Source organism: Diadema antillarum, unplaced genomic scaffold, assembly GCF_040938485.1.
Source record: "Diadema antillarum isolate AM-2024a unplaced genomic scaffold, OU_Dant_1.0 seq00000059_RagTag, whole genome shotgun sequence".
Taxonomy (NCBI): Eukaryota; Metazoa; Echinodermata; class Echinoidea; order Diadematoida; family Diadematidae; genus Diadema; species Diadema antillarum.
Genome location: NW_027271164.1, coordinates 1,424,435 through 1,545,347, shown reverse-complemented (window position 1 = coordinate 1,545,347; position 120,913 = coordinate 1,424,435). Strand labels below are relative to the sequence as shown.

Below are 120,913 nucleotides of genomic sequence, written 5' to 3'. Positions count from 1 at the left end.
GTGATGATTTCAATAAATGTTTGTTTTGTAGTTTTGTAAATAGAGGAAAAGTATATAGCGCATAAATTATTATGATTATGTATAGATACAGGGATTTATACAAATTTTCATTGTGTATCGATGCTCAATGAAAACGTGAACAAATTTTATTCTGAGGCAGTGAAGATACTGGTAACCAATGATTGTTGGGGCCCGTACAGGGTGGCCCAGAAAGAACGGAACACATAAGATCTTTAATTTCAGCAATATTGTTGCAAATATGTCATTATTTTGCATACTATTGGAAACACCATTCTTTTTCCAATAGAATGACACCAAGCTCTTTAATTTCAGTTAATGTGTTACGATTTTAGGCCCATTTTTGTCAACCCTTGCAATTTTCAAAATGTGATCATTTTGCACTCTCAGAGACACCGAAGTCAGCGAGAATTCGGCTTGCCATAGAACCAGTAATGTTTACAATGTGTGGCATATGGCTGTCATTGTCCATTACCATTGTGAATGAGATGACCTGACGACAATAACACCGTCCGCCCCACATTCCGCACATCGCAAACGTTACTGGTTCAACAGTAAGCCGAATTCTCACTGGTTTCGGTATCTCTGAGAGTGCAAAATGATCACATTTTGAAAATTGCAAGGGTTGACAAAAATGGTCCTAAAACCATAATGCATTAAAGAAAATTAAAGAACTTGGTGTCATTCTTTTGGAAAAAGAATGGCCTTTCCAATAGTATACAAAATAATGACATATTAGGAATAATATTGCTAAAATTAAAAATCTTAGGTGTTCCGTTCTTTTTGGGTCACCCTGTATAGCAGGGCCCTACGCTAATTCTTTTGTCTGGTGTACCATTGGGGCCACTAAAATCTTTAAATCTGAAATTTTGGTGGCCCGAGAAAGACATGTAGTGGCCTGATATAAAAGCAAAAGTAACAGTCCATTTTGAATCCAAATTGCCTCAATGGGCCACCAAAAGGTAGATTTGATGGCTCCACATCAATTTTTAGTGGCCCTGGGCCAGTGGGCCACTACTAATGTTGAGTCCTGTATATAGTTACTTAGATAATCAGTGAGGGTGGATACCTTTATAAAAACAATTATTGCTCACTATGTTCAAATATGAAATTATATATTTTCTTCATTAAAAAAAAGAGAAAAATATATACATATGTATATCTTGAAAGCAAAGATATTTTAAATGAAGCCAGTGAAGGCTACACAAATAGACCTGCTCAACTTCATGAACCCAAGATTATCTGGCAGCGTAATAGGAAAGCCAAAAGCCTTGTCAGTAATTGTTTGACAAAGTGTACTAGACTTGAAGCACTCTTCATATTAAGTGTGTCAAGAGAAGAATGAATGTCTTTCCTAATCAGATGGAATCCCCTATAGACTGTTACCGTGGCATCATTAAAGGGATGGTATAGTATTGGTAGAGATGAGGATTGGGCTTTTAACTTTTTGTGAGATACCAAGAAACCACTTATGAAATAGTTCAGAGCATACCATTCTCAGAGGAATTCAAAGTTTATTATTTTGATGAAAAGCGATTTTGGAATGGCCGAGACATCAACAAAAAAAAAGTAGAACAAAGTGATTGTAATAAAAGGTGGGTCCCACCTTTTATTAGGAGCACTCTGTTTTGGATATCTCAGCCATTTCAAAACCAATTTTCACCAAAGAAATGTTGAATTCTTGGAATTACAGGCTCTTTCATATTTCATTAGAGGTTTATCGTTATCTAAAAAAAAAAGATGTTAGAAAGCTGAAGTTAGGTCTCAACCAAGACTATACGATCCCTTTAAATGGATGTGAGCTTTTAGTTGCTTTGGATTTGAGGCAGGCAATTCTAGAGTATCGAGTTCTAATCCTTAGTCCTTATATCTTTGAAAAAGTTGTTGCATGCCAAGAAAAGGTTTGGCTAGTATACCAGCAGTGCTTCAAATGTTCTCTTGGAGATAGAGCTCTTTTTGTGTTGCTGTGAAAGTTTTTTGAGATGATGTAGAAATATTTGTAAGTCCAGGCTGACAAGATGTGTACAGAGGATGATGTCAATATGCATACAACATTCATGAGCTGTCTTTATTATGAGTATTTTACCGGGCAAACGTGACAGGGTTTTTTTGTCAAGTGCCTTGATATTTGTCTTTCAGAGTTCTCTGAAGAACTAGATGGAAAGTCACAGGGTGAATGTGATGTTCAAAAAACACTTAATCAGAAGCAGTGGTGATACTAGAAAAAGAATTTTTCTATATTCACACAAGGTAGTTTGTATTCAGTTAGATTTGACTGTATTTCAAGATAGCAATTATAGTGCTTAGATCATTTGTATAACCTGTGTGTCGAGTTGAGTGCAATGTGTAGATGGCTTAATTCTCTTTCATCAAATGCAAAGTATTGTCTTTCAACAACCCCCCCAAAAGTATGTTCCGTAGGTCTGTAAATATAAAGTACAGTTGTACATGTAAATTGCTTTGCTGGACTTACATTGTATTTGCCAATTTGTAACATCCATTTCTAGTTTTGGAAAACATATAGAGGTAGACATTGCATAGACTCTGCCTTTCTCAGTAAAACAGCAGGTAAAGCTCAAATGTTGTATACATGGTAGATGCATAGGACCCATACTCCTTTAAAATCATCTTGATATCCCATCCCTTGCTTGTTTGTTTTGTTGTGTGTATATGTTTGTTTGTGTTTGTATGTGTGTGTTATTTGTATTTATTTCTATGATCCAAGCAGTGTACTAGAAACTACTTTGAAAGTATTGTGTCCTGCACTTGCAATAGAACAACTACCAAAGTATTGTAATTATTCTGTATATGACTTAGAAGAGGTTGTTTCAAAGTTTGCATGTACAATGTACATTCCGACATTTTTGTGTTATTTCAAAGAATATTTGACAATACTTAGTCCATAAATCTACGGTCACCAAGGTTTGTACAAATGATGCTGTCATACAAATTCAGGAGTTCATGAAATTTGTAAGAATTTGTAAGAAGATCTTGCAAAATGGTCTATAAGTCATTCTTATGGCATTTGTAGCAGATCATAAAGGCATTTGTGATCAAGCCTTAACTTAGTACATTGTATGTGTGAAATACTGCAACAAAGAAATATAAGTATGCGTTGTTGTTTGGATGTAAACAGCACGTGATCTTTTTTCTCATTACTTTATTGTGTTGAATATTGGCTGAATATTAGAAGAAATATTTATTTTTCTGTATCCACAGGGTTTGCTTGATGAAACAAAAAATGTTGAAGAGGTACAATTTCCCAGTATAATAGAAGGTACTTCTGGTTTGTATTCTCACAGTGTATGTCATCAGTGTCAAATCTATGATATCCACTTTTGTTATCTTTGTATAGCACAAAGGAAATCATTGTATAATATAATCTATCTTATGGTCAATAATTAACACCACAGTAATGCAAGGTGATAGATATATTGCTTAATATGAGAAAAATATTGTTATCTCAGGTAGTGACCCTTGTAAAAAGCCATTCAAGTTTTTGCTTAAACTTGTCCCCAAGTTGCCTTAGTTAAGAAAATAGTATTACTTGGCCTTGATTACTCTTGTAGTACCATATTGTGACAAATGTATGTAGATTTACTCTAGCAATGCCAGTAGTGCCTTTCATTGGCATTGTACCCATGTTAAACTATGCATAGTATTTTGAGGAAGTGTTAATGCTCATGCAGTTGAATTGTGGAAACTGTAATGTGTTCCTGAGGCTGATGATTCCTACAGGATTAGAATCTGAAGTTGAGGCTGTGTAAAAGATGATAAATGAAAAAGAAGCTGTATAAAAGGTGACAAACTTTACCCTTAAACCAGGGGAGCTGAATCATACTACTTCACTCTATCCCTTGATATTAATTGATATGTCACTTCTTCTGCGTATGGTTGGACCTACTACTCATCGACCGCCTAATTTTTATTTGCTTGATAAGAATATTTAACACTGAAATTCATGTAAAAACTTGACCTACGTGATTGAGAAAATCCAGCTCTATCAAATGCTGTTGTTCCCTTTTCAATTCGAAGTTTCAGTGCAAAAATATCGCCATCTGACTTGCGTGGCCTCTTTTCAGCTCCCCGCGGTGCCGCTCCTTTTTTTAGATCGCCCGCTGTTTTTGCATAGACAATGCACACAAACCGAGTTGTATTGAACACCGTGTTGTACGAAGCTTTTTAGAAAATGCATTGACATTACATTACGATTCGGTTAGAATATTCATTCGAAATTTTATCCTTGATTAAAACCATTAATGAACATTGAATTTTCACGTTTTTCCACACATCCTCATCAACGGTCAAAGCCAATACATTTTTATGTGCTCTGCGCGCAGTGCAGTGCGTACTAAGCGTTCTGTGCGCCAAAACTGCGCGGTCGGTTTCAAAAAGGGTGGTCAATGTGTAGTAGAGCTACCATACAATGGACATCTAATTGTCTAGGTCAGTGATTTGAACTCTAGGCCAGTGTAAGTAGTCTGGGAAGGCCAGTACTGCTGTATTTTGACCATTAGTGATGTGCTGTTATACCCCTGCCAAATGAAGTTTGAAGGTGGTATATAGGAATCAGCATGTGGCGGGGTGGACGGTCAAGTGGCCAGTTTGTAGAAAATGTTGTGGATAAAACTACTTCTCCAATTTATAGCAATTCAAGCAAAATTCAGCACACTTCAAGCTGAATGTAGGGTTGTGCAAGACTCATTTTTCTACAGAAGCAGACACTTTATATTCATTAATGGTCTCAAGTAGCTGCTCTGATGCAGTCATGTCATTCACATTTATGAATGAGACATTTTGTATTTTACGTTCACAGATATCTTTGGGGTGCCAAGTCTTTTTTTCCCCTCATGCAAGGCCTATTTTCATCAAGCTTGAATAATTGCATACAAAGTATAGGATATCATGTTTGTCTCTATGGGAATCATGTGTTCATTACAATGACAATGAGTGTATGCATCATGTTCATAACACTGAAATGTTTAGCAAAAGTTTGACATCAAAATATTTGGCTGAAATCTATGAAAAGTGATATATTCCTGTATTGCTCAAAACATGCTTCAAAAATGATAATTGGTACAATATTAGATATAGCATTCAGGACACTTGACACATGTACTTAACCTGAAAAGTGTAGAGCATGCCTTATTCACACATGGTGTAGATCTGGATCTGGATGTGTACAGTGCAGGACCGTTGTGGTATAGTGCACAGGATAGATAGAAAATTGTCTTTCATAAAAGCCATATCAATTTGTGTCTTTCACAGAGCCATAGCCAATAGTCTTTCATGAATTATATTATTTTCATATGGCTGATTAATGAACTTTTTGTAAAGAGCTGGGTATATCATAAATGTTAATACAGTTACAGGCTTTAAAACCATCACTTCTCCAATTAATGGTGAAAGTTATGGTCACATTCCATTTGAAAGAGAAAGCAAAATTATACCTGTACAGTTGAGTTAGTGTATGTGGAGGCCTACGACTATCTATGATTGAATGTGGTATGTAGATGCCAGGATATACTGGCAACAGATTGAGTAGATATATTTATTGAAATGTATCAATCATCTAGATTCTGCTATTTAAGATGTATATCAGAGTAGAAGCTCATGTGTATTAGTATCTCATATGAACTTGGTGTTATTAAACTTCTGATCTCAATACACATGATGAATGCTGTATTGTTGACAGCTGAAAATTCCGGAGGTAAAAAATGTGTACTGTAATGAGATCATAAGTTTAACACCAATTTCTTCAGATTTACAGTCAACCTTGCGTAAGTCTACCTCACATAGTCAAGTAATCACCAAGGTTGAAGGTCTTTTCAAGTCCTCTTTTCTTTATATTCTATCGATTTTAATCCCTCATAAGTCTACTTTTCTCTTAATGTTGAAGCTATTCCTTCAGTCCAGATAGATTTGACTTAGGCAAGGTTGACTGTATATCATTCTTAGAAAAAGATCAAAGTAGATTAGGTGCTGAAAGGCAGGAAGGATTCTGTATTACCTGGTAGTCTTCGGCCTAAACTTTCATGTCTTTATAACAGTACTACCTACGTGAAGCTTGAAATCTGTGAAACATTTTCCAACACATTCTTAATACTAAGCACAAGAACAAAGCCATACTCCAAAACTTATTGATACATAATTCAGTGGTCTCTTTCATGAAAGTCTTATGAAGGACTGTTCACTCATAAGACACATTTATGAGACTTTGTGAAATGGATTTTATTTCTCTTTGAAAGTCTCTCATAGCTACATATGAGGGACTGTGGCCATTCTGAGATTTATGTAAAGACTTTTATGTGATGATTTCATGAAACATACCCCAGGACTTGTTTCTTTCTCGCACTAGATGAATCTGCATCAAGTGAGATACATTATAATTCAGTGTGTGTCTGGATGTCCATTGGCTTGGACTTAGTGATGAAATAAAAAGTATATTGGCATAATTCTGAGAAATGTGTTAGCTGTAGAGTTGAAGCAATAATCTGCTCTCCTGCTCTATGTTTTATTTCTCCTATGTCTAAAGAAAAAAAAAACTGTACACTTGGGTTGTGTTTCCTTTCTCATGCAGTCATCTGTATTCAGTTGTATTATTTGTGTTTGGTTGGAAATCTACAATCAGTTGTGATACTTGTATATGCATTTCTTTTCGAAATGATTTTGCTTATAAAATAATGGAAAATTAAAGATTGCTTATCTCATAACGTATTCTGAGTCAATATTGTGGTGCTGTCTAACATCTGTACTTTACAAGCCATTGACTGATATGTGTTCTGTGAATTGCAACAATTTGTGAGTGATCAAGTGGGCAAACTGTTAAGTTTGTTGTTGTTGAGCTGTGGTAATGAAGCCCCTTGATTGTGTGGGTTTGCTGTTGAGGGGAAAAGCCTTCTGCCTGTGTGTTTTTTTTTTTTTTTTTTTTTTTTTTTTTGGGGGGGGGAGGAAGGAGGGGGCAGAAATATTAGTAGCATGGACTGAAGAAAATGGCACTCCTTTCACTTTATGACTGTAAACTCTTAGTTTCAGGTAGAAGGTGAGACATACTCCCCCTTCCCTATTAGGGACAAAGTTGTCAAAGTACACGTATTATGTTTGGGTTTTTCTTTGTTTAGTTTGGTTCTATATTTTTACTTCAAAAACAGCTTGTTGGCAAATGAGCCATTTACAGGAGGCTACAACACGAAATGTTCTCATGTAAAGCAAATGGATGAGCTATCTCTCTGTGTCTTATTTAACATATCAATGAGACCAAAAAAAAAGACAAAATGACGACATAATTTCCCTCCACTGTGCTTGCAAGTGTGCAGCTGAACACAAATTCTCGTTTATATTCACATTTCACCACTGTAAGTAATAGTCGTCACTGGTTGACTCTATGTCACGACAGACCAGTACAGGAAATGTGGGTGAAATGGGGCATCTTTTTTGGTCCAAGCTTCTCATGTTTCTTTATGTCAGTGTTGTCCTTTCATTTAGAGTGTTATCACCCAGCAGCGTGAGCCTCAACGAATTCATCATCACCTGTCCGGTAGAAGAACCCTCACATAGAATTTAAACCCCGATTATGAATTTTGGTCTGTGACAGAAACCGGCAGAGTTTTTGAAGACTCTTTCAAATGATGTAAACATGATATTCTGTGATTTTTCTAGGGCACAAGCCTCGAGGCCCTTCTGCAGGGTAAGTGACAATGTGCACATTCTTGCTGGAAGGAAATAAGTTTTTTATAAGCAGGGAATGAAAGGGAAATTGCTGGACGATTTACAAACTTAAGATTTAGCCAACTGCAACAACCAGAATTAGCAATGCTTTCAACAAACCGATTTCAATATGTAGATCATTACTTGTTTATTGAAGAGATTTGTTTATGTATGAAAAAACATTCATCTATACAGTCTAAATATCTACAAAACACATATCATTTCAAAGCTCAGTATTTCTGCATATACTTAATTACAATTTTAAAACAATGATATCATTCTTTACTAATGGGAATTCACATCCAGGTATCCATGCAATCTTCAACTGTGCTTTAATGGTAGAGAAAAAGATGAATTGTTTGGACAAAATGTACAAATAAATTCATTGAAAGGCACATGTTAAAAACACTGGATTGTGGCAGAAAATGTTCACATACAGTCATGTACATACTTGAAAATTCAGTGCATGTAACTAGGCTTACACACCAACATATATTCATCGTGTAATGCACAGGTATGTTGGGATGATCGGTCACTCGATCCAGCCTTCCTACGGAAGAGAATGAATGGTCTGCTTTACCTTGGCTTCACCAATGCACTATTTTTCTACTTAGGAAAACTTGATTTCAACCAATTAATTTTGTCAGTGGCATTAAACTTATAGCGACTCCTCCTAGATGATACTAATAAAGAGAATATATCTTGAGATATCTCTGGATCACCATTCATCATCATCATCGAAGAATGGTTTGATCACAATTTCAGAACAGATCGTAAGTAACAGAGATCGTACGTTTGCTAGTCTGCCTTGTATCTCTGCATTTCTTGACTGATATATTTGTTGATGACAAATTGCTATCGATATTAAGCATAACTCACCCAAACCACTGAACACTGCAGAGGGTACACACCCAGCCTCGCACTATGGTACTAACACTTAAATGTATGTTCTCTGCAAATTTCAGGATCAATCAAAAATGGTCTCGACTCACTGCACTAATGGCATTCATATGCTTTTCGCTCTTTCTTGAATAAATGCTTCTACATCATGAATGTGGCTTAAATTATGAAAAACCAAATGCAATTTCATTATTTAAAAAAAATATATATATATTTTTGTTTTAGACTAAATTCCATACACAGAAATGGAAAGGGGAAAAAAACCCCACATGTTGTTGAGTAAACATTCACAAGAACCAAGAAAATTTCGGTAAATCACAGCACGTGTGCACATCAAATCTTTGCATGTAAAATAAAACGTACAATGAACACAAAAGCTGCATAAGGCTGCAACTTACCGCTGAATCCACACTACTAGCTATTGGCTGGAACTAGTTACTAGTGGACATGGCCCAAATCTAATCACTGTCTCGGCCATATACAGTAGACCCCTAGCACATTAGAAAAAAAAAATAGTTTGAAATGATTGTTAAAAGAGATACCTAAGAAAACATGGAAAAGTATACAAAAGAGCATTACCTTCAATAGCTGATATTAAGAAATGGAATTATAAGCCATGATTCAAGTTTGCCAAAATATACAGTCTCATGAATACAACCATGATTTACTCAAATCAATATTTTCTCTCATATGATGACCATGAACTTTCAAGTCTGATAATAATTCAATCCCCACAGCAGCAAATTCATTGATTACCACTAGACAAAACACTGAGATAAAGCAAATAGACAATTTGTGGTACACATCAGATTCCATCTATCACATCAAACATTGCACTAGCCATGTGAGATGCCAAACTAGCCAGAAGTCTATCTTTCACAAGGTTTTTACCACAGATACACTTCAAACCTGACTTAGTGGTCACTTGTCTGTAGCAACCACACACTTCAATTTGAGCCCTATCTGTCCACAAACTACAGTAATTTGCTTTCCTCCCAGAATTTCTAAATCTTACTTCACAGCTTTCTACACAACAAAACAACATGCAAAGGATAACAGAAGATAAAATTGTAAAATATTCTCATTGACTTTGAGCACTGCCACCTTGTTGCCTGTTCTCATTTGAAATGACATTTTATGATCACTGCACACAAGGTAAGACATGATCACACTATCAAACCTCAGAATAATTACAGAGTTTTGTATTGCACAAACTCTGTGGTTTATACAGTGAATGAAGGAAGCAAAAAAAAAAAAAAGTAATAAACATATGACTTGCACCGGTGTTAAAACTGACCCAAAAGTTTTACTCAGATTAATGCTGCATTGTGACCATAATTAAAAATGCTCTGACATGCATACTGTATGACATATAATCAAAAGGGATGAGATCTAGTGGAGATGTGCTTTGAAAACGAAGGACTAGACTCTCTTTACAAATAAATGAGAATTAGGGTTATTATAGTCAGACTATCACACAGCCGTGACTAGTTCTTTTACTCTGCAGCCTTCCCTATCACCTCACATATTATCATATACCGGTAGACATAGACAAACCATCAAACAGATGGCATGGGACCACGAATCAAAGAAGAACAAGATGAAGAGGAAAACATGTTCTTCCTAGAGTCTAAACCTTACATGATACATGATCACTGCCTTGGGAAAAAAAATACACTGCAAAATGTACAATTCTAATTTTGTCTTATGCTGAATTTGCATATAAGGTATAAATTTTACTTGACTTTGACATACTTTGCAAACACATCACTGCAATGGCATCAGAGATAACCTCTAAATTTTGATCAAAATATAGTGCATTTCTCAGAGTTGGGAAATGGGCAAGAGATGAAACAACAAAATTGAAGATGTGAATCCTGGTAGAAAAAAGACGCTATGCAATTACCAACACATTAAAAACAATCCCTGCGATTTAATTAATAGCAGACAGTGCTAATGGAAAGAAAAAAAAGAAGAACTTGTGACTTGAACTGCAGTTACAAACAAATGAAGCATGCAACATGTGGTTGACAGCACTGTCCAGTGTTGGAGATTGGGAAAGAGACTTTATTATAGTTCAGCTAAAGGAGCACAGCCCCTTGCAATACACATGCCAAGAAACTTGAACTCAACAACGATCCAGTGATGAACTTTGCACGCTATCCGTCAGCACTGAGACCGAATTCCACTCTATCATGTTTCTTAATGTTGTTTAATTTCATATCATGCACTCTACTTCCAATGGAGTCCCTTATACATAGCAAGTGACTAACTTGGCAAAAGGGGGCATTTTTTTTTCCCCCACCCCCTAGCCTGACAGTGTAGCATTATGCAGAAATGCTCAGAGTGAAATTTTCTCCTTTGGATATGATTTTGATATCCTTGGCTGTGGTAACCATGGCGATGTGGTAATCAAGTCAGTGAGCTTCTGCCTGGAGAAGGCCTTGACAACAGAGTGGTGTGCTGCCCTCTACTGGTCTAGTAAGGCTTCTTTTATCACATCGGTTCAGATAAAAGTCAATGCACAAATTAATCTAATTCTCATTATCCATGTCTGCAAACATCTTCATGGCACAGAATAACAGATACAAATCAAAATTATATCAACATGTTTGAAGTTAAATGCATGCATTCACTACCTAAGAGAGCATAAATTAATTTAAAAAAAGAAAAAAGATTGAGGACATGAAGTACTGAAGAACTGAATTCATAAACAAAAAGGAAGCAAAAGGTGTGAGCGATAAGAAGTTTCCCTCTTAGATTTTATCAAGAAAAAGGCACAGCATTGTTTGAGAAGATTCTGGACTTTGTGCTCAGTGTGCTCTGGGTCAAAGGTCACACTGTTAATAGCAGAAGGTCTTACAACATGTATCTTGGCTATTACAAGTGAGGGAAATGGCAAACACTACTGGTAAGCATGCTACATGATCTACAGACAACTTTTCCCTACCTGGCACAATCTACTTATTAGCACAGGAAAGAAGTATTTCAACTGAAACCTTTGACCATTTGTGGCACATTCAGACTAATCTGGCACTAAGTATACCTCACAATATATGTGAGTCATCATAATGTTCAGAAAATGATTGACATATCACAAAACAAACAGACAACCCAACAATGATAAAAATTACACATATCTGAAAAGCCTCTATGGATATGAATTGTTCAAAATCGACCTTGTATATATGAAGACATTAGGACACCAAGTGAGGTATATTGAGTGCTGGAGAATGAAACCCAGTATATCAGTTTGCTTGTAAAACTACCACTTGAAAGAACAAATAATACAACTGCTCCACATTTTGTCATCTGTGGAAAACTCTTAGTTATCACAGAATTGTTCTTTCATTGATGCACCACAATATGAGTCAAACACTGGAAAAGCATTGCATGTGTTTTGAAAAAGAGATGAAAAACTACCACCTGGCATATGACTTAGTCTTGAAGTTAACAGATGTGCATCATATACACAGTGCTTTTTTTTTAACATTATTTGAATGCACATCAGTACATCAAACACTCTCATATGATTTTATCCTTACCACAACAGCATGGTAGTTTGCATATCATTTTCTCATCATCAATTAATCAGTGCAAACATTTTTTTTAAAATAGTCAATATATTACCAATTTCACTTTGGTGCTTCTTCATGCGCACGAATTTGTGTTCCATGAATGCAGTCATCAAGTTGCTAGCAAAGAGCAACAACTTTTGCTTGAGAATGTTCCCCATCCCACCATCGTCTCACATTTGAGATGAACGCCTTTCGACACACGTGGCAAGTCTTACACACCATCATGCAAGAATCAAGTGTCTCTATGCAAATCATGTCTGATTCTTCTCCAGCGATGGACGCTGGTCACATGCATCCAGGATCCAGAAAGTCTGATGTTGCCAGGAGGAAGTTTTTTCAGTGTAAGTATCACCGAGAATTCATCCTACGGAATGAGCTGAAAATGACAACTATCACCATCCCTCTCTGCTTAACAAATAAATTCATGGTGGCAGTACTCGGGGTGAGATTGGCACCTTGTTTTACTGAACCAATACCATATCAGAAGATTATCGTAGAAATAATATACGCTGGTTATATGTTATTGATCCAACAAGGGGGGGGGGGGGGAGGGGTTGATATGTGCATGCACTTTCCTTTCAGCCATTCCCACCAAGATAATAAAATCTACAAATACTTTGCACAATACTGACCCCATTCCTAGAGGTAATGGAAACAGATCAATCAGAAGAGAGTTTGGCCAGGCTTTGCCTTCATCTTTTAACTTTCATACCTCCTCAAGGCGAATAATAGGAAAATTCCTCACTTTGATCATGATGCACGTGTTTTAACTCCGTATCATTAGTCTTACTTTCAGTCTTCTAACTCAGAAAGATTTGACCTAATGCTTACTGTTAAATCTGTCGTCACATTTCTGCAATTACTCCTGATACTCACATTTTCTCTCAGAGATAGAAGTTGTATGACTGTGGGTCAACTTTGGAACGCAATTTCTGATACTGAGAATCATGAAAGGAAAGTTTTCTTGAAAAGTTCACGTCAGAGTTGGTGACTATTTGACAAAATTTGATCCCTACAAGTCACCAGCCTTGTCGCTATGCACTCAACTAAAATAGATCACGACGCATAGAGACAAGGATAGTGTCAGAAAGTGGATCTCATAAAAGATACAAATATTTTCATGTGTCTCACAATTTGAACCCTGCAACACACCTTCCCTCTTTGCTGACTCAAGAAGATGATACTTAGACGAATACATCAGGAGTTGTTGACAGACGTGGAAACAGTTGTATTCTTAATCAGCACCACACTATCATCCAATAATGGTATGATAAGGTGTGTCACAGGGACTGACTTTTTGCTGGTTCATTACTGGTTTAACACCCTAAGAAAGCAAGGGGCAGAAAAAGACCAGGGATGCAAGGGGAGGGGAAGGGAGGGGGGTAGGGAGGAAGGGTGTGGCTATGCCATGGGTATGGACTGGTGATCCCTGGGTGCTTGCCGTCTCCTGAGGGTGCCTGGGACCGACACCTTGCGAGCTTTGGGCAGGTTGGGGTTGCTGCTGGGGGTGTGAACACTGCAGATCTTGATGAAGAGTCCCATAAAGATGATGACTGCCAGAACAATGAGCACTGCTGCCCACCAGTTGGCCTGGAGGAGGAACAAGAACAACAATACGGTAACAACACATCACTCCAGTACAGGCCAGGGAGAGATTAGCCATCATGCGTCAAGGAAATCAAAATTAACTGCAGGTTTTATATAGGTCAGAGCTATTTTGTTTGATACTTTTTATCAGACATCCTATTCTTTAGAGGGAAGCAGGGGGTGGTTGCATACATAATATGACTAATAATGTGTCTAAAAGAAGTAATACTGTAAAAGTGGTTTCTTTCGCGTACAGAAACTTTCGCGGTTTCCATCGGTGCCGACTTGTTCGCGTGTGTTTAAATTCGCGGTCGATAATGATAGCGTTGTAACAAGCCACGAGTTCAAAACATTTTCGCGTGATGTTAAATTCGCGGTTCAACCTCAAAGCGCGAAAAGCGCGAAAATAAAACCACCGCGAAAGAAACCACTTTTACAGTAAAGAGTGAAACTGGACATATTTTGTTCATTTCTCACCTGTTAATGTGTTAAATTCTATGACAAAAATACCTTTAGACTTGGAAGGGTATAGATGTAATATCTCCCAAATCTATATACTAATGTTATTACCTCTAATAGCGGCAAAGCATATATCAAGCTTTTCAGTGTACCTGGATCCAGTTGGCAATATTGGCATAGAGTTCTGGGTTGAGGATGGCATTGGTCAGTCTGGACAGTGGACCGTTGGAATCCACGTTACGGCATTTGTAGAAGACATCACAGTAGCCCTGGTACTCATTGCAGGGAGCGCCCGGCATCTGGTAGAGAACCTTGACCGTCGTCTCATCGGGCAACTCCTCGTCTTGACCCCACTGGTCAACATGGGCCTGCATGGCTGGAATATGACGACTGGACTGACAAGCTACACACAGGATGAAAAGGACAGGCAGGGCAGGGTTGAGTTGGAGTAGAGAGATAAACATATTGTTACATCAACAAAACTGAATGATATATTATAAGATACATAGGTTGTATACTTTATACCAAATTCTTTTCTAACATTACCTTGAATTTTCAGTCTGGGTGAAAGTCACCTGGGCACACAATTCATCCATTCCTTCAAGCACAGTTTGTGGTCATTACTTTCATTGTAACAAAGCCAACAGCGTTGGCAGGAACCTACATCCACTAGAGCTAATGCAACAGACTTGATGATACTTTAATACATTGCAAACTTATCCAACACAGTTAAAGGTCCTGTGTACCTTTGGGAGCAGAGATTTAAAAAATGTTCAAGATATCACTTTTGATGCATATGTGCAGGTCAGTTGTATCACAAAACATCAGACCATAAAGAAATTTTGCAATAAAGCCTAAAATATAAGGAGATATCGCTATTCTTCTCAGTAAACCAAAACTATGTAGACAGTTTAGTCTGGAAACATTCTTATTATTAACTATTGTTCACACTTTGTATATTTAACAATACTTAACATCGATTATACTGGTTCAAATTTCACATTGGTTGTTTCTATCCCTAACTCACATTTTAGAAGTATTCTGAAGCACAAATGCTAGGTTTTTGTTTCATCTGCAAATGGTAAATTTTAACTTTAATGATACTTACTTCCATTAGAACTCATGCAGCAGATGTGACAAGCTTCCTCAAGATCTGTGCTCTCCAACTCGGCACAGAAACATTCCGTCAGACCAAACTTGACGCAGATTGATTCTTGACATTCCTGGCCAGACAAGCAGGATATCATTAAAAAAATGGATGAATACATCACTGAAAAGTTTCAAACATGTTTATTCTAAATAAATCTATTCATTCATACAACAAATCTATTCATTCATATAACACTCGTTCCTGTAACAAATATAATTACCAAAAAATGTCTACCCAATCAATGTTTAATTCTGTCAGACATAATGCTCCCCATATCTGGAATGAATTGAGTCCTGATTCTAGACTGAATAAAGTAATAATTGCAGATCACTACTTTGTCATCTCTCATAGCATGATCTTAAATATATCTAATTTCTTTATATACTACTTAACTCTTCAAAAGCTTTGTATAGCAATTACGTTTTTGCACCATGCAGTGTGTGCGTGTGTAATAAAGAGAGGGAGATATTATTATTATTATTATTATTACTACTACTACTACTACTACTACTACTACTACTACTACTACTACTACTACTACTATTACTACTACTACTATTACTACTATCATTTTCAATATTATAATTATCACCATCATCATCATTTTTATACAATTCAACATACATACATGAAATGAATAAGACGCAAGGGAGCGACACATCGGCCAGGGCTAACAAAAGTATAGAACTTGCCATGTAAATTCAACCTACCCCACTCTTGCAGACTTGTGTGTGTTGATTACACTCCGTTAAATCTGCCTTTGCAACAGATTGGGGACATGCAGCTTGTTGGTCAGTGGATGAATAGAAGTCAAGGACCAAAACATGACACCACTCAGATGGAATGAAATGTGTATGCCTTAGAGGACGTTGTAGAAATATGAACATACAGAACTGTCATATTAATATTGTATGTAGACACATAGTTTGTAGTTTGGCCACCTGACAGGGCCATTAGACTACGAAGTACGTAAGCATCCAGCCCTGTGATACATCACCTTACACATCAAGAATAATGAAAACTAAACACATCAAGAGATTCAAGTAACTCGTTATTGTGTAAAAACAAAAACAAGAATAAAAGTAAAACAAAATAAAAAAAAAATTATTCAGACATTTAACAAGTGGAGAAAGATAATAACAGTAATAATTAACGACACAAAATGGCATACAAATGTACACAATGACAATCAGTACACAGTACATAAAATAACAAAAATCAGTTTTGTAAATAATGTAAAAGATATTTCTGTTAATAAAAAAAGATAAACTGAATATGTAGAAAAAAACAAAACAACGCATCATTCAGCTTCTTGTAAAATTTTTTATAAAACACTGCTAAACCATGTTTTATCATGTTTTTAACATCATGAAATGAATATGACTACTAAGCATTTTTTTTTCTTTTATGGAGGGTGAGGGACAGTTAGCAGATGAGGAACTTTTTTGTTTCTTTTCACAGGAGTGTGGAATGGTAGAGAATGACTACAAGACAGCGGTACATGAGATTTTACAATATGAAGCACTGTAGACCAAAAGGATATACACAGAATGAAGCTTCACTGCATTCATCGGCTTGTCGACACTGTTTACCCGATGCCATGCCCTCAAAGTTACAGGAACTGTTACAGCACGGCCCCTGGGAAGGACTGGAGAGAGGGGGATGGGGGGGGGGGGAGCCACATCATTATGACATCAGCAAGTACTGAATCAATTTTTCTTGTGTATTTCTTGTGCAGCTGACATTTTCTGCTGCAATAGCTGGATTGTAATATCACAAACACCTCTCACACCATTCCAAATTGATCTTTATTGAGCAAGAACATCTTCACTAAATTTTCCTTCTTGAAATTTCCTTTAAAATATAACAGATAACATTATACTAAAAAATTGAATGGCATATAGACTTGTGTCCTTGACATGAAGTTATGGCTGCTTAAACTGGAACTTCTATGAAAATCCTAAAATCAGCAAATATTACTTTTAGTAAAAGCTGAGAACACACTATACATAAATATTGCACTTTTGCAGACGTATTCCCACATAGAAAATAACTAAAAGAGAATGTTAACTCTCATTGTCCACACCCATCTAAGTGCTTTCTTAGCAGAATCTCACCCTATGATTTGATGACGTCACAAGTGGATTACACATTTTCACAACGGCCTATGCGTACACGTATCAGCACTAATGTACTAATGTACTTTCTATACATGCAGATATCTCAAAATCACATGAAATACTTAATAGTGCATTTCAAAACACTCCTGTCAATTTGAACCAAATGAGTTATTGGGAACTGTTGATATGGACGATGAATTGCATATCATCGCTCAAAACAACTCACTGTCACTCTTCGCGAGCTTTGCGGCGTACGCTGCTTGCACACTCCTGAAATCAGAAAAAAAAAAAATCTGAATCAGAAATTCATATCTAAACGTATTACTTTTGTGAAGCAGACTAAAAATCCATTTTAAAATTAATCGTGTCCAATGATGATAGCAAGTCAAGCTCCTGCTAAAATTACAGTCTGGCATGTGTACATGTATGTGTACACAAGTACATTATTGTCCAGTAGGCCAGCCTTGTGGCAGTGGCTCTTCAAGCAGCCAGCACAGGGAGCGCATGAGCGAGTCGCAATGATGCATGTAATGTACATCATGTAGCATGCTATGCACTGTCTATATCTAGTACATGGCATGCGGTCAGTGTGATGGTTGTAACAAAAGCATAGGAAAATACAATGAAAGCAATGAACAACAACATTAATGCCATGCAAATCAATTCCTAGTGTTATTAGGGTCAAGTCGCGACAGGTCTTTATTTCTCCTTGCAAACTGTTCACCATTGTTATCATCACCAGCACCCAGCTGTTTTAGCCTTCCCCCGTTCATGAAACTATGCAGCCAGCACTCCAGCCACAGCAATGGCATTAGCAGCAATGTCTTGATTGTTTACCTTCTGCTTTGGGGTCAAAACCACCAAATAATCTGTCAGAACTGTTTGAATCATGACTCAGTATCGTCTCGGGGTGCGCTCGAGCGCTCTCCTAAAGCGAAGTGTACCATACTATACCAGCCCCACAGGAGCGTTTCGAACGCTCCTAAAGTGTACCATACCGTACCGTACCGAGCCATAAGTGGACCACTTCCTAAAGTGCTCCAAAAGGGTACCAAAAGCGTACCAAAGATTCACATGTGAAGATGCTCGTAACATGCACATATGTCATAATGCAAAGAGTTCATTCTCTTTGTTCGGTACAGATGCAAGTACTTCAAGTGCACCAGGTGAATGACCCTTTTACTACAAAATGAGTGACCTCTTCTAAACATAACCCACGAGGTACGCTTTCTCAACACAGCGCTCGAACGCTACAAATCTGGCACAGTATGCTTTAGGTCAGTTCATTTTTGTTCACTTACGAGCGCTCAAACGCACCCTTAGTCCTTCCTCCTCTTTGTTGGTGTTCACTTCAAAACCCAAATCAAGAACACTGTCTTCCATTTTCCTCCAAACCATATCTTGGGGATCAAGCTAGACAGCAGAATCTGTATAGGAAGCAAGGTAGGCACCTGCTGGCCTTTGGTGCGCACGGCTTGTTGGCAGAGAGCATAGACAACTTGTGACGTCATCAAAATCAGGACAATATTCCTGGGATAGTAGGTCATATAACAATTCCCTTTTTCACTGTATCTTATATCACTCTCTCTCTCTCTCTCTCAGGATCCTAATTAGTAGCCAAAATGGGGATATCTATATAAGGTATGAAATTCCCTGTGTAAACATATCAAATTTGACAAAGATGAAAATCATTGAGGTTCCAGTTTAAAGGAACAATTGTTAGCAACTTACCAAAAATGTATTTATGTATTTGTACAAAATACAATTTCATGGTTTGCACACTATGACGTTGTGACGAATCATTTTCCTATCGCTCAATTCTAATGAAACTTTTGCTGCTCTTATCATTTGACTTTAATTTTAATTTTGATCAAAATCAACTTACACATACAGTAGACTATTCCTCCTATTTCTGATTGATATTTTCATCTTTCTATGAGAACAGTGTGTTACATGCATGAACCTTTTTCATTCTGTAATTATTTCACTTGTAGTGCCAGTATGGAATACAACGTCATTAAAGAAATAGAAAAAGACATTGGTTGAATGAGAACCAGCAAAATGACAGGATCACAGTAGTCTGCACTTGTGTCTGGATTCAGACCTGCTTAGTTACCATTACAAAAACAAACAAACAAACAAACAAACAAACAAAAATCCTGTATACATCTATCAAAAGAAACTGTAACAAGCTTTAAGTGAGCTGTCTAGTGTATTTGGCACGACCCCTCATCATCAAAATCTTTTCAGTGGTGTTAAGAGTGGGATGAGGCATCAACTACACTACTACTGGACGAATGTGGACGAATGTGGACGAATGTGGATAACCATGAGCAGATGGTGGGCAAAACTGAAACTAGAAAAGCACTCTGAGAGCACAGACCTCCGCCAAGCATGCAAATCATTTTCGCCACTGATCTTGCTCTTCCGTAGAGATATCAGTGATTTCCACCCATACGTACTATAGCATTGTGTGCTGAAAGTTGCCAGATTTCCAAATATAGAAGCCTTTGTTACGTCATAAACACTCAGCTGCATGGCGTGCCTCACCCCAGCAGAAAGTAGAGCACGCACTTTAGTGCGCGCAGGCAAACCTCAAATGCACGCAGGCAAACCTCAAATACGCACAGCCTGAACTCCCAAGTTCATTGACCCTACGTGCCAAAATGTCAAAAATCCTTCATAAATTCCCCCAAAATTCTCGGATCACTGCCAAAAGTTAATCGTTTGGTATTTGTATCATTCTCAACCTTTCCTGCAAGTTTCATCCCAATCGGTTTACTACTTTTTGAGTTATTTTGCACACGGACAAACTAACTAACTAACTAACTAACAAACTAACGAACAAACCAACGGTAACGAAAACATGACCTCCTCCCTTGGCGGAGGTAATAACCTCACGATTGAGAGCACAACCACTCTGACAATCGGGCTTATATCTCCATGCTCCAGAAGTTAGAGATCCTTAAGAAAAGAAATGTACATACTATCGTTATCATCATTATCATCGCTGGAGCTGGTGGTTCCCAGCCAGACAACTTCCCAGAGTCTCTGCCTAAATGTAATCATCAACATGGCTCACTGGAGCCTCTGGCTCCAGGGTCTTGTTTCATAAAGCTGTTTGTAAAGTAATGCACAAATTTACAAATGACTTAAATATGGCAAGCCATGAGGGTTTCCTAATCAATGCTAATTTCAATAGGTAAAGTTGAAATTTTCAGATAATAATGATCATTCTTACATGCTAACACACATTGTAATTGAAAGTGTATTTTTGCTTCACTGTAGATGAAATATTGACATGCAGTCACACTTTGTTAAAACATTAGGGAAAAAAAATGGGCTCACACATTGGCACCTTATATTTCAGTCATTTGTAAAGTTGTGCATACCTCTGCAACAGCTTTCTGAACCAGGGTCCAGTTTTCCCTGACTGATGAGTGATTGGTTGGGGAGAGGCTTACCTGCACTGTACTCTGGCACCACCCCTGATGGTCAGCTGGCAGCTGGCTGCATTGCAGCACTGGTCCTGGCACTGATCCTCATACCCACAATCACACTCCTCCTCCCCATTATCAGTAGGGCCCTCCACGATCAGATTCCCACAAATGGGTACGTCACTCTCTGCCATGGCAAACCAAAGATGAAGGTGACAATTACTCCAAACATCACTCATTAGATTCCCACAGAGGGAGGGTCTCACTCATTTCCCCTTACCCCTCAACAACGGCAACAAAAATATTGTTTCTATATGATCAAATTGATTCAATTAGTTATGTCCTTGACTGTCAAGGGTAAGGTCGAAGAGTAAGAAAGATGACGTTTGAATTTTCTTCAGTTTGTCTCACTCTAAGATCACAACTGCCAATCTGTAATTTGTGAAAAAGATTACAAAACAGCTTTACGGAGAGCTTTTCAATGTGCAAAAGAAATGGGTTCCTGGACATTTTTGACTCTCATGGCAACAGAAATCAATACAGACACTAACTTTTTCGTATATACATAATTTTCACTGGAAAAAAAAAATCAAACTTAACTTCTGAATCGACACCAAAAAGAGAGCAAACCTTTGTTCTACCTTCTCACTGCATAATCTAGTCCACTCCATTCCTATCCAAACTGATTTATGGCACACTGCACTTTCTTAACACCTTGTTTTGAAACATATATCTAAAACAAAGCAATGTCACCGACTTTGCACATATTCATAACTTCTACCACTGCTATAAGTTCAGATTGTCTCAGAATCATGCCTGTGATGAGTGCATGCTAAGATCACAAGACTGGCAAATATTTCCCTAGCATGCAGTTTGAGCAGAAGTCACATGATACACCAATAACTTGGTAGATTGTTCACATGTTTGAACCTGCATGCAACCAATCAATTGGTAACAGACAATTACAGTCACAGAGCCTATTGAATTTAAAGTTTGAATGCTAGTGGAAATGCATTAACTCTGTGAGTGTGATTACTTTGCATGGACACAAGACCAACAAGCACACAGTATTTACTACACACACAGAGTAATACCTAAAATCTGTTCATCCAATGTCAGATACAGTTTTCTAGAGCTGTGGACACTAAGCTTGTCTTATAATCTAGTAGCAAACAGTTTGAAGTTTGTGGCATTGATTCTAAAACCATGCTACTCGATACATACAGGACATGGTTCCCCTAATCCTGACATATGTATATCTTCATATTAATTTCAGCACAGCCCCAGGTTCCCATACATCATCTCAAACCAAACTATCGCCATGGTTACCTTCAAAGCATCCTCCATTCTGCCTGATGACACCGGTCATATTGCCGATACTGCAGGAAGAGAACTCATCATTAAATTGCTTATCTCCTGATGTTGCGCTAGCGTACATGATGTAGTTACCACTGGCACGACCGTCTACGCTGTCTCCAGGACGACATCTCAAAGGGTAGTCATGCTGCGAGTAAATATAAAATGACCCAAAGTCAAGTTAATACAAGTTTATTTCACTGAATTGGTCTCTCTGCTTGTACCACAATGTCAAGCAGACTCTTTTTTTAAAAGAAACAGATCAGAAATCATTCTAAATTGAACAACTATGATAAAACCAGGCAGAAGTTTCACATAAAGAGAGTTTGATATACCTGGTATTTTTTTCCATTCAAAAAGAAAGAAAATGAGCTTGGGGAGGGGCATAGACAGCCAAAAAATTTCAGAGAAAACTCTCTCATCCTATCTAGTGATTTTCATAATACCCTTAAAAGAATACTTTCTCTCTCTTACTCCAACTGTCGCTGCATATTAACTTTGATCTGCAATAACTTTACCCCAAGCATAACCTTTTTCCCAGCTTTTATCCTTTGGTTTTACTACAGCCCGTTTAAATACCACAACCACATGGTATAACTGTACACCTGTGCTATGAAAATGTACAGTCCGCACTGGATTGTGAGATATCAGAACCATGTATGCAGGGTTAAAAAGTAGACTGCACTCACAGGAGAACCAAAGTTGTGTCCAAGCTCATGAGCAAAGGTGATGTGTGACACCTTGCTGGCCACTGTGGAGCCGTAGTTCTGGATGGTGACCACTCCTGTGTTCAGGCTCTGCATCACGCCACTGAAGCTGCTGAAATCCTCGCAGATACCACCAGAGGCACCTCAAAGGGGAGGAAAGAATCATTAAATGTCATCACCATCATCACCATCATCACCATCATCACCATCATCACCATCATCATCATCATCAGCATCATCACCATCATCACCATCATCACCATCATCACCATCAATGATGGCATCACTCATTCACAGTGTCATATTTACATAGATTACAGACTAGGAGTCTATTTCGCAACCGTTGTTACTTCACTTATTAACCATGATAGCATTTAATGTGATGCAACTAAAAACCAACCAATCAACAGTGGGCATTTTAGTTGTTGCTATGGCAACTACCCTGATTGTGAGTCGCAATACTTCCAAACTAGTAAATGAACTGGTTCCTACATACAGTATGGCTGACAGTATGTCTCAAAGTTGTCCCTGATAGTTACCTTCAGCAACCACTAACACATCTTTTCCTAGTCTCGGGTCACAATCAACAGAGCTTGCTTTCTGCATCTTTGTTTGTGGCACACAGCACTAATCGTTTTCATTCATTTTTTTTTCTTCTTTTTTTTTTTTCATTTTCTATTCAATGTCTATGCAATATTCAATATTCAATGTCAATGCAATGCCAAAAACATGCATCAGTCTCAGATGGTATGACACCAAGGACTGAATGAAATTACAAACTTTTTCAATTTTTTTTTTTCAGATTGCTTGTAAGTTCTTGCCATGACATTTTCCCCTGCACCACTTGCTCCCAAGAAATATCTGTATGCTAAGCCTAACATAGATTCTATCCACTCAAAGCCTAATCCTAATCCTCATATCAAACTAAACCTAAAACCCTATCACAACCCTAACCCTAAGACCAGAGCAATTGCCAACATGAGCAAATGTTGTGTCACCTGTGAAACCATCTCATTGAAAGTGATACTTTCACAAGTAGACACAATATATCAAAATCAAATACACCTATCTTGAGTCACTTTCACCCCTAACTTTCCACACCCCTCATAGTACTGATGCCTTCTGAAATAAGTGGACATGGTGTGTGCTTTGTTGTAAACATTTTCAAGGACTTACTACCAGTGGATCCCACCCAGGCCAGTCCTAGAACTCCATCATTGAAGTCCCTGTTGGCAAAGATGTAGGCCAGACAGTACTGACTGTGGTCCTGTAGAGAGTTGAGTTCCAGGAACTTCTCCACTCCAAGGTTGTCAAAGCGGAAAGGATTGGAACTGTCCTGCTGCTCTGCCGTGCCATTCACCTGGTGTTAGGAAGAGGACAGCAAAGGCTTCAGAAAGTGTGGATGAGAGAACTATACGTCGAGATTAAGCAGATTTCTGGTCCAGTACACCCATCGAAAGAAGCACTATGGACCATGTTTTTGCTGTACACCCTCAAGATACTTTCAGATGGAAACCCATCAATTTCTCTTTCTCTTTTTTTAGTAAACCAAAAGTGTATTCCACAAACAAAACAGATTCTAAAATTTGTACAGGATACATGACGATGCAACTGATGCAAATCTCCACATCATGATGTAATAATACAAGTGTCAACCTGCAATGACTGGTTAGAATGACATTTTCCTGCAAGAAAATTTCACTGACGTCACACTGCATTTTAATCTCTTTCTTTCTGTGTTATTTTTGGAGGAGGGTGAAGAGAGTATATTGGCAATATCTTTCTTAACTTCACCTTAATACATCTTACATTATGGTTTCTTGATTCTGGACATACAAGACACATACAAGACACATTCTGGACATACAAGACACACAAAAAAATATATGTTTCTGAAACGTATATATGTGACCCTGCACCTCAAAACAAACAAAAAGTCGCCAGACATGAATTTTTAGTTAAGACCATACCCTGAAAGAGCAGACTTTAAGCTTTAAAATGATGTATAACTCAAATCAAGTGGACTCTCCTAACCTATCTAAATACTGGAAAGAAAGCACAAACTCAGGAAAAGTGTGAACTGAGAAAAGAGGCTCTGAAGTACCGTGTCTATTCAAGCGCTTAATCTTTACCAAACCGTGCTGGCTGTACGATGAATGGGACAAAAAACAGGAAGTAAGCCACCAGAGTAACAACAATGAAGAGATTATCAAATTAAAGTGAAATTAAGCATGCCTGATTAACACATTCTGTCCATAATTGATGCCAACTTTCAAAGCAGTAGCACCATCCTTTCAAAAGTTATTAGAGTTGAAAGTGAAGAGTGTGGACAAGGTTTTTCAGAAATGAAAAGGGGATTCTAAAGACACACCTAATCACACTATTCTACCAAAAATGTTCGAGAAAACTGCTAAAAAAACACACTTTCCTGCCCGTTTTATGATACCAAATTTAAGCGTAATGTAAAAGAAGACCCGCTCTGTCAGAAAATATGAAAAAGTCAAGTTCGGCTAGGTTGATCCATTTCACTTATTTTAAGTCCTCACGCAAAATCAGTGTGTGCGACTTTATGTTCGTTTTGAGGTGCACGGTCACATATACAGGTCTAACAATGCAAACAGAATGTAATTCCTGTCCATGCAACAGGGAATGCATGATATAAAAGTAGATTGCTTTATGCAACATTTGCTAACAAGCAACTAGGATAAAGCTAGACAGGCATCCTTACCCTTATCCTGCGGATGAAGAAGTTGATACCACGTATGTCATCAAAAACGGTGTTGATGTAGATGTCATTGACTGCCGACACATGATTGTTGAGGTTGAGAATGACCTCCGACACATCACCATCATAATGACGCGTGTAGGTGTGGTCGGCCTGAAGGTACAGGCTGCAAGCTGTACGAGTAGACGAAAAGGGAGCACGCCGTGATCGGTGAGGAGCGGCATACTTGTTCTCACTTGCAGCGTGGGGTGTATTTTTCCAGGCTGTTTCAACATCCTAATGAAAAAGAAGAGGGCAAATGACAGATAATCCACGTTAAACAGTCTATGTAAATTGCCATAACACACTCATCTTTTTTTTTTAGCAACTTCGTAGACAAACATCATTTTGAGCTCTTCTAACAGGAATTAATGGTCCATGAAATAACATTATTGGTCTGCAGAGAATCCTTTCCGTTGGTTATTTTGATACATTCTCAAACCAAAATCACAAGTGATAAAGACAAAGATGCAATATTCTGACCATGATCCACATTAACCAATAAGAGCACATGTATACATCTTTTATTTCCAATATAAACGTACGATGCCTCTAAAGAGTGCCCCCCTCCAAACAGTGTATACTATTGACATCTTGACAAGCATTCTCTCTGAAGTGAATCTGAAAGTTTTATTTGTATTAGTATAGGCTTTAATACTCAAAATATGTATCTCCTATTTCATTCCGACACAGCCACATTTTTACATTAGCCTCCAGTTTTTTAAACATTGGACAATTCTTGGTATCATTGTGAGGGTAAAAACAGAAACAATTATGTCAATGTAGCCAGTGTTTCATATATTTGGCATCAAACAACATTACATTTCATGAAATTTATAGAACCTGAGCTTAATCTTGTTCTGCTATACATGAAATATTGGCAAACTAATAACTTTTGCCAAATTTAAGGCCTGAAAAAAAGACTGCAGGGTCAATATTATATCATTTGTTTTCATATTGGTGGTAAAAATTATGTGAAATACATCTATTATTCTTATAATAGCGACATGCAAATAATGTATGTTGCAAATATCAGTTCAAAAAATCAATAGATTATGAAAAAAAAACCAGGAATTATCATTTTGAATAGTTGCTAGAAGATTTAATCATTGGGCAGAGCGTCAAATTTCTCTGTAAATCTCTTATCCTTTGAGGATGATGGCAGTTTCAAGGCAAGCCATATCTCTGGGATATCAAATGTATGTAAATGTATGTAAAAGTAAAATGATCTAAAATCATGAGCTTTTGTTTTAGCACACCAATATAACGTGTTTACATTTCACATTGACATATGTTCTGTTAACGTTTCGTCTCTATGTTGTCATAAGGCACTGCTTTTCTATTGGTACCAAGGTACACTTTCATGTATTACATATTGTATGATGTACACACCAATACTCTGTGTGTAAATTTTGGGATCTGTATGTTTGTAACACTTTGTCTTTCTGTTTTGAAATGCATTTTTATGAAAAAGTTGGATAAAAGAAAAGAAATATTAAAGGAAAGAGACTCAAAGCAGATTTGTCACGTCCGAGTCGCTTCTATTACAACTGCAATCATTACACTTAGGGAAAATTGCTAAGAAGTTGTCTGGGGTTTGAAGCTGGTGGTGGTGGAGGAACTTTCCAGCAAGTAAATTATGTATGACAAGATGCTATTCCTCTGAAAACAACTTCCCCGGAGTCTGTCTTTCACCCATTCCACCCTTCGAAGATTAATTCTCACCCTCTTCTGTCGTGTCACATCATCAGCAGAGTTTTGAATCTTCGACATCCAGCTGGCCACCCTGTCTTTGAGCCCACAGCCAGCATCTTCCGGGTGTGTAACATCCGAAGCCTTGTAGATGACGGAGTGGGCAGAGGAGTCCGGGATGGGCGTGTCCCTGAAGTGGTGTTTGGCCTTCTCTACGTGGTACTCCTCACCCTCATCGTAGATGACACCTTGGAAGACTCCTCCCGTGATGCCTCCATGGACTTTACTGCTTGGCTTGTCTGTATAAGATAGAAATCAAGGTATGATGTGACTGCAGGGTTTTGTTTCAGGACGGAGAGAGAAACTATTGCCTATTTTTGAAATTTCTGCACATCAGTGGTCGGCAGCACACCTGCATTGCAATGTAACGGCTTGGGTTCGATTCCCGCTGAGTCTAGCTGAGCAAGATTGTATAACAATGCCTTTCCCTCTAATAAGACACAAAGACATTCAGTCCCTTGGATAGGACATTAAATGGAAGTCCTGTGTGTGACAGAGTCACAACTAACACGTACATAAAAGGTCCCACTTCATTTCCTCATGAAGAAAAGTAGGCTGCTAACCTGGTGAAGTGGTCCATCCACATACCCACACCAGAAAACGGGCAAATGATGCAATATTTGGTACCCTGGGGTACCAAATGAAAATTCGCCATTTTGTTGAATTAATTATTTTTTTTTCAGCGCTGTACCCTGGCTTACCAAAAAATGTGTCAAAATATTTTTTAGTATTATTATGCACAAAAATGTTTTCTTATTTGTGATTATGCATCAATTAATGCATGCAAGTGTACTTCGAAAAACACCTATGGTGCTAGTTCATTGCGACGACTTTGCCGTATCCGAATTCAGAATCGGCGTATCTGAATTCGGATACGCATTATAAATAATGGGCATGAGATGGCACTATACAACGCGGTACCCCGGGTTACAACGGTACCCCGGTGTACGGCGTGCCGAATCAAATGATGCTGACCCCTTGTGGTTCGCCTCAGGCGACTAACAACAGTCATCACACAGTATCAACCAGGCACAATTGCGCCATATAAAGAACAGGAGGAAGACAAATGGCACATAATATAACATATGTTATAACTGGGAAACAAAACAAAAACAAAAACAAAACAACAAAACAACTCACACAAAGAAAATGACTGCAAGTTTTTTAAATGAATAGCACACATCAGTGGTTTTTAACAATTCTTAAGTATATCTTGGTTTGGGAAAAAAAAAGGATAGCATGGACAATCGAATGAGGGCATGGTATACAGTCACTGACTTTTACTGTCATTCATTATTCATGCATTTGTTTGTTCATTCATAGTCGTTAATCTACTTTGGCTTTTTAGTTTTAAATGGGTTAGATGTTGAATGAAGACTGAAGTGAATCTAAACTGAAGTAGCAAGGCTTAGGCTGACATAACTGGTCTTACCTGCTGGGGATTACAAAATACTAAGCACTCACGGTGTTACTTGTAATACCTACTGCATAGCATCGTTCACTATTAGCAAGCACACAGTCTGCACATTTTACATGTTATGATGGGTTTTTTCCTGCATAATGGTGCGATTCTTATTGCTCCTGTGCAAGAGTCTGTGAAGGATAGGATAGAGTGTACCCGCCGCTTGTGTTTGTACAGTGTGACATTGGTCAAACCAAATCCTCCAAAAAGGGTAATATATGATGATACAGCTCAGTTGTAATCTATCGCATTCGAGAAAATGGGTGGTTTCAGGAAACAACACATTTGTTTATTATAAAAACATCATAAATAACGTGTCGATAATCATAAGAAAAAGAAAAGAAAAGAGAAAGACATCTCTCACGGCTGTAGACATTGAAAAGTCCTGACAAAATAGACAATTTGACTGCTACGTCATCATAAATAGCTTACAACCATCAGTGGGTAAAATAATTGTAGGAGCATCCCACACCTGTATCAAAGCTATTTCAAACAAAACTGTGTTATCTCTTTTAATAGCAAGTTTCAAAATTTTAATGTAATCCTGCTAGTCCACTTGAAAACAGAAATGTGACATTTGTGATTAAATTTTGCTAGATAATGTACTCAAATAGATGATCATTGTTCTAATGGTATGGGGGCTTAAAAGTATTTTCTTTTTCCATCCAGCATAATTCTTGAATCATATGAAAAGCACAGGCTTTATGTCATGAGTTTTAGGCTCCACAAGACACAGTAAAGTACATTGCACAGGAGGCACTCAGTGCAGAGAAAATGGTGGTATGCAGCACACAGTGAGACGGCTTAGCATTTGCCTAAAAGGCTTCCATAACAACCTCCAACCAACATCCTTGCCTTGCAAAGGGAGACACAATCTTACCCTAATAAATTGCTAAAATTCCCTGGATTTTAGCGGCAGGGATCTGACTTTTCCAAATTGTTTTCCCTCTCCTCCCCTCCTCTTCCTCCCTACTTCACATCTTTTTTTTTGTCTCTCCCATCTTTTTCCCTCCCTAGCTCTGTCAAAATGGATGAGTGACATTTGGAACAAAACGAGGAGCTACTTTGGCAAATCACAGCACTCACTCCCGCGGGAAATTGTCTTACTTCATCTGAAAACCGACTAATTTACTCCAATGTGGCGCTGGTTTGTTGTGTCGGTTTGTCATCTCATCAAAAATGTCATTCTATCGGAATGCAAGAGGCACGGGGAAAAACAGGGTTTTATTTCATTTCTTGTTTAATGCAGATGAAAGGTTTAGGATATGATTTGGAGTAGTTTGGGATGGGGAAAAACATGAAATTCTCTTCATGTCACTTTGTATGAAATATGTCCAAGATACATGGACTTGCATTCAACATAAGAATGGGTACACAATCCTCAACCAAAATTAATCATCATTCTGCCTTGTTCAATGTATTACAAGAACTACAGTTGTAGCTTATCAATCACTCTTCATACACACACCCATGCATTCACACTCATGTATACACATAGATGTACATAGACACACAAACTAGTACACTATGTGCAGCTGAAGTATCATTCTTACATAAGTGTTTTCACACTTTCACTTCTGATTTCAGCATAAACAAGAAACCTACCACAGCACTCATAAAATACACATCTCTAGCCTCCACTTAACTACTATGTAGAGGGAACATTAAACAGGCTTCATTCCCTTGATCATACACAGTCAAATAGGCCAATCATTTCTAGGTATTAAAAGGCAGAGAAATCATTGGCCTATAAAAGTACAGACCTCTGGCACAGGTGGTGGTGGTAGCAAATTTATTATATACTTAAAGGCATAATTTACCATTTGCAGATGAAACAAAAACCAAGCATTTAAATAGTGCTTTAAAATAACTCTAAAATGTGAGTTAGGGATAGAAACAACCACTGCAAACGCATCAGTAGAATCAATGTTAAGTATTGTTAAATATTCAAAATGTGAACAATAGTTATAATAAAATGTTTCCAGACTAAACTGTCTACAGTTACAATTTATTAAGAAAAATATTCATATCTCTTATATTTCAGGCTTTATTGCACAAATTTTATAAGATAGGATGTTTTGTCGAACAACAGACCTACTCATATGCATCAAACATGATATATTGAACATTTTTTAAATCACTGCTCCCAAAAGTAAACAGGACCTTTAAAATGGTGTCTCTTGCTCATTGCCTTCTACACAATACCATGTTAGCTTGTCTTTGAATTATTATTAAAATGGCCCTAAGGGGACCAATGCTTACATGAAAAAATATTAATAAATCAGGAAACACAATCATGCAAATCATTGATAGAAGCATTATATGAGCATAGATTATTTAACATTTCATATCTCTGAATCATATACTGAATTCACTTCCTGTTATTTTCTGTGGTTATTTTGTGGGTTTCATAGCATATCCTTGTCATCAATTCAGTGCACAAAATGATGCACTACAATATGTATTAAGCAGAGAGTGTTGTAATGCTGGCCATTTAACCCGTTGAGGATGAGTCCCCGAGTATACTCGGGCAAAGTGTCTATGGGAAATGCGTGCTTTACCAAAATCAGTCCATCCTCAATGGGTTAAAGGCGGTCAGTGATGGTCACTTTTCAAAAGAGGGAACAAAGCCTTTTGTGCAAAAGACATTGGTCTGGTAGTGAGTCTGGACATTGAGTAAAGGTTGTGCTAATACAGCCATGGAGCTGTATACAAAGAGTGTCGCAAAAGAAGCTGGAATTTGCCATTTGTCCTTCAGATGAACTACAATGCAAAGAAAGGCAATTTTAAGTTTAAAAAAATATATGTAATAATATCCACACTGACAAACTCAGATCACTTACAGTGACAACTAAACTTATACTTTCTTAAGATGTGAATGACCTATCAAAGCCCAGGAAAGCAGCTTTTTATGAAAGACTAAAGAAAAAACAAGTGATATCTCTGCCAAAATGGTGTTGAACGCAAACAACCGATATTGTGGGCTGTGTAGTCCTCAACATTGTACAGAATGTTTTTAGTTAAAGAGCCATTTATACATTGTAGGCCATTCAGAAGACATTTGTCTATAGAAGAAAGATAAAAAAGCTATTTTCTCTTCCCAGCATGATATATGATAAGTGAACACACACACTAATGTTTAGCTAAAATTGGTCCTTGGTATTGTGTGCCCTTTTTACACCATTTGCATGTGTGCAAATCCTCTCTACATACATTTTCTATTTTTTCCCCATTGATCGTTTCCATCAGTCAAGAGAAGCACAGCATGGACATGAATAAATCAGTCATGTGAAGCGTTCAATTTTTATGACCACGCTCATATTTGAAACATGAGAACACAATTGCCTCACCTTTGATAACTGGCAGCTACATGTATAGTCATAACTCTCTAGAAAGAATATCTCACATGCTACAGTGCCCGTTATGACACAATGTTTGGGTTTTCTATGAGCTTTTGTCCACGCATCATGTTACTCTCGTTGGGTATGTAATAGCAAGGTATAGTATAGGCATGAATGTACAGAAAATGAGGCTACACAGAGAAGACAGAACATTAAGACTAAACACTAGACTATATATAACACTAACGCAGAAAAAATGATATGATTATTCATTCAATACATATACTAGCTGAGTAAAACTGCATCATACCAAATCAACTGACAGGTTTAATAGCACAGGAACTGTCAGCTCAAACGTTTTCTGACATCCTTTCTGAGTAGCCCTGAGTTTTGGTACAGCACTTGTACACTGTAGTTTCAAAGAGGGACATTGCTAGAACAATTTTCTTGCACTAAAAACAGAAAACCATAAAAAATTGGGATGGTGATCTAGTTCTGCTCTACCTGACTGCAATCTATAGAAACTTTGGGGAAATGTGGAAAATCTGAAAAGATTCAATTCAAAATAACTGCAGAATTGCCATTTCATATCACACAGATGTCAAGGCATTGTCAACACATGACCATGCAGCTTTAATAGAAAAGTCGTTGTTTACAGGACATAGCACTGTCCTTTTCATTTTACCGTTTTCCAACTGATCATAATTACCTTTTTAGATGAGTTATTTTATGAAATTATTTCACAAGATATAACCTTCAATGTTGCTAAATTGTTTTTTATACAGATTCTTGTGGAATGATTTCTTCCGTGTCCGTGGCTGTCCATTCACAGATCTTGGAACCTACCTGTAATTTAATTTCCTGATTACATCAACATGTCCATCAATCTGTTAGCCCTGCCAGATATCCGATCAATTAGCATAATGTGCATGAGACAACAAGCAGGTGTCAACAAAAATCCACTCAAATCATTTCACTGCCTTACAGCCTCAAGTTCATAAACTGAACTGAGCAAAATGATACACAGTATGCCCTCTCCACCAAAGAGGAAAAAGAAAGGGTTGTGACCGATTTCAGAAGGGAATAAAAAAAAAAGCAACGTATCACAGAAAATATGAAACAAGCTGAAGGTTTTTGATGACTGTAAACCCAGAAAGTCATCTAAAGGGCCATTCTTATTGCAAAAAATCGCGATATGAAAAGTCACGATGTTTTACCTTTGTGTCCACATTGGCAGGTAAACATTGCGAAGTTAGCTCCGGTGCCAACAATCACGATCTTTCATGATGTACTGAGCATGCCCAGTTTACTCCAATCGCGCGCTCGGCCTTTGTTTGGGGTCAAGCGGATACTGAAGTCACATGAGTAATATCGCGATATTTCTGCTGCGTGCGTTCTCATTGCAAAACTCCTTGCGAAGTTTTGCTCGAAGTTAGAAAAATCGCACTCCATCTTGCGATTTTTCGGGCGATGGTTTAGTGAGAGTTGCTAGGCAACTTTCACCGTAACTTCGCAATTTGTCTAATATCGCGAGTTTTCACCTGCAATGAGAATGGCCCTTAACATCCTGTACTAGTTGTACAAACAAACAGTCTTGGGCATGTAATCATGATATTACTTGGCTTGCATTCTTCTTATTGTCTAAATGAGTTTAAACATTGACTTTGCGGAGTATTACGGTACCAGACTCCTAAACATGAGTCTATTATGTGAAGGTCAATATGAACTTTGGATCTCATAGAAGTGTGGTCTATGGACACGCACTGGCTGGCTTTTTCAATAGCAGTACATGTACTATCAAGGAGCTTGAAGCTCCTTGGTACTATACAGTACCTCCCCTCACATCCAAATACAACAGAACACTGTCATCGCAGTCATACTAGACTCCCTGTCAAGTCAATTTTACATGTCTTTATCATTTATTCTAAATGAAGACAGCATAATTAGAAAGGAGCAGACTGGTAATTAAGGCTACTTAGCTTTCCTTTCATGGCCTTCTGAATGTCTTTCCTGTAAGACTCTGAAATCTCCATACACATTGTATACCAACCAGGGGTCTGTTTCATGAAAGTCTTATCACAGACTTTTCACTCACAAGAAACACTAATGACAGACTTCATGAAATGGATTTTACTTCTCTTTGTACATGTAAGTCTCTAATAGCTACTGTTGCATGTTGAAATAATTGAAAATGACGGTCTTACACTACATATGAGGGACTTTGACCATTTTGAGATTTATGTAAAAATTTTTCTAAAATGACTTCACGAAACGGACCCTAGGTCTTGGCAGGCAAGTGCTAAACTATCGCTCTGTAGCCATACCAGGGTAGTTCACTAAATAGCAGAGCTCTGTAATCAATCTATATCATGACATGTACATGTAATGTGCAAAATTTACCTTTGTCAGAGAAGATGATATACTTGCAGTGTCATTTCCAAAGACTTGCATTTTAAGGTACAGTATGTAACAAAAAATATGCTAGCTAATCACTACTGAACATTGATGTACAACAGAGTATTACAAAGATAGCAGGAAAATCAGATGACAAGGTAATTATGTGTTATTTAGTTTGTCAAAAGATCTGTTGTGTTTGAAAACAAGTATTGATGGCTTAATATTATGACAGATTTCACATCCTTGTAGGAATATTACATCTAATGTATATCTCCCATAGCAGTCAATACTTTTGTTACAATTTCATTCACATGTTCTGTTTTCATTACACATATTCAACTTTTTCTCTGGCTGTTGGAAAGTGTTGATTTCTCACCATCATTCTTTCAGGAAGTGATATCCAGCAACAACACGGTGACAATGATGCTTCCATGAAAAGACAACCGTCACAGATTCCTGATACTCACACTGCGAGACAAGCTATCTGATTTCCTCTTAAATACCATTTAATGGTGTAAACAGCCGGATGGGACTGCACGGACTATAGCCTGAAAACTAAGCTCAGTCCTGCTTAGCCTGAAATCTAAGCTCAGTCCTGTTTGGCAGTTGATAAAGGGGTGAAAGTAACTGAATCTTTTGTGGAGGGTTCTCAGGAAATGCTGAATGTTAAAGCCACAAGAGTTGACGTCTCTGGCTCAGCGGTCACACTGACCTAAGAGGGAAACTAAATACTGAAGGCGGCAGATATTCTAGGGAGGCTTGAAGATCAGATCTGTATCAATACGGAATGCTATGTATTGCCTACTGCGGCAAATCATACGCAGTATTTTTGGACAATGCATAATAAGTAGAGAAAATAGTGCTAAATCATAAATCATATAAAATAGTGCTAAATCATATATATATATATATATATAATATATAGATTTAGCACTATAGTGCTAAATCATTCTCACAGGGAAGCGTCAAACTGCTCTCCAAAGCATCTTCCTACATGTACTTCCCTCCCCCAACAAAACAAAAACAAAACTAGCCCCCCAAAACCAAACAACAAACAAACCTCGAGATACAAATAAGAGGGCAAAAACCTCTGCTACAAAGGACATAATGGCTGCTACAAGGACATTATCACAACTAATGCCATAGAATTGTACAAGCATTCTTGGATCCTAGTCATGATTGGATCACACCCAAGAACTAGTCACCTGTTCCTTTTATAACAACAGACCTCGCTCGCCTAGGTGTTTCAGAAAATCTGTTCACAACTTTTTCCTAGTATTCTAGTAATACAAACAGTCAGAAATTGGCAAATATACATACAACATAATCTCCTTGGTGAGGGCAAAAGAAAAAACCCACACAAACAAAATCATGAATAATAACAGAAAGAAGAAACATGTAACACACAACCTGTTTGCATCAGCTGTTATCACAGCTACAAAATGTAATGTTTCCTGAACATGCAGACGATGATTTTGCAGAAATCATCTTTTGAAGAACATTTTGTTTGTTTGTTTTAATGAGCAGGGTCCTGACAAACAAAACTGTTCTGCACCATTTCCTCCCAAAGGCACACAGTTAGCTCACACAAATGAAGTCCTCTACCTCATCCAATGTGCTGCCTGATTTATTTCAGAACGGAAGTAAATGAAATGACACGATACGACATGAAGTGGGACTACGCCTGGGTCACTGTGGAATAATCTAAAGCTGGTTTTAAAACTGTAGTAATTATGTGTGACTTTCTGAGTGAGTACAAAGCCTGCACACAGAGCCAAGTTTCACAAATAACTTACTAGATTAGTTTGCAAGAAATACAAACTTGTGACAGTTTTAGACAGAAGTATTTGATACATTTTCAGGTGTTAAAAAGATACATCCCTGTAGAATTGAATTAGTCTAGTTTTATGCTTTTTGTGGCATTTTGTCCCCAACTGCCTTGTGTCAAGCCTGTGGCACGGTTTCTTCAATCAATCAAAATAAAAAGACAGAAATTGTACTGACAAACACAGCTGAGCTGATAATAGGGCAAACTAAGCCAAAAAAAAATTATCTAATGGCATTAGCACTTGGTTGTTTGCTGACACACAAATTATGATAAAAATGTAAAATTCTGCTTATCCATACTCTTTGTGTCCTAGGAAGTCTGAATTATTTGTTCATTTCTTTTTGCCTGAATGCCATATGGCAAATGGTGTGGTGGAGTGGAACGCATCACAAAATGGGTATTACCCTCAAATATAACGCCTGAAGTAAATGCAATTCCAACCCCCCCCCCCCTCCAACTGTGTAAACTGGCTTTATCACCTGTGTAGAACACATGGAAATAACCAGCAAAATAACCAAAATAACCGAAGTGTCCCTGTTTCAAATACACTGATATGATGGCCCCTGTCTCAATCAAAGCCATTAGGCATTAGATGCTCTCACTTTGAAGTGAAATACCGCAGTATTTTGTACCGTTACCACCAAGACACTATTAAGGGCTTTTTACACTTGTGTTTCTTAACCCCGGACTTTCTCTGACCCAGGACTATCGTTAGTCCCATACCAATTTTTTCAGCTTTTTACACTCGCCAATTATTCCCGTACTATCTCTTGTCCGGGGCTAAGGAGAAAACTGACCTTTTTACACTCGTATTTCTTAGCCCCGGACTTTCCAAACCACATGAATATTCATAATTACGCTGTGTATTGTACAAGTACACGCACGCACCGGCAGCACTTGATTACCTCGTTTCTGATTGGTCAGTGAGTGTCGCACTTCGTCTCTGTCGCTTAGCCCAGGATTATTTTTTCGTTCTGTTTACACTCACTTGCTTGGCACCGCAATTGCGGTGCTAACCCCTGCTATTTTGCAGGGCCAGATAGTACCGTACTATCGGTGGGGCTAGCCCACTTTGGCAAAAACGAGTGTAAACAGAAAGTGGGCTAAGGATAGTCCCGTACCAACGGTGGGGCTAAGGCCCCCCCCCCCCCCCTTAGCCCCACCGTTGGTCCGGGGCTAAGCAAAAATTTACAAGTGTAAAAAGCCCTTTAGTTACCCCCTGCTTGATCATGAAATATGGGCAAATATCTACGGTCTGATGTAATATGGCACCAGACCGTAGATATTTCCCGTATTTCATAAGAACAAGCAGGGGGTAACAATTTTATCTTTTTAAGTGTAGATCTACATTTTTGGGCATTGTGCTAACCTTCTTCTCGCTGATTTCCTCTCGTGAATGATGCTGAAATTGCCGGCTGTCAGCCATGCTGACTTACGTCTTGCGAGCTGATTATGCGCACATACTGTACATACACGCGCAGCTAGCTGTGTAATATGACGTCATATCACGGAATATGGAAAATATTCAGTGGCAGATTTAGCGCATGCGCACAATATGACCTTATTCACGGAATACGGGAAATATTCAGTGGTTAGTCGGAGTAACACATTTAATACTGGATTTTATCAATTACGTGATTGACCAATGAGATTACAGAATTAACGATCACTAAAAGATAAAACAAAATGCACTGTAAAACACATCAAATACCATGGTATTTTGGTTGGTATTAATTCAAACTCTGGGCAAAACAGGCATGCAAGATCTGAGCATGAATCTGTCACAGATCGTAGATTGAACAGCAGTGTATTCTTGGGCCCTGACATACAATGTACTTCATATCATTCCCGTCGGAGATACATACAGTATGCACGCACAATGCTTACCAGAAATACCACAGCATTTTGTCGGTGAATTAATGCAGTATTTCTTACAATGGTTCTTTGCCAATGAAAATGGTGCCAATAACTAACCTTGGTATGAAATACCTTGTTAATTCTAAAGTGAATGCACCCAATGATGGACAATGAGCAATTTTTTTTTATAATAAATGCCTATCACATCAGAGGATGATTCTACACATGTATGTTTGATGGGTGGATTCAAAACAGATTTCAGCACAACTAGTTCACATGTGACATCCATATTGCCTCCTGACAACATGTTTAACGACAGAACTTTGAGGACACATTTCTCTGTCCTTTACGTCTGAGAGCACTGCCAAACCCTCACGCTTTGGCAGATGATGTAGGAAAGCAGCCTTCCATGTTAATTGCTAATATTATGTGCCAGACGTAATTACTGACGGCGCATCTCACTCCAGGTGCAAGTTTCCTACAAACATCCAATCTCTAAAGCATGGTAAACATCCAATCTCTAAAGCATGGTAAACATTTCCTTGCATGCACATACCAAGGTACTCCAAGAACTAATGATAAGCTAATGCCAAAATGTTACAAAATGAGAGAAATGAGTACAAAGAACAGACTCAGAAACAGCAGTGTTCTGACTGCTCACTACATGTGTACCAATCACAATTTTTGTGGAGTTATCGCTGTCTTCCTGTTATGGAAGACTTTGAATGTTTGTTTGTGTGGTGTTTTTTTTTTTGTTTGTTTGTTTGTTTGTTTGTTTGTTTGTTTGTTTGTTTGTTTTTTTTTGGGGGGGTTAACCCATTACTGACAGAAATTTATGATTTGAAAACAGAAGTGTAATATTTCACATTGGTTCAATTACCTTTAGAAAGACTACCGGCACTTGTATACAGGGGGGGGGGGGGGATTGTACAGTAAATTTGGCATGGCTTCAGAGAGAATTTGACCAAAATCAGACAATTATTGTGGAAATTTGTCATTTAGATGTCAAAAAGTCAGCTAACTCGACAGTAAATGGGTGCTTCCAAATAATCATTGGAGTCAGAGATCTGATGCCGTTTGCTCCATTTTCCTCATTGCTTTGTGCGCAAAATGTCACTTGTCTTATGTTACCTCAGCAAAACACCTTAATATGCTCACAAAAAATCAATGCTACAGTCATATTACCCATCCTCAGAGAAAATGCTACAGTCATATTACCCATCCTCAAGCTGAGTCTTCCAAACAAATTGCTTTGTACATACACACATAAGAATCCTGTTAGGATATGCACTTCATGTAAAACTGTGCACTTATATAAAACATCCAGGATCCCCTTTATCAATTCCAGGAAACATTTCAAAGGTCTCCTGATACAAAACTTTGCCTCTCAGACATTCAAAGCACCTTGCTAATATTTGCAGATGGAAAAAAAAGCAGCTTTAGCATTCTAACTTAGTTCTAAAATGTGAGTTAGAGATAAAAATAACCAACATCAAAATGTTAATCAGTGTATCAGTCAATGTTAAGTATTGTTGAATATACAAAATGTGAACAATAGTTTCATCAAAAACCATTTTTAGAATAAACTGTGATGATTTAATGAGAAATTGAGTGATATCTCCTTATATTTGCAGCTTTAATGCAAAATCTTCATACAGTAAGGTGTTTGTAATACAGCTGAACTATGCATTCAAATGTGATAGTTAAAACTTTTTTTTTTTGCAGAGTCAAATGTGTATTATTTATTGAAACACTGGTCATCATCATATTCTCATAAATATTTCCTATTAGGGAAAAGGTATTTCACCACAGTACTTCATTGTCCATATGACTTTCCAGCTTTTCCATGAAAAGATAGCAATGTATACAATATTATCCCCAGTAAACCATGATACCAGCAGTAAACGAGATGTTAAAAAAATTAACAATGTCCAATGGTTGAAAGATAACATGTTTCGAATGTGGTTAAAGATTCAAAATATTGCATGTTTGTTCTGAGAATATCAAAACGAGATAATATGGAAATTATGATAGCATAATGATGCATGCTCACACACTTAATGTTTAATCACTGCTCTCAATGTTAAATAGTGGCTCAACAAAATTATCCAATTGCATCTAAAACTAAGCCGAGCAGCAGCTTCATTTTTACCACTTCCATTCAGAATGATATTTTCTAGAAAGAGATAAATGACCCCTTGATGTATTATTACCAACTACAGTTTCATACAATCGTTCCCAAATCATGTACTGTAAAAGTGGAAATTTTCTGGGTGTTGAAATTTTCGCGCATTTCGCGCAACCAGAAGCTACATGTAGCGCGAAAACAAAAGCACGCAAATATTTTTGCGTGCCATATGTTCCAGTAGTTGATGTCTTGATTCCGCGGAATTAAAAACACGCAAAACTGTTCCTGCCCGGCCAAGCGCGAAAAATTAGTAGCGCGAAAATATCCACTTTTACAGTACTCAGTCTTCGACCCTCTTCTTCCTCTGTTGCCAATTGGAAGGCATGCCTAGGCTGTTTTCTTTTTCAACCATTGGCACAGATATCCAGAAACTATACTTGTAATTACCAATGACTAGGGATTACCTAATCCCCTTTAATCCATGTTGTGTCACCATGGCCTTCTTGCTGGACTGAGGCATGTTGCTTCACCTGAGTGGGCTTGCTAACTTCACAACCAGGTAAAGTTTGGATGGATGCTGATGAAAAAGATAGCTATAAGTGAAACTACACTGTAAAAACATCAGTGTTAGATTTAACACCATGGGTGTTAAATCTAACACTGATCAAGTTTCATTAGAGGACCACACCCACAGGTGTAGACAATGTATTGTGATGGTGTTAAAAAGTGTTCACCTGGCACTTCGTGGTGTTAATTTGACACTGTGGCTGGTGATATTTTTGACACTGTGCTAGAGTTAATTCAATAATGACACCGCATGGTGTTGATTTGATATTGGTGGTATTAATTTCAATGGTATAACACCCGTCCAGCTTCAATAGGAGACCACACCAACTGGTGTTACTGTGGTGTAAATGTGTTTACACATTTTTTCAAAAATCAAGTACTTTATCGGAAAATTCTTGATCGTCTTGTTGAAGTTCAAAATTAACAAGAAGTGCAGAAACTAAGAAACTATTCAAAAAACAATTTTATATTTTGAAATGACACCCGGAGGTGTTAATCTACCACCATGAATGAGCACCGGAAATTTAACACCAGCTCGGTGTTTCATATTCAACACCGGACTTTTTGCAGTGTATGTGCCTGGGCACATAAAAAGTTGCTACAGCTGTACGTACACGTGTATCTTTGGGTAAAGTGTTGGATCAGTGTCAGCGCACACCTATAACTGCATGCGTGGGGCAATCTCAATATCTCTCTGTCAGCACATAAGCCCATTGATACTCACCAAGGGTGCAACAGGTTTCTCAGAAACATTACAGGCATCGTATAGTTTTGGTTGAGACCTAATTTCAGGTTTCTAACATTTTTTTGGTGAGATAATGAGAAACCTCTTATGAAATATGAAAGACCATATAATTCCATGAAGAATTCAACATTTATTTGATGAAAATTGGTTTTGAAATGGCTGATGAGATATCCAAAACAGAGCGATTCTAATAAGTGTGGGACCCACACTTTATTATGATCGCTTTGTTTTACTTTGTTTTTGGATGTTTCAGTCATTCCAAACCCGATTGTCATCACATAAACTTTGAATTCCTCTTAAAATGGTATGCTCTGTACTATTTAATAAGTGTTTTCTTGGTATCTCGCAAAAAGTTAAAAGCCCAATTCTCATCTCCATCAATACTGTACCATCCCTTTAAGCATGTTTGTTTGTTTGTTTTTGTTTTGTTTTGTTTTTGTTTTTGTTTTTGTTTTTGTTTTTGTTTTTGTTTTGTTTTTGGTTTGTTTGTTTGTTTGTTTGTTTGTTTGTTGTTGTTGTTGTTGTTGTTTTTTTTTGGGGGGGGGACATTCTAAGCACAGGAAGGGAATGAAATAAAATTTTAGATGCTTCCTGATTCATCTATACTACCAGAAATCATATCCCATGCTGCAACATAATCTGTGTCTCACAGGAGAGCAACACCCAGCGTACATCCTGGAAAGTTTCGTTCGTCTTTTCTGCAAAGCCCATCATGATGGTCATGAAATCAAAAACTGGTGTTTATCATAAATTCAAGACACTTAATATTGTGTGTGCTTTTAGTGCCGATTAGCACAGAAAACCCCATAGCATTGTACACACTGTCTAAAGTCCCTGGTACAGAAAAGGTAAAGTCATATGCCATGCTGTTTGCCAATTTTGTTGTTGTTGTTGTTGTTGGGAATATATCAAAATGGAATATAAAATTTTAACTACAAAACAAAAACAACTTACACAGCCATGACAATGCTTTTTACAGCATTCTTCCAATAATCATTACACTACATCCTTACAGAATTCTCTGTGTACCTCCGAAAATTCAATAAGATGCATGCATACTGTACCTATACAAAGAGCACGATAATAACTAATACATGTGGAGGGAAGAAGAAATTGAGAGATTTTCCCATCCATGACTTGTGTAAGCCTTACGTGTACCTCACAGAGAGGAAAAAGTAACCAAGACTGAATTTTTATTAGATTGCACACAGAATTGCCCCGGGGGAAGCAAAGTGCTAAGGATATTAAATCTGTGATTCTTTCCTCTCTCAGATGGACAGAAATCCCATACTCCTTTGACAGGAGAGAAGCAATATACAGTGTAGTACTCCTGCCATTTGGGATGAACCGTCCACTATTTGTCATGCAGCGATATCTTTCCATCTCATTTATATATTCCCCCGCATTGTATTTTACACCTCATGTCACTTATAGGATAATGCTACTACCATCATGATTTGGATGAAGCAATATAGTGTAAGATATCACATATATTGTGACAACCTTTAGCTTTAAAACTTGTTGTACTTTCCTGTAAAAAGGAAGTTTTGGGGGGCACCACTACACAAAATTGAACTTATTGATATTTTCATGCACTGCTATTATGAACTGTTTTGTGCAAGTGTGTCATTATTCTTGTATCATTGTTGTTTTCTATTGTGTAATCTGTGAATACATTTTACTTTTAATATTACTTGCATATTTAGGGTAACCATTGATAAATCTGTCCTGCACTTACCAATAAAGTGCAAATATATGTTTTTAAATCAGCTGATGACTTTGAAACTTTGATCCTAAAGCTTAAAGTGCCTCATTATCATTAGAAGAAGACAAAGACTATCGCCAGTAAGTGATTTATAACACAGATATCATCATTCCTATCTCCGTTCTGTCATCTAAATGGAGATAATCAAAGTGGAGCCTACACAGCAGCCAAAATTTGATTTCTGGTAATATTTTCCTCTGTATTTTACCTTTTAATTTGCCGATGTAGAGGAAATCAGGCTGGTACTGTGAAGCACCTTCATCTGTCTCCAGAATGAGGTCTTGGGAGATATGTGGTGATCCTTGATGCAATCTCAGGTTAAACTGCCTGTGGGGTGAAAAGGAGGGGGGAGGGAGAAGAAGGAGACAAATGTGAAAGCAACCATGCAATGAAACAATTGATTAAAAAGAAAACAGTGGGTCACACAACAAATTTCATACATCTTGTATTCTCACAAACTCTACAAATTTACTATGAATGCATGACTACACTCCTCAAATGTTCCCCAAAATCGGAGGGGGGGGGGGGGGGTGGAGGGGGTATTGCCTCGACTGTGGGGAATATACATGTATTTAAATCATAAAATAATTTGTTATGATACATTCATGTAAAGCAAGATTTTTGTCAATGGAAAGAGCTATTCTCAAAATGAAAGCACAACAAAGGACATCAAATGTGCAATAGTCACAACTCACCTATTAAAAAAATAGATCTTTTAAAATTAGAACTTATTCAATCTTTTAGATGCATACGATGACAAATTCTTCGAGCAGAAATCTTGAACATGTTGAAATTCAGATCCCAACCTACACATCCTTTACCTGTTACAACAATATTTACACTGGCATTAGCACTGCTATAATAGGTATTGAAATAACAGACACATTGTATACAGTATAGCAGTATTGGGGATTGCAGTTCATGTAGAAATGGAAGCCATTTTGGCAATTCAGCCTAAAATTGATCTCGTCATGGATGACTGGACCCATGAGGAAGAGACCTTGCATTATTTGGTAACAATCAGGTTGCCATATCGACTGGTTGCCATCCATTTTTTTTTCTTGATCATACCAATCAAAGAGTTCATCTTGTCCTTTATTAAAATCACATGTAACTCAGATTTTAGCATTTTGAAACCAGAATGAATCTAAAATTTTACGGAATGTAATTGTTTGTCAAACATTCAATAAAGGATTGTCACCAATTCAAATAAAACAGTGTTGTTATACAATTTAGATAACATCTGATTGTTACAGCAACTTGATCTCACTTACAATGTAGTTCTGAATTTCTAGAAAAGTACTGTGGAAGTAGACTCATCTAAAATATAATCTTTAGAGAAAAACACATCTGAAGGCCAAAATGACAGTAGCAAAAAAAAAAAAAAAATGAAATGTTATCATTCTTCAACTTAATCTAAGGTACTGTAACATGCAAGTACATTGTATGCGCTCTTCACGACTCAAACCAGGACACATGCAGACATAATCGACACAACCTGCATTCAACCTCAGAAGTTTTAAAATACATGTACCTCACTTGCACACATTTTGAGATAAAGTCCTTTCTGTCCATACAAAATAAATTTGACAAGAGATTCATAGTCAAGACACCATCAATAAAAATGGCTTGTTTTGGTGTGATGTGCATTATACAAACATCATACTTTAAATAAACAAAAGTCAATCTGTACTACCTTTGTACAAGTACAATGTACATGTACATTTTTTTTTATAACCTTGCTACACTTATTACTGACCAGTAGCTCCAGATGATTCTTTTCTCTTTTCTTTCTTTTTTCAATTTCAGTTCTAAGAACTTTACTTTGATGCAAAGTCTCCCTATAGATAATCACATTTCACTTTGGGAGGAAAACCTTAGATGCACATTGCTGTACAAAAAATCAATTAATCTTATCATGGAAGTATCCCAAAATGCAAGTATTTCTCAATTAAAACAAAAAATGATCTCATGATACCCAGCTGGTCCATATAAGCCACTGGAGATTGGAGCATTTCATGTACACATTGTAATGGTCTTCGTGCAAGATGTATAACCATTATTATCATTATTATTATCATTATTATTATTACTATTATTATTATTATCATTACTATCATTGTTATTATTATTATTATTATTATTATTATCATTATTATCATTATCATTATTATCATTATTATCATTATTATCATTATTATCATTATTATCATTATTATCATTATTATTATCATTATTGTCGTCATCATCATTATTATCATTATCATTATTATTATTATTATCATTATTATTAGTAGTAGTAGTAGTATTATCATCATCATCATCATTATTATTATCATTAAAGGGAACTTACTCTGCAAGGTCTCACAGGGTTAAGTATTCCTTTCTTGATTTCCGATATTAATGGCAGAAGTGTCCATTTCAATACTCGTTTTTATGTATCGACATTCTACATTTTGCGTGTATATTTTGTTTTTACTGAAAATGGAAATAAACTTAGAACCAATGCAAACACTTGCAATATATTTTTACCTAAAAACGTATCATACAAACTTCTACTGGGGCAGAATTTGTCTTGAAGTATGACTCTATTTGCACTTCAATATTCCCGGAGAGGAGAGGCTACAAGCATGTGCTGATGATGAGCAATTGATGGAGAGAATGTGATAAATTTCACAAGGGAAGTGCATTGCTTTGTACTTGTATGGCAGCCGATGAGAACCCATCATGGCAGGCCTACCACGTGACCTCGTATCTGAGTTATCGCTAATAGTTACTGGCAAGCACTATGCCACCCTGTCAACACACTCCTTCAAACAGGACATGCCATATGACTCATGAGGCTCTCTAGGTACTGAAATACATGTAGGTATACTGCATATCATCGCTGCATCACTTTTAAGCCTGGCATTTGTAAAACACAAAGCCACAGCCATGATGCACACTATGAAAATTAACAGCTGTGAAAAGAGATCACAGGTCTACAAAAACGCTAACACATTATTAAAGCGATAGCTGTGAACTATGCTGTTAGAACTAAGTACTAGCTCTTCAAAATTAATCAACTCCTGCAATTGGAATCCGAGGAACCAAATCTTTACTGTAAAACGAGGCATGTTCACATGCATTCTAATTTTGCAAATTTCACAAGAGCCAAGATTTGCAAAAATATAATGCACGCGAAAGTTCTTAGAATAGTGTACACTATATATGCATTGAATTCCAGTGGCAATTAGCAAAAATTTCATGCCATACGATGTAAAAAGCGCCTTTGGTTCCAATTAGTGAAAATTTTACGCTGCAAAAATATCTTGCTCTAGTAGTTTGAAAGCATATCTACCAACCACATGTGTGTATTACCTACAGTTGTATAATCTTGACTGTAGGTATCAAACTAAAGAAAAGGGAATTTATCAGTAGTAGATGTATTACCATGTTTGAGGCTAAAAATCTTAAATTCCCCTCCAATGTCTCATTTTTGCTATTCAAAGTGTGAAATTATCTATAAAGCGAAGTCACTGTCAAGCGGCAATTAAGAAAATCAAGGATGCTACGCATAGAGTAGATTAGACTGGAGCAGGGAGAATTAAAAAAAAAACAATAATAGATAAATGGTTAGAGTAACTTTAAACTTAACGCTATGCAAGGCAAAGCAAAGCCAATCACTTATGAAGCTAATAATGAGTACAATATTTGAAGTTGCCTTACAACTTTCAAGGATGTGAATTCCAATGCAAGATGTACATTGTAGTGCAGTGAGGATGTTTGTGGGAGACTACAGTACTTGAATATGGGATAGGCTGGAAGCCACTTCTCACTCACACTGCCATCTGGGTTAATTGAGGCAAATTGAATCATCGAGGGTTTATTGTTTCCATCCAAAAAAAAAATTACCCAAATCAATTGCCATCAATCAAGTGTTGCTGGCTTTGCAAATGAACATTGACACAGAGAATGTTCGTGTCAGCAATTGTTATGCATACACCCACTCATACACTTTAGACATTGACGATGCATTTATCTAAAAAAAAAAAAAATTCGGCAGAATCACCATCTTAAGCACATTTGAGGCATTTTCTGGGGTTAGATAAACGCAACTGTTTTTTCAAACATGTTTAGAAACGCCGTTTTGAAACGCGGTTGAGACCACGATCACCTTTCTGCGAGTAGATAAACGCAATGCCGTTTTGAAACGCTTTCCTATCTCAAGGTCAGCTCCCAGCTGTTTCAGGTTGTGTTTTCTACCCATTACTTGTGTGTGAATGATGAGGCATGTTTGGTGGTATGCAGTTGACCTTTACTTCCTGGGTCGAATGGCGCAAATCACCTGCGCAGTAACAACACTCGAATCACGATTGTATCATGGTTAGATACATGTAAACGCGGCACCCCGAGAATCGCGTTTCAAACCACATTTGCAAACACCGTTCCAAACGCGTTTTGAAACATGATTCTCTCTCTCAAGTTAGATAAGCACAGCCTTACTGCATGTTACTGAAGCTATCATGGTTGCAAGTACAGTAAGAGTTTAAAGGACTGACGTTCAGAGTCACATAAAATCATGAAAGGGTGTCTTATTTACTTCTGTCAACATCCCTGCAGGAAGCAAAATTTCAAACAGTAGTATCTAAAAGAAACAAAGAGTCTTCCAAACACTATTTCTATGAAGTCGGTTCTAATATCAACCAACGGCCCCATTTTGAAGATTCCCAATCAGCTGTAAATGATGTGGTTAACACACTGGAAAATTTGTATACAAAAAATGTATTGGGATTATGAATCTCCGTTTGGTACATACATGTAAACAAATAGTCATGGCGCATTTTACCTGGAATATAAAACATCATACAACTTGTAATCACCTCAGATCAAATGTTGACACGCTATGGCTAGATTTATTTTGAGGCTATCTTTCTAGAAATTTAATGTCTTTGTCCTTGGAGAGTTAATTCTCATAGTCCCATACAGTACTCATTATGTGGACTAAAAATATTACAACAAAAAGTTTAGGAATATACAGTATTGACGTCCAAGGACCCAAAAGGTACTGACACGGTTGACTGGCTTAGGTGTGAAAGATGTGTGAAAAATAACTATAATATGTCATAACTCGATAGTGAAAATTTAGGTTCTGAAAGTTACATTACATGCTAATGCTTACTGTAAAACATGATATATTCGCGGCATGAAATTTTCGCGAATTGGAGCCGACAGCCTTTTTCGTGGCATGAAATTTTCGCGAATTGCCACTGCCGTTCAATGCATGTAGTGTTGACAAAAACTTTCGCGTGCATTTTAATTTCGCGAATTTTGGCGCTCGCGAAATTCGCGAAATTAAAATGCACGCGAAAATTCCTCGTTTTACAGTACTTTATTGTCAAACATCCTGGGTAACTGGTAAAATCAAACAAAGCAGAATAGAAGCTGTCTTGTAAATCCTTCTTGTGTTTTATTTGTCAACTGGCATATGCTGGAGTGCTTTTTTTTTTTCCAGTTGGCACAGACTTCTGGAAACTAACTGTCAATGAATAGGGATTAACTAATCCTCCTAATCCTTTTGGTGTTGCCATGGCCTTCATGTTGGACTGAGGCATGTTGCTACATATACACCTGAGTGGGCTTGGCAACTAAAGTTTGGATGGATTCTGAAAGTTGTGGAAATAGCCTAGCAAGTGACAAGCTACAATGTAAGCTTTTGGATGGATTTTGACAACTGATGGAAAAGCTTAGCAAGCATCAAGCTAAGTGTAATATAGGGTGCATTCATCAACTCTTTTTTTTTGGCAGAAATAGGTTTTTCAAACAGCTTTCAGGGATTTTTTTAGAGATGATAAACGCAAAGCTGTTTTGATTATGGGGTTCGGGAAGCCTTTTTGAAAACCGCAAATTTGTGCTTTCCGAAACAGATTTCAGCCAGAAACATGTTTCTAGAAGTGAGATAAACACAGAGCTGTTTTGAAACGACTTTCTACTGCGCTTACGAACCATGTGTTTCCGGTTTCTGAAAAGACGCGTGCCATGCCAAACACATGTGTATACATCACAAACAGTACAACGTGTATATTACAGACTTGTGCATGTCATGCGCATTGTATAATACGGTAATACGCAGAGTAGCATATACGTGTATGACCCCTTCTCTTCGGGTCAAACGGTGCTATGCAACTGCGCAGTGACAAGACCACAGTTTTCATGTCGCCGATGAGTTGATGAATGGGATTTACTTTGGAAGGCATTTGTAAAGGACTTTGGAAATGACTTTTGATAGTGGGTATGGAAAGCCGTTTCAAACTGAGGAAAGCTGATAAACGCCAAACCTCAAAGCATGAAAAAAAAAATTATATCATGAAATTTGAAGTGTAACATACATTATATGTTTTTTACAAAACGATAATACTGGATGTACCAATTTATGCAAAGTAGATGATGTGGTACGGTCATTTCCTCACAAATCTTCCACTGACCTCAGATGCAAATCTTCTTTTTTTTTAATGAAATGAATAGATGAATTATGTCCATCCCATCAAATCACTGTTGAATAATAAAATGTGTCCTTATCGAAATTAAGAAAAATAAATGAATTAAATATGAGTAATGGGGTGGTTTCAAAGCATGACATCATTTCCAGATGATTGATTTGCATAAATTGTGACTGGTATGTTTCATGGAAATCATTGAATTTTTGAATTCTGTAACCCCCTCGTCTTACACTGTATACTGTACTTACTAAATGAAACTTGTATTATGTTCGGTATTCCTGCACATACTTGTTTCAGGAAAGACTTTTCACTTTGATAAATTATGTCTGAACCCCTCTTGTGTATACATACAAATGCCACGACCTTACATGTTTACAGGTATTCTCCCCCAGGGGAGAGTGCGCTAAAGGTTTTTAAACCAGTTTGGAAGAGGAGAGAATGTTGTATCAAAGAGCTTTGAGCAACACACAGGAGGTGGAAAGGCCCTACATATATGTGCGACTATTACAAAGACAAGAAGAATCTAATGCCTCTGGTGGTTCCCCCAAATTTGTACTTGAAACAGCTTTTTGTTGGTAATGGTGCTGTACCAGGCGTGGCTTGGTACAAGAATAATTGTGACTGAATGAAGCTCAAAGGCTTCTAACTCAAATAGTATTTCCTGGAGTAAAGTCTACAATGAACCATATCGGGAACAAAGGGCACCTCATCACTTCTTGTCATACCATTCTCCTTTTCCTCTGACTGTTCCATGTACATGCTCTTTGGAATTTAAAATAGGAACCACCCTACCAAGCCTGAGATCACAACAACTGTGATAGATAATTTTGAGAAAAAAGTTTGAGAAGTTACAAATAAATCAAATTCAACCATGTTCTCAATATTTGCATCTTTAACCATGGGAATGTTGTAGTAAATTTTATCCATTTTTCCCAGTATCAATGAATGCACACACTAAGATTAATCTTCACCATGACATTTTGAAATTACAATTGTCTCAAGTGTCTTTTGTTAAGTCATTCTCCAATTCTTATCATCCACCTGTGTTTTATCTTTGCACATTACCCACTTAAAAAAAAAAAAAAAAAAGGCACAATGTACGGTATCTTTCTCTTTGGGATTAATTCTTCTACACTGCTACTTGTTTTAAAAAAAATAAACAAATAAAAAAAATTGGTGCTGAATATTGTTTTATGGCATGTTTAAGGAAGAAGTAGCTCTGAAATACAGCAAACAAATCCAGCATAATGTACAGCTTTATATAACACCTTCCTTCAATGTACAATATATGAAGCCCTACATGTACATTCATGAACTACATTGATAGCAAGTCATAATACATAGTAACAGGCTGTATGTGCACTATACATGTATGTACATGTACCTGTACACCATGATGCACAGAAACAGTCACATACTTTGTACATGTAGCAGTACTAATTATGCAATGAGTAAACTACCAACACACTCGACTCCATTTTAGGTACATATCAGGTGATATCCTGTACTTATCACCCATGGTAAACAAACTGTGTTCATACACTGGCACCAAATCAACAGAAATGTTTCAGAGTATGATAGGGGTCACATGCAGGATATTTTCTACAGTTGATTTTTTTTTTTCCATTTTTCCATGAACTATGAATCACAATATTTGCTGAAATCAAAGATGAGAAAAACTCTTGGCAATTGTATGTTGACAACTGAGCTGGAGATACAATGTACATCTACATCTTAAGTATCAACTAACTCTGAAAAACAAACAAAAAAAGTACATTTGGTATCAATGTTTCGAAAAATGTGAAAGATGCCAGTTGTGTATGGCGGAATGATCAACTGCATATGGTAGCAGTTGTTCAAAGCAAAAATTGTTTAGGCATGGTACGTGTATATGTACAGACTCTAACTTCAATGGACCATACTCTGATCTGTGTGTTTCCTCTGACAGCAAGGCAACACAGTATGCAACACTCATCTTAAAGTGGATGGCTAGTAACTGATCAGTGGGAATCAGTGGAAATGCTGGGAGATGATTGTTCCAATCCTTATGGGATTCATTCAAGAGTACATTATCATATCTATTGTTGTGTGAAAACTATTTGCTTCAGAATGGTCTCATATTCAAGTAATGTGCAGTTTAATGTTTCCAGGTAAGCGTCCCTGGTCAGTGATGGGGCATTAATCTGCACATTACTTGAATATGAGACCGTTCTGAAGCAAATGATTTTCACACAACAGTAGATATATAACGTACTCTTAAATGAATTCCACAAGGATTGGAACAATCATCCCCCAGCATTCGCACTGATTCCCACTGATCAGGTACTAGCCTTCCCCTTTAAAGGGATCGTACAGTTTTGGTTGAGACCTAATTTCAGGTTTCTAACATTTTTCGGTGAGATAATGAGAAACCTCTTATAAAATATGAAAGAGCATGTAATTCTATGAGGAATTCAACGTTTATTTGATGAGAATTGGTTTGGAAATGGCTGAGATATCCAAAAAAGAGTGATTCTAATAAAGTGTGGGACCCACACTTTATTACAATCGCTTTGTTTTACTTTGTTTTTGGATGTTTCGGTCATTCCAAACACGATTTTCATCAAATAAATTTTGAATTCCTCTTAAAATGGTACGCTCTGTACTATGTCATAAGCGTTTTCTTGGTATTTCGCAAAAAGTTAAAAGCCCAATTCTCATCCGCACCAATACTGTACTATCCCTTTAAAAATGTATTCTTTCATTATCAATGCACAGTACCATGCACAAGGGCATGTACAATTTTACAGTTGACTCGTCAAATCCTACATTAAATGTTTTGCTTCATATGCTCATTGCCTGATCGCACACGTCCAATGTACACTGTACATACCACACTGGTAGTACTGTGTGACATTGATGGCTTGGTGTTCAAATCATTTCCGGGAGCAAACTGAAACTTCACGTTTCCTTTTGAATTAATACAAGTGTATTAATCTGGGAATCATATGATTTGTACACAACAAACACCTACTGTTTGATCTCAATGTTCTTCATGTTAGTGAAACAGAATTCAGTTCAATTTGATATAGTCTATCACATTTCTTAATTATGACATACATATGCTACAAGAAATGCTTATAAACAGAAAGCAAAAATTTATGCAATGAAAGGTGCAATGGCCTCTACGCATGTAATTCTATTACCATCAAGTGTTATACCTAACACAACATAATGGATTGGGCAGTAGAAATGCACGGCAGCAATTTTTTTCTCTCTCTCTTACTCTCTCTCTCTCTTGGGGCATGTGCTTATTTTGTCACTCGTGAAAACTAAAAAAGGATCAAGATTGTGAATATTTGATGCAACTCATTTATCTCGAAAGGTTACAGCAGGGGGGTCCATCCCTTCACAGGTAACGATGCCACCAGCTTCCCGTGTCATCCCATAGATAGAGGCATACTCTGTATGATTTCATGGCAAGCTGCAACCTGCCTCATGTATCGGGGCATAGATCCTACAATACCGTGAAGGGAAGGCCTGGAAATTACTGTGCTTACTGCAAGTAAGGTTGATAGTCAGTACAAGTTGGTAGGGGAACTCTTTGTGAAATAAAAGCAAAGGCAAAGATATGGTACAGAATGCTTGGACACAATATTAATACCACATACATTGTACAAGGGGGTTGACTGGCTGGGTTGATTCTACCCCATAGGTATACCTACATTGTATATGCCATATATTAAAGGGACTGTCCAGTACTGGTTGAGGTGGAGATTCATGTTTTGAGCATTCCTAAGTGAGATAATGAGAAACCCGTTATGAAATATGAAAGAGCATGTAATTTTAAGAAGGATTCAACATTTATTTGACGAGAATTGGTTTTCAAATGGCTGAGATATCCAAAAAAGTGATAATAATCAAGGGCGACAGGCCATGCCTTTTATTAGCATCTCTTTGTTTAACCTTGTTTTTGGACATCTCAGCCATTTCAAAACCAATTTTCATCAAATAAACTTTTGATACCCATTAGAATTGCATGCTCTTTGACATCTCATAGAGTGGTTTCTGAATATCTCACAAAACGTTAATAGCTACATGTAAATCCTCACCTCGACCAGAACTATACATCCTTTAAAGGACAAGTTCACCTTCATAGACATGTGGGTTGAGTGAATGCAGCAATATTAGTAGAGCACATCATTGAGAGTTTGAGGAAAATCGGACAATCCGTTCAAAAGTTATGAATTTTTAAAGTTTCTGCTCACTCAAGGCTGGATGAGAAGACTACTATAGCTTGTGATGTCACATGAGTACAACAGCATAAAGAAAGAATAAAGAAAATTCAACATATTCTCACTTTTCTCGCATAACAAAAGAACACTTGACTTCTCTCTTTCAGAAGGCAGGGGGAATAATATTACCCTTAACATATGTCAGTAACAAGTCGAAGAAATGTGCACTTAATTCAAAAAGTAAAGTTTTGTGAAATTCTCTTTTTATTTTCTTTATATGGTTGTACGCATATGACATCATACACTATAGAAGTCTTCTCATCCAGCAGTGACTACGCAGATACTTTAAAAATTCATAGCTTTTGAACGGATTGTCCGATTTTCCCCAAACTTTCACTGATGTGTTCTACTAATATTGCTGCATTCACTCAATCCACATGTATATGAAGGTGGACTTGTCCTTTAAGTTGTATTCAGCAAGAATAATTTTTCATGAATCAGGATTTCCCTGCAATTCCACGAGTGATAAAATTCGCAATTGTGAAGTACAGTAATGAATGGAAAAATGTATGCCTGCACATCCCAATGATGTCTAGATCAGGTTTAAAAATTTTGTGTGCTTTTAAATTTGTGAATAGCATCTGACTTATGAAATTCACAAAAAATAAAAACCTCACAAAATATTTGGCGTACACAGTACCGGTACACAAAATACAACGAGGTATGAGTGTGAATGAAGGAAGCAGTTTTTGTCCTTCTACAATTACAATGTAAGAGAGTTAGCTAACTTCTTGACATTTGCTACTCTGAATTTATAAATCTAACCCATTGAGGACTGTTTCATTTTGCCACAACACGCATTTCCCATAGACACCTGCCCGAGTATACTCGGGACTCGTCCTCAACAGGTTAAGAATGAGATTCCCAAAGACAAGACTGTTAAAAATGGATCCATGGTCACTGGTCATCTGTCTAATGTGGCCAGTAGTCACCCTCTTTGCTTCCCTTATTGGTCAGTAGAGAACTAGACAGATTATAACTGACAGTACAGCTTCTGTGTATCTAGCTACATGTGCGAGAACAATTCCTAAGCCATGATATGAATATTTCATTAGTGCATATCAACAAAATCTTAAATGTCCGTAACATCAACTTCTGTACCGGTCAATCGGGGATATAAAGCATCTAGCATGTTTTCTTCACTTTACAATCATGATGACAGGTCTGACAACAACACTCTAATTTTGTACCATTATTATACACCATGGAAGAGGTCATGATAAAGTTTGACAGCTCTCTTATGAAACAAGATTCATCATCGATCCAAGTTCAAAACTGACTTTACACTACAGGGGCGGATCCAGGAATTCCATAAAGGGGAGGAACCTTTGCAAAATTAAACGGGGGCATATGCGCCCCCCCCCCCCCCCCCATTTTTTCTTTTCATTTCTTTAACAAAAAATAAAGAGGGGGCTTGCCCGGAGTGCACCCCTCTGGATCCGCCAGCTGCTTTATAACTATCAAGTGACAACTTTAACACTTGACTGTGAGTTGTAGTCAATGTACAATATGTATCTGAAACAGTGATGCATCGCTACAAACTATGAGAGAAGCCTTTTACTATTCAAATTACACTTTAATAGCATGAAGCATCTCTCTGCAGCCCTCACAGGTACATGTACAGTATCTAGGGTGCATCCCTAGCATCACTGTCTGAGGCGCTGCTCAAGGTAGAGTTACTGATCTGTGACTCATCTTCCTCCGTTGCCATGGGAACATCTCAAACATGAGTCTCCCTGAACGGTCCTGCTTTTAATACTCCTTTCATTCTCGTTCATTGAACTACAATTTGGTCTGCTGTGGATCGTTTTACATTTCACCCAGGTTAATGAGATTGGAATGGAGATGGGTTTAGGGACTTGAATTGGAATTGGATTTGGCTCAGGTTTACATACGTACATGGTAGGGGAATTAGCATAGTATGATTCTGCTGAAGTGGTCAGACAAAATAGCAAGTACAGGCAATTAACCTGGGGGGCATTTCATGAAGCATTTTGTCCGACAAAGTTGTCGGACAAATTTGCTCTCAGCCAATCAGATGCAAGGATTTCAGTAGCTTGTAACAGTTTGTCGGAAAAATATCTGACCAAAATGCTTTGTGAAATGCCCCCCTGGACAACACTGCAATTAAATGAACATTTAAGTACAGATTTTCTCCAAGTCAGCAAAACATGTATTTCACAAGAAGCTATCTACATATGTAAACTACAAACTGTATGTTCCAATATGTACTGTACTTTACTTTATCGATAAATATTCATTCTACTGTGAGAGAACTGTAGAAATATGTCGCGGGAAACATGCACAGTATCTACAATGTACATACAGTACACAAACAGACACAGATACACACACACACACACACACACACACACACACACACACATAAACACGGTATACAGATCAAAGATATGACCGAAGAAACATCAGTAGTCTCTATCTCTGTCTTTTATACCATTAAAATAATCCCTTATTCCCCACTATCAGTATGTTGTACATGATGTTCAGCTGACTCTTTAAATAACATTTTATCATATGGTACTCAAGCGAGTGTTATCAATTAATTGACTCTTTCGACAATAGGTATAACATCGTAAATTGTATACAAAGTGTATGTTCAGTTTTTGGTCTGGCAGTCACAAGATCATTATAAAACTTAAATTCTTATATTGACACTCGATGGAATGGGCAAGTTTTCCTTGAGAAACATAAAATACAGAGCTCTCTTGTTACCTTTTGTACAGCAAACAAGCCAAGAGCCTGATATCAATCCACTAGGCCTGTATGCATGCTGCATACTACAAGTTGTATAGCATACATGTAGTTCAGAAACATAGGACAAAAGCCAACATCCTTCACTCAGTAATTGACCTTTTAGAAGGGAAGTACAGTGCACTCCTGGCTTGAAAAACCACACCATGGATGATCTCATGGTTCAAATTTAAACTACAATTTCTTGTTTTCTATTCGGCAGTTGACTGCTCTCTGCCAAATGACTCTTCATCAATTCACATTTGCAATGGGGTTTATGTCTGCTTTGCAATTATAGTTTTTAAAATTGTGTGTATTCAGCAAAAAAAAAAAAAGTGATAAGGGCTTAAAGTATTTCATCACTCATGATCTCATTACTCTGTGACATAATGAATATTTGCAGAACTGTCATTTGAGGGAGCAGCACATTAGAAAATCAATAACCTTTAAATGAAGTGTCTGATTGCCTAAGCTGCCAGAGTGCTTCACTAATTTTGAGGGGTTTTCTTTGTTTTTCTACCATTTCCTAAATCCATGTAGTCTGAAGAAAATATTCCTTTTAATAATCATAAGTGATATCTATTGCTTCAATCACCAATAACTGCACTTGGTGAATAGAAGAAGTCCGAGGAATAAAATTCTAATCCATGCTTAATCATCATGAACATCAATTCAATCCCCCCCTCCACCCCCCCCCCCCCCCCCCCAACCTGAATGTTATATCAGAGAACATATTTCCAAAGGAATCATTCAGGGCTCAAAGAAATACACACATCACTCTTCCAATGTTTAAACAAGAATCTTTTACTGTTTCAGTAGTGTTATTATTATGTGAATTCATACTTTTAACTATTTCAGTAGTGTTATTGTTATGTGAATTCATACTCATGGAAAACATTCACTCTTACTTTAAATCTTTATGTGCCATGTTCGCACGCCTGACTCAGTCGACGGTGTGCCAACTTCGCATATTGTGCTCAAATGCACAAACCTACCTAAACTGATTGATAAATTGCCAAAAGCCACAGCACAAAGAAAGAGTTTCTTACGATTCCATTCCTTTACATACATGTACCTTGCATTTTACGTGGTGATTGACTATCAAGCGATGTTCCCTACTGGATTTGGTGGGAAATACTAAGTTTCAGTAACTGTTTTGTGTGCAAAAGTCATGCCTCTACATTGATGTAGCTACTGGTCATTTGAAAGAAAAACAGTCATAGATTTCTCATACAATTTACATCAAAGCAAAGCTTGGGGGTTTCCACCATGACACATAAAGAGTTATGTAGAGTGAATGTTTTCCATGAGTATGAATTCAAATGTTAACACACTTTTGCATCTGAAACAGAAAGCATCATCTAACACACCTGCCATGAGCTGTGAAGTCCAGCTCCACCGTTGCACTGTCCACTGACCGCCTGGCTCTCTCATGGCTGGAATGGAGCTCATCAGTGTTATAGTTCAGAAGTTCATAGTGGTTGACATATCGATTCAGCCTCTCAGCATCTGGTGAGTAAATAAGAATGTTATGATTCCAGTTACAATGAAACATTTATAGTACACAGACTTTGGACAAGTTTTGTTTACAATGTATTGTACGCATGATACTGTAAGTGACATCTTGCACTGACTGCAGGTTCCTTGAGGTACAAGGGCATGGGTCAAACACTTGAATGCAAAATCGGTTAAATAACCGTATACGCCAAATAATTTGTGAGGTTTTTATATTTGCGAATTTCCCACATCGGGTCATATTCATGGATTTAAAACACACATAAGTATTAACTCTGATCCCGACATGAATGTGATATTTATGCATGCATATATTGTACATTTCTAAATTCAGTACCGGTACTGTACTCTATAATCGTGAATTTAACCACTTGCAAAATCATTGGGAAGACCCTATAAATTCACAAGAAATTAGACTCACTGAATATATGGCATAAACAGTATCTTAAAGTATACAATTTCAGATTTGAAAAAGGCCTGAATGAAAATAACATACCCTTTAGATACCAAATCAACAAACAAACAAACAAACAATTTCATTAAAATTGCTGATCTAAACTTCTGTAGCTCAATCTTTATGATCACAGACTTGCTTTCATAAAGGACGGAAATCATCTGAATCTCTGGAAGAGACATACTGTGGAAGGACTGATTGCCACAGACAAAACGCAAAGATGAGCAAAAATAGAAAACTGTTACCATAAAAAAAGCTCGAAACAGCAAATTTTGTATAAGTGCGTGTAAAGACCTTTAAAGAACTACTTACATGTGGCTAACGGACAATATTCGTTAACACTGCAGAGAAAAAGTTTCATTGTTCCTTGGACTAGAGTGAAGACTTCCGTATCACATGCATTCCGGTTTCTGTATTTTAATGCACTTTTGCCCCTTTTGCCATCGAGAATGCAATTAGTTTTACAAATTACGATCAAACTTTCCAGCAATACATGTATGATTGAGGCATTATGATTTTCAGAAACTCTAGCATAGCATGAAAGTATGACAGGCTACAATATGTATTGCCGCAGACTCACAGTTTGATGTGGATTTAGCTACCAATCATAATGAAATGGAAACTGCACTCAGTTTAGATAGAGTGATTACATAGGACTTGAGTTTCTGATCTCAGGAAGGCAAGGGTACTGTAAGTGTGAGGTTTCCTATCCAGTCATTCTCATAGTGCCAAGGCTGTAACTGAAGTGTGTTGATGAAATGTACCACAAGAAGAAACTGTATACTTATCAACTCTCAAATGACATACGTACATGTAGGCAAAAGCAAAACATGCACAAATGACTCCTCTAGTGCCATACGTGTAAAAAGCTCATGTACCTGAGCTGCTCTCGTAGATACGTCTTGGTATACAGCTCTTTGCAATTCCATACATGTACATCATACACAATGTTGGAATCTTGTAGGTTGTTCACAACCACTAAAAAATAATAATAATAAAAATCTTGTTATGAAGTTTCTGTTCTATTTCTTATCTCATACATTTCTTGTTTGTTTGTTTGTTTGTTGTTTGTTGTTTGTTTGTTTGTTTGTGTTTTTTTTTTTTTTTTTTTTTTTTTTTTTTGGGGGGGGGGGGGTTGCTTTGCTTTTTTAATCCAAGATTGCATCTTTGGGCATCATGAAACAGCTGTGCAATATTAACAACAGGATATCACAGATGTATATACTGTACATTGTACACTCATATATAGTCCACTCTTACATCAAGTATACAGGTTGTGTATGTTGTATGCTACCGTAAGATGCCAATAATATATATATTTTTTTTTTACTCCTTTTCAAAATTAAGAGGCCAGCAAAAATCCCCGTAAAGGGAGAGATGTTCTACTACTTGTCTACATTCCCATGCATCACCTGGGGCTGGTAGTGTAGAACAGATGGAATGTGCATTTTTTTGTCCATTTCGACTTGAACAGTGCTCACATTGTACAAATTCCTGTTTATTGTTGTGTAGTGTACATGTTGTGGGTCAAAAACTGGGCACTGTAAATTATTTCTGAAGACTATAAAACACTCAATAGGCCTACATACGTACATGTATGTATATTGTACAGAACACATGCTTTTAACAGCAAATTACAGTGTACAACAACAAAATTGTTAGTTGTGACTCGTTGGTAGGATTTTGTTGTCCTAAAATATTGATGTGAATTGAAAATGTTAGCAACGTGGGGTTTCATGTATAATCGTGTCTTTTTACTTCTTTGTTGTTGTTGTTGTTGTTGGGGATACTGTAGGCATGGATTACTTTGTTCACATGTTAAAGATTAAAATGACCAATAGTTTTGTTAGTGAATGCAGCAGATTTTGAAAGATACAACTTGTCAAAGTTTTATGTAGAATGTAGTCTAATTATTGATGAAGCAAAAAGTGAGACATTTGTATTCCTATTAGGATCTTTTTGCAGATAATGTTAGTTAATACCACTAACAAGGATAAAATAATGAGGGACTACTAAACAAGTTCTGAATTCTTGCAACAAATTCTCTTCCAATGGTACTGGAATGTTGGGTCTTGAAATTCAACGTGTAAAAACATTTCAGCTGTGACATTAACATAAAATGTTGACTTGAGCATTGTAAACAATTTGCTGTGACAGCATTTTTCATAGCACCACTCTGAAGGACTGTAACTGGGGGCGGGGGGCCTTTGGGGGTTCAAACAAATAATCAAAAGGTCAAAGGTTAAAAGTTAGTGTGAAAGCCCAACATTCCCTGGCCAGGGAAGCATCTAAACATTCATCTACCACTAAAAAACAACTTGGTATTGGAGTACAAACTGTATACTATGACACAAACTTCATTGTTACTATCGGCTTTGACGCCACGATGAAAATGTTGACAGACCTACATGTTGTGATTCTATCTAACAGTTGGTTGAGCAGACAAAAAATACAGGCTGAAACAGAAACATTCAAAGTAACTTGTACTAAAACTTAAAAGAAATGATGGTGTTTTTATTCTTCTGAGCTAGCTAACAAAAGCACCGTCTTCCTTGAAGCAAATTGGAATGCAATACAGAACTTAAGACTTTGTATCTTACAGTTTATAGCTGCTAACAGCAGAAATTATGCAGTTTGTTAAGGTGGAAACTGACAAAAAATGTAAGACGGCAGTGAATAACACAATAATCCAAGTATCAATACAGTCATACAATAGTTGTAGCCTAATCCCAAGACATATGCAACAACAGTGACAATAACACTTTTACAATTTAAATACTTTCTTCTCTTCTCCAAATACCGTACTCAAAATACGTGGAAGTGTCATCACAAGTGTGATATAAAACTACAAGGTAATGCTACAAGTACAGCCTATACAGTAGTAAATAACCCACCATTTTCAAGTCTTGGAGAGATACTTAAAGAAAAACAAACATACAAATGAGCTTATTGTGATTATGCATTATTGTGATTTTTTTTGAGATAATGAATGCTCAAGCTTACAAACAAACAAAAACAAACATTTTTTTAAAAAACCTAGATATCTACTCAAAAAGAACAGCACTAGAAGGAATTTTTCAGTTGTTGTTGTTGTTTTTGGTTTGAATATTATCAAAATTCATTCCATATGAATATAAAGCCAAACTTCATGAATGTAACATATTCGTCTTAACAATACTTTTCTCCTTCTTCTTCTTCTTCTTCTTCTTCTTCTTCTTCTTCTTCTTCTTCTTCTTTCAATTAAGTACACACCACCTTGTGGTGTATCAGCGTACTGGTGTGGTGTATCAGCGTACTGGTGTGGTGCGAGGTGCAGTCATGCATGTACAGTCTATTTCAAAATGTTCACTATGAAGTCGAAGGCACACATATATGGTGCTAATTAAAACATGTGCTGCTAAAAACTGCTCCTGCCCTCTAGCGGAACTGCAGATGTTTCACCTCTTCCTTGAACATTAAAGGAGAGGTGCAATTGATGACTTGGTCTGGTAATGTTAGGCTGTTCCATAGTATAGTCGTGTTGTGTCTGGAATAAAACTTCTCTCATAGATGAGGTATAGAAAGATTATATGCATGATGTGTATGACGTATGAGTGCAAGTAAACCTTACAAGCATGAGTGTAAGAAGAACTTCTTGTTCTTCAGCTGTAAAGTGTCGTACAAACTAATTCTTGTTTGTCTGTTTTTTCTTAATCTTATTTATATATATATATACACAGACTTCAACAGTTATTGAATCTAAAGCCTATGGCTATATATTCACATTTAACACTACTCACTAACTTGTTAGATAAGTACCGGTGCTGGGGTAGATCTAACGTTAGGTCTATTTTACTCTGGCTAGGGCTTACTCATCGATCATCCTGATCATAAAACTGTGTTTGTTACATCCATATCTGCAAGGGGAAATACCGCCATTTATACTGAACTGATCACTCCAACTATGCTGGAAAGACCTGTAATTGAACACTTTATCCAGTAGATCTGCTGTTGTAGCACAAATATTGTGGAAGTAGCTGGACTCTGCTACTACTATCATGATACTGCAGCTGTGTACTGTCCAGTTACAACATCATCGGGAACGTACGCGCTAGGCGAGGGAAACTACAGGGAGGGTTTTACGCCAGTCCGTCAAGACCCTCCCACGGCAATGGGATTTACACAGCACCACTCACTAACATCATCGATATTCCACTCGATTATCAAACAACAAAGAGTTAAACACTTACTTAAAGCCCCAGCCAGCAGGGCTAAAAGTAGAATTATCCTTGTGATCATATCGACTACACCGTTTTGTGTTGGCAATTTATAGTAGAAGTGTTTTCGTCTCCAGCACAGATGTCGGTATCAACGACACTAGGTTGCTGCTGCCGCCGTATTTCCTGTACAAAAGTCCTGAAGCTCTCTTTATTGCGCACCATCCATACATACACTGACTAGACTGTGTACCGCACGCTGTGTGTTGTTAAAACGACTCATACAACACACAGGCACCGCAGGTGGTAAGTACGTTTACATACGATTGATTCTCTGCTGCCCAGTTGGTTGAAACAATGTGCATGCGATGACGTTGACGATGTTGCTAAAGTTATCAACGCTACACTTGAGTCCAATGGTGGAACATTTATGATTTTATATTACTCATTAGGCCTATCTTATTGAGAATGCTGTAAAAACTACAATGACTGAAAACAATCCAGGTAGTTTTACATTTTTTTAAAATTTATTATTAATTTCCACTTCATTATGTATGGGGAAAAACAACAACATAGGAGTATAAAGAATACGCGATTATTAAAAAAAAAAGATGGGATACATAAAGAAACAGGTAAACTAACCATACGTACAAAAGAACATACTGTGTTCATCGCCATTTTTTTTTTTTCATGTAAAGAATTGGCAGATTATTTGTGAAATTATTTGTGGGCAAAAAAGCAAAAGAAAAAAATAGGTGAAGTTGTTCATAACCAGAATTAATCATCATCCTGGCATGTGCATACAGGATTTTCATTTTAATATTTTTTATGCTATTTTCCTTTTTATTATATATATTTTCCTTATAATCATAAATAATTCGGTAGACCTATTAATGATTATTAGTAGTAGGCCTACCAAATTATTTATGATGAAAAGGAAAATAACATAAACAAATATGAAAATGAAAATCCTGTATGCACATAGCGGCAATGAAACAAGTTAATCAGCCATTGTCTTTTAATAGTATTAGTAAATTTCGTATTGATTTGGTCTGAGATTAATCCGAGGACCATGCAATTTTATGCAATAAATATTGAAATTTATTGGTTAAATAACTCCATCGATGGAAATGCTGTTTGTTTGCTTGTTTGTTTGTTCATTTCCATAATGGCTGTATGGATAGCCCATCAATATACAGCTACGCTATAAGCTTTTCCATGGGGTCCAGTTGGATCAGGGAGGTAATTCACCCCTCTGGTTGGATGTGAGGTGGGACCACTTCACCCTGCTCTTTGCGATGAATGGATGAAGCGGGATCTTTTACGTGTATGATTTTGACTCTTTCATATATACATGAAACCTCCATTTGATGTCTTTATCCCAGGGATCAAATGAAGAGTTTGTTCGCAAAAACCAACGAGTCCATATTTGCCAAATGGATATATTTGCGATTAAAGGTCAAGAAAAATTAAGAGAATTATAAGAAAATTGTTGCTTCTTTTGACCATTACTTCAAAAATGTACCTTTAGTAGTGACCAATATCATTTAAAATGTATAAATTATTTTGTACTTTATGACAGAGACTGTATTTCAAAATCTTCAAAAATGGACTTATCGGTTTTTGCGAACAAACTCAAATGGTTTGATGATCTCTTGTAATGGTTCTGTACATCATGGTAGTCGAGCCTCGGTCCAAACCTGCCAATGCTTGGGAAATAAAAATGACAAAACTCACCGTGGGAGAGCAGTTTCTATAAGACAACCGTTGGTAAATGATAAGACCATAACAACAATGATTGTGTCATTGTTAATCTCATTATAATCATCGTCATTATCATCATTGTCATCATCATCATCATTGTTATCATAATAAAAAAAAGAGATGGATAATCACCATGATGATGACAACTAGGAAAAGGTACAATGTCCCAAAATGTATTTTACAAAAGACAAATCTACATTCACTTCAACCAGCCCCCTAAAAATTAAAAGTGTCCTGTTTCAGCTCATCGGCTGTGCGCGCCCGCGTGGATGTGTGTGTGTGTGTGTGTGTGTGTGTGTGTGTGTGTGTGTGTGTGTGTGTGTGTGTGTGTGTGTGTGTGTGTGTGTGTGTGTGTGTGTGTGTGTGTGTGTGTGTGTGTGTGTGTGTGTGAAGTAAATGTGTGTGCATGTATCTTCTTTACGTTATCATTTTTGTTCATTGGTTAGGAAATGATATCCACGTTGTAAAAGTAATCTGTTTGGAATCAACCGTATGTATGTCGATTCTGTTGATTAATTTACGTGTTTATATTGACATGTGTATGTCGGGCAAAACATTTAGTCAAAGGATGAAAGCATCGGGCAGGATTAGAACTCCAGACAATATAAATTGTATATACAAATTTAGAGCCTTATCCGCCATAGCACGTTAGCATTCATCCTTATCGCGTGCAGAATGCACTGGTAGATGAATTTAGCACTTTTAGCTTTGGTATAAAGTGACATAATAGTGAGCATTAGCATGGTACTGTTACCAAGGAGGTGTGCAAAATAATAAGGTTTGTCATCTCATTACAATGCACAGTCACCTGTGACAAACTGAATGAGTCATGCACTGTGCGACGTAATTGAAACTTGACACAGGATAAAGCTGGACCACGCCTGAAATGAACATATTTGTTTTCTTTTGTATATTCCGGCTTTCATTTGTGTATTTGTTTCCAAAGAATATGAGCATCTCTCATCAGGTTTCATCTCTTCTCGATGACAGGAAGAGAGAGAGAAAGAGAGAGAGAGACGGTGAGATAGAGAGATATAGATAGGCCTAGATAGATAACAGGCCTATTGGAATTGTTAGGTCGGTCAGTGGTTCATTATTCCCGAAAACAAAACAAAGCGAAACAAAATAAAACAAATAGAATATGAATGAAAACCACAACAAATGACTTGTCCTTTTGTTGTTTGGTTTGGTTTGGTTTAGTTGTTTGTGTATTAGTGTGTGTGAGCGTCTTACATTCTTTCAAGTTTCACTCATATCTTTGTCCCCATGTCATGCATGTATAGGGAGATTCCCGTGAGCGTTCCGTAATAATTAGTTCCAGTAGTGTGTCATTGCCCTATCAAGCCGAGATTTATACGTGTTGTTGCCACCAGTGTAGCCTATTATTCAGTGAAAGTGAATGAAACGTTAAAATTCCACATTACTGCCTCATTTCCGGTCTGACTGTAATGAACTTTCATCATTTTGTATTAGTTGCTGGCTATAAGTGTTAGGCAATTTGAACATGATATGGAATTGTACTTTACAAAGAAATTTGAAGTTTGTGAATGTAACCTGAATCATTGATCGTGACGGTTTGTTGTGATTGGGTACTAGAAAATGGGAAAAGAATAGAAAAGTTAAGTTATGCTTTACAAAGGCTTTTTCGTTTGCATTTTTTTTTTTGTTCAATATACAAGAGTACGCCAAGAGTTTTCGTAGTGCAACTACCAAAATAAGGTGAGACTTTTTTGTATCTCTTCCAATTTTGTAAAATATAATTAGATCCATGACAAGATGATGTAATAATCTTGACTGAAATCATAGGCATGATGATCTTAGCCCTTTTCTGATAATCGACGCAATGGTACAATGATATATTACATTTCCTGAATTTGATGAGAGGGATATTGGAAATGTTGAGAGAAGACGTGATGTTGATCAAAGTGTTTTAAATGGAAGATGAAAAGGACAGAGTGAAAAAAATGATAGCGAAAGGAAGCAGATGAAGAAAACACATTGTAAGTGATTCTTGGTTGTGGCATAGTGGATAAGACTTATTCGGAGGACCCGAGTTCGATTCCCGCCCAGTGCTTTACGTCCTTGGACAAGATGTTTTTACCCGCCATGTCCCTCTCGACCCATCAGGTGTATAAATGGGTACCGATGGCAACGCTAACAATGGCAAGGCCCTCTGGTAGAGCAGTGGCAACACTGAAGAGGCTACCCTGGATAAATAAGACATTATTATTATTATTATTATCATTATTATTATTATTATTATTATTATTATTATTATTATTATTATTATTATTATTATTATCATCATCATCATCATCATCATCATCATCATCATCATCATTATTATAATTATTGTAATGATACTTCCCGCTCCATGCGTTGACTTAAAAAAAAAAAAAAAAGATGCGACAAGGTTCGTTATTCTGAAACACATAAACTCACTTTACCTATGTTCGTCCATCCAAAAATGATATAGGGTTCGTTGATTAATCCAAACATTTTATCCCAAAAGTTAGTTAGTCCGAAGGTTCGACCGCTAGTCCGAAAATGAAATAAGGTTCGTCCATCCGAAAATAAAATAAAAGGTTCGTTATTCCGAAGGTTCGTTAACCCTAAAATAAAAAGAAGTTGTGTATAAACAAACATTCGGAATTATGAACCTTATTTCGTTTTCGGATTAACAAACCTTCGTAATAATCATCTGTAATCATCATTTTTATCATCACTGTACTTGGATATTTTGAGACAGCAAGATTGATTAATCTCAATTCTAAATCAATCTATATGGTTTTACCCTCGACATTTGTATTCAGATTGATAAGCATTATCGCCGAAATAATATCTCAAATATCACTAGACGGAGTATACCTTAATGAATTATGCACAAAGTAGAATTAACTGAAAAGAAAATGAATTGTGTGAAATTCGTACATAACAGGATTGAAATTATACAATAGATCAAAGACTTTACCTACACTTCAATTCAATGAAGAAAATAGAAAATAACACAGCATCTACCCTTCGTGTATAAATTTATGCTCTGTCGCATTATCTGAAGAGCAAAAACAAACAAAGCTTCATAGATATCTTTTGTAATCATTCAAAAAATAATCCACGTTCGTATGTGCGTATGTATGATTTATGAAAGAGAAATATATTTGTAAATGAGAGACAAGGTTGAAAAAAACTTTGCTACAGGTAGTAATAGTCTCACCTGCCTCCCTACTATATTATTACTCCCTCCAAGAGTGTCGAGGAACAGAATGGAAAGGCAATTATTGCGCTTTGGATTTCATGAATTTCAAATAAAAGTGTGTGTTGCAAATGATTGATACTACTTCAAAATTTAAGTGAGTTCCTCTTTTATGTCAAAGAATCAGGTAAGGAATTCCATCATCATTTTACGTATTTGCTTCAATCGTGATATTCTCCAGGGGAATTTTCTTAAAACCCGACCAGGAGAGGTCATTAAAAGGCAGAAAACGTTACAACCCCGTACCCCCCCCCCCCCCCTTAAAAGAAAGGAAAAAACACACACACACACACACACACACCAAAAAAAAAAAAAAAAAAAAACCCGCAAAAACAAACGACAAACAAACAACACACATACAAATAAGCAAACAGACAACAAATTAATTGAAAAACACAAAAAACACAAAAGCATAATTATACCTAAATAAAATGCGCTCTATTTGTGAACCTAAGCCGAATTACGGCACATCTGATTTTTCGAAGGAGATCACGCCCAGCCTTAATATGGGTAGATTTTACAAGATGATATCCATTTTGTCAGCATCAGATGACCATTTGGTATTTTCATTTCACATCTTAGGGATTCTTTCTAGATTTATCATACAGGTATCCTTAGTACCAACCTGAAAACATAATTACTGAAAGACCAATATTTACAACAATTTCCCAAGTGGGACCCGTAGAAACCATGGCATAAGATCTGCGTAGTTGGCGCCCTTCTGATTTCCGACTCCTGACTTGATAGTGCAATGTTACTGCTGACATAATTCAGACACAGCCACCAATTGACTATTCCTTTAGGTTTCACTTCTTCTTCGTGAATTCTTCAATACTAGTTATGGACTCATTCTACACATCTGTCATGTATGCATAGAAATGATTTGGAAAAAGACTACATGACGTACCGAGCAAGCTGCACATGCGGGTTCCATGACATTTGCTCCTGCGACAATTGCTCCCATGAAATATTTGTACACTAAGCCAAACATAAATTGTAGCCACAGACATAACCCTGTCCATAATCCTAATCCTCACGTCAAACTAAACTTAAAACCCTATCACAACTCTAACCCTAACCCTAAGTCTTTGGAGAATATAAGACCGGAGCAATTGTCGCAGGAGCAAATGTCGTGTCACCGCACATGCGAGGTTGCAACAAATCCACTCTTCAAACTACATCTCCTGTGTTGAAGTGTGTGTTCCAAAGCATCCTGGTGTCTCACTCCTTGAGCACCGAGTCTCATTGTGTGATGTTTTCCATATGATAATGCTGCGACATCAATAAATAATTGCACCACGTGGTTCATAGCCTGGCTACTAATCTGTGCATAATTTTGGATGTATTGAAATAATTTTAAAATAGCCCTTGTCATGTAAACTTTGAACCCAAATCTCTCAGGGGATGCTATCATAAGTTTAACTTACTGGCTCCCTCTCCTCCTCCCTACTCTCTCTCAACCTGTAAGACATTGCAACAGCAGCAGTGCATAATATACCACACACACACACACACACACACACACACACACACAACACACACAACACACACACACACAAACACACACACACACTTCAAACCAGGATCTGTATTTAAGAGACACTTAAGATGTGTTTTTATAATACCTGTATCATAACAGATTGCATTTTAATATATCATTCAAACATTTCAGTGCAATTTCTAAATGAACACTGTTATCTTTATATATAACTCCATAAACAAATAATTTCACACTGTAATGTCCCAAGGTAAGAAATGCACCAATATTAACAACTGTGAAGGCAAATCAATCACAAAGATTTGTATCTCAACTCATGTTATACATGCTAAACTCATCAAATGCAAAAATGAACATGATGACCCTCGTCATAAGAACTTTTGAGATAAGAAATAAGTTTTGTATATAATTCCATTATGAATTCTCAATAATAACACATTTTGTGCTGTAAATCTCTCTGATACATTAATTCATTGTATTGCAACACATTTAGAAAGATTCTGTCTGGCATTTAATACTTACATTTCCTTTCACTCAACAGCCATATTCATCGACTGTACAAGGAGTTAGTCTGTTATATTTTGTAGATTGATGTTAGCAATAAGCATTTTTCTTTTCTTCTCATGCCATTGCACAAGTATGTCCTCAGCTGATTGTCCAAAAAGCATTAACATTGAATATATGGCTACCCAGTTCAAGCTTGTCTGCTTAAAAATTGTGAAAATGTATTGAGATCTAAATGGCATTACATTGGTGAAGATGAAATCCAAAGCAGTATCTGCACAGGTCTGCTCTGAGTATAATATTAATGTTAGCGCACAACATGTGAGCTGCAGCGAATAATGCTGATTTTCTTTGTGGGTCAACAAACTAAGAGAAACCCGAGTCTTCATCAGGAAAGAAAATTCAGTCCAAACATCAATGTATTGTGAGCCAGGCGTGTAAGACGGATGATCTTTCTAGAATAAAAGTAAAAAAGAAATATCAAAGAAAACTTTGCATATGGAAGACAAATGAATGTTATATTGCAATTGTATCTTACGTAGCTTGCTCCAAGCACTGACTTCATTTGTTTGCAAGACAAAAGAACAATGTAGTCATGCAGTCAGTATAAAGGCATAAGCTTGAAAGAGTCCAACATATGAAGGGCTGCCCCATCATTTTATGTTGTTGGTTTGCATAAAGATATGACTCTACAGCAACATCATGATACATAAAGTCCATTATATATCTGTGCTATCATCTGAACATCCATTCTATCTCTCCCATGCCTATCTGAATATGACAGCAGACAAAATAATATCAGCAAGTGGCTGCCGTAGAAAGGATGTGTAAGGATAAGCTTTACGTAAAATCTGAACGTAATAGCTGCTGTGGATAATTTGCCCCAAATACGTGTCTGTCCATACAATACATGTCATTATCATCTACCAAAGGATAACAAACTACACAAAATTCATTCCAGATCTTTAGAAGTGTTTTAAGAATTGAAAATAAATTGTACTTAACACTATTTTATTCCCTATAAAAAACTATATGACCAATAACACCACTTTTTATCAGATGAAATAGAAACACAGTCTGCCAGTCATGAATAAATGCACAATAATTCCCATTAACCTTTTCAAAACAACTAACTAAACTCCTATCATTGACATTGAATATAAACATCTTGTTCATGTGACTCAAAGAATTATGCATTTGGCAGAAAATACTGGGTTTTCACTCACTCTTTTTTTCTTCAAAATGAGTCGGTAGATCCTAAAAATAATCATAATCTTCATCATAATTGTCCTAAACTCATGACTTAGCCATTAATGCAGAGTTAATGAACTACTGTAAAAGTGGAAATTTTCGCAGTGTTGAAATTTGTGCGCATTTTGCGCAACCAGAAACTAGCGCGAAAATAAAAGCATGCGAATATTTTTGTTAGCCATATATATGTTCCAGTAGATGATGTCTTGATTCCGCGGAATTAAAAACACGCGAAACTCTTCTTACTTAAAATTAGTCGCGCAAAAAAATATCCACTTTTACAGTAAGGCATGTTAGCATTTATGGCACCTTTGTCAGCATATCTGACAAAACCCACACAACACTGGTGATAACACAATTTTCATTCTCATTGACTATAAAACCCATATTTGCACAAACATGACTACCATACTGGTTTCAAACTTGTTCACAATACAGTCGGTGTAATTGTGCAGTTTGATCTCTGGCACTCAAAGGTCATACCACTGATCACCTCTTTGCCCAGGATCGCACAATTTCTGGACCTAAAATTACGTACATGTATCTAGTACTAGTGCACATGAGCATGGTAGAGCTATTTGTTTATAGCAGAATAGAGCAGAGAACTGACATCCAAGCACACACGCTTGCATAAATTACCCAGGAGCTATGAAATCTTCATGGTTTGAATCTGGAAATTTTTAAAACTTTCAAAAAGTTTGATAATTTGTGCAGTCCATTCGTATTTTAATGACAGATGACATTTCCTGAGTGGTATTTGTTTGAATTGTTCAAGACTCCATACAAAACACAATAGGGATGTAAAGAGCCCTGGTGACTTTTGAAGAAGTAATGACCCTTTGAGGTGAATGCTGAAGCTTTCCATGGTGTATATCTAGAATGACATTGCCTTTTTAAATTCATGATAATTCATACTCATGTCACATACATACAGGCTTGTACTAAATTCACACATTTCCCTTTTTCTCAGACACACTGAGAGCACACCAATGTTGATTCAATGCCCAGTCATGCAATCACTTACAATCAAACATATTCTCTATACCCTATTTTCACCAAAGGATGAATTCAAACATGGCTAAGAAACATTTCATTCGAGAGATACATTTTCGAAGAGCACATCAGCAATTTGTAAGAAAGCTGATGTCAATATTTTCATGTTTCTTTTACTGACCATAACCAATACACTGTAACGCATGTTGGTGATTTTGTTGTAGCATCATATTCCCCCACCCCCACCCCCAAACAAAAAAAAAATGAAATATTTTAGGATGCTATTTTCTTAGTACATCTTGTTAAAATATGATGGATCTATATTAACAAAAAGATCATTAATTTCTGTATCTACAGTTTAACATTAAAGCAAAACCTCATCTCAAAAGTTTTGTATGAAATGTATGCTTATAGTGTTTTGTGATCACTGCAAGTGAATATAAATGTGCAATGATTTACATTGTGATACTGATGTTTAGTGCCAGTAAATTACCTTGGTTGATGGTAAAAGATTAGTACTCATGCACAATTTCTTTCTTTTATCAATCTGAGAGAAAAAAAAATAGATGAATAAAAAATAATGGATTAAAAAAAAATCCTCAAATGAAAGCATTAACTTTTTTATTTAAATTTAAAAGCTTAGGTTTATCAAATCAGCATGTAAAAAATGTTCTCTCCTGTTTGGTATTTATGATGCAATTTCTTTACAGATGTTGCAAAGTTGATGCACACACATTAATATGCAGGAAAAACCTACCAGAGAACAAATATCAAATGTACGTAAATATTTTGCTTTAAGTAGTCTCTGCCATAATACTGCAAGATGCACTGGCCAAGTAGACCCATATGTTGCATAGGATGGTATCGTAATATTGAATGAACTCACATATCTAAACACATGGTAATTACTATCAGGCACATACTCATATTTTGGGAGAAAAACAAATGTGAATAAAACACACAGTGTCCATATGCAGGAAACTCAAGAATATGAAGTAAGCACGGGATAGGAAAAAGGATAAAGCTTAAGAATGAGTCTATAATGGATGTAATAATCCTGGGCAGTGTCAAATTCAGTAACAGCAAATTCTGGAGTCATATAACAAGATAGAAAATTGCTGAGATAATTTGACATGTTTCCTGCTTTTAATGTTATAAACTTTTGTGCATTGATCCAAAGTACTGAAGTCAGGACCTGACAATTCGACCTTGGCATCGCATCAAACATTTTCTTCAAGCAAGTTTAGATCACAAATACAGATTTGGCTGAGTAGTCTAAACTTTCAGGACTGAGTCAACATCACATTGTAGTTATGGTTCTTGACACACAGTAACTGGCAGTTTTAATCTTGCATTGATCACGAATAAATCAAACCATGCAAAAATGTCTGGGCCATGCTTGCAAAGACCTCTAACCACACACTGAATAACTGCATCTGTGATGACCACTTGGATGTTGCTGACAGATATGACCACCTTAACAATGACTCTTGGCGAATGCATGCAACATGTGGTATGGTAGCCAATATGACTGCAAGCAAATGTTGCAATTGCAGCAACTACTGCAACAAAGTTGTAAGGAGTTTTCCCTGTCACGAGTCGTCCCTGAAAAGTTCGGTTGCCGAGAGCCAACGAAAGGTCAGGTCAAAGACAGTGAAACTAATTCCGACAGCAATGGGTCCTTTGATCCAGTTCATGCTGAGCCCCTTGTACAGCCCTCCGATCACTCCCCCCTCCCGCACAATGTTCCTACCCGTATTCAAGATGGAGTCATAGCTGTACTTAGTGATGCCGGCTGTCTGCATCCTGCGACGAATGACATCCAGGGGGTACGATGCCGACTGACCCAGCAAACCTGCAATGGCTCCAAAGGCTAGTCTCTCTGTAGGTGTGGGCTGCCCTTTATTGGTGTACTCTGTCAAGGGTGAATTCAATAAACACGACATATTACAACATGCACATGGCTTGGAGTTAGTAGTACTAGAAAACATCTGGACTTACTGGCAGTTTAGTTGTTTAAGAAATTGGCTAAATACTTCGAAAGCAATGCTTATCTTGTCATTGGTAGTTTTATCTTATCTAAATCCTTGCTTATTAAATTCTCAAATACTGTAAAAGTGGAAATTTCAGTGTTGAAATTTTCGTGCATTTCGCGCTACCAGAAACTAGCGCGAAAATAAAAGCACGCGAATATTTTTGCTTGCCACATGTTGCAGTAGTTGATGTCTTACTTCCGCGGAATTAAAAACACGCGAAACTCTTCTTGCCTGGCCGAGCGCGAAAAAATATCCACTTTTACAGTAGCCCTGAAGGGCACTATGCAGTGATACAGTGCACTCCCATTATAATGAACACTGTCATAAAGACATTTTAGGTACAATGAAATAAGAATTCAGGTTGCAAAATCATCATCTGATCTATATATCTGTACTTTACTGTTTGGATGTCACAAAACTTTGATGTAACAAGAGAAAAGTGCTGGTCTCGAGTACTTTGCTATCACTGGAGTCACCTGTAAAATATTTCTTCTCTTTTGTCTATTTGAATCAAGTATGAATGACTTCCATCTAAAATGGATCAACTATGAAAATTTCTAAAAGCAATGCTCATGCAATGCCACGTGTAAGTATGATTTTTTTTTTCCCAGCAGGCAATGTGGTTGGTGGTGGTGGGGGGGGGGGGGGGGGGGGGTAAGAGACCCAACAAAATACGGAAGACATCATTCTCTGAATCATGTTTACCTTTGTGCCACTTCTTTAGCGTCTCATACGTGAAGAAGCTGATTCCACCGTAGGGTATAACACCAAGCACCGTTGGCAGGAAGCCGCGGTAGAAGCTACCCAAACCATCCACTCTCCAAGTATGCAGAAACATGGAGATGATGCCTCGATAGCTGCAAAGGAAAAACATCTCCTCAATGACATCTGCCAAATCAGTTAGACCAAACTTGCCTGCACATTTCCCCACCTACAGGAGGGTTACAGCTCTTGGCATGTCTTCTTCTCACACGGTCTGATAATGGTATGTGTTAATGGTAAGACATGAGTCACATGGCTTAAAAGTTTTGGTACATTGTGAGCAATGGAGGGATTTGTAAATCTTCGTTTTTATTTCTCTACACATGTTTGAGGTGTTATTTCATCATGAAGAGAAGTTGATTAAATAAAGGCACACAAAGAATGATGTGATCATCATACATTTTTCAACTCAGGTTACAAATTAATTGCTTTTTCACTTTTGGTGGCTGTATAAACTAGTGATTGTGAGATTTACAGGCATTTTACCTGGTATTTTCTCTTCCAAGGTTTAATGTCCATATGTTGTCAAAGTTTGCAACAGGCAAACTGCAGTAATGAATTTATCATCTAATCAGAGAAACTTGCCTGCAATATGAAAAACGCTTCCAGCATCAACAGTACCAATCTTAAACAACTTGTAACAAGATATCAGACTTGCTTATCATTCATAAATAAAATGGCAAATCATTGTGAATAATCAAATTGTGTATGCTTTCTAAAAACATAATCCAATTTCAGTCCAGGAAATTTCATATGACAAATAACATGCACCACATTCTGAGGCAACAATGATTTTCAAAAAGGTTATTGGAAGAGATTATATTGTCACTTATGGTCAACCACTGAATTTAGTTGAGACTGGTTCTAACCTGGCTCTGTGAGTGACCGCCATACGTGCCCTGAGTACGTCCAGTGGGTAGGTCAAGGATGCTGCCGTCACCCCTGCAAGGGAACCTGCCAAAAACCTTCGGCCCGGATCCAGGTTTCTACATTACATGATACAACAGGATGTGAAAGACACATGAATACTAAATCATACTAATATAAAGATAGTAAGACAATAATCAGGAAAAGGTTAATTGACAGGAATCCCAGCTAATAAAAGAAGATGAACATTTAACTTATGACATACTAGTTGATTGGTGCAATATATATTCACAAAATGATACACTAAGATATATGGAACTGCGAATTTGAAATATCTCTCTGATGTCTTTGAAATATGGCAACAAGAAAGTCTAAAGGAGTTGAATCAATCGTTTCTACTAATGTTATGATATAAATATGATGTGGTTGCATATAAAAAAGGTGAAGAGGAAAAAATATTGTTCAACTCCAGACTAATACCTTTGTTCCAAAACACTTAAGCCTTTCATCAGTGTGAAGAAAGCATGACATGCAGTTAGCAATGGATTGAGGTTGTACTATCTGTGAGAAGTGTGTGTGTGTTTACTTATTCATTCATTTTACTGAGTGTGTGTGTGTGTGTGTATGTGTGTGTGTGTGTGTGTGTGTGTGTGTGTGTGCGTGCGTGCATGCGCAGTATTGTTTGGTACATTTCCTTCCACTTCTGCTCTTTTTTTTTTGGGGGGGGGGGGACTATTTATAGTTTGGGGCGTACCTTGTGGTAAGCCTCTACATGACAGCCTGCTAAAAACTCCTTTTCTTTTGTTCATCAATGCACCTTAATGTAAATCTTCCTCTTCTCCATTCAAGTTATATTGATGTGTGGTGGTAATCGTGTGTAAATCATGTTTTGTTGTGACACAAACATAAAGCAGGGCTGCCCAAAGATGCCAAATACGATTTCGAAAGGGAAAGTTTTATAATCTAGTCTAAAAGTAATTCGCTTGGTGTCTGGTTGTGTCAGGCACATGTGGTCTATCAAACTTGATTTCTCTTTCCTGAGTGTGCAAAGGTAGGACTGTAATTATGTGCTTTACAAACATGGTGGTACTATCATCGTAAATACCATTACTATCATGATCGCTGTTTGCACTATCAACATCATCAATCATTAAAATCTTTGACGATTTCCATGGTGGTAGAAAATTCAGTACAGTACACCACATATTCTTTCTTGGGTATGTGTGTGTAAGCGTGTGCTTACTGTTTTCAGAGGAGAATGAAAACGGCAAGAACATGGGAACCGAAATGCCAAGAGTGGGTAGGCCCTTTTCAGGGCTACACACATACCAGAGAAAGTATATGGTGGTGCATCATTACAGGCCTTCTGCTACTAAATTTTCATATCATTATCGACTGCACTCACTCTGCGTTGGTGGTGTTGAGGAGTTTCTTATACTGTTCGTGAGCAGCATACTGAGTGGCAGCATATGGGATGATCCTGGCCATGGTTGCTGAGTTTCCCCTCCACAGTGCCACCACACCATCCTTGTGGTACACATTGGTCAGCACTCCTAGAGCATTCCTTGCTGAAAACGTCATGTCAGACGCTTCAAATGAGATGCAGGGAAATTGTTAGGTTGGGTGTTAAGAATGGCAGGAAAGGATAAGCCAGGAAAATTATTCACTAGATTTCTTTGCATGAAATTGAAAAGAATTTAAAAAACAAAAAACTATATCGTTCGCATGATAATTATTTAAAAGCTGAAATGATTTTGCTATAAAAATTTTCAAACAGCATTAAAGCTGCTATATAGTACTGACATAAGTACATTGATATTTTCCATTTAATAGAAATGGGAAATCTGTCAAGCAATGATAATACTGCCTCATGTAATTTTTACAAAGGCTTACATGTCTGATCATTATCAAAATCACTGATTTCATATAATACATGAAACCTATAAAATTTATATCTTTTCAAATATTTGTTTGATATAAATATCACTTTCACTTTTCAATTCGACATAACTCTTTCCATGAAAGTTAACTTCAACATGGTGTTTCCCTTTGTAGGAAGGCAAATTTTTCTTTGATATGTCATATTTTTCATTAAACTTATGAGCATTTTGACCATATCATTAGATCCATTGTGAGTGCCTGACGTGCTTATTTCAGTCAATTAGAGAGCAACAAATTGATGACAAGATACATTTTAGTCTACATTTAACCTATGAACCCTACACATCTACCTGAGAAGAGGATGAACTTTAAATGGGTTCAAAAGTCCATTTACAAATGTTATCTTCAAAAACTTCCACTACAATAGGGCCACAGGAACTACTGGTCACACCATGTGTACTTTAATCCATGTCCTTATAAGGTAAAGAGCTCTTAAACTGTAATCTACACAAGGTCTACATGGGCTAAGCTCAACTGCACTTGAACTGCTGAAAGAAAAGACAAAAGGAACATTTGCCATCATACATCTTAGTCAAGCACTATCTAAATACATATACTGGATCGCTCAAAACTATTTAAACATAGATGACAAAGAGTATTTGTACAACTGAACTGTCATTTATTTACAAATGAAAGTCTGCAAATAACTTTGGTTTTGATGACAAGTTCATTCATTGTTGTTTGCATTTAGGCGCATACTAGGCAACTATGAATGAATCTAGGTAGTTCCGCAGATGCATATGTACAAGTGGATATAGGTTTTGTGAAACCAACATCATGTGAAGACATTTTCATGAAGTGAAAGGAACATTAAGGGTGCTCTACTTATTCCATATTCACATATCGAAGTATAAGTTCAATGTGACATGAAGATCTCTTGTCTTCTCCTGACGTCTATCACAACATTTTTTTTTAATACTCAAAGTTATTCAAATTAGGTTGCATGATACTAAAACTCATTACTTCTGAATAATGGATGGGACTGCAGCTTTGCATATTAAATGCTCGAGAGGCAAAGATGATCAGCCGAGGCTAGGAAGTGTGATGCACAGATATAATGAAGTATCCGTAATTGATGCAAAAGAGCAGTAATTGACTCACTCTGGAAGAGAATCTTGGTCCTATCCAGGGGTGCGATGACGGTCTTGGCTACGGCCCCTGCTGTGGCACCGGCAAGAAGAGATGACAGGATACGACGCCATACCCGTCTCTGAAGAAGCAAGAGAGAGAGAGAGGGGGAAAGATATATCAGTTTATTAAATATGTTCGTCGGTTTTCAGGAAAAGTATTACAAAGAGAAATCATTCTCGTTACATGCTGCAACTGAGGAGGGAGGGGAGGGGCTCAATATGAAAGAGTACAAGATGCTTCTTTTTCCAAAAGGAAAAGTAGAAGTACAACCATTGTTTTGTGATACCCAATGTATCACTATACACTTCTGTGAAAATCTTCAAACATTGGGTGTTGGCAAGAAGAAATGTCAACAGAGTATCTTGTTAGAAGTCTAATAATCTCACCAGTTTGTATTCCACATGATCTCTGGTCGTCTGTTCATCTGACAACTTACAGAAACATTTGATGTAAAATAACTTCAATTTTCGGATTTACTCAAAATAATATTCTTACTCTGTCTATCATGTTAAATCAGGTGGAGTCAGGAGAGACTTCAAGTCTTTTCAAGCTGAAATTCCTACAAACTTGAGGTACATTGATCAAACAAATATAAAGACTGAGGTTTCGTCACTGAAATAGCAAAGTTGAAGATTCGGTTGCACATGATTTTGATAGCACTTGGTTTTAATATGGTATCAACCACTGGTAGGCCATGGCACTTCCTCACTTTCCCACACACAGGAAGAAAGGGAGATAGATAGATAGAGCTATAGATAGATGAATAGATGCCAAATTGTATGTAAACAGAGAGAAAGACGGGGAAGGAGAGTAGAGAAATTACACGCATCCAAACTGTCTGCATACAATTGGTGCAACAGAGAATTTTGCTGTAAGACACAGCCTGTACTGTAATTCACGACAAGACTGTTATGTATCCCGTTTAAAAATGCAAATGAAATCAAGAAAAAAAACACTAAGGTGTTGGAAACCTATGATTCTAACCAACAATTCACAAACCTTGGGATTAGCTTTGTACAAGTACTTGTACTCACACAGTCATGAGTTGTAGCTGGTACATTTGTTTATGTGGAACATCATAACAAACACAAATCAAACTCAACCCACATTACATTTTGTGAACTAAAGGCAACATAATTTATATTTCTCTTTTTCCATGGATGTGGCTTTCACAGACACATTAGCAAATTGAAAGCAGATCCCCTGACTGGGGAATAGCATTTCCTTGTCCTGAAAATGATTAAAGAAAAACAAAACTAAACAAACAAACATGATTCCGGAACTGGTTATACGTCTATCACATGACACTTGAGAGAAGTGCCTGTTTCTTGTCTTCTCATGTGTGCTACTGCTTAGAATTCAAAGCTGAGATCATGTGGCTAGGCTGCTACTCTGACTTTGATAGGGAAACAAAGAGAAGCGATGATGTGATTTCGATCTGGTACAGAGGTTCTAAAATGCAGTAGACCGCAACAATTTAAACTGCTCACAAGACAGATAAATGTATAGCATTTTATAAGCTTGAAACTGTGATGCTTTAAAGGACCTATGCAATGCAAATGCATGTTGACTTGTGAGTTGTATTGATCCATAATACCCTGGTCATTACTAACAGTATGTTGAAAAAAAAAAGAGAGAATATCAATGTGCCATATACTGGGTGATTTCAAGTTCGGTGCTAGTGCTAGTGCTGGTGCTATCTCAGCACTAGCACCGGCGATAAAACTGAACTTGAAATCACGTCAGTGTTGGGAGTTGACCTTATACAAATGATGCACAGAATAGAGTGTGTTAGTGTAGGCGTGGTGCACTCGAGGGTATTTACAATTGTGAAACATGCACGAGGCGAAGCCGAGTGCATGTTGCACTACATTGTAAATACCCGAGAGTGAGCTACGCCTCCACTAACGCCACGAAATAATCCTGTGCATCATTTGTTTTATAAAATGGGTCGAAAACTCGAAAACTAACATCATTTTTCAGCGTTTTTCACGTACCTTTGTGGGTCAAGACGTCCGAAGATGTTCGTCCCAAACATTTACGCACGTCGCACTCGCGGAAGTCCCGCACATACAGTATAAGTATAATGGGGGGTTGGGTTTCCGGACACTTAAGTTCCCGCATGAAAACTTACTTATTTTACATAGAATATGCACCCTTTACCTTAAAGACTTGATATAGACTCCTCATATAGGCCTACTAGACAACATACTCTGAAAACGGCGTGAGAATTAACCTGCTAAATCGTTGGATTTGCTCTTCAAAGTGACTCCATGTACGCGTCCGGTCCCATAACGCTTGGTCTACTGTACAAAGTGTACGTATATAGAGTATACGTACGTACGCCACACATGTTATGCACAAGTAAGGGAAGACAGGCCGGCCGGCCGGCAGCCCGAACTAGAAGTTGTTTACAGGATTGACAGCGCGTATGCATGCAATTCATCAAAGGAGCCGCCGCGCGCACAGACGATCGGCAATCTACCATAGGATTACAGGCAGTGCAATTGTACTGAAGTAAAGGAAGGAGGTGTGTCTCATTTCAGCGCTTCCTATTGGCTACATTCTTGAACCCATTTTATAAAAAAGATTATGATGTATTTCCGGTTGCTGGTGCTGGGCTCGGTGTTGAATGTCGTCTGCTGAACTGAGCTCCGCCGTCTGTGTTAGCGATTTACGTGCTTTTTCCCTATTGACTAACACTAGCCCCTAGGGATTATCATTTTCTTCATTTCAAGTTCGATGCTGGTGTTAGCGTTGCCGTGCGAGACCCATATTCACTTCCATAAGAGATGCACGTTTTAAGTGCAAAGTCTATGCTAATGCAATGGTCGCCCACGTAAAGAACATGAACACTACAGACATGGCCATAGAAATCTGAGCCTGGGAGCAAAATAAAGATAATTGTGTTTTAAAGAAGGGATGAAATTTGTGGCATTTTAATCAGTCTTCCTCGTTACGTGTCTAAAACTAAGCTGTTTTGGCTACATCTTTTTATATTTGACTTTAAGTATGCGCCATCATTTTTTTCGTCGCGCAATTACCGCGGAGATCGCGGTGCTGTGATCCAACACCTAGTGCTGGTGATCGACAATTTTGATCGGTATCGCCTCGTTAATCTGACCGTCGTGTTGGAGGTTGATTTAACGCTGTTATTTGGGGGCTAGCACTAGCACTAGCACCGAACTTGAAATCACCCACTGTATTCTATTATAATATTTCTACTATTTCTTCTATCACCTACATGTACCATGTCCTCTATTAACAAGGAAAAGTAGAAATTACGCGGTGCGTAATATATGTCCCCGCCGGAAGTAGCATTTTGTAGCAAAATGTGCAATATAGGTAAAAAATCAAGGTCAAAGGTCAAAGAAGTCAAAGGTCAAAATTCTGTGTAAAAGTTTTGAAGCCCTCACCTAGTGCCATCACATGAAGCAAACGGAATCAAAATCGGGTTTAATAGAAATGGCGAAGGAGTAGCATTTTATTGCCAATGTACAATACAGGTCAAAAATCAAGGTCAAAGGTCAAAGAGGGCAAAGGTCAAAATTCTGTGTAAAGTTTTGAAGCTCTCACCTAGTGCCATCACATAAAGCAAACGGAATCGAAATCGGGTTAGAAATGGCGAAGGAGTAGCATTTTGTAGCCAATGTACAATACAGGTCAAAAATCAAGGTCAAAGGTCAAAGAAGGCAAAGGTCAAAATTCTGTTTAGAAGTTTTGAAGCCCTCACCTAGTGCCATCACATAAAGCAAACGGAATCGAAATCGGGTTAGAAATGGCGAAGGAGTAGCATTTTGTAGCAAAATGTACAATATAGGTCAAAAATCAAGGTCAAAGGTCAAAGAAGGCAAACATCAAAATTCTGTGTAGAAGTTTTGAAGCCCTCACCTAGTGCCATCACATAAAGCAAACGGAATCGAAATCGGGTTAGAAATGGCGAAGGAGTAGCATTTTGTAGCAAAATGTACAATATAGGTCAAAAATCAAGGTCAAAGGTCAAAGAAGGCAAACGTCAAAATTCTGTGTAGAAGTTTTGAAGCCCTCACCTAGTGCCATCACATAAAGCAAACGGAATCGAAATCGGGTTAGAAATGGCGAAGGAGTAGCATTTTGTAGCAAAATGTACAATATAGGTCAAAAATCAAGGTCAAAGGTCAAAGAAGTCAAAGGTCAAAATTCTGTGTAGAAGTTTTGAAGCCCTCACCTAGTGCCATCATATAAAGCAAATGGAATCGAAATCGGGTTAGAAATGGCGAAGGAGTAGCATTTTGTAGCAAAATGTACAATATAGGTCAAAGGTCAAGGTCAAAGGTCACGACTGAAATTCTGTGTAGAAGTTTCAAAGCTCCCATGTAGTGCTATCATATAAAGCAAACAGAATCAAAATTGGCTCATAAATGACAGAGAAGTAGCAAATTGAAGATTTTGATCACACACGGACGCACACACGGACACACGGACACACGGACGGACGGACGGACGGACACACGGACGGACGGACACACGGACACACACACGTACGGAGCCCGTTTCATAGTCCCCTGCTCGAACTCGTTCGGCGGGGACAATTATATTAGCACCAAACAATGATTGACAGATGATATCACTTGCAGAATCTTGGTTTAGAAGTTGTTGTTTTTTTTGCGGGCGTATCCAAAGTAGTCTGAAGAAAAGTATTGGACACCCTATTTTATACATAAAGGCATGTATTTATCATTTGGCCACTTACATGTGATATTGAGGGGATCATGAATCAAGACAGGTCAACATGAATTTGCATTATCATAGGTTCTATAGTTCCTTTAAATTTCAGGGTGCTCACCTGAGCGCGCTCGAGAGAGAGAGAGAGAGAGGAAAATAAAATGAAAGAGTTGAGTGTCAATCCAGTTAGCCTTGCATACAATCTGTATCATCACCTGACAAAACCTTCTTCATGATATTTTTGTCCTATTCACGCAAATAAAAGATACAGAATTGAAATTCTTTCATGGGGGAGGGGGTCACTTGTCTGATTGGGTGACAAGGGAAATTGTAGCACTCTGATTAGGTAGAAAATGAAAGTTTGCAGATATATGCATAAGAAAACTTCAGATACTATGTATAGCACCACCTAGCTTTATTTGCCCACTCAATTTGGGTAGTGCTCAGATACCAAACTAATGGAACAAATCACTCACAGGTTTGAGTAAAGGCTCTTTCAGATGTATTGTTTTCTTGTATATTCATACAACGTATGGATATATGACGTATTTAATAATGAGTCCATTCAGACGCAACACCCCGTTATTCGATAATTGAACAGGAGCATTCAGACGTCGTGCTCACTTGAGCTTTCATGACAGGCTCATTTATTAAATATGTATGAGTCTCTCTGTTGCGCAGTCTGAACTTTGTGCAATCTTTGCGCTTCGTGTTTACGTTGTGCTGGACTCATCTGTAGTAGAGATCAGGCCCTCACCGCACCTTGCGAGTAAGCCCCGCCCACTTATACGACCTATGGATACACGAGAGCTTTTAGACTAAAAAAAAAAAAATTGTATTGATATAGCATAATTGTACAAAACAATGCTCAAAATATTGTTTTGAAAACATGCTATATTGAAATAACATATGGATATTATGCAGGCATTCAGAAAAGAAAAAATGTGCTATGTCCATACGTTGATCCATACACTGTAGGCTCTATATCAATACAAGAACACTTTCATCTGAAAGAGGGGTGATACATGTAAGCTCATCAGAGGAATAAATCATTAAGTGAATTTCCCTGTACCTCCTTCTTTGTCTTTTCAATGCCAATGTATAACTTCTAGTCATTCAAGGTTTCTCTTTTTAATTGCATTATCTCTGTGCACTGACAGGGACAGGTTTAATGTGTGAAACCACCTGTGTTAATAATCAAATGAGGGCTACTTCCTCAAAGTCCATGTTGAGTAGGTTAAACCATTTTGAAAGGCATGAACAATGACAGTGAATGTTACATCCTCAAGTACTGGTATGTATGCAAGTTTTATTGGTAAGCTAACATCACGGCACTCTTCTGATGAATCGATTCCTCTCTTTCTAAAGTGCTTGCTCAGCACACTTTCTTTTCATGGGAAAACTTTCATATCAAAGTGTTTTGTTCTAACTCTTCAGTGTGGCGGGATGTTAGTCTTAAGTTACCAATAGAAACCAAAACAGATTGATGAAAATTTCCTTCTTTTCTTTTACAGACGCATTCTTACTGTCAGATGCAAGATACCATTAAGTATAGACCAGTCAAAATTTGTGATCAAGTAATGAGAAGACTCATGAAAGTATTTTCCACTTAAAACTTTTGCTAAAGTCTACAGTTCATGAAATGTTTCCATTAGAGAGTAACACAGTTGGTTTCCACATATGAAGAGCAAAATGCTGACACAACTTACAAGATCTAAACTGACCAAGAGCAAGCTCCTACGGGTACAGGTACTAGAAGCATTGCAAGACTCTGCCATTCGAACGTCAAGCCAATCCATTCCCGATGTCTAATTTCTCTCAGATTCTAAACATCACGATGAAAGCAAAACTACCTTGTGTTTTGTTTGTAAATTCATGATATTTGAAAGCTGCGGAGATTGACATTGGAAAACTGTTTTGAGAGGACTTACATAAGCCGGTGAGCTGGGAGGCCTTCCCTCGCCTTTGAGATTGACGGATACTTCCACCATGTGTGGGTCTTCGATGAGTGGCACGCGATGACCGTTGCTCCCCTCCTTGTTGGGCCTGGCTGATGCTGCCTGGACCTCACCTGAGTGCATACTAAACCTTGATGCTCACATGGGGGTGAGCTCCAGTGCTGCGAACACACCGAACCTCTCTTCACTCTCTTTTGTTCCGTTTCCTGGTGAAATCCAATGGCTCAGAGAAGAGGCAATTGTTTCCCAGTGATTAGTACACCATGTGACTTTCCCCTGACCTCCAACTGGTCTATCTCAGTCAGTGATTGTTACATCTCAGTCTCTTTCCACCCTGTAGATAGACACAATGAAAGGTGAATCAGTGTTTGCAGGTCATCTCACTGTTTTTTCCCTTCAAAATTTCAGTCTACCCAGGTAGTCAAAATATGCTGCATCATTGTTAACAATATATAAAAGAAATTACAAATTTAGTTTAATGAACTTTTTGCCATAACATGAGCTTTGAGTGAAAGGATTACTGACAGGTATTTAATATAAAACATTATCTTCATCTTGCATTCCCATAGCCTAGATCAGTATGGTCATTCATAAGTGCCTGTATGGTGGCACATGATACTATCATTTGGTATCCATGTTATACATTTTGAGTATATAATGAGAGAGCTACAAGTAATAATCAGGGGCTCCTTTTGTTTACTACCAACCACAGAGCCTGATAAAAGGTCACCATACAAAGCCATGTCCCTATCTATGAACCTCGCTATTTACCAGGCCATTATCATGCACTATTTACCTCTACAGTTTTTATTCCCAGTCATGTTCACTATTCTCGACTTCAACCTGAGATCTACGCGTATGACCAGTATTCTCAGACTGCAGACGAACTCTATCCTGAAGTCTTTGGGACTAAGGCACCAGGAACATTCTGGGGGTCGACATTAAAGGCGGCCCAGTGGCCCAGAGCCACCAAAAAATTCATATCGGGCAACCAAATTTCACAAAGGGTTATCTTTTGGTGGCCTTATCGACCAGCTAAAATTTGAAATGAAACTTTACATTTCTTTTTCAAGCCACTAAAATTTCACATTCAAAGACTTTATTGGCCTGAACAGGCAACCAGAGAAAAATATTAACGTCAAGCCCTGCATTCTGAATCATTATGCCTCACTTGTGCCTCAAAACCTCAGCAAATCTCCCAGGGCTAAATCCTAACAAATACCCCAAAATTTAGGCAATGACATGGGGCAGCAGAGTTATGAGTCTAAATTGACATCAAACATTGATTTTTAATTTTTAAAAAAATAATCAAGGTTGGCTGAGATGAGTACACAACATTTCCCTTTATTTCTTATACAATTATTGAAGTTTAGCAATAGAAAATAGGAAAAAAGGAGAGAAAAAATATCATGGTATCAAAACTCAAGATAGGCTTTTAAGTACTACATGCAATCAGCTGGCAGCTAACCAAAATGATTTGGATGAGTACGGATACATTAAAACTGATAACGCTAAAGTACAATTTAAAGTGCAGTGTCATGATAACACAGTCCAGAGAGCAGTGGTAGATAAAAGGAATGCCTGTGTACCACTGCTCAATATACAATCCATAAAGTCCAAAATTCAAGAAATCTAAATATAATCCGAGTATCATCTAAATATCTTAATATCTAAAGATTGAGACACCATGAAAACATTCCATGCTGTAAAAAAAAAGACACAATTCTTGCAAGATATGTGATCTCTAATTACCCTGCTCACAACTCTGTTTGGCTTTCACAGGTATCAAAATCAACCCAAAATAAGATAACGGTAACCACCATTGAGTCAAAAGTGAAAAGTTTTGTACTTGGTAATGCTGCTTAAAAATACAAGAGCTCTACAACAAGCTGCTTCCCTCCCTTTCTTTGCTCCTTGCAGCCTTCAATTAAGGCTACAATGCCTACATGCCACAGTTCCTCTTACTGTAGTATCAATTGCAAGCAGAGTGAGCAGAGGGTCACCATGTGGGATGTAGAGCCAAGATATCTGCTGAGAAGGGCCAGACCCAGCAAAAGGTTCTTTGGAGATCTATCCTATTTCCCTGATCCATGCATGGAGCTACAACACTCCATAATCCATGCCTACTGACTTAATTCTGCTACCAATGCTATAATACAATGAAGGACTACTGGATGTTTGCAATGGTTATGTGTCTGGGTCACTGCTTCTCAGTGGGAGGTATGGGACTCGGTCAACAAGAAGTGGTATAAGCAAGGAGGTACTAGCGAAGTAGAAAATAAAGAGAAAAGGGATTCATAACATAACTGATACCAGGGTGCAGTATTCACAGAGTGTGTGAATATAATAAAACACAAGCTGTATGCAGAATCAACAAAAGCAAAAAGGTGAGGATGCAACGAATACGATATAACTTTACTATAACTCGCACAAACTCCCAATTCCCTTACACATACTCATAGACATAAACAAAAAATGAAACATAATAATGTACAAGCTTGAAAACTCAGAAGTTGATTTTGTTTATGAGTACAGGATACCATCATTACAAGTATGGACCGTTTGGTTGGCCTGAAGAAGGATTAATTCCCATGGTAGTTACACTGGAGTAGGCAACAATATCCATTACCTCAGCACATTGTACTAGTACATTATAGAAGTGCTGTCATTCAATGCATATGACTGTCTTTCCCCCAAACACTGAGTGATGTATTAAAAGAGAGAGAGAGAGAGAGATAGAGAAAAGAAAAAAAAAAAGATCTTGTGTGATTGAGTTGTCATTGTACACAAAGCAGGATGCCTGTATGCAGCCTTTATGGCCCTGTGAACTTCATGCTCCATTGTTCTTCACTAACAGGGTTATTTATTTTTCTCTTTTTTTTTTTTTGGGGGGGGGGGGGGGAGCAAAACTTGTTCATTGCAAAGTTTGCAAAGTTCTGTGAAGTTCTGCTTCTCTCTTCTACCAGAGGACAAAAATATCATTTACCTGTGCCTATGTTTTTCTTCTTTGCAGTGTTTGGAAAAGGTTTTGTGTCAAGTGCTATATGATGCATCCCAATAAAAAATATATATCAAAACTTGCTTATATAGTACTGTAAATGCTGAAGTAATCCTTCTGCACCATTTCCTCATCACAAGATGTTATCAAACCCATATTAATCTTCTTCTGCTTTACCCCATTGTTTACAAGCGGGCAGATCCCAGAAGCCACAAGTCATTTTGTGTACACATGTGGATGTGGTTGCACTTAGACACAGAACAGATGTGTAGCTACCAGCTCTAACTCACAGCTTGAAACTATAAAGGGGATGCCTCTAAACTTTTAGAGAAAAAATATTGATGTGTTACAATGACTAACAAGCCCATATGTGGTGAAACATACTGAGCTGGCATATGTTCTGCCAAACAGTACCAATATATACAACATAATGAGAACTTCAAGGAAAGTGTACTACATGTACATGAAAAAACAAACATATATACATTGTACAAATTGTACATGGAATATTGCAACACACAGTATGTGGTAAATGGTGAACATTGGACTATGATGTAAAATATTGCATTAGATATCATGCATCAGCCGAGCAGTGCCCTGGGTCTGGGATACTGACAGATAATGATTTTACAACATAGAGTGTATTCCTGTAACAAACATCACAGGTGTAACTGTAAGAATAATCATCACTTGCTTTCCTGCTTCAGGCTTTCTCAACTCAGTACACCTACAATGTAGGCCTACATAACCTATACTGTATGCTTGTAATGTTTGTCTCTGTTCAGTAAAACATGACTTTGCAATGTTGTGAAGGTGTTTGTAGTTTTTGTTGCCTTACATCAACAGACAAATCATATCTTACTGACAAATTTGTTGCAGAATAGAGCATTGCCACACGGAGAACATTTACAGAGAAAAACAAACATATGAGCCTGGACACACACCTGTGACTCTGCATTATCCCACTAGATAGATTGTCGAGAGAATCATTTTCCATCCACGTGATGCAGTGGCATTGAAGGAGTCATCTACACACCCATTAATTTCTCTATTAGAAACCACATGATTTGATTTCTATAATCTGTTTTTTTGTGGCAGGCAAATTTACGGTAATATCGTGGTCTGACAGATTGTGATCCATGTTGTCTACTGTACCCATATTGAAGCTACTGTGGGCTAACTTTGTGGTTCAATACCATGACAAAAATTAGCCAAAATCCAAACCACACTGTATGGGTTCTTGGGAGTTTAGTTTGACAGATTACCATCCAGTGAAACAGCCTGAGATCCATGTTATAATTGTCATTAGATTGACTAACTGATTTCATAGAATGAGTATAGAAAAGTCTGTAATCTCATAGGCAAAGATGTAGGCCTACGTATTGATTTTTACTGGTCAGACATTCGATATTACAGAATCATTATGATCTCTGATTATAATATATTCAATGCAAACATTGTAACTGTAGATCTAGTATACAAAACATCCCATTTTATTGAATGGCTAGACATGCATCATAAGATTTTTCATGCATCTGTAATTACTGGACACATGATTGACAATTTTTTATTTATCTTTTTTCCCCTGCTCTATGAAGCAGATTAAAACGATGCAATTATGTTCTTTTTTGTTTCATGTGTCTATATAGGAATAGTTTGCATGTGGTGGTAGTCTAAACCCAAGAAGTGCAGCCTTATTATTATTATGTGTGCCATAGTGCTAACCCCCAGTATGCTACATCACTCTGAGACAGCAACACATGGGCGCTTTGGGAAAACAGTCTGTCTTAACTTAACTTTTTATAGAAAAGTTTATGCAAGGCATGCAGGAGAGCAAAGTTAAATAGAGATTTCAAGCTTTACTGTGAGTGTGATATAAATTCTATGGGGGAAAAAAGACATTTTCTTGAAAATGCATAGAGCTACCCGGTACATCATCGTCCAGGTCTAGAGGTCATGATATTTGCAGACTCAACCAGTACCACAACAGACACTTAGAATTTACTTGAAAAAACTTATGAAACACTGCTGTTCAACCACTATGCAATGCAAGCTATCTGTATGAGGAATGGAATTGCGAGTGTAGCTTTCACTGTATTGTGGCACTTGGAGATTTACTGTTCGATTTGGGCGGGGTTTGAGCAAAATGTGTGAACTTGGCAAACCACTGACTGAATCGGGTGTGCAAATGCAGCACATGATAAAGAGTTAAACAATTCCATAGCTACAATGTACATTATGCACAAAATTCCTACCACCACTCTCTTATTTGCATACCAATATACCCACATACCAATATGCAGCTTTTGCAGGCTTTCTAGTGGTATGATCGCCGATGTCCCTCTGAATCACATGAAAACGATATGGTACGGAAATACGTGGTTAATCTAACAACAAAGCTGTGAAGGACAGTTGCTACAGCACACTGAATCATTATCAATTAGCTCTCTATGGTCACAACACACTGAATACATATACCTTCAACTTTTCACAAATGACTTTGCAGGACGTAAAATTGTCTGTCTAGATGAAGAACTTGTCCTCTTTTGCTCCTCTAGACTTGTACGGTATAACAAATCTGATTTTACATGTACTTCATAGGCTCAGTCACCAAAGTTGAAAAATAATATTCAAATGTCTTAACTCCAAAGCTACTTGTGAAACAAACACACACACACACACACACACACACACACACAAATGATCTTCATCCACTATCATTCTCATTCAGTAGTACACACCCTAAAGCAGGTTTTGTTACAAAACATGCACAAGTCATATTTTCATGCTTATGGTAAGATTCTTGGACATGGAAAGAATACAATACTCCTCCCAATACACATCAGCAGAGAACCATCTCTAGAGTAAACTCACACTGTTAACTACTGTAAAAGTGGATATTTTCACGTGACTAATTTTTTGCGCTTGGCCAGGTCGGAAGAGTTTTGTGTGTTTTTAATTCCGCGGAATCAAGACATCACGCACAGGCACATATGGCAAGCAAAAATATTCGCGTGCTTTTATTTTCGCGCTAGTTTCTGGTTGCGCAAAATGCGCGAAAATTTGAACACCGCAAAAATTTCCACTTTTACAGTACCACCTAATTCTAAGTGTGACAGTATCCTTGCACATGTAAGTATAGGTGGGACTCCTGAAACAGCTAAGCTGGTTTTAATATTCATTGTCATACTCCTTACTGGATGCCAGTTGCATAGCCTACATAATAATGCCATACTCTAATCAGGAAGGTGACCCTCACCTTGGAATTCCCTTATATGGATGATATCTGGAAACATGGATCTAGAAAATCAAAGTCCACTACGATGCTCCCCAACATGGACACAAGTATTGTGATTAACCTGGTCCACTTGAACTTAGTTTTTGAGTTTAACTGTTGTTGCTTTCACTTGACCCCAACCACTGACCACTGATAGCATACTACTGGAAGCCACTATCAACAACTATCAAACACAGTGCTGTACACAGACTGCTGTGACATGTCGTGAAGCTGGGGAAGTGTTGGCGTTGCAGGACAATCGCAATATCTCACCTCAGAAGCCATCAAATGATTAAATCTAAATGGGCATATACAGCAAAGTGAAGAAGAAAGTCCTAATTATTCTCTATTAACTCACAATGTTAGTTATTTTGGGTTTTATTGAGGATAAACCTGTGAAAATAACATCTTTTTCCCAACATGTTTTTTACAGATCAGCAGTTGCAATCTTAACAAATTTAATTTGCAGAGGGAGACAAATTGAACTTGAAGAAACTCACACCTGAAAAGACTTCTATTTTGGGAAAGGCCCTTTGGGAAATTGCATGCATGTAGGTGCCTATAAAGGGTGGAAATAAGTTGCTGGCTTGGTGGAGGTCTGTGACTCTGTGCTATCTGACTCCCCTGAGTGCATTTTTAGTCCAGTTGTTGTTTTTTTTATGTTTGTGGTTGTTGTTTTCAGGTGAATTAACAGATATGTCAACTCAGATTAAAAGGGTGTGTACAGTTCTGATCGAGGTGAGGATTTAGCTTTTAACATTTTGCGAGGTATTCAGAAACCACTCTCTGAGATGTCAAAGAGCATGCAATTCTAAGGCCGATAAGGGGTACCCGGTATGGCGGTATCAAATATTTGATGAAAATCGGTTTTGAAATGGCTGAGATATCCATAAACAAGGTGAAACATAGAGATCCTAATAAAAGGCATGGCCTGTTGTCTTTTATTATTATCACTTTTTTGGATATCTCAGCCATTTGAAAAACAATTTTCATCAAACAAACGTTGAATCCGTCTACTCTTTCGTATTTCATAAGAGGATTCTCATTATCTCACTTAGGAATGTCCAAAACATGATGAATCCCCACATCAACCAGTAGGATGGGGGGTTGGGTGTCCGGACACTTCAGACTCTTGCGTACTGACTTGCTTATTCTACTTTGAATACGCATTTACGCGCAACTCCTCACTGACAAACAACTGTTTATGTAAGCGTGTCATTGTCAAACCAGACGCACTTTACAGTACGCGTCCGGTCCCACAACCTGTCCGGACACCCAATGACTGGGTATACTGTACAGCCCCTACAGTTTGAGTGTCACTATCCCCATCCATCAGTCGTAATGTGCATCATGCTCGTCAGATCCCCCTGGCCCTTTATGTCACTGCAAAAACTGGGTAGGCCTACATATACACTATCGTACCGGGCCCGGGTTCAAATGATGGCGTTACCTGATGATTACTCCCGGGCCGCGCTGGCGCGCATTGAATTTGAAGGCACGGTCACACTCCTCTCTCTCGATCTTGTCTGCTATTCACATGTGTGTATAAACAGTGTTTCACTCAGCATTTTATACGACATAACGTACAACTAAAGAAGGGTTGCATTCACTATCAACAGTATTTACAGAAGAGGAATTACATAATACATATTCAGGATAATGTTGAGACTGACATGACAACATATATCATGTTTATTTAGAATGGAAATACGACTTACCTTTTCGGTTGTAGAACGCACGTTACATCATTCCAATCCGTGATACCGCCATTCACAGTGCATATTGCGCGCGATTGTTGGTATCCGAACTATCCGAGGCCGGCTAGGCTAAGGCCGAGGTACGTTTTATCACGTCGTTATCGTATTGTTTTGCATTACTGAGAAGGTCACTTTGTATGGTGATGGGTTTGCGACACCGAGCGACATATCTGTAGGCCTTCTGTAGGATCTACTTTGAAAGAATAGAAAATATAAAGATTTTGTTGTTGTTGTTGTCGTCGGCCTCGTCGTCGTCGTCGTCGTTGTTGTTGTTGTTGTTGTTGTTGTTGCTGCTGCTGCTGTTGTTTTTGTTGTTGTTGTTATTGTTAGGTGATCCGAGTATCCTCTCGGATCACCTTTTGTATCTGTACTGATTCTTTGTTAGGTGATCCGAGTATCCTCTCGGATCACCTTCTGTATCTGTACGGATTCTTTGTTTTTTAGGTGATCCGAGTATCCTTCGGATCACCTTCTGTATCTGTACGGATTCTTTCTTCTTCTTTCTTTCTTTATTTCTCCGCAAAAGTTGTGCAGAGGTTAGCTCAGAAAGTCCGCTGCCTATCAATTTCAAAATTATACCATGTATGCATCATGTCCTAAAGACGACAAATCTAATGTATCATTGTGATCAGTGGACCGTGACGTCACAATGACGTCATTATATGAAAACACATTCTCAATCATATCTCATTAATGGAATGAAATTTTTCAATGAAATTTACGTCACATATATTTCAAATTATGAGCATTCTACTCATGTTCTCAAAATTCATATTTTCTCTTAAAACGTGCGCGTACGCGCGCGTTGAAATATTTGTATGCTCCAATCGAGCTCAAAAATTTTTTGCACACGTTTCAGACCATTTGGAGCATTTTTTGAAAAATTGAAAAAATCGGACGGACGCGTACGCGCGCGCGCATATACGCACGCACAGCTCATGTGCAATTGAAATTTCCAGTTTTTTCACTTTGATCGGATGTCTGAAATGTTAAGGAATATTTATACCAAGTTTCAAATCAATCCGACTCAATATGACGTCATACGGGCCCGTCAAAGTTGAAATTCCGCGCGCGCGTCAATGGCGATATACAGTGCAACTATGCCAAAAAACTGCCAATTTTAAATCCGATTTTACTCGTCAGGATGGACGGTGACCCCCCATTTTCTGTACATATTTTGAAAGCTGATGAGTTGTACATGTCATTTCATGGGGTGGCAATGCTGACAAAATGATTAAAAGATATCAAATTTCTTAATAAAGTAAAAAAAGTAAATTTTCAAAATGACGTCATCAAATTTCAAGTTCATTCGAGCATATCTCACTAGTCCTTTGTCAATTTTCACCCAGATTTCAGTATGATGTAGCTTATTTAATGTTCTTTCAAACATAAAATTACAATATTTTGATTGGATTACGGTATCACCTCGTAAAAATGGATTAAAAGTAATCTTGTCAAATTTGACCAGTTTACGTGTTATCTCTATGGGAGTGCAGTTTTTCTGGAAATGAAAATTGACATGACTATCTTTATCGAGCACTAGCTCACTTAAGCTTCGGTAAATTTCTCCCAGATTTTAATATGTTGTAGCTGAGACTTTACGCTACCGTAAGTGTGCCCTTTGTTTTTTCATACGATGTCAGAATCACGTCAAAAAATTGGGTTGAAATTCAGGCTTATCTTCGATGTATTGAGATATTTCTTTCTTTCTGCAACTTTCTTTGCAATAACTCAAGAAAAACGGCCTCTATCACTTCTATATTTTGCACATGTTTAGTTCATGTCACGTGAATTATTTCATAAGATAACAACTACTTGATCGGACACCATCTTGGGTATGTAAATTAGGGTCAAAGGTCATAAGTGTTTCACCCTGTATCTTAGTGAATACATGTCCTATCTTTCCCATATTTTGCATACGCAAAGACCATGTTACAAGGATCATTTCACAAAATAACCACTTTTTACTCAGATGCCATCTTGTCTGTACAAATTGAGGTCAAAGGTCATATGTACTTCTTTTTGTATCTTCGTTATGACGTGTTATCTCTATGGGAGGGAATTTTCTTTAATGTGAAAATTGACATGATTGTCTTTATCGAGCACTAGCTCACTTACCCTTCGGTGAATTTCTCCCAGATTTTAATATGTTGTAGCTGAGACTTTGCGCTATCGTTTTGTTTCCTTTGTTTTTTCATACGATGTCGGGATGACGATAAAAAATTGGTTGAAATTAAAGCTTATCTTCTATGTATTGAGACATTTCTTTCTTTCTGCAACTTTCTTTGCAATAACTCAAGAAAAACACGCCCTATCACCCCCATATTTTGCACATGTTTAGTTCATGTCTCGTACATTATTTCATAAAATAACAACTACTAGATCGGACAACGTCTTGGGTATGTAAATTAGGGTCAAAGGTCATAAATGTTTCATCTTGTATCTTAGTGAATACCTGTCCTATCTTTCCCATATTTTTCACACGTATAGACGATGTCGCGAGAATCATTTCACAAAATAACCACTATTTCATCAGATGCAATCTTGGGAGTGCAAAGGTGGGTCAAAGGTCATATGTATTCATTGCTGTATCTTCGTTATTCAGTGTATACAGAATTTGGTACCAAAGATGGCAGATATGACTCCCTTTTCTAAATGAGAATGCAAACATCACACGGCCAATGTCTCTAAACAGAGATGAAACTTGTATGGTCATGCCTATTGCGATCAGGACTCGAATCATTGATAAAAAAAATCGGATCACCTTAATTTGTCAGTGATGACAAATTACAATCTCTAGTTTTTTCTTTATTTTTCTTTCTTTCTACTACTTTCTGTGCAATAGATGAACAACAACAATGGCTATCAATCCCATATTTTGCACATGTTTAGTTCATGTCACGTACATTATTTCATAAAATAACAACTACTTGATCAGACACCATCTTGGGTATGTAAATTAGGGTCAAAGGTCATAAATGTTTCATCCTGTATCTTGGTGAATACATGTCCTATCTTTCCCATATTTTGCACACACAAAGACCATGTAACAAGGATCATTTCACAAAATAACCACTTTTTGCTCAGACGCCATCTTGGGTGTGCAAAGTGAGGTCAAAGGTCATATGTACTTCTTTCTGTATTTTCGTTATGACGTGTTATCTCTATGGGAGGGATTTTTTTTTAATGTGAAAATCGACATGCTTTTCTTTATCGAGCACTAGCTCTCACTTACCCTTCGGTGAATTTCTCCCAGATTTTATGTTGTACCTAAGACTTTGCATTTTGCATCTTGGTGAATACCTGTCCTATCTTTGCCATATTTTGCACACGAATATAGACGATGTCGCAAGAATCATTTCACAAAATAACCACTTTTTCCTCAGATGCCATCTTGGGAGTGTAAAGGTGGGTCAAAGGTCATATGTATTCGTTGCTGTATCTTCGTTATTCAGTGTATACAGAATTGGTACCAAAGATGGCAGATATGACTCCCTTTTCTAAATGAGAATCCAAACCTCACACGGCCAATTTCTCTAAACACAGATGAAACTTGTATTGTCATGCCTATTACGATCAGGACTCGAATCATTGATTAAAAAAAAATCGGATCACCTTAATTTGTCAGTGATGACAAATTACAATCTCTAGTCTTCTTCTTTATTTCTCCTCAAAAGTTGTGTATCGATTAGCTCAGAAAGTGCTCCTCCTATCAATTTCAAAATTATACCATATATGTATCGTCTCCCAAAGACGGCAATCGAACTAAAATCAAAGTGATCAGTCGACCGTGACGTCACTATGACGTCATTATATGAAAACACATTCTCAATCATATCTCATTAATGAAATAGAATTTTTCAATGAAATTTACGTCACATATATTTAAAGTTATGCGCATTCTACTCATGTTCTCAAAATTCATATTTTCTCTTAAAACGTGCGCGTACGCGCGCGTTGAAATATTTGTATGCTCCAATCGAGCTCAAAATTTTTTTGCACACGTTTCAGACCATTTGGAGCATTTTTTGAAAAATTGAAAAAATCGGACGGACGCGTACGCGCGCGCGCATATACGCACGCACAGCTCATATGCAATTGAAATTTCCAGTTTTTTCACTTTGATCGCATGTCTGAAATGTCAAGGAATATTTATACCACGTTTCAAGTCAATCCGACTCAATATGACGTCATACGGGGCCGTCAAAGTTGAAATTCCGCGCGCGCGTCAATGGCGATATACAGTGCAACTATGCCAAAAAACTGCCAATTTTAAATCCGATTTTACTCGTCAGGATGGACGGTGACCCCCCATTTTCTTTACATATATTGAAAGCTGATGAGTTGTACATGTCATTTCATGGGTAGGCAATGCTGACAAAATGATTAAAAGATATCAAATTTCTTAATAAAGTAAAAAAAGTAAATTTTCAAAATGACGTCATCAAATTACAAGTTTACTCGAGCGTATCTCACTTATCCTCTGCCAATTTTCTCCCATATTTCAGTATGTTGTAGCTTATGAAATGTTCTTTCATTAATGTAAAAACAACATTTTGATTGGATGACGTCATCGCCTCGTAAAAATGGATTGAATGTATCCTTGTAGAATTTGACCAGTTTACGTGTTATCTCTATGGGAGAGCAGTTTTTCTGGCAGTGAAAATTGACATGACTCTCTTTTTCGAGCACTAGCTCACTTTTGCTTCGGTGAATTTTTCCCAGATTTTAGTATGTTGTAGCTGAGACTTTGGGCTATCGTGAATGTGCCCTTCATTTTTTCATACGACGTCGGCATCACGTCGAAAAACTTGGTTGAAAATGGCACGTGGCTTCGATGCAGCGTCATTTTGCTTAATACACAGGGCCTATGGAGCATGAAATAGGTCATTGCATAGCGCATCCGACTCGTAATCCTAAGGTCCCTGGTTCGAGGCTCACCCCTGCCAATATTTTTTTTTCATTTTTTAAACACTTTTTTTCTTCTTTTTCTTTAGTTAGTCTTAATCTCCCTTCCTAACTTTATCTTTTTCTGATTTTTTTATGTTTCTCCTTCAAATTTCTATAAAATAACATATTTTTTTCTTTATTTTTCTTTCTTTCTACTACTTTCTGTGCAATAGATGAACAACAACAATGGCTATCAATCCCATATTTTGCACATGTTTAGTTCATGTCACGTACATTATTTCATAAAATAACAACTACTTGATCAGACACCATCTTGGGTATGTAAATTAGGGTCAAAGGTCATAAATGTTTCATCCTGTATCTTGGTGAATACATGTCCTATCTTTCCCATATTTTGCACACACAAAGACCATGTAACAAGGATCATTTCACAAAATAACCACTTTTTGCTCAGACGCCATCTTGGGTGTGCAAAGTGAGGTCAAAGGTCATATGTACTTCTTTCTGTATTTTCGTTATGACGTGTTATCTCTATGGGAGGGATTTTTTTTTAATGTGAAAATCGACATGCTTTTCTTTATCGAGCACTAGCTCTCACTTACCCTTCGGTGAATTTCTCCCAGATTTTATGTTGTACCTAAGACTTTGCATTTTGCATCTTGGTGAATACCTGTCCTATCTTTGCCATATTTTGCACACGAATATAGACGATGTCGCAAGAATCATTTCACAAAATAACCACTTTTTCCTCAGATGCCATCTTGGGAGTGTAAAGGTGGGTCAAAGGTCATATGTATTCGTTGCTGTATCTTCGTTATTCAGTGTATACAGAATTGGTACCAAAGATGGCAGATATGACTCCCTTTTCTAAATGAGAATCCAAACCTCACACGGCCAATGTCTCTAAACACAGATGAAACTTGTATTGTCATGCCTATTACGATCAGGACTCGAATCATTGATTAAAAAAAAAATCGGATCACCTTAATTTGTCAGTGATGACAAATTACAATCTCTAGTTGTTGTTATTGTTGTTGTTGCATTCAAGCTTTTATCTCGGGCTTTATCTTACGTACATATATAACTTCTACATCATCATCATCATCATCATCATCATCATCATAATTTCTACATAGGGCGGGGTATGATTTATAAACTGAGTTTATTAACATACGACAGCGAAAATCAAGCAGATGTAAACAAAACCGCCGGGGTCACATATTTTTTCATTGAAATGTATGTGTGTGTGTGCTGGTGTGGGTGGGATTGGGGAAGGGGCGTGGGGTGGCTCGGCTGATCAACAGGGTCTGGGGGATTCACAAAGAATTTATAGTAAATATCCTACAAATATTTTGTGCCACTGGTTTCAGACTATACACAGCCCAGTCGCTATGTAAATAGTGACAGGCACAGCGTTTGGTCGGGCTAGTTTCAGACCTGATCAGTTTTAATGTTTTCAAAATCCCCTCCAAATTGGTATAAAAAGTTACAGACAAATTCTAATTGTCCCTTATTAATTTTGTAGGCCTGTTCTTTCATGAGGAAGGTAGGATGCCATTAAAAACACAATACACAGCATACCATTATTCCAAGATGATTCACAGTTAAAGGGGCATAAATTCCAGACGATTTTCATGATTTCACATCATGGAGTACATAAATCAACAGCTCCATGTATACATTTGTGAAATTTATTGTGGTCCTTGAGCAGAGAAATCAATGCTTTGAAAAAACCCAAAACATCAAATTACACTGAACAAAGATGACATCCACATTAATGTGGCAATGTATAATTATGTACCATCACATGCTTTACAAGAATATCTATATGCATGCTTTCTTCTTTTGTTCTGCTTCCTTGAGCCCCTATTTATGCATTCTTATAGTGCATGAGGCTGCATGTCACATCCTTGTTCATTGTAATTTTCTATAAATTTTGAAAACATTCTTATTCCTCATCCCAATCACTATAAATTTTGAAACTTTGTACCCATCAGTATAACAAATTTAGAGTTGTTCATATCTATTACTGTAAAGTCTGAAAATCATCCGGAGGTCTCCGTTTTAAAGTCGACTTAAATTCCTTGTGAAATATCACCCTGATGGGGTCAGGGCAGAACTGTTGTATGTCCTTTTTATGCAATTTGCTTCTCAATTTTTTCTTCTTTTTTTTTGTAGCCAATCGTGTATGCGTTTCATCACCTCCTCTAGATCAGTCCCCTATACCTAGTGTATGGAAGATATTCCTCGTTCTGCACGAGGACCCGAGCTTTTGCATTTTTAGAATTGAAATTGGCAATCCAGGGGTGCACAGTTTTGGTGGAGCATTTGGCAAATTTTCAATTAAAAAAAAAAGTGAAATGCGGATTTAGATCTATTAAAAGATTTTTTCGTTGAGGTCCCACTGATAACATCCGAGTCTAAATTTCAATCAAATGGATCATTATCCAGTTCTTTTAGTACCCTATTAATCTTATAAATGATTCAGAATTAATCTGATGTATAAGCACTGATGGAGATCATAGGTGTGGAAACGGGACGGCTGATCTTGTTAAACAAATTAACTTTGCAACTAGACTAGAGTTGATTCTTGTAAGGCTTAATATTTCTTCTTTTACGATCGTTATCTATAGAAACTGAGCCTCAAGGTGTGGAATTTATCTTTGTAATAACTTATCGTTAGATGCCTGAATTCATCTAGAATGTTTTTTCGTTTATATCCATATTTTCGAGTGGCAATATGAATGATGCTATGATTCGTAATTATGTGGGGCATATTATTTGTTCATACTGGAGCATGGGGTGGATGGGGGGGGGGGTCCACCAAAATGTGTGTGTGTGTGGGGGGGGGGGGGATTCGAGTGTACGGTATCCAAAGAGATTTTTCCCAGAGAACAATCTCTTTGACGGCCACGTCCACGGTATCATACACAGGAGTTCTGTGGTATCATACCACAGCAGGTATTTCGCTGCTGCTTCGCCGTGTTTTGATGACGTGTTTGGAGTTGTACGTGTATATAAATATATACGTAGGAGGTGAATCAGCGAAGTACGCTAAAGATTGGTAGACGACTGCTGCTAGCTCTGACATCTGTGGCCTGAGTAATCGCGAAAATGGTATGTAAACCCTCGTATTCCCTGTTCGTTCGATGTCAGTATTGTATGAAGTGATATGACCCTGTCATAATTTGATAAATTTGGTTCTTTTCTTTCTTTTATCAGGCGCAACTCTTCACTCAAAAGCAGATTGACGGTAAGTATTCAACCGCCGTAAGCGGTGTAGCTGTAGACACGTAAGTCTGTGTGTTTTTTGCCCTGCCCTGGCCCTGTGCCTGCGCTGCGGCTGTTGTTATGTGGTGTCGTGTGCTGCTGTCTCGGAGCATTGTGGAATGATTCATGCAGTGCCTATGCGATAAAATGGGCGTGTGCGTGTAGAGATCAGTACAGTACAAATTATGTTGAAAAATAACCCTGTAAAGAAACTGAAATAGGGGTGTTCTTTCTGTTTCAGGGTATAATGTCTCTTCCCAACGATCTCCCAACCTTTTCCTGTACAGAAGTCTGTGCTACGACTCTCTCTCTCTCTCTCTCCCTTGGCCTTAAGTTGTAAATATTTCCCCCCATCTCTGAGCTCCACTGCATTTATAGACCATGAGGATGACATAAGCATGGTGTTTAATACAGCAAGCCTCCCTCTTTTTTTCCCCCTCTTTTTTTTTACCACTTGCCCAGTTGTGCAAGCATTTTTTCAAATTGTTGTAGAACACTTGCCCGAACATGAATTTTACTTGCCCAAGAAGAAAGCCCAAAAATATAAGAAAATGAGGGGGAAAAACTCTTGTAAAGTCAAGGGGCTTAACAAAACAAACTCATTGGAATAAACTGCACACATTAATTTGCACACTTAAACACTTTGTAGCAGCTCAACTTTTCTCTGTTTCTCTCTCCTCCACAATCTCTCTCTCCCCGCTCCGATTTCTCCGTCTTTCCCACTCTCTCTCCTCCTCTCTCCGTGGGTCATTTATCCTCCCCGCTGGTTCTCTCCAAAACAATTCCAAGGTAACCACTTGTCAACACTGACCACTTGTTTCACTGTCTGATACCAGAGAGGTGAGTCACCTCTCTGCTGTTCTACATGTATAAATACCGACTGCTCTTTCTGTGAAAATGCAGAGTGTATCACAATTTCACCGTCGTCACATCAGTGACTGGCTCCCACAACTTGGTGCAGAGCCTCTAATAAACCATCCAATCTACAATGTACGCTCGGAGTGCTCGATGTCTTCATTTCCTATAGTGTATTCGACCTTAATTAATTAGTGAGTAGGTGTTGCTACCACTACCCAATCATCATCAATACCACCCGCTAAATTGGTGACCCCGTATTACGAACAACAACGCAGCAATCATGACTGACACATCAACTCCAACCACGCCCGAGCTTGCCTCAACAATGGCTGCCGACACTACTGCCTCTCTGCACCTTGAGATGGATATTCCTGATTGCCTAAGTCTATCTCCCCTTTCTCGGAGCCGATTTTCTGCATCACTGTAATTTGCTTTTCGATATGCACCACTCAACTTTGCATCAACGGGATCGCTCCTTTTTCTCATCACCGGCCCGCTGCGGCGCTGCCACATGCACTCGACCAGCCCGCGGCCACTCCCTCAATACATTCACCTAAAGGACTTTCCCTCGATCTCGTGCACGCATTTCATCGACACACATATCGACATTTCAACCACGCCTCTCTAGTCATGAGCTACTCCCCGACTCAACTGGTTCTCTGAACCATGTTACGCTTACTGCCGGGGAAATTCAGCGCGCCCTGACGAACTGACATTTATTCGACGATTTCGACCTGCCATCACTTACGCCGGCAAATACGCTCATTTTTTGTACGTCACAACGCAGTCGACGACGACATCGCCCGCCACGCCAACGCCAATCGATTTCGAACATGCCATCGCAACGAGCACGCTGCATGTTTTTGCCCGCCATGATGACGCCCGCCGTCTTCTTCACCCTCCGCACGACTCGACGGTTCCTTCGGCAGGCACGCACGATCGACATCCACGACCGCCTAATCGCCGCATTGACACCGACACCTGCCAGCACGACCTGCCTTCAACCGCACAACGCCATTCGAATCGCTCTAACTCTCGACACGATATGATACGAATTGCTCAACAGCTGTCGTTTCGACACGATACGACACACCGCGATACGAATCGCTCAACTCTCGCAACGCCACGATACGACTCGACCTCGCCGACCGTTGCCGCATCGACCGCCACGAACTCTCGATCGCTTTCTGCCTAATTTTGACTCGACCTCGAACACATTGCGCATCGCCTTCTACCGGCACGACTCGCTCCTGCCGCTGGCCATCTCGCGCTTGCCAACTATCAACACGACATCTCCAGGCGACTCACTGTCCTGTCGAGAGACCGTTGATAGCTGACAATCTGACATCGACATCGACCATCCGTTCATCCCGACTCTCACACCACATACGTCCTACTGACTACAGTTAGTCTTCGTCAACCGCGATAGCCGGACATTACCCGAGCACGTTATAATCGCAAGCGATAAAAAGACTCAGTCATATTCAGGACATTCGTGTTGGACACTCATTTCACTGCGTATTTCATGATTACTTTATCATGTCTGTCAAGTAAGCATCAATTGTACTATGATCATGCTTTAATTCTCTAAATTTCTATGTTGCCTTTCGATATGCGATAACACGGTTTATAAACACTGCCTACAACGACACGCGTCAAACTGCCAGTGATTATTTTTGTATCGTCATCTTGAAACGAAAACATGTAAATTGACAGAATTATTGTGTGCCAATTCCAATAGTTCATACGTTTATTGCATTACATGCATTTTCACTGTACACGACGCATACAGTTTGACAAGTTCATTGCTTTGAAACGTTCAGCATAATTAACATTTTGCTCCGTTCGCATTTCTCGAACCACGTTCACTTTGGCATTGTCATGTATACGATTACATAACGCGTTTCATGCCTTACAACGGTTCACGAAAATTTAACATAACGAATGTTAGCATGTACGTTTTCCTAACCATTCTGTACATTTTATAATTTCTACATGTGCTCTAGCCTCGCTGCATACTTTTACATTTTCTATCGTTCCCATCTCTCTCTTCCACCTTTCGAGAAGCTCACTAGGGGGGAGCTACTGTAGCAGCTCAACTTTTCTCTGTTTCTCTCTCCTCCACAATCTCTCTCTCCCCGCTCCGATTTCTCCGTCTTTCCCACTCTCTCTCCTCCTCTCTCCGTGGGTCATTTATCTTCCCCGCTGGTTCTCTCCAAAACAATTCCAAGGTAACCACTTGTCAACACTGACCACTTGTTTCACTGTCTGATACCAGAGAGGTGAGTCACCTCTCTGCTGTTCTACATGTATAAATACCGACTGCTCTTTCTGTGAAAATGCAGAGTGTATCACAATTTCACCGTCGTCACATCAGTGACTGGCTCCCACAACTTGGTGCAGAGCCTCTAATAAACCATCCAATCTACAATGTACGCTCGGAGTGCTCGATGTCTTCATTTCCTATAGTGTATTCGACCTTAATTAATTAGTGAGTAGGTGTTGCTACCACTACACAATTATCATCATACCCACTCGCTAAAACTTCTTCCATGAAGTGCAGCTTCATGCTTGAAGAAATATGCACTGTAGTGTGTGAGAGTACAATGTATGCAATTAGATAAGTGCTCCACCAGTCAAATTCCACAAAGAAGTGTATTTACAACATAAAAGTACCTACATGGAGTGCAAGTAAAACCCAAGGCATAATTTCCGAAATGAGCTGCTCCACGTCTCCCTCAAGAAGGATTTGAATGCCTCAAGGGAGGGTGAGTCAGCTAGGGGGGTGTTTCATCAACGTTTGTCAGCGCTGACAATTTCAGCAAAATCCTTGGTTTTGATTGGCTGAGATGCTCTGGTCACTGACTGTTACTATGGTGATTCAAGTTGTCAGGGCTGACAAACGTTAATGAAACACCCCCCAGGTCTGCTGGTAGGTGGTTCCTAGTTCCTGGTTTGGAGTAACAAACTTGTTTTGATCAAGTGTTGGTTTTGCAATATATTTGGGCTTCTTTATTTGCATGTTGGAAAGTTGCTGAATTGAAATCAAAGTGTGTTGCATCACTAAACAGTCATGATTATCTTTGGGCTCCTGAATGATTGACTTTATGGGTTTGTTATTTGAAAAAGAAAAAAAATAGCTTAAAAGCTTTTTGCTTGCCAAATTTGGGCAATCATTTTTTTCAATATTTTTCTTATTTTGTTCCTAAACACTTTCCCAACTCTAATTTTTACTTGTACAAGCCCAAGGCAGTCAGGCAAGTGCTTATGTAGCACCTTGCTCAGGATCAATTTTTTCCCCTTTTCATTTTGTCTAGTGCCACATTATGAGGAGAAAGGAAGTATGGTTCTGTACCATTGAATTCTTTTCTGCTTTCAATAAATCTTAACTAGTATTTCTTTCAAAATTTCTTGCAATAATATAGCCTGTAATTGAGTTGAAAGAAATGTGAAACTTTCTATTTATCTCCATATTTCATCTGTGAGATAGAGAGGCATTGAGCATTGCTTCAGGATAAGCATTGAGGAATGTTAAACATACCATTGCAGTGCTTTAGAACCCAAACATGTCTTTTCATGGATTGCCAAGAGTTTTCACTCCTTCTGTCACACCTCCCTGCTTATTGTAGACAGGGTCTTTTCTCCCTGTTCTTCTCCTGTTTATGGTAACACCAACTAAGTCATCATGAGATGGATGCTGTTTGTGCTTGTGCCTTCCTCTCCATTGCTTAATGCAAGACAAAACTTTCCAATGTATATATATGCTCTTGATATGTTACACTGTATATTCAAAAGAAAAAGCATTGAAGGTATGTTTGCAGCAAAGACAAATTGCATTTAATACTTAATTTTACTTCCTTCAGAATACAAAGAGTGTTTTGCCCTCTATGACAAATCTCGGAAAGGCGTGGTCTTTGCAGATGAGTTAACGAAGATTATGAGATCACTGGGATCAAACCCAACTGTGGAAGAGATCAAAGATTACAGGAAAAAGTATGAAAAAGGTAGGAAGAACAGTGAAACAATTTGCAGAACAAACGTGTTCTTCTAGCTAGTTAAAGTTACTGGTAGTGAAAAAAATCCAAACATATACTGGGTTTAGTTAGTTTAAGTGATGAGGAAGAGCTCTATCTGTCCATAAGTTAGGTTTACAAAGTGAATAGGAAACTTTCCGCAGTGTGAAAGTCATCTTGGTGTCTGTATAAATGTACCAGGCTGTGTATATGGGGGGGGGGGGGGGGGGGGGGAGGGGTAGGTATGCTACCAAACTATCTTCTCATTGGTTCCTAAAACTGAATTGCAATGATTGGAACATACACACATTCACTGACGAGCAAACAAAAAATTGTAGTATTCCATACGCATACACATACACGTATGCACGGGCACACATTATATTGTGTGTTCCCCAAACAAATTACAACGGGACCCTCCACAATTATAACTTTAAAAATAGCAAACCAATCCAAATACAATTTCAGGGTGTGAAACAAGAACTTTGCCACATCTTACAGAAAACCCCATTCGATTTGTTTCAGTGGTCAAAGAAAAATGAGTTTAGTAGAGCATGCCAGGAATCCCTTCCCTCCAAGTTCTGTTCATTGTGTTCTCACATTAATATCCAGTTCCAAGAGCATCCAAGTGCTGAAATTGGAAGAATCAGACCCATGACATGCTTTACAGCAATCCACATTTCTCTGTGACCACTTGACCAAATTAAATGGGGTTTTCTGCAAAATAGAGCTAAGATATTATATCTCAAGATCCTGAAGTAGCATTTAGATAGTTTAATCGTATTGGGAGTTATCAATGCGAAAATGCGATTGTAATTTTGTTGTTGTTGTTGTTGGGGGGGGGGGACATACTGTATAAGTATGCAATGTCTACCATGGAATAGGTATGTCTAGCAAGAAGAGGCATAGCATTGTTCCTCCCTTCCTTTCCTCCAGACAACAGGATAACATTCAGTGACTTCCTGGAGATCATGTATGAGCAGCAGAAGGTGGAGAACCCATTCAAGGAGATCATGGATGCCTTCCGACTGACTGACACACAGAACAGGGGCTTCATCATGGCCTCAGAATTCCGCAACATCATGACCAAGTTTGGAGAGAAGATTTCAGATCGAGAAGGTGAGAGCTGGTAGCCTCGGTCAAAGGCTGTGTCAATTTAGGGTTGACTTCTTTCTCACCATGTGTATGTGTGTTTGTTGTAGATCAGACCTATACCTGGTCCCATGAACATTGTTCATATACACATAGAGTCAATAATTAAGAGACTTAAAAATGTTTCCACCAAACAATGTGAACAACAAATAGCACAGATGACCGAGAATTATTTACTCTGCCTTATGAATAAAGTTATAGATGTTCAGACCATGATCCCTAACGTAGAAGTTAGCTAACTTTGAGGATAAGCTCATAAGTAGAAAAGTACCTTGTAGACGTACTCCAAGATAAACTAACTTGAAATTAAATTGATGATAAGAACCACAAGATTTGTCAGGGTTTGTGCACTATCCATGAGCCGTGGGGAGTCCTTACTCGTAGTTACACATTGTGTGGACACAACTTGAAGGTAAGCATGACCTTTCTATGGTTCCCCATTCCATTTAGCTTCCAGGTCAACCTTCCAAATATAAATACAGTGCCTCTTGTACTGGGGTCATCGCGAACTTCCAGTTGCGTGGTTTTATCATCGAGTGGGACTCGCCCAAAGTTACAGGGCAGGAGCTTATCATTGATGATAGCTATCATGAAGGATAAGCTCCATTGTGTGGACGCACATCGTAGTTTAAGGGGGCTGTAGCGTATCCTTGAAGTTAGCTTAACTTGAAGTTAAGGATCACCGGCAGAACGTAACTACTGAAGAGATACTGTAATTACCAAGCCACGGAAATGTGGTTTCCGGAACTGGGTAGGAAAATGATGTACTACTATTCTGTGTATCAAAATAGTTTTCCTTGTGGCTTTTAACTTATCTCTCCCCTCATTCCATCTAACACTTACAGTGGATGACATCATGAGAGAACTTGGCATTCAGAAGAATGGATTCGTCAAGTACTATGAGATTGTGCCACGGCTCCTTGAACCCATTCCTGACCACTTTAAATGAGGTGTCTCGGTTTCGCCTTGCAAGTCTTCCTGTTCCTAATGGGTAATCTGGCTTTTATTGTTAGGTAGACATAATTCATAATGAGGAAGTCATGATTATATGAATTAGAATCAGACTGAAATATGTAATGAGTACCTCTGGAAACAAATGGAACATGTAACATGTTCTCAATGGTTGATGATGAATAGGGGAATTGTAATGGGCAACAAATAGTGCTGCAACTCAAAGCCATGTGAGCTTGATGTTGCATGTAATGTGTCAATGTATACAGTCACGTAAGATATGTTTTGTTGGAAGTTATGTGAGAATGTATATCAAACTTTACTCTCGGGTAGTGATTAAGATAATCTTGGACATAGTGATGTTCTGGCCTGTGCAGGAAAGAAGAGGCTGCTTCATGGGTTGTTCTGTTGTTAGAAGGTATTACAGTGACATGCATGTACAACATAATGAAAGCTGTTTTATAACCATTGTGCCATGAGCCATCAGTTTATGAAATTATATTTTTGTATTGGTCTTAGAAACAAACATTGCATCTCATGGAGATGCAGTCATGTTGAGCAAATTTATGAAGACCATAGACACAGCTTTAGCATTACATACAGAATATTCTGTAGAAATGGGAAATCAAAACACAGTCATGAGGTGTACAGATTGTCGATCTGTCTAGATCTGGTAGTGTTTGTGTCTTTGCTTCACTCTTGCAATGTTGACTGCACCGACACAAGAGAATTCAGAATACATGGAAGCTATCTTTGTGTTTTGACTGTGGCTTCATGCTCATCATGTTAGCAAGGTCTCTGTACAACTAGTGTAGAATTTCATTTCTTGTATAAGTCTGCTTTACACTACCAGGGTATTCAGGAAAACTTGTCTTAATATGAGTGGAGCTAGTGCATTCTTTTCCTCTAAGACATTACCCTCACTTTAATACATTGATACCTACCAACAATCATTTAATGAAACTGCACCTTCTTTGTGCCATTAGAATCCACATTTTTTTTTTTTTTTTGGTATAATATTGCCTACTCTATGGCTGAATTATTATGTAGCTATACAAAGAATATTCCATAAAACTTGAATTTTTATTGTTTCCTGTATTGAGATTAATTCAAGATGATACCATTGTTTAGAATATGTATTTTGCATACAGTGTACTTATCTCTCTTTTTTTTTTACATCTTTGTACTTTTAATAACAAGATATTAATCAGTATTCATGCCAAGTTTCTAAAAAAACTTAAAACAATGTTTCATTTCAAACATCAGAGGTGGCATCGTTTAATTTACCAGGTAGCTGGATGAAAGTTTTCTGCATGACCTGGGTCCTGTTTTATGAAGAGTTAAAATTGATTTTGAAGTTCATTTCAACTGTAAGTGTATGGCAGCCTGTGTGGTAAAGAAATTTAAAATCGATATTATCTTTTAATAAAACGGGGCCCTGGTAGTTTTTTCATGTACAATATCTTAGCATTTGTTTGGTACACTTGCATTGACCTTGAGAAAAAAAAAAACCTATCCGTGCCATGTGACAACATGTCCAGGGGGATGTTTCATAAAGCTGTTCTTAAAGTTACGAACGACTTAAAAACGACTGATGATCAATTCTTGTACTGAATTATAGAAATTCTGATAAGTATAGCACATCAGAACTGATCACCAGTCGTTCGCAAGTCCTTCGTAACTTTAAAAACAGCTTTATGGAACAACCCCCAGGTGTTGTACATTGAGAAGTCCGACAACAAAATGAGAGCACTTGATATGTACCAATTTCCAGTACTATTTCAAGAGAAGGTCAGTCAAGAAGCTTTTAGAATTAGGTGATCCGAGTATCCTCTCGGATCACCTTCTGTATCTGTACGGATTCTTTGTTTTTCTTCTTCTTCTTCTTTATTTCTCCTCAAAAGTTGTGCAGAGGTTAGCTCAGAAAGTGCATTGCCTCACAATGTAAGACTTATACCATATATGTATCATGTCGCAAAGACGACAGCGCAAGTAAAATCATAGTGATCAGTCGACCGTGACGTCACTATGACGTCATTATATGAAAACACATTTTCATGCATATCTCATTAATGGAATGGAATATTTCAATGAAATTTACGTCACATATATTTCAAGTCAAGCGCATTCTACGCATATTCTCAAAATTCATTTTTATCTCAAAACGCGCGCGTACGCGCGCGTTGAAAAATTTGTATGCTCAAATCCAGCTCAAATTTTTTTTGCACACGTTTCAGACCATTTGGAGCATTTTTTGAAAAATTGAAAAAATTGGACGGACGCGTACGCGCGCGCACATATACGCACGCACAGCTAATATGAAATAGAAATTTTCAATTTTTTCACACGGATCGGATGTCCGAAATTTCAAGGAATATTTCTACCAAGTTTCAAGTCGATCCGACTCAATATGACGTCATACGAGCCCGTCAAATTCAAAATTCCGCGCGTGCGTCAATGGGGATACACAGTGCAACTATGCCAAAAAACCGCCAATTTTAAATCGGATTTTACTCGTCAGGATGGACGGTGACCCCCCATTTTCTTTACATATTCTGAAAGGTGATGAGTTGTACATGTCATTTCATGGGCTGGCTATGCTGATAAAATGATTAAAAGATATCAAATTTCTTAATAAAGTAAAAAAAGTAAATTTTCAAAATGACGTCATCAAATTTCAAGTTTACTCGAGCGTATCTCACTAATCCTTTGCCAATTTTCACCCAAATTTCAATATGTTGTAGCTTATGAAATGCTCTTTCATAAATATGATTAAACAATTTTGATTTGATGACGACATCACCTCGAAAAAATGGATTGAAGGTAACCTTGTCAAATTTGACCAGTTTACGTGTAATCTCTATGGGAGTGCAATTTTTATGGAAATGAAAATTGACATGACTATCTTTATCGAGCACTAGCTCACTTATGCTTCGGTGAATTTCTCTAAGATTTTAATATGTTGTAGCTGAGATGTAGGGCTATCGTAAGTGTGCCCTTCGTTTTTTCATACGTTGTCGGGATCACGTAAAAAAACTTGGTTGAAATTAAAGTTTATCTTCGATGTCTTGAAATATTTTTCTTTTTGCAACTTTCTTTGCAATAACTCAAGAAAAGCAGCCCCTATCACCTTCATATTTTGCACATGTTTAGTTCATGTCACGAAAATTATTTCATAAAATTACAACTACTTGATCAGACGCCATCTTGGGTATGTAAATTAGGGTCAAAGGTCATATATGTTTCATCCTGTATCTTGGTGAATACATGTCCTATTTTTCCCATATTTTGCACACGTAAAGACCATGTTACAGGGATCATTTCATAAAATAACCACTTTTTGCTCAGATGCCATCTTGTCTGTGCAAAGTGGGGTCAAAGGTCATATGTACTTCTTTTTCTATCTTTGCTATGACGTGTTATCTCTATGGGAGGGAATTTTTTAGATGTGAAAATTGACATGACTCTTTATCGAGCACTATCTTACTTATGCTTCGGTGAATTTCTCTCAGATTTTAATATGTTGTAGCTGAGACTTTGCAGTATCAGGACTCGAATCATTGATAAAAAAAAGATCGGATCACCTTAATTTGTCAGTGATGACAAATTACAATCTCTAGTTAACTTTTGGTCTGTGTATACATAATTGCAGGTAGTTCATTGCTACAAGATGTTTTGTCTGACGGTTTGACAGTAATGTGTTACAGCAAGCTGTGTAGAGTTTCCTTTTTTTCTTATACATGTATTTGAGTATGTACAGTAGTATGGTCATCTCGGCAGTACAAGGGAAGTGAAATTTGTCAAACTGAGCTGATATACACAATTGTGAATACTGGTCTTGTTTACAGACCAAATTGCATCTTTTGACTAGTGATTAAGATGTCGACATGATGTCTGTAATTCTGATATATGCACACAGTATGCTCACAATTCCTCCCCCCCCCCCCCCCCCCCCCCGCTCCATATTTTGTGTACATGGAACTCAAAGTGCACATGAACACACATGTACTGCCTTACATTTTTGCATCGCATAAGACATGGAAAAGAACAATGTATAAACAAAACTTTGTATGATAATGGGGTAGACAATGTGTATTTTCAAGAGTTAACCCAGCAGACTACATACAGAAAAGGTACTTCTGCTGAAATTTGTGCAATTACAATTGTAGTAAATGTATGTCTGTCACAAACTTTTGTAATATGTAAGCAGTTTGTTATATCCTTTACATGTTTGTGAGATATTGATTTTGCAAATCACCCAAATCATGACTTCAGACATAGTATATATATTTGTTTGATATGTCAGAAAGGTCAGGACACAAGAAACATGTTAAGTTGGCAATACAAAGATGTCTTAAAAGGAGCGAATTAATAACAGTACTGAGTAATAAGGAACTTGTTCAATCAGTACAATCAGCGATGCCCACATTATCCAGCAAAAGATATTTATCAGGAACCACAATTGTAGTATACAATGTATATTCACACAAATGTTGTTCAATTTTGTATCAATGCTCAGTACACTCAATGGAAATTTATATCCAATGTATTCATGATTCCAGAAACTTGTCTTTCACTAATCATCAGCCTTGATTTGTATGACCAAACTATTCCACATAGAAGATTAGTTATTTATTCAGTGTCATGTGATATATATTAAATGTAACCTGACTCACATCAAGAACAAAATGTATTATGTGTCCTGGATTGAATTGCAATTTTGTCCAGCTAGTGACTGTAATGAAGTGTGTGTATTTGAAGCAATGTGGAATGACTACAGTAACATACAAGAGACACAAAGTTAGGTAATGTCAGAATTTATTCCGAATGGAAAGTAGGGCTGTACACAATCACTCTAAATGAGCTACATGCATGTAAATGTAGAAAGCACACATTAAAATAACATATACAGTACAATGCTAAATATACAAATAAATCCTCATAGATTTTTCATACACTCAAATAGCATTTTCACTCAAGGTGGATGATAAAACAGAAGACCATGCTGTGAAAGACTGGATTTAAGACTAACTTCTGTATACTGTAAGACTAGGAATTCTGAATGTTAATTTTGCAAGAGCCAAGAATTGCAAAATTAAAATGCATGCAAAAAGTTCTTGTCTGTGATTATGCATTGAATGCCAGTGGCAATTCTTGAAGATTTCACTCTGCAAAAAAAGCCATCGGGTCCAGTTTGCGAAAATTTCATGCTGCACAAATTTCTTGCTTTACAATATCACTGTACACAATAGGCATACAAGATGTATGTCACTAGGTACAATGTGTACAAATGTACGTTATGTATATGTACATGGCTTCATTGTGAATTCAGCCACCCATCAATTACTGTGCAAGTAAAACTCTTTAACATCTCACCAGACAAAAACAAAACAAACGAAATGAAGCACTACTTGACAATACCAGAAAAACAGAGGTGGTATAAATTCAGACTAACTGTGAATTAATCAACATTCTTTCTGAAGCGCCCTCTACATTTGGTGTTTGCTGTGTTTGTGAAAATTATCCTGGTACATTCTTGTTTCTTTAATCAGAGGAATAATCAGCACCATAATTCTACAGTCTACTTAATTATTGACTTCCAGGCACTTTTGTTGTTTACCGTGTTCACATAACATTTGTGTTACGGTGTCCACACCTTTTTATACCAATACACACAACGTTGATACAGTACATTGTATCCTACTCATTAGGCGCAGTCAGACTGGCAAAAGATCGAGAAGTTCAAGATCACAAAGTTTGGGCCATTGGTACGCGCGCAAGAAAGAGTGCACCGTCCGATGGCTAGTGATTGTGACATAACAATGCACATCTGTACATGACCATGGCCTCGCGCTTCGGAGACACCACCCACAAACAGATCGAGAAGTTTGCGGTCACACTGGCAAAACTTCGAGATCTTAAAGATCCCAATCTTAAACTTCTTGATCCTTTGCCAGTCTGACCGCGCCTATGGAATGGTGAAATGCAATGAAAATCCTTGGCGTTTTCTGCTTAATTTTTGAAAAGTGCTTGGATAGAATTGAGTTTCACCCACTGTCTTGGAATAGATTCATCACATTTTTCAAGTTTGTTGCACCATTTTGAAATCATCTTACAATATTGTTGTGACTGTCTGCAAGTTGATAATACTTTGTTGATACAAAGCTAGCTTGCATTTAGCTAGGATCATGTGTATTGTGTCATAACTACTGGTAGCAGTGGCCAAATACTGTATTAATGAAAATCATTGAGTACTACTAGTAACTTTGAATTCTTGTGAATACGTGATTCAACTGCCTTTATAAATGATGGACGGTATTTCAAACACACATAAATAATCATTAGGTGCACAAATGCCATTACAAAATTTTGTGCTTCACATTATGATTGTCAGCTTGCTACTCATCTGTGACATAGCTGTACAGGTACTATGATAAAAGTATAGAGCTACCAATACACTGCACTGCTATTATTCACTGTAACTCCAAAGTCCAAAATCTATACCCAATATCTACATCCTCTGTTAGTAATTTAGAAGAGCTACAATTGAGTAAATCAATCAAATTCAGCATTACTAATTGAACATCTCATGAATTTGTAAGCTATGGGATTAGAGTGCAATGTACAATATTTCACACACTAAACACATTTTCATAAAACATATTGCTTTTGTGAAAAAAAACGGGTATGAAAAATATAACTTTTTTGTTGGACAAATAAACGAAACAATCATGTGAGGTACAACAGAGGCACATCTCGAACATTTCTCCAATAATTTCTACTAAAATGTGTTATCTTATTGTCTATCTTCAGGTTCAAATTGCGCTCTCAAGAACAACACTACCAAAGAAACATTTTCTTTTTCTTGTAGCAAGACAAACATCTTTACAGATTCACCAAAGAACTCAATGTTTGTTATACAAATGTATCTATGTTACACAATATTACAGCCAATTATTGCTGTGGTAATTTTCTTATTTATTTGTTTAGCTTCCTGATGAATTTAGGAATGTAAAAAATTATTCAAGATACATTACTGTGCAGTCTTGTTACATTCAAAAACTGTAAATAGCCTTTAGATACAAAAATCTCAAAGGTGACCTGCTATTGATGTGATATGTTCACACACACTTCACTTGTACATCACTCATCTGCCATATCTTAGGACCTATTCACATTGAAATGATGATCACCACTCCATTTCTCTCTCTCTCTCCCTCTCTCTCTCTCTCCCTCCCTCTCAAATCTGCAAAAATATATCATCAGACATGTACATCAGAAGTTCTACATCAAATATCACACAATCCTTGTTTTTACACAAATAAAAGTAGCTGAATTCAAGGTGTCGTTAACTGGCCATTCGTTGCCAAGCTAGCTGACCAGAGGTCTCCCAATTTGCAATGGACGGTTCTAATGCTTCCTGCCAAGGCAAATACTTACGCGAAGATGATGCAATGTGATAAAACAATGTGACCCGCTACAACAAAATGATCCTAAAGTCGGGCGAGGTCGATTATTTGAAAATTGCATGACACAATTCCCTAATCTTTCTGCTTTAAATTGATATATAACACGTCTTATAAAAATAATCGGCTGCGGAGATATCGATGTTTAAAAGAGAGCATGTCAAGACGTCTGGGAATCACTGTTTCGAGAAAAGCGCCCTAAAAGTTCTCCTTGCGACGCAATCACAATCAAGAGACACGCAAGTCAGTATTCACCTCCGGACAATAGAAGTTAAGCCCTAGCAACCCCCGAAATGCTCATTCAAACACAGCGTCGGCGGTCTCCTCACCGACCAATCAGTGACCAGGATGTCAGGAGAAGCGGCTAGGCATAGCGCAACCCGCCCGCACGCACCAGTCGACTGGGCAGTGTGCGAGCTTCACGCTTCGGTTAGCGGCAAGCAGCAAACTTACCAATGAGATCACTCTTGTCGTTGTTAGGGGTGGAGCCTATGTGTGGCGCTCAATCCAAATGTTCGAACCAGTTTCTGCTTCCTTGAAACGCCAAAAAACATGGCCCAGAAAAACGCCATTTTTTTGTCTTTCCTTTCATAATTTCGCTTCAAAATTTCGACAGATGATAGAAAACATGTCAGACTCAAATAATTTGTCAAATTCAGAAAACCGTAAGTTTTGACCAATTTTGATGCTCTAACTTCAAACTCGATTTTCACGACTTCGACCGTGCGCGACTTTAGGACCATTTTGTTGTAGCGGGTCACCAATAGATTTTTCTGTCTTTATACATATTTACAGGCAGCCCTCAATCTGCAGCAGGTTGCTAAGATCTTGAATCTTTGTAAATCAGTGATATACATCTTTTACACTCACTGCAATCATCGAGTTAAATTTAGAAAAAAAAAGAAAGGTCAGAAAATATCTCTGATGTTCCTCCCGATCTCAACCATCATACGACATAAATTTTTAAAGGTTCTAATATCAACTTTACAACAGCTTAAAATTGCACTTGTGAATCAAGCTCAATACTTGGTCTCAATTTGTCTGCTTACTTCACAACTTGTCTTGTCCCACTGTCTATGATCTATTTCTAAACAACTTTTGTTGTTGTTGTTGTGGGGGGGGGGAACACCATCACTTGTCGTGAAATATTTTTCTGTCCTTCAGAAAAACGCCAAGAAGTGTCATAATTTCATGTACACAAAGTGACAGACCAAAACAGCCATGGAAATTAGCAAATACGTTGCTTCATCAAGTGATAAACATCCACAAACGGTCTGATTCATGTCTAGCTTTCCGAAGATAAGCCACATGCTGTAACTAGATGAAGGTGATAGCATCAATACCAAGAATTTTCTCTCTGGGGTGGAAGTGGAAGTTTGGAACATTGTTCCTGACAACTCTCAGTGTGAAAGGAGCGGTTTGTCAGTAACTACGGTCCCATTCACATCAAGTACTATATAGCTTGATCAAAGCAAAATGCTATATACATAGGAGATTTGATCTGTACAATTTAAATCATTAGGACAGAGGATGTGTAAGTGGATGTCATCAATGCAGAAAGACAATCGCAGTGAGAGAAACGGGTTGAGACAAAGTCCCTCCTCCCACTTTTAGTAAGGAGATGAGTCCTGCAGGGCTGCCATCTCAGCTTCTTGAGCGGCCTGTCGCTGGCGCCTGGACCGGCGGGCTGCCAGCTTGCTCTGAAGGTCCTGGTCCGCCCGGGTCTTCGCCACCTCCTGCTGACGCTCGTACTCTTTGACCTGCTCGTCGTGTTTCCGCTTCAGCTCCTCAATGTTGCCTACGTGACAAAGAACCAGGTAGCAGAATTAGTGACATCAGCAAGCATGGTTTGATACCAAGAACACAATAATTACCATGACACGTCACTCATGGAGAGAAGTTTAGTACAGGTGACTCCCATTACAATACAGTCCTAGGGATTGGCAGTTTTTTTTCATTATATCAAAATTTCATTGTTGCAGTAAAGAAGGTATTGAGTTATAGATGACAATTTTGGGGCCTGATTTTTTTACTTTATGTTAACAAGAAATTCGTTATAACCATGTTCATTATAACGAGAGTGTACTGTATGAATTGCTAAATAATCTACATACAAAGTACAACATAGACAAATAAAACTAATTTTCCACAAAAAGAAATCAATATATTTGATGGCAACAAATCTAATTTTAGCTCCTAGATTTTCTTTCACCTACTCAAGAGAACATTGGAGGCAGGAGAGGCTGATTAAAAACAGACCGACATATCATGGCAGCAATTACATGCAATGTAGCAAATTTAGACACAAAATATTCACATGGACACTCTACATCGGACTTGGGATCTCATGCCTACACCTGTAGTGACTTGCAGGCATGTCACATTGGGGAATAATGCTGAAAGGTTTGATGTGTTCAAGTGACACAAAGAAGGCGAAGGGTACTGTAAAACGAGAAATGTTTGCGTGCATTTTAATTTCGCGAATTTCGCGAGCAGCAACATTCGTGAAATTAAAATGCACGCGAATATTTTTGCCTACACAATATGCATTGGATGCCAGTGGCAAGTCACGAAAATTTCATGCTGCGAGAAAGGCCGTCGGCTCCAATTCGCGAAATATTCATGCCGCGAATATATCATGTTTTACAGTATTCTGAAGATGATGGGAGTCACACTCTTGACGGGTGACTTACCAAAGATATCATCCATGGCTGGGGTAGGGGCGAGCTCCTCCACACCAAGAGGCGTCGGTGCCTGGATGCCATTGTTCTGCTCCTGAGGGCACAAGAAAGCAGAATGACAAAAATCATACACTAGGGTATAGAGACAGGACTGTTATATCCCGGGGGACCTCGTTTCGATGAGTACTCTAAAAACCATGACAATAACCTTGTCATATCACGTTGCTCACTATATCAGGGTATAAAAAAAACAAGGATGTATTGAATCAGGGCCTGCAAAGTCACCTTGTTATAGGGTTTTGTTATATCTGACCTCTTTGTATTAATGGAGTTCAACTGTATTTTGTATTCACTGGAGTCATGTCAATATGAATCATTCACTATAATAAGCTATAATAATTTTGGGTACCACATTCTGACAACTTCTATTTTTAGCAACAAAAAAAAATAATAAGATGCACATACAGCTAGAAAGCACAATTGAATAGAGAAAGTAAGGTGAGACTATTCAACTGTGGTCTCATTAAAACACTATCCTTTCACTAATTTTCACTATGCTAAAACATATCTTGGCTCAGGACAGAAGCCTTCGCAAAATCCTCATCAGTCACAATGACTGTTGCTGTTGGTAACTAAATTTGAATACCTGATTTTGTTTGCCTGGTTGTTGACATACCAAATTATATCCATAAATGGGTATCGTAACACTGTAAAAGTGGAAAGTTTCACGCATTTCATTTTTCCAAAGCATGACAACAAAAGCAAGCGAACATTTTGGCTTACTATATGTACCATTATGTAATGTCTTGATTCCATGGCATTAAAAAATTGGCAGTGTGTTAAAAACTACTTGTGTGAAAACACCCACTTTTACAATATAACCCTGAGGCTCCTGGTCACTAGATTGAACTCGAATGGAACTGTTGTATACAAACCATTACAACAGCAGGCAGACATATTTCATTTTTGTTGAATGTTGCCTCTCATTCATGTGCTTTGAAATTCATTTCCTTGCCGATTACCCAGTACATTATGAACTTCATGTGAGAAAAATCTTGAGAGTGTATCTAGGAAGTTTGCACGGATGGGGCTGAGGATGAGGGAAAGAAGCAAGGACTTACCACAGTGAGTTCTCCTGCCTGAGACACCCTGTCTGCATCAACCAGCATGGCTAGCTCTGGCTCCTCTTTGTCTTCTGTCAGCTCAGAATCTGTGGGGACAACAAAAACAAAGATTCAACAATGAGAAAATAAACACAGGTATAATTTTTCCATTTTAGTTCTATTCGTTTTGTTTTCAGTTCATCTAGTCTTAATAGCCTCTGATTGACAGAATAGGATCCTCAAACAAGTTTAGTGAAAATTCGTCATGGGTTGGTCAAGAAGAAGTTTAAAATGCAAAAAGTTTATGCACGACAAACAACATGTCAAACAATAAATGATCATTGAGCCTTTGGCTCAGGTGAGCTAAATATTCTTTTTCAAGGCTGAAAAGAACTGTTGAAGTGTCGGTAGCTTCCCGGTACATCATAAATGTTTGCAATTGAATACATTTGCATATTTTGCTTGCTCTCCACAAAAGTTGGAGACCTAGGGTATCTCAAAGATGCATTGGGCTGTATTG

General features: G+C 37.8%; 4 protein-coding genes across 4 annotated transcripts in view; 1 reads left to right on the top strand and 3 right to left on the bottom strand.

Moving 5' to 3' along the window:
- Positions 1-13,507: 13,507 nt before the first annotated feature.
- LOC139725792 (disintegrin and metalloproteinase domain-containing protein 10-like) lies at positions 13,508-63,530 on the bottom strand. The gene is made up of 14 exons (XM_071636872.1): positions 63,328-63,530; positions 58,500-58,638; positions 43,834-43,952; positions 27,509-27,774; positions 25,748-26,020; positions 24,196-24,379; positions 23,002-23,162; positions 22,286-22,460; positions 20,984-21,143; positions 16,913-17,047; positions 16,110-16,257; positions 15,358-15,472; positions 14,402-14,652; positions 13,508-13,793 (listed from the first exon to the last, which is right to left on the bottom strand). The coding sequence occupies exons 1-14, from the start codon at positions 63,374-63,376 to the stop codon at positions 13,605-13,607; spliced, it is 2,364 nt and encodes a 787-aa protein (XP_071492973.1). The 5' UTR covers positions 63,377-63,530; the 3' UTR covers positions 13,508-13,604.
- Positions 63,531-73,200: 9,670 nt separating this feature from the next.
- On the bottom strand, positions 73,201-94,007 carry LOC139725751 (mitochondrial coenzyme A transporter SLC25A42-like). The gene is made up of 7 exons (XM_071636834.1): positions 93,950-94,007; positions 85,930-86,290; positions 79,265-79,373; positions 77,628-77,811; positions 76,225-76,341; positions 75,299-75,450; positions 73,201-74,472 (listed from the first exon to the last, which is right to left on the bottom strand). Exons 2-7 carry the CDS (start codon positions 86,077-86,079, stop codon positions 74,150-74,152), a joined length of 1,035 nt encoding a protein of 344 aa, XP_071492935.1. The 5' UTR covers positions 86,080-86,290; positions 93,950-94,007; the 3' UTR covers positions 73,201-74,149.
- Positions 94,008-101,977: 7,970 nt separating this feature from the next.
- On the top strand, positions 101,978-110,138 carry LOC139725750 (calmodulin-like protein 4). The gene is made up of 5 exons (XM_071636833.1): positions 101,978-102,016; positions 102,122-102,152; positions 106,891-107,031; positions 107,977-108,159; positions 109,038-110,138. The coding sequence occupies exons 1-5, from the start codon at positions 102,014-102,016 to the stop codon at positions 109,139-109,141; spliced, it is 462 nt and encodes a 153-aa protein (XP_071492934.1). The 5' UTR covers positions 101,978-102,013; the 3' UTR covers positions 109,142-110,138.
- An 8,081-nt stretch (positions 110,139-118,219) lies between these two features.
- Positions 118,220-120,913, bottom strand: part of LOC139725749 (uncharacterized) — an 18,586-nt gene continuing 15,892 nt past the window's right edge. The window contains exons 8-10 of the mRNA XM_071636832.1: positions 120,412-120,500; positions 119,303-119,384; positions 118,220-118,407 (exon numbers count right to left, since the gene is read on the bottom strand). Of these exons, the coding sequence (XP_071492933.1) occupies positions 118,220-118,407; positions 119,303-119,384; positions 120,412-120,500 (359 nt within the window). The remainder of the gene's footprint in view (positions 118,408-119,302; positions 119,385-120,411; positions 120,501-120,913) is intronic.

Excerpts from the sequence above, each read along its gene's own strand:
- LOC139725751 (XM_071636834.1), bottom strand. The coding sequence starts at position 86,079 with ATGCACTCAGGTGAGGTCCAGGCAGCATCAGCCAGGCCCAACAAGGAG. Across the intron at positions 77,812-79,264 it reads GACCAAGATTCTCTTCCAGA|CGTCTGACATGACGTTTTCA; the intron begins GTGAGTCAATTA and ends TCTCATTTGAAG. Across the intron at positions 75,451-76,224 it reads GCGGTCACTCACAGAGCCAG|CTATCGAGGCATCATCTCCA; the intron begins GTTAGAACCAGT and ends TTTCCTTTGCAG.
- LOC139725750 (XM_071636833.1), top strand. Across the intron at positions 102,153-106,890 it reads CACTCAAAAGCAGATTGACG|AATACAAAGAGTGTTTTGCC; the intron begins GTAAGTATTCAA and ends TACTTCCTTCAG. Across the intron at positions 108,160-109,037 it reads GAAGATTTCAGATCGAGAAG|TGGATGACATCATGAGAGAA; the intron begins GTGAGAGCTGGT and ends TAACACTTACAG.
- LOC139725792 (XM_071636872.1), bottom strand. The coding sequence starts at position 63,376 with ATGATCACAAGGATAATTCTACTTTTAGCCCTGCTGGCTGGGGCTTTA. Across the intron at positions 27,775-43,833 it reads CTACATCGGCAAATTAAAAG|ACAAGCCAAGCAGTAAAGTC; the intron begins GTAAAATACAGA and ends TATCTTATACAG. Across the intron at positions 16,258-16,912 it reads GGTCTACAGTGCTTCATATT|GCATACACATTTCATTCCAT; the intron begins GTAAAATCTCAT and ends ACGTCCTCTAAG.